Raw genomic sequence first — 144,179 nt, forward strand, 5'->3', positions numbered from 1 at the left:
ATTATGGTAATATCAGTACATGAAACAGAAATAAGAAGATAAAGCAAGAAGTAGCAATAGATGTGGTACATCTATGTGATACAGGGTACACCTACTTCTGAACAGAAAGACTTTCTTTAGATTCATTTGGCACTATGAGAAATTTAGCAACAGAATCATGTTTTATTAGATTTGTTTCTGTAGGTATAGATCTATCATTTACATTTTTTTAGTTTTGTTGTTTGTTATCAACTTGGTATATAATTTCTGTTTCCTATTAAAATTAGTATTCCTATGGGCACACCTGGCTTTACTCCCAGAATTCAGGAGATAGAGGCAGTAGATTGCTATGTAGTCAGAATGACCTGTTTTATTATAGAGTATGCTCCAGGCTAGCCAGAGCTACTGGACTTATGAACTTATGACTTATGAACATTTATCTATATTTCTTATTTTAATAATGATGAAATCAAAACCTAGGGTGGTAGTTCACCAGCCTGATCAAAGCCATACAGTTAAAATAAAATAAAATAAAATAAAATTTAAAATTAAAAAAAAAATAAAGTTAAAATAATAGCATTTCAGCATACTGCTTTTAAATAAATTTGTGTTTTCTCATGAGTAGATAGCTAAGTAAACCATTGTTAAGTCATGTGATATATATGTAGGTCCAATTATTTTATACACTCAAAGTTTCCAAGTGATTCTATATTTCTAAACACTCATCGATACTTTATTAATGGTCCACTGATTGATAAAGACATAATCTTCTAAAGTACACTTAATCTATGTGATAAAAAAGGATATATATATATATATGTGTGTGTGTGTGTGTGTGTGTGTGTGTATTACACACATCACTAAGCTCCTATTTTCATTCAGAATTAAAGATTGCTGGGTTCTGAATGTTTATGTCCCCACAAAATTCATATATTAAAACCAAATCACTAGTGTGTGATACTGGCAGATAGGACACTTCAGGAAGAGATTGTTGATGGGGGATGTCTTTCTGTACACTGCGAATATGTGTTGCTCTGATTGGTTGATAAATAAAGCCATTTGGCCTATGGCAAGGCAGCTTGGAGGCAGGCAGGAAATTCAAAGAGAGAGACAGGAAGAAGGAAGGTGGGTGTGGGGAGACACCAGGTAGTCGCCCAAGGAGCAGCATGTAATGGCACACAGTTAAAGCCACAGAAAACATGGTGACATATAGATTAACAGAAATGGGCTGAGTTTAAGTGTAAGAGCTAGTCAGTAGGAAGCCTGAGCAGTTTTAATCAATATAAGCCTCTGTGTGTTTACTTGGGTCTGAGCGGCTGCAGACCAGGCGAGACACAGGAAAACTTCTAGCTACAGATTTTTATTGAAAAGTTCAGGAATATGCTTTGCTACCAAGAATTCACATCTCAAATGAATCCACATGCTAGATGTGCATAGAAAAAAGACTTGCATCTTTGCCTTCATTTTATGTCTTTCTTCTGTACTTTGGCTAGAGAAAAAGATAAATCAGTGGTCACTTTGTTTTTGCATTCTTTTCAAACTCATCAGGCAAATCGTTATTCTTAGCAAGCCTGATTCAAGTCTGAATATGAGTGACTGGGGGTGAGGTTTGATCTTATAAAGATAACATGAAAGCAGGCAGGTTATTCCTTAGGTACTATTTCTGTTCACACTGTTGCCTCTTTTGAAAAACTAGCTTTTCTTGTTTCTTAGCCACCATCGTGAAATATAAAAATGTAAATTAACTTTAAAACATGGGACTAAGGGAAAAAATACAGCGGGCCATTATAAAACCAAGCTTTCATTGTCTGCTTAAATAAGTTTGCAGAAGGAATCACATGAACAGATAATCTTAATCTGTCCTATTTTGCCCTAAATACAAGATGGATTCAGTTCTCTTCTGCAATTTACCTGAGATTCTAAGCAATAGCATTTGCACAAATGTCTAATTTAAAATAAATGAGTTCAAGATTGCTTTCTTCTTGGAACTTTGTATTTTTAGGAGTTAAAATTCTAATTAACATGGCCACTTCTAGATACAGAAAACTAAAATCACTGCTGAGTACTTCCATTTTAAGAGACTATGGCCAGAAATAGGACAGAAAAGGATGGTAATAGGGAGGGAGAAAGGGTAAGTGAATGTGTTCAAAATACATTGTGTGACATTCTCAATAATAAATGTATTAAATTGATTTGTTTTACAATCAAAAATTTCTGAAAGATATTTCAAACTGTAAATTTATCCAAAGAACTTTTAGTGTCAAAACTGAATGCACTAATGTAAGGTTAGAAACTAAGTCTCTTTGTCAAACATAAAAAGTATTTCTTACAAAGTTTATTCTGACCTTCATGAGCTTTGCAGAAAAAAAATCTAACAAATATGATTTTATATTTTATTGCCATAACACCTAATGATTTTGTCAAGCTTATTGACCAGTTACAAAAGTGAGTCTTGAGAAAGTTAAGGTCCACACAAGTGTCTGTTTATGTTAAACTTTTTTTTTTTTGAGACAAGGTTTCTCTGTGTATCTACAGCTGTCCTGGAACGCACTCTGTAGACCAGGCTGACCTTGAACTCACAAAGATCTGCCTGCCTCTGCCTCTCAAGTGCTGGGATTAAAGGCATGCACCACCATGTCCAGTTTTATGTTAAACTTTTAAAATAACTACTTTATTAACAACCATTCTATTTCAATTTTAGTATATGTAATACCTCATGTATCTATGAGTAAAAATGTGCAGCATCATATGCCTGAACATAACCTGAGGAAGTATGTAGAGCTAATGGTATGTGACTTTAATTCAAGCAAATGGCCAATGACCACTCTTTTCCGTAAAATATGTATTGCGTCTAGACTTACAATTCATTAAAATAACCAATAAGGCTTTGACAGTTTTACTGTTTGTAGCCATATGAAAAACTTTGTATTTTGGGTATTCTTCTATTTAAAATGTGGTCTGAATTTATATATCTTAGATAATTAGTAAGTTGGTTATTGCATATACTATATGTACCCATATGCCAGAAAGTGGGTCTGTTTGTGGTTACTAATACAGTTTCCTAAATTTATAACGTTAATAACTTTTTTTTTGTTTCAGTGCCTTACTTATTGTTCTACTGAGCCAAAGATTCCAAATTTTACTTCAAAAGTAAAATCTAAACTTGTACATAAATTTTATATAGCTGTGAAACCAATTGTTACAGGTTTCTTTGTATTTTAAATGTATTTCTATTCCTCCATTGTGTAAACATTATAGAATACAAAGATTAAGAGGTTATAATACCAATCTATTGTCTTCCAAACTACAATTGTTAAAGATGCTAACATTGTCTAGCTTCCTGTTCAAGTATTCTTAATTGTGTCAGGACTTTTCTCCTTAAACAAAGGGGATTAGACACACCCAAATGGTAAACACTCCCAGAAGTGCCTCCTAAATAGAAAAGTAATAGAATTTTATTTGTCTTTTAAAGAGGAGATCCTTAAGTTTATCCTACTTTATTTAAAATAAAACTTTGATTATTCTGAAAAGTCAAAATTAAATGGAGATTTATATGTAAAATTTGTCCCTACTTTTGTTGTATTTATATCAATTTTACATATAAACTTTTACACATATACATACATACATAAATGTGTATACATATGTATCTATGCACATATTTATATAAATTTGTTGTACATATACTTATATAAGTTTATATATTTATTTTTTTACACATAAATTATTTCTAAATAATCTTGGTAGTTTGGACACAATGTTAATCATAATTATTGTCTTAATATGGTATAAACAATTAAAATAGACTGTTTGTCAATTGCTAATCTTTCTGAAGAATTCTAATTATCACTATTTATTTTGTTAACCACGGTTTTGACCTTCCTGCAATACATTTGCAAACTCATGAAAAATGACTCTAATGAATCTTTATATTGAAACTAATATTTCATTAAACATGTGCTCTTGTGTTTTGAATTATTCTTGAAAACTTTGTAACTGTTGCCTCTTGATAGCCTATGGGGGGAAAAAAAACTTTTAACAAAATAACCTGAATAGTATTTTATAGTGGTAAATATCACCTAATGGGCATACAAAACTAAGCTTAGGATTGGACTCTAGAGAGATACCGTATGAGACTCTCCTATACCTGTGACTTACTTACATTTGAGAAATAGGCGTTTTATTTCATGCAGACTTTTAGATATCTGCTACTTACCCTCCCCTTCATCTACCAACAGGGAACTATTTCATTCCAAAGATGAGAAAGAATTCATCTTTGACATTTGATCGATGAGGTTTCTGAGAAAATTGGTCAGACAAGTGTAGAATATAAGAGTGAAAATTCAGTCTTATGGGCCATGATGGCAATGCCCTGAATCCTAGCACTTGGAAAGCTCAAATTGATAGGACATGTTTGAAGCCATTCTTTACTACATGACGAGACCCTTTGTTAATGGCAAAAACAAAACTGGAATCATTTATTCTAAAAATAACTAAAGCCAGGAGATTATAAGGAAAGGTTTTTGTCCAGTTCCCTGGCACCCCAAACTAAATACCTTGCACCAATATTCACTCTTAGCAGCAAATCTTTATGGAGTTTTTTAAAAGAAAAGATGTCTCTCTTCTTTAAATCTTACCTAATTAGTCCTTTGACTTTTCCTTATATTATGCTTCATAATGAAGCTTCTACTTTCAGGCTAAAATAATTCTCTCTCTCTCTCTCTCTCTCTCTCTCTCTCTCTCTCTCTTTAACGTATATGCCTCTGACATTACAGCCTGTGACCCTCATATGTAACAGGTTATCATTGGGCTGATAAACCTATGAAGTCAATAAACCAACTCATTTCTCTTAAGATTGAAAAATGTTCAATCTAAGAAGGGATAGATATGAGCACTTAAAAAATGCTTTTGCTAAAAAAAAATGACTCTTGACTTGTGCTCCCAAGCTAACTAAACAGGATAAAACCTTTGCATCTCTTTCTTCATTTTGATCTGTCTGTCTTCTTCTAGCTAATGGTACAGAGATAAATCATTGTTCTAAACCTAACGTCACCTTGGATTCCAAGAAGAGCATCACCTATCAGTCCAGATTCCTGACCAAATGAGACATTTATCCACGACAGTGAAACTGTACCCTGGAGGAGAAGTGGTTGTCATAGGAAACAGATACTTTTTATTTAGCAATGAAAAAGATATGAAATTTTAATCACTCCATAGATCCAGAAGCAAAGAAGTGATCAACTAGATCAAATCTTTATCACCACTGCTAAACTCTCCATATCTCTTACCCTCTGTCCCAATTCTTTTCTACTTAAATCCAAAGCTCACATTGATCCCCAGAAGAATTTGAGATCATGAGACCTTTTTCTCTATTATTTTTCTGGTGTTCACATACTGATTAACCACCCCCTCTCCATATTCTCCCAATACCGATCACTAAAGTTGGAATACTGGGGATAAATAAAAAGCTTAGTCTTTTATGATATAGAAGCTCAATATTTCTCTAAAATCTGCAGTTTCTATGTAGTTTACTCCATTGTTAACTTATGAGGACCTAGAGAGCTTCATTTATGAATTTTTAAGTGGGCTGTCAACTGTCACCAAGTATGCCAATGCTTTAATTTAGGAATGCCAGACACTAAAACTCTGCAAAGCATAGTTGTGCTCTTGCTAAGCATCTAGCATATGGTAATTGTCATAGCAGCTCAAAGGAACTCATACAATGAAGTGTCTGTAGGTGACTGTTTATTTACCCCTGGATAGCAACTGTATAACAAAGGTGTACTTAGAGCACCAAGCAGCATGAGTGGTTCCGAACTACATGGAAACAACTTACGGACATGCAGAACATATCATTCCCTGAAATCAAACTGTTTAAGAGATACAGAGCAAAAATAAATAGTCCATTCCTGAACCAAGTGGGGAATATATCAAAATATTACTAGAGACATTTCATATATGTGTTGAGAGTGGTTCTGTACGAGAAAGTGGAAAGAATGGAAGGCTGTTGTAAAGCAAAGACAACAAAAAGCAGGCTTGCTATGTTTCCACTTTTAAAGAGAACTGACGATAAGCAGTGACCCGAAGGCTCCAGGGATGGTGTGGATGTTTCAGTTGGAAGTGACTAATGCACATTTTAAATCAACAAAGATGTGCTTAAGAGAAAGAATGGATGCAGGCCACAGAAAAGCGAGCATCTGGAGGGGAGACCGACACTAGGAGACTACTTTGATGACTTTTGTGATAATCTAGGATCAGTATTAATCCTTTTACTCAGAGCTTTCCAATCTATTCCTGTCCTGTGGCCTTTCCTAGTCCTAGATTTGGAGTAATTCTTAATCCCTTGACTGCCTGTGAAACTGGCCCGTGTGCAGAAGCTAAACTATCATAGATAGATGTTAGTTTAGATTCATCAGCCTTAGAGGAATATCACAAAATTAAGGAAAAGCCTGCTTTAGAAGGAAGAGATTGTTTAAACACACAGGACTACCAGCAGCTGTCAATTCAGAAAAAAAAAAAAGTTTTTATTAGTTGGGTTGAGTCCCCCAGGAACAATTGAAGGTCATGTTGTTAAATGTGCTAGTGTGCTATGATATTTGTGTTGGCTAATTAAATCTGTCACATCAAATGTGGATTCTGCTTGACAAACTCTCCTAACACCCATGCTTCTATTCAGTGAATAGGCAAAACCCAAACCAGCCATAAGCATCGTTCCCCCAAGTCTTTCTAGGTCATCTCTTACATATTTTGTTGTATTTGTTAATTTAAAACCAAGCAATTCATGGCAATATATTCTGTTTGCAGCTATTTTATAGTTAGTAATACTTCAGAGAACTCTTTCAAATTCAATGTGTTATTTGGGATTTGCTTTATCAACCTGGATTATTTGTGAGAATTGCTTGATCTTTTTAATCATGGCAAGTAATTATGAATATTAAGGAAAGAGCAACGACGAAGTAGAGAGCTTTCTTTTATAAGCTGTTGGATGAAACAAGCTCTTTGGAACAGTTACCCAATTTAAGGTCCCATGCTTATAATGTATTCTGGAATAATTGTGTGTTTCTCATGTAATTACCTTCAAATAAACTGTAAAAAAAATAGTAGGCTGTCTCAGAGGGACACATACACAATAATAGAAGTAACAGGCTAATTCTGAGGAGACTACAAACCTGTCCACAAAGTCTTATTGAACACCATGTAGATGTTAACCTTCTGCTTGACCAATTTATCTCAAAAAAAGTTTTACTGGTACCACTGTCAAAACAGTGTCCTAGCAAATACACTCATAAACCATGAGCTCTCTTTACATCTGGTCCTTAAGCTTTTGCAAATAAATTTGGCAGTGGTCTTCACTACTGAAGAGGATTTCCCACATAACCTGTGTTAATTTGTCTATTGTGAATACTTGTTTATACATTTCTTTGAGATCTGCAGCCTATAGTTTAAAAGATAGCTGTAATTTCTGAAAAAAAAATAAAATATATGTAAATGGAAGAAATGATCTTGTGGGACATAGACCTAGTGACACCAGCTTGAGCATAATCTCTTCATCTTCCTGATCCATCCTTTGGTCTGTATTGCCTCAGCCAAGAATTAGAGACAGCTGTGGAAATGATACCATGAAACTTCTTGACTCCTGTTTCTTAACTCAGGTCATGCTGAGAATTAAGGTTCTTTTGTGATTGGTAGTCATTATGATACTAACTTTTTTTTTTTTTTTTTTTTTTTGGTTTTTCGAGATAGGGTTTCTCTGTGTAGCTTTGTGCCTTTCCTGGAACTCACTTGGTAGCCCAGGCTGGCCTCGAACTCACAGAGATCCGCCTGGCTCTGCCTCCCGAGTGCTGGGATTAAAGGCGTGCACCACCACCAATACTAACTTTTGACCAACACTGTTTGCCAAGAATTTTGGAATGATATTCCAGAAATAAATAGATCATGGATTTAGCACAAGTTTAGAAAATCCTGCATTTAAATATAAAGGCTTTTTTTTTTATTCTACACTTTTCATTTCCCTAGAAAACTGATCCACATGTTTACAATTATAGTGAGTAATTCCACACTTTCATTACTTTCTGTATATATTAATGGAAGAAATATGCAGGTTTACTTATCCAAGCATACATAGCCACGAGTGGTTGACAAGGTTTATTGTACCAGGTATAATTTCTGTTGAGTGGATCCTAAGTCTAATTACAAAGATATTGGTTGCTGCCAAGATAGAAGTGGTGCTATTTTACCATTATCCTGTCATGATGGCCACTGTTATGGTTCTTAGGTATCACTGCTGGGTAGGACTACTGATTACTTTCCTCTTTTGGCAGTTTGGATAGCCCCTTCTGGTACTATGAAAGCTAGTCCTCCAATAGGAGGTTTTAATGTCATATCCAGGTCAAATGCCCAGAGTCCTGTATTCAAAGTGCATGGTATCTCCAGCAACAAGGACTTACCAACAGAAACAACACTGAACTATACTGTTTTGGAAATCACTTGGACTTCTCTGCCCAATACAAATCAGAAGGTTTCTAATGCCCTGTACTGGCTTTTTTTTTTTTTTTTTGATAGTCTCTGGCTCTTGTGGGAAGCATTATCATCTTAAGTGGCATTACTTCATTAAACTGTGTATATATATATACACATGTATATGCATTGTATGTAATTTTAGATAAATATAAAATAGTATGATTTCTTATACCTGTTTTGAACTTCTTTCATGTTACTTATCCCTTCTCCCACTTCCTCAGTTAGATACCTCACTTTCCTTTTCATATATCCTGTACTTTTAATTCTATCAGTTGAAATTTTGTCTGTCCATTATAAAAAAAGCTTAAATTGAATCTACAGTTATTATACATGATGTTTTAAAATATTTTAAAAGATGATGAGATGATCGTGATTGATTACATAGATAATTTTATGACCAACATAATCCTATAATGTGCTTAATATATCAGTAGAAAAACCATATGCAAACATGTCATAATCAAAATATTAAAAATCTTTAATTCTAAGCTAGGAGCAAAGACTTAGTTTTCTATTTTATAAATTTTGTATTTTACTCTGAGTCTAATGACATTTTACACTAATATCTATGATGAAAATATTAACATTAAGTGAAATCATGAATATGACATGGACAAGTATGTGACTTCACACATGGCAGTATTCAGCAAACATCACCTCTGTTACATACTCAGAAGAGAAAGAAGGAAATCGCTACATATTCACCCTGCTATCAAAAAACTCTTACTGAAATTATCTAGACAGAAACTATACTCTAATATCCTACAGGCTTGGGTATGAAGAAGCACATAAAACTTAGAGACAGGGGTTAGCCCTGGGCATGAAAAGCTTTCGCAGAAGAGAGTTAAAATGACTCATTGATGCGCTGGGGTCTAATTAAGTAAGTGAAGCATGAGGATGATATCATCAAAAATTGTTCTAACGGTAGGGAAGTGATTATGGGAACTATTGCAATGGTCAAGTTCACTCATAATGAACACATGAATAAGAAACTGTGCATTAGCCACAGAAAGCAGAGTTTTGTCTGAAATATATTTTTTTTCAATGATAACAAGCAAAGTCAAAGCTTACTCCAATTTACTTTTGGAGAGAAGATGAAAGGTCAAGATCCTAAATGACCATAAATCTCCAAATAAAATTTTCTGTCAAGGAAATACCATGGTCAGTGCCATACAGACAGATAATACAAAAGCAAAAAAGAAAAAAAAAGAATAACTTATTTGGGTTTAATCTTGACTACATAGTTTAAAAAAAAAAGAAATTCAAGGGAAAAATGATTTTGTTTGGCTTCTCACATATCTCTATTTACAAATCTCTGATATTTTGCCTTTTCCTTTTCTCTGTTTACGCATGTCCTCCCTAAGAAACTAATGAGCTCTAATAATTAGATGACTTTAACAGAACACCATACCATTTCTTACTTGTTCACTTGTTTAACATGTATTTGGTAATTTTTAAAATATTCCAGAGTGTGTCTTCAGTGCCAGACACTGTTCCAACAGATTGATATATAACACATTATTTAACTAGGAACATCCCTAGGTACCTGAAAGAGAGTTTGTAGAAGGTGGGCGATAGGCAGTAAATAACAATAGATTGGGAGTGTGCAGTTGCATGTGTAAGCACACTGAATATGAAGGAAAATTGTTACTCCCTGTTGCTGTGGGATGTTCTGTATGGCAAATGTGTTGCTAATTAGTCAATAAATAAAACGCTGATTGGCCATTGGCTAGGCAGGAAGTGTAGGCGGGACAAGAAGGAGAATAAAGCTGGGAAGTGCAAGGCTGAGTCAGAGAGACACTGCCAGCCACCACCATGACAAACAGCATGTGAAGATGCCAGTAAGCCACGAGCCATGTGGCAAGGTATAGATTAATAGAAATGGATTAATTTAAGCTGTAAGAACAGTTAGCAAGAAGCCTGCCACGTCCATACAGTTTGTAACCAATATAAGTCTCTGTGTTTACTTGGTCGGGTTTGAGCGACAGTGGGACTGGCAAGTGAGAGAGATTTGCCCTGACTGTGGGCCAGGCAGGAAAACTCTAGCTACACTCTGTAGTGCCACTTTCTCTGCTCATGTCAGTGGAACAACTGGGGTGTCTTCTGCTAGTCCTGTGGATTCAAGCAAAGCTGCTTGAAAGCCTTCATTTCCCTCAGTATGTGTAGTTTATGGATCCCAAAATCTGTCTTCCCCTTCTTCATTCAGCTCTGGCACTCTGATGGTCTGTGCTGGCCTCCCTTGTTGGCTGTCCACAGTGTCTTCTTTAGTCTCTAGCAGACTGTTAATTTGAACTAGATTCTTTTGTTACACAGGTCCTAAGTGACTAATCAAGTAGAGTCTCAGGCTTTTCGTGATCTGCCTTTCTAGACCTTCTGGTCTAGTTTGTTTGGCTGTAATGGGCACAAATATAGAAGGAGGAATGTCTGGAGACCTTAGTTACTCTAATTGCATAGTTTGTATGCTATTAGAAAACAAGAGGCTTAGCATAAAGATAGATTTTCTTTTTTGTTTCTTTTTATTTGTTTTACTTAGCTTGCATGAATCTAGAGACTCATAAGAAATTCTGGCTATAAAATTTGAATCAAAATTTATGCGATGAGTTGAGCAAGTATAAATGAAAATTCTGAAAATGAAGAATGTTGATGACTATATTTACCGTATTATAACAAATCAAGTAAAATCTGTGTTATTTTCTTTTATATATATATATATATATATATATATATATATATATATATATATATATAGTGTTTATATATATATATATATAGTGTTTGTGTGTGCATGTGCTTGCCTGTGAAAGTAAGTGTAAAAACCAGATTTTGACATCAGAATTTCTTTGTCAAATACTTCTCTGCCTTATATTTTCAGACAATCTTTCACTGATCTAAGAACTCAATATTTTGAGAAGTCTAGTTGTCCAGTTTAGCCAATCAATGAGCTATAACTTCAGTGAAGAAACATTATGTGAAAATAAAAAACCTATAAAATCATACAAAAATGTGAAAAGCAACTGATGAAGACAGCTCTTATTAACTACTTGACTACACACACACACACACACACACACACACACACACACACACACTCACACATATACATCATGTATATCCCTTCACAAATTCCTAAGAATTTATAAATGTAAAAACTAAATCAGTGTACAGTATATATTCCACAGTGAAATCATTGTATATACAGTCTAAAGAAAGAAATCAATTGAAATTCTCCAGTTAGTGCCCTGATAGACAAAAATTTAACACATGAGAAGTTTCTTTCAATGAAAAATAATACTTGCTAAACAAATTACAAGTACATAGCGATGGATCTGGGCCAGCATTTCCAGATAGATTACAACATTTAATCTTATGGAAGATCATTCAAGTTACATATTAAAACTACAGAACTGTATATCATCTCGTACTACTTCTTGTACTCTACATACATGGAATGTAGGCTAGATTACTGAGAATTTGAAGTTGTCACAGTCGCATATGTTATACTTGGCCCATGGAAGTGAGCACACATGCCTACATGTTTCTGTTTAGACCTAGTGCTGTCTTAAAGTGCTTTGGATTCATTTCCTCACCTGATATCGAATCTGTTTGCCTCCTTGCTGGCTACTTGCCTTCATCAAATATCTCCTGCAAACTTTGTTCTGTGACATCTTTTGAATCTTTCATACCATAATATATTATTAGTTATATGTCACACTGTCAAACTATACTATCAGCATCAAGGTATTTGTTTTAAATAAGCTCATGGCCATTTAAAAATGTTACCATTTGCACACAGTAATAATGATATCGGTAGAATTTCTAGATTTTTCTATTTTAAGAAATTCAAAATGTTTTATTTAGACCTACAGTAGGCTTCTAGTCTTCAAAAGGCCTTCAAGCCTCAGAGCAATTGAGATAAATGTGTGATCACATAAAGATCATTAGTGGGACTATAGCATAGATGCTTTAGAGTCACAGGATCTGCATGAATCCTGCCTCTTCTACTTACTGGTCAGATAAGGTTGAATAATTAAGTCAATCTCTTTGAGTTAGACTTCTTATTTTAAAATGGGGGCAATAATACAGTTTTTGGTGTTTCTGAAAATAAAATGTGAAGAAAAAATGGAGCACAGGTGACAGATGAACACTTATGCAACATGCTTTCAGTATTATTGTAATTATTATCACTTCAATAGCACATCTTTTATTGCCATTAGATTTATTTCTCTAAACAGTTTTTGTCCTGATTCAGGCTCTGTGTAGGTGACTTAAGCTATTGCATTCAGTCATTTGGGGGTGACGAATTGATAGTGGATTCAATAATGAAGATTTATTTAGTGCTTTACCAATGGACTTTTCTCATATATAATCCAAGCAAAGAACCAGCAATAATCAGGTAAAGTGGGGGTTTGCATTGAATAGCTTTATTATTCATTACTGCTGTAACATCAGCCCTTCACATCTGTTCTCAGTTTCATTGTGTATCATGTATGAATGATACTTGGTTTGATTAGTGTCTATTCTTTTTTCTAAGCCTTCATCAAAACATTTGTCTGATATCAATATGAATTTCACTCTAGTTTTTTCTCTTCTTTGTGCAGAATTTAATCTTGATCATCCACACCGTTTAATTCTCTGAATTACCAGACCATTTTACTTCTCTTGTCAAAAGTCTCAAACCCAATGAAATAATAGATCATCAATTCCTATTGTGAAAAGATGTGATATATGAAGCAGTTTTAATTTGGAAGTCAGTTTCTGCTGGTGTGAAAAGGGAATGTCTTTTGTTGTTTTTAGCTACTGAATTATGGCCAGCATATGCATAAATACTGGCAAGATTAGCATTAAATGTCAGAATTTGAAGGCAAGAAGTTATTTTATTTCACTAATATCTTATCAATAATAAAAACTGTAATTATGCTATTAAAACAATTGTTTTAGGCATAATTTGTTCATAATTTACTGTATAATCATAATAATTATTTTTTTTCTTGTGGATGATTTTCTTCTTCTGAAATGAGAAATGATTCTTCGATCCTCATAAAAGCATATGAACGAGGTTGGTATAAACTCCCATCATAGAATAAAAGTTGAAAGTAAAATAAATGATTTTTTTCCAAATAATATATTGAAAGTTAACTCTCAGGTAAGTTTTCCATTTCTCATCTTGGAGTAAATCTCTGAAACTCAATCAGACCAACAGATGTGATGTTGAAAGCTCTACAAGAAATATATAAATTAAAATATAAATTCCTATGAACCAATTCCCATAACCTATAGGTGAGTTCTGAAAATCTGAGGCAAGAAGGTAAGTTGTTTGTACAGAACAAGATGTTATAGATTGAATTTGAATTATCTGAGCACATTTATCAACTCAACAATGGTTTTTAAATATTTTTCTTCCCATATCACTATGAAACCTAAGTCTGGTTTGTTTGTAAACATTTATATAGATTAAGAGAGAAATTGTCAACATATCATTTTATTTATATTTTATAGCTATGTCTTCTTATCTCTCTTGTAATAACAAGTAAATTGAATTGCATACAAAGTATAATTCAAGCACTAAATTGAGTTGACTATATTACTTATGTTAAACTCTTCATAGTTCTCACATGGGCAATATGGCTTTATAGATTTAAAATGAAGGAAGTAAGTTTGGGAGAGAATGGAGAATAACTCTTATTTTTCTAAGAAGATCAGAGGAAATACAGTTTCAACTCAGGCCGATTTTATTTAAACCCATATAATTTTATGTGATACAAAGGTGTCACTATTGTAGCCACTTGAATGTGGAATATGCCTTTCTAAGCCAAGTGTCTCAGACAAATTCATTTTGGACATATATGAAAGGTTCCTGTCTGTTCATTTTGTTTTCTGTTGGCAGGCTCTTGTGCACAACAGGCAAATACTTTACCAATGGAAAATTTGCACAAACAAAGGAATCAGCAAGAAGACTGGATTGTAAGATGATTCCAGGCCCATGGGAATAGGAGGTAAAGATCCATGATGGTATTAGTGTACATAAGATCACAAGGTCCAAAAGTTACTGTTTCACATAAAAGGATAGAAAATTCCCCTGCCTGTATCAGGATGAGGGGTAGGGAGAACCATGACAACTTGGAGCTGCCACCTGAGGATGTTTTTATCATATTAATCAGAAATAATATTTAATAACCCTATGCTTCTAAATGAAGTAGCAATAGATCCCATAGTCTTGAGCACACATGATATACAAGACATTTGGATGCACTAACAAATGTCAAATAAGAGCAAATTAGTAAAGATGATGGATCCAAGTATAATTCCCATGTAATTTTAACAACTTTCCAAATCTTTTGTTTGTCTGTTTGTTTTTTGTTTTTTTTTTGCTTTTTCGAGACAGGGTTTCTCTGTGTAGCTTTGGAGCCTGTCCTGGAACTCACTCTGTAGACCAGCTGGCCTCGAACTTACAGAGATCCTCCTGCCTCTGCCTTCCGAGTGAGTGCTGGGATTAAGGGCGTGTGCCACTACCGCCTTACTCCATGTCCCAAATCTTGATGGAAGTTTTGTTTCTCAGATTGGAAAGCAATTTTACTTTTCACTAAAGAAGAGTAAGGAGAATTTAGATCCTGAAATTTATGTAAGTCATATGTTATCTGGGGCACACAAGTTCAAAACTTAGTCCTTATTCTACTTTCACTTATAACAGAAACAGACTTAGCCTTCTGGTGCATATCCATCTAAGTCCTTCTGACTTTGCAACACCCCTTACTCTTTTCCTTAAAGAATAAATAAAGAAAACACATTTTCAAGGACTTTCCAGTTCTGTATTCTTGTTACTGATAGTAATTCCAGCCATGCCCCCATGATCGCTCATGCTCCAGTGGGACATTTAGTCATTTTCCCCTAGTCGTTTCCGGGTCATGTCTATGTAGCCTATGCGCAGCATGGTCACATAAATCAAGAGTGGTGTGACCATGTGATCTATGTGCATGCATGGAGTAGCCACGTGGGCCTATGTGTGCATGTGCATGGGGGGGGGAGCTCCTTAAAAGGCGGGCCCCATGCTCCCCTCTTCTCTCACATGTCCTTTCAGCAGGGTAAGAGAGCCACTAAAAACCATCAGTTACCAATTCTAAGAATCTTTTTTTTTTTTTTTTTTTCATGTCTGGGATTCACAGGAACCCTGAGTAGAAGAAACAAGGGATTGGAGAAAGGACATATTCAAAGACATATATACAGAAAAGCTGGAGTTGCATGATCAGGGCTCTCTGTTGGAGAAGGCATATGTCTTAGTTACTTATTTATTGCTGTGCAGAGGCACCGTGAGCAAGGCAACTTATGAAAGCCAGCATTTAATTGGAGCCTTGCTTGCAGTTCAGAGGCTGAGTCTGTGGCCATCATGGTGGGGCGTATGAGAGCAACAGGCAAAACATGGTGCTGGAAGCAGTAAGGGAAAGTTTACATCTGCTTCACAAACATGAAACAGATGGGGTAGGGGACTGGGAATGGTATGATCAAAGCTAATACACCTCGTCCCCAATTCCAATCATTCCAACCACCTTCTAATATTTTAAAACGATTGCACTAACTGGCGACAAAACATTGAAATAAATGAGCATATGGGTTTCTCATCCGAATCACCAACCACAGTATCCTAGAAGCATAGAGCATTTCTTATATACAATTGGAAAGAGAAAACTATTATTAATTACAGTTTAACAAGGAGGTAAGCTTATGCTTTGTGGCTGAACAGAGAAACGAGTATTCTCTGTAGAAGAACAATCATCACATCATAAACATCAGAGGAGAAAGCTATGGCAGGCATTTCCTACACATACTATCAGCATTGTCGCTCTAAGGCTCTACTATTTCCCAAGGGTCTAAGGCATTGGGGTCCTTGCCATGGCATGGTCATATCAGCCATACAATCCCTGAAAAACTTCACATTCACTCAAAACTTCACTTGCCCCATACAAATTTTCACAGAGACTCAAACACTTAATGTTCTTGGAAAGCAACAATTATTATAAATTTTACTCCTCTACACAGGATTTTTGTAGTTATTCTTATAAGGGGATATATGAATTCCATTTATCTTTTCATTGTTTCTTACTAAAAGATATTAATTGTTCATAGTAACAAGGTTTTGTGTGATATTTCAACACATGCATACAGTGTGTACTAATTTGATAAAGATAATTACTATGTACCTCTCTGCATCATTTTCTTACATTTAAAGTCTTCAAGCTCCTCTCCCATATTTTCATGAAATACATAAAAGCTTATTTCACACTTTACTGATATCATTTTGCAGAGGAACACTGCAAATCCCTCCTTCTCTGTAACCTTTCTTCAGTAGATATTTTCCAGCCTCCCTTTTTTCAATAATCAATATTTTATATTCTAATTACTCTTTTAATTCCCATAGAATACTTGCTATTCTGTCTCTATCATATTTCAGTTCATATAATGTGATAGTTTAAATGAAAAGAACATGGCCCCATAGTCTGAAGCATTTGAAAACTTGGTCCCAAGTTTGTGGCAATATTTGAAGAGATTTAGGTGGTACGGGATTGCTGGAGAAAATATGTCCCTGGGGAAAGGTTTGGAAATTAAAATCCTCCAGTTCACTCGAGCTTACTGCTCTTGCTGTCATGCCTGCTACCTATTGTCATGCCTCTCATAGATTTTTGGCAAAGATTAGAAGGTATGGCATTGTCAAGCATATGTGGCTTTGTTGGAGGAGATCTATCACTGGGGATAGGCATCGAGGTTTCAAAAGCCCATACTAGGCTTAATATTGCTCTCTGCCTGACTGTGGATCAGGACATAAGTGCTCAGCACCTGCCTACTTACTTGCCACCCTGCTTCTTGCCAGGAGGATAATGGACTCACTCTCTGAAACCATAAACAAGCCCCTAATTAAATGGTTTCTTTTTTAACAGTTGCCTTGGCTATGGTGTCTCTTCACAGCACTAGAACAGTAACTTATAAAATGCATGTGAGATTGTCTGAAAGAAGAACCCGAGACCCCTTGTCAGTACAGATTAGCAGTGCTCAGTGTAGCTTAAGTTTTCCTGCCTGGCCCACAGTCAGGGCAAATCTCTCTCACCTGTCAGTCCCACAGCCTCTCAGACCCGACCAAGTAAACACAGAGACTTATATTGCTTTCAAACTGTATGGCCATGGCAGGCTTCTTGCTAACTGTTCTTACAGCCTAAAATAATCCATTTCCATTCATTTATACCTTGCCACATGGCTCGTGGCTTACCGGCATCTTCATATGCTGTTTGTCATGGTGGTGGCTGGCAGTGTCTCTCTGACTCAGCCTTCCACTTCCCAGCTTTATTCTCCTCCTTGTCCCACCTACACTTCCTGCCTAGCCAATGGCCAATCAGTGTTTTATTTATTGACTAATTAGCAACACATTTGCCATACAGAACATCTCACAGCAGCTCAGTCCTAGTCTGCACCTGAACGGGAGCCTGAACTGAGACCTTCTCTGTTGTTATTTGCCTCCATTTTGATTTTCATTTGGGGGTTTTATTTTATTTTGATGGTGGTGTTGTTTCCATGTTTTAGTCTTTATTCTGAAAGTGGAGGAAATGTAAAGCTGCCTGGGTAGACAGGTCGGAAGATCTGGAAGGACTGGGAGAGGGGAGGAATATGATCAAAATACATTGTCTGAAAAACTATTTTAAATTAAGAAAAACAAACTAAAAAGACGTCGCATTTCAGTTTTGTGATATGATAAGCAGTTTTTGAGCATCACTTACTGACAGGAATGTGATTTTTGTCCTTTTTTGATGTGTGTTTTTGTTGCTTTTAAAACATGACTTGTACTGCTGTAGTTCAGTATTAATTATTGCTGATTATTTTTCCTGGAATCTCTATTCACTCCATAGGTTTATGTAGCAGTAATGTGTTATTTTGATTACAGTGTTTCTGTTATTTTTTGAAATTAGAAATTATAATACCTCCAGGTTCATCTTCATTTGCAAATTGCTTGAGGTCTTTTATGCTTCTATATAAATGTTAGGATTGCTGTTCCCAGTACTGTAAAGAATGCCATTGATGTATTGATGAGGATTGTGTTGAGTCTATGGATAACTTTGGGTAGTATGCACAATTTCAATATCATTAATTCTCCAAGCCCACAAGCTTAGAACATATTTTTCCTTTGTGTATGCTCTTTAATTTCTTTGATCAATGCATTTAATTGTCACTGTAGAGGTCTTTCATTGGATGAATTAATCACTAGTTATAGAAAAATATGCAGCTACTGAGAATGTTTTATGATGTCTTCCTCATCGAGTTTGTCACTGGTATGTAGAAATCTACTGATTTTGGATGTTCAATTTTATATTTTTAAATTTTATCAGTTTTCCAATCCTATCTTTCTAGTAGTCATTGTTTTTTTTTTTCTATGCATAGAATCACATAATACAAAAATAGTAATTAGGGAATTTCTCCGTTACTATTTGTACGCCTTTTATTCCCTTCAAATGTCTCACTCTTTTGCTTGAATTTCTAGAACTCTTTTGAGTAGCAACAGACAGAGTGGACATTTGCCTTGTCCTGTATCTTAAAGGAAATGTTTGAATTTTCCCATATTATGCTGCTAAGGAGTTGTCATTTACAGCATTCATTCAACTGAAATATAACCCTTCTATACTTGGTGATTTTTGAATGGTTTTAGTTTTTGAGGCATAATAAACAGATATGAATTTTCAAGTAGCCTAGGCTAGACTGTAATTCTAGCTGGCCTTGGACTGAGATATTCCTACATAATCCTCCCCAACACAAGTACTGCGATTACAGGACTGCACACCCATGCCTGTTGAAAGCATGTTCATCGTATTCCCTGATGATCCCTTGTGGCAGTATTTGTATTTGTACCCTCCTTTAATACTTATAATTTTATTTTTTTTCTATTTGCTCTTCTTGCTTTTTTAAATAAAACAAGGTACTGTCGCAGTAGCTGATTAAATTTTTATTGATTTCGTTTAAGCTTTCACAAAATAACTATTTGTCTGACCTTTATATTGCTTATTTTAGTCTTTATTAAGATACACAATTTGTCGGGCGGTGGTGGCACACGCCTTTAATCCCAGCACTCGGGAGGCAGAGCCAGGTGGATCTCTCTGCGAGTTCAAGGCCAGCCTGTGCTACCAAGTGAGTTCCAGGAAAGGTGCAAATCTACACAGAGAAACCCTGTCTCGGGAAAAAAAAAAAAAAAAAAGATACACGATTTGTCTGACTTTTTGAAATTTTGTTCGTTTTGATGCAGAAAATTTTTATTATAAACTTTTTTCATATTTTTGCTTTAGTGTTATATCTCCACAACTTATATTTTGCTGTACTTTTATTTTCATTTGTTTAGAATTTTAATTTTTTATTTCTTCAGTGAGCAATTATATAAAATATTTTACTTGATTAATTAAATTTATTTCATATCCATTTAAAACATTTGCTTGTTCTTCATGTACATGTATAATTTCTAAATTTTCTTCTCTTATTGGTTTCCAGTTATAGTCCATATGATCATAAAGATGTATGATGGAGTGTCTTTCTTTCTTCCTCTCTTTTTCTTTCTTTTCTTCTTTCTTTCTCTCTTTCTTCTTTTCTTTTTTCTGAATTTGCTAAGGCTTGCTTTATGATTTAATATATGGTACATTAGAGAATGTTCCATGTATTGGTGAAAAGAGTGCACAGTGTAGCTGTGGGTGAATTATTCTGTAAATGTGTGTGAATACTCCATTCCATTTCCTTTGAGTTTCTAAGGTCTCTGCTGGGAGATGCACTACTAATATAACAGGGTAAATGTCACAGGTACTGTTCTAGTCCAGTATGCAGCATCATATCTTTGTCTTATGTGCTTGATAATTTGCAAATAATATACTCTAGAGAAAATATTATCTAATCACATCTGTCTAGTAACTATGGACTCCTTGTGTTTGAATCATCATGTTTTCCTCATTACTGAAGAATTCGGTTTTTTATTCCAAATATTACTCCAGTCTCTATGCTTTCTATACCTTTACACTCCTTCTCCTTAAGAAACACTAAAAATATGACGACTTGTTCTTTAACTGTCATCCCATAAGTTTACATTGCTCTCTCCATTAAGATATATCTGTCTTATTACTTAGTTGGCATGACTTGATTTTAAGATCTAACATTGTTCCTCTAAATAATCTAGCTGCTGTAGAAGATTTACACTCAGATTTAATTTTGTGTATTGAGTTCTTCATTTTCATGATTTCTGTCTGTTTTTTTTCCCTTTGATGAGTTTCAAATTCATAGTATGAATTGTTTTCCTAATTTCACTGAATTGTTTGCATTATGTTTCTTGGATTTCTTTCAGTTTCCTTATAAGTATTCTTTTGAATGCTTTGTCAGAACAATTGCTAGAAAGTTATTTCAATTGCACTGCTTTGGACACATCAGATTACTTTTTCCCACATTTCCTGTCACTTTATATTATATTAAAATTTGCACATCTGAAGATCAGTGGTCTCCTCTGTTTTCAAATGGTGACATTGAGAGTAGCTATTTTTTTCTTAAAGAAATGTTTTGGATGGCAATCATGCCCTCCAAAAAGCTATTCAGGTCTTAGGCCCTGATGTGTTCAATAGAATTTTCTCCCTATGGCTTCTTTAGCTGTAACCCATGAGTTTGAATGATCTATGTGTGACAACAAAGTAAGAAGCTACACAGAGAGATGATATTCAGAAGCGTCATGTAGCACCAAAAATATGGAGTAGGGGGCAAGTTTTCTCAGCAATGTGTTCTGTGTTCTTATCCTCACCAGTGAACTGAAACATAAGGGGGCACTCTGCCTTGGACTGTAGGAAAAACAAAAAGATTTTAATGTCTGCAGCATGCACCTGATACCAGGGACAGCTGACCACTTGTTGGTTAAGATGGTGGATTTTCATAGCTTATACAACTTGATTGATTTAAATGGAAGCTTGTTGTACCTTAGGAAGATTATGGGACTGAAAACAGTTGCAATACATACTGACCACCAGGTTGTTTTCCATGCTTCAGCAGCTTGGAAATAAGGAGAGTAAGTTCCTTTGAAGTAACAAAGTCCCTGTGACAACATAGAACATCTCCTGTAAGCTTTAAGATGCGTATTCCCACTGCTAAGGTTGCTAGCTTCTGTGACAGGTTTTCTGAAACACAGAGCACTGAGATCCACTGAACTTTCTCTTTCATTCTTCTCATTTAAATTGAGGATCTCCTCACAGAAGTATGGTTACTTGTGTATTCCACTCTTTATGTCACTGCTCTGATTAGTTTTTTTTTTTTTTTGTCACCTTGTCGCAATCTAGGCTTATCTAGGAAGAGGAAACTCAGCTGAGAAAATGCCTACCGTAGGCTACTCTGTCATATTTATTATTGACTAAAGACTGATAGGAGAGAGTCAGATCACTTGGCATGGTGACGCCTGAGCAGATGGTTCTAGATGGTGTAAGAAAGCAGGCAGAGCAAGCCAGTAAGCAGCCTTTCTCCCCAGTTTCTCCTTCATCTCTTTACTCTACGCCCCAACTTTTCTTCTTCCCAATAACTGTGGATATACAAGCCAAATAAACCCTTTGCTCACTGATTTGATTTGGTCAATAGCAAGCTAAATAAGACAGGCACCATCACATGCCTTTGTGTCTTACAGGGACCCATCTTGACTTGTTGTATGTGACTTTTTCTGGGGAAATATGAACACATATCTGTTGACCTTTGATGGGCATTGATAGAATACAAAAGAACAGATTCCATTCTAGTATAGCTTCCTGATCCAAAAGAGAATTTTTTGGGGGGCATTAAGTATAAGATCATGGGATGACTCTTGGGCATCCGCATCATTTGAAATGGCAATCATAGCTTGAGTGACTACCCACAAAAGCTGTGCTCTTGAAGCTCTCTACCCAAATTGAAGGCAACTCCTCTCAAGACTCTCCTCTGAGCAACTGTTGTCTATTCTGTATACAACACTTTGGATAGACCTGTTTGTCTTAAGAATTTCTGAACTTCCTAATCTTGTCAATTGTTTGAAGTTTGTTAGTTTTACAAACATTCTTGATGCCTCTCAGAGGGAATGCTTCAAATCAGAGAAAATTCTTATGTAACATACTGGTTTTCAACACTCAAAGTGAAACTCTTCCTTGCTTTATTTCATCATATTAGATGCTAAAACAGAGTTTGTGCACTATTATGACCATTTTGTCTCCCTCAGAGTTACATTTCTTCCCACCTCCATATTTATTTATTTTTATTTCTTAGGTATGATTCTTTGCCTGCATGTATGTTTGTATACTACACGCTAGCTTGTAGAGACCAGAAGAAGGTGTTGGATGTCCTGGAACTGGAGTTACAGATGGTTGTGAACCACTATGTGGGTACAGGAAATTTAACCCAGGTCCTGTAAACCATTGAGCCATGTCTCTTGACCTGAGTAATATTTCTAAGAAGATAAGACAGAAATTCTGGGAAAACAGTTTTACCAATGTTTCTAATGATATCCACAACACATAATTAATTTCTTTTGTTTGAACATGAATTTCTTTTCCTATTCTAGTTTTCGTGTCCAAATTGGATTTTCTCATTAATACATCACAAATTGACACATTACACATTTTTTGAGAGATTAAAAACCTTTAAATTGTATTGTAAGCAAACGAATTACTAGCAAACAAGGAAAGACAAAGTCCATTGACTTCTTTCAAGAAATCACTTCTTTTGATTGCATTTTAGTCTTTTCCATTTCTGTTTGTCATACTTGCAATTTTCTTATACAGTTAAAGTTGTAATAAATTGTTGATTCAAATTTTGTTTGAATATATGTGTATCTGTTACTGTGAAAACAGATTATTATATATTTAAACAAGCATGAGCATGAGGAGATAGACTGAATATTAAAAAGTGAAAATGCAAATTATATATTTATTATGCCACTTTTATTGATATATAAGGTTTAAAGTTGTAAGATTTCCTATATAGGAAAGTTGTTAGCCTGCTGTTAGCCATGGCCACAGCATTCTGTAAAGTTCAACTTTGTTGCCAGAGTTTTGCTAGTCTCTACTGGCTTCCTAGTCTGGTATTGGCTGGCTATAGGTGGTGTTTATCAATCAACTGACTTTTTATTTGTTACTACTTTGTTCACCCTTCCTGATTTATAGACCTCACTTCCTTCTCCAGATCCTCTAAGTTTAAACCTATTCTTCTATAAAATTGCTTATTTCTTTGTCTTTCTCTCTGTGACAACTATTCACATATGACTTCAAATATTCTTAGCTACGTGAAAGTAAAAATACACTGTATTTTTATATTTGTTGTTGTATTTACTACATGTAACTGTTATGTCAAAAAAAGGAAGGAAGGATGGAAGAAAGAAAAATAGGAAAGAAGAAAGGAAGAAGGATAGCAGATTAGCAAAGGTTATAAACTGATTAAATGATCATAGTATTACATATCCCTAGAGACTCTCTTCCAATGGCCTTTGCCAAAAGGAAAATGTGTTCGCTAAGTCTAATCAAGAGACACTCCATAGAACAAGAAGCAGTGGAGTTCAGTACTTAATTATTTAACTGCTAGTGTCTAAAAAATGAGGGTTGAAATCCCTGCTCTGACACTATCTGGCTGGGAAATATTTCATGATATTAACTTTTCTAAGCTTTTACTTCTACATAGGAAAAAATGGAATAATGCTAATATTGTGCATGGAATTAATACCATATCACAGAGTTTGAAGTGGGGATTAAATCGAAAAATATATCATACTCTTCTGTAGTAATGTAAATGCAAAAAGTATTGATTAAATATGAAATTTTGCTATTACTGGTCTAAATTTGCCTCTTGTAAGTAATTAAAGGAAATATTTATGTTATTTTTACCTTTACCTACTGACAAGTAGTTTCAAAGAGTATATTCTAAAAGTTCTTATCTCAAATCTCATCTTGCCCTACAACTAAAGGGCTTCTTTACTTATTCAACCTGAATTTTTTACTTTTCAAAGGGGCTGTCAATTAATGTTTTTATTTTTGTTTGTGTTTGAGTTGTCAATCCCAATCCTATCACAAACAAATATCTGTTTGCCACATGTTTATCAAATCAATACTGCTCAGTAGAACTTTTATAATGGTAATTTCTCAGTTTCTATTGTACAATATGCAAGGTACTAACTTCTCATGGATGTGTAATTTTAACTTAATTTGATTTCATTCAATTCAATTCAAGACTCGGTTTTTCAATGGGTCTAGCCACATTTCAAGTACATTATAGTCAAAGGCAACTTCTGTCTGCCATTTTGGAAGGCATGCTAAGAACTAAATCATCTGTTTCAACTTTTTCATAATTAGATCTGTTTCTGAGAATAATTTTGTTTAAATATTGATAATGAGTATGTTTTATCACAGTATTATCATGCCTAAAATTCTTTGGTTAAATTTATTTTTTAAAAAATATGTTCTTATGTGGCAAAGTCTCTCCATGTTATAAGGAACAGAAAATAACATTTATGAAATATAATTATACCTTTCCAATATTGTGGTCTGGTTTTATTTATATATCTTTAAAATACTTACAAAATTAAGTGGACTTTTATATGTACTTAAAGTGACACATGTTTCATTGTCAGTACATCCCATCATTTTACGTAATTTCAAATATTTGAAAAGAATGATTTTCTTTTGATTATGTCACTTTCAAAGTAATTCTTTTTGGTGCATTCTAGATCACCGTATAGTTCCTTTAAGGCTCAACCTGATAGCTTTCTTTTTTAAACATGAACAAGCCAATTTAGAACATTAATTATCATGTATAATCCATTAATATTATGGTTTGCCTTCTAATTAATATTTTCCCATTTTCTTCCAAGAATATCAATAAAACAACCTTACTGAGGTCAAATGTAGCTTGCTGAAATCAACAGTGTTTCCCCATAAAATTCATCTAATTTGCTAGTCTAGTACCTCTATCAAAAAGAAAGTTATTTTTGTGAGCCCAAGCTGGCTCCTAATGATTATTGCTTTCTCTTCAAATACTCTCAAAACATCTGTTTAATAACCTGTAAGTTTTCACTCAGTCGTTTTATTCCATGCCAGGAGGATTGCGGAAGGGCCTAGTTGTATAGCTATTTTTAGTGTTCTATTTCTCTCTCATTAAAATGTTTCTCGAAATTAGGAATTATGCTTCTCGCCAACCAGCATATAAAAAAATGCATCATACTTCTGAACTCAGTAAATACTAGTTACATGACTGAAGAATTAAAGTGACCATATTTTAGTGGGTGAGTTAAATAGGTACTTATTTAAGAGGTGCCATTTCCAACATAGGATTGATGGAAAATGGGAGATAAGCAGAGTGAGTTTTATATTAGTTAGACATAATAAGAATGCTTTAAAAATTATTTAACCAAGAAGATTTAGGCACATGAATTTAAGGATGATGGAAATCTATAGAAGACAAATTATATAATTTAATAATAATTAAGTTAGCTACCTGAACACACACATGCATATTTCCATCCATGCATTACTAATTAAGTGAGAGAAATATAAAAACCTTACAAACACCCATCATTGAGTTTATAGACATCTACATTTTATGACAGTCAAATTAATAAAGTCTCTAAAATTATCAAGGCTTTAAGTACAGCAGAAAGTTACTGATGACTCATAAAGTGTTTGGACAACTCTGTTCAAGATATCAGTCACCTCCTACGGCACTGAGATTTCAAATTTATGACAACACAATATACTTCATGCTTCCTCCAGCTATAAGAAACTTAGAATATGGAAGATATATATGGAATACATAGGACAGTGTATAGATGTACACATTGTACATCATCTATGTATCTATCTATGTATCTATGTATCTATGTATCTATCTATCTATCTACCTATCTCTCATCTAACTATCTACTATCATCTATGTAGCATCTATCTGTAGCATCTATCTGTTATCATCTATCATCTATCTATCTATCTATCTATCTATCTATTGTCTATCTACCTTTCATCTATCTCTGTGTTAATAATCTATCTACCAATCTATGAATATATAGAACAAAGAAAACTAAGCATAGGTGCTAACAGTTTAATACTGAAGAAAGAGAAACAAATTTAGTTGAGTATCTGTTATTAATATAACCTCAGGAATAAAAATAATTACCAAAACTGGTGTGAAATGGGTATGATGGAGCTGTGAATTTTTCTGTGAGAAGAAGCTTGAGTTTCCACTTCACTGTCCATATAGAGAGAATCACCCAGGTAACAGCAATAAGATCCCTAAAGTATGAGGGAAATTTCCTTGGAGTTGTTGATTCTAAAGCTCTTTCATTTAGACTGTAAAATTACCAAGCAGTAGATGAGAAAAGAACGATAGGAGAAGAAAAAACTCAGTGAAAAACCTTAAAGTAAAAGTAAAACCTAACACTGAAGAACCAGAGAAGTCTGAAGATGATGAGCAATTACAGGAGAGAAAAGATGTCTTGATAGGACACAGATGACAGGTAACAGAGTGGCACCTGAGAAGGACTTCGATTTTGATTATCACTGATACCTGAATTTAGATAAGGACCATATGTAATCTGGATTTTGACTATCACAAGGAGTTTATGCCCTTTAACTAGTGAGGGTCAGTGATATCATGAATGAACAAGCAAATTAAAAGGAAAAAGAAAAAAAAAACTGCAACCAGGGGGATGTAGAAAAGATAAAAACACACAATTCCTTTACAGTAGTCATTACACGGTGCACATTAAAAAAATACTATTTAAGAAAATAATACATAATACAGAGCATGATTAACTTTGTATAGGAAAAGAGCTCTCTCTTGCACTAAATCAGAAAAAGTGAAACTCATTGTACCTTAATGTTCTTTCAGATATAACTTCTAAATATTCTAAACTAGTAAATACCTCTCAATTTGAGTTAATTAAATTAGAGTGAAATATATATTAAGATAGTTAAACTGTGTATAGTTGTGTTATTCATTTATTTATTTATTTTGATAAGTAGCCTCAATCAAAGTAGTCATATACTGAGTGTTTATACGTTAAAAATGAACTACATTCCTTTTTAAAAAGTGTGAAAATGAACAAAATATGTCAATGAGCATTACACAGAGTTATGATTATTACAATTATAAAATATGTGAACTAGACCATAATGTAGAAACTAAAGTTACAGGAATCATTGATATTAATATGGGTTTAATTATACTTTCCCTAATATTATTTTACCCAAGTAATTTTCAGATCTTGTGTTGGATTCAGGCTTTTTAATTTTTCATCTATCACCCCAAGAAATTGCTCTTATATTTTTATTGGTCATTCAATTCCAATATACTTGCAGTAGTAAAGAACAGAAAAGTAACTACTTGTTGGTTGTGAAAATGAGAACCTCCAAAGTTTTGGTTATTTAAGAAAAAACAACATAATGCTACTGATTCTAACATAGGAATCATGGCCTTAAACTTGGGGAGATAAAAGAATCCTTTTAATCACAATTGGTGGGACCTTTTCACGACCATCTCTAGCCTCATTTCCTAAAAGTTTGAGACTAGTAAGAGTTTGGTGAAAAATAGACACTTTCTGCCTGATTCTTTACTTCAAAGATGGCAGTGATACATGAAGTCTTAGGAATATAGGGAATTTGGAAACTGTACTTTCTATCCCATGACAGATTCAGATTAAAAAGATAATTATGGTACCAAAAAAAAGGTAATTTCAACAACTCCTTTCTTCTCTATTTCAAGATATTTTGAATGCATACGAATGTTTGCCTACATATGTTTATGGGCACCATACATGCGCCTGATACCCACAGAGGCAGGAGAGAACACTGGATTCCCTGGAACTGCACTACACGTTTGTGGGCTGTCATGCAAGTGCTGGGAGTGCATTCTGGTTGCCCATGCAAGAGCAGCAAGTGCTCTTAAACATTGAGCCATGTTACTAGAGCCAATACCTACTATGTGAAACCAGTAGATAATAAACTCTCTTGAGATACATGATGATCATTTTAAAATTGTATAACTTTTGGTCTTAGCTTTCTCAATTTTTTTTTCATTTTCCACATTTCTCTGACCTCCAATATTTCTTCATATATACTAATTAACATCAGATTAATACGTGATCTTAGATGCTAGAAAGACTATAATTCAACCACTATCATAACTGTAACCTAGGTCTACACTGTGCTAGTGGTACACACTAAAGCTGGACAATGGCTCATTATAGTCCCATATTCCCTAAATGTTCTGAGAAATAACACAAGTCAGGAAGAGGATTGTACTGGGCAGTGATGGCACATGCTTTTAATCCCAGCACCAGGAGACTGAGTTAGATGCCAGCCTGGTCTACAGAACAAGTTTCAGGACAACCAGGGCTAATCAGAGAAATCCTGCCTTGAAAAACAGAAAACAAAACAAAACAAAAATAACTGTAATTGGAAAATACCAATGCAACATATCATCTCCATAAATATTTTTGAGAATGAGTAAAACAGAACAAAATACTTACAGGGATCAACTTCTCCCCCAAAAGCTGATTTCTAAGCATGCTTTGAGTTCCAATCTTGCAATAAGGTTGCTACCATAATGTACTTTTACATCAGAATTGATGAAGCTCTAATCCTATGATCCGTGAAATGGCTCAACATCCCACTTTTAATTGGTCAAATCAAGCAGCACTTTAGTTTCAGACTCTGAACTAGAATTTCACGATAGGTAAGAGAATGCAAAGGAACCCTTTAGCCAAATGAAATAGAGTTCTTCCCTGTGGGGTAAACCAATAGCCATGAGAATAGAGTGTGTGCTTTAATTCTGTATACGTGCTTCTAAATCCCTAGCTAAAACTTGGTTGCATAGGTTTCAGAGTGAACAGGAATATTAATTCCTGATTTAATTTAGAAAGAATAGCAAAATGTTTCAATTTGAGACATCAGTACTTTAACTGACTTATAGTATTAAGTATTCTTTTTGGAAATAACCTATGAAAAATATATTGCTTAATATGCATTCAGAAGTTATAACTGGTAGTAAACTAACAAGAATATATAATATACAAGCAAAACTGCATATGGTTTCATCAGATGCTTAGATGATTTATTTATAGTCCATTGATTTATATTCATAGTTAAAATACAACATGCATAAAATATTTACTTATAAATATTGCTAGATATTTACGCAAAGAAACAAAAATACGTTTACAGTGTCTAGCAGGATAGTTTCTCTAATGATTTTAGAACACATTGTTTTGGATAGATAACGTAAAACTTACAGCAGGTAGAATAGAACTTTTATCTTCATGGTTTTTTGCATGACAAAAGAAGCAACAGAAACGTGAAATAGAGACACATTTCATGTGTTAGATATTAATAAAGTAAGTAAACCTTCCTTGTTTGAAAGTTACTGCAAAAACAGAGATAATTAAGAAGAGTATTATAATTATTCATTTAGGTTAAAAAAGGTCAATGGGTCAAGATAACAGAATTTATGTATTCACATGTGTATCTCATAAAATTAAAGATTTTCATGTTTCTCTCTTCCACCTTTTGTAAAATTTATATTTTTACATCTGTCTTCCCCTCACTCTGACCTGATGTGTCATACTAGTTATCCTCCTGTTCACTGCTAATGACAAAGGATTTATGAGGTCATTGTTTTCCTGGGCTATTTTTTTTCTTTGTTTTGTTTTGTTTTTCGAGACAGGGTTTCTCTGTAGTTTTGCTGCCTGTTGTGGGTCTCACTCTGTAGACCAGGCTGGCCTCAAACTCTCAGAGATCTGCCTAACTCTGCCTCCCAAGTGCTGGGATTAAAAGCATGCGCCACTGCCTCCCGGCTTTCCTGGGTTATTTTATACAACCAGACAATCCTCCCAGTTATAACTTTATGTTTATAATACAACATTGAAAATAGGATATTTTGTGTATTTTTGCAAATTAAATTCCAGAGTTTATAGAACATTTGATAGTAGGAGATGATGTGACAATATATTAAGAGCATGTAATGCTCTTGTACAGGACCCAACACCTACATTGGGTGACTAACAGCCACCCATAACTCCAACTTCAGAGAATAAAACAATGGCCTCTGAGGATACTATCACTCACATGCATAGAGCAACACACAGAGACACTCATATATACCTAATTAAAAATGAAATAAATCCTGATAAAAAGAATTTTTATCAGACCCAATAATTTTAAAGGCCCAGTAACGCACTTGTGATGAAAAGATCTCACTATATGGTATGTGATGGACGTGGAGAAAATGGATCAAGACGGTAGGGTTGCAAAGCAGAAAGTTTGTCAAGGAGATGTGAGTGGAAAATATTATAAACTGAAGAAGATTTCAGACTGCCACCAAGAGAAAAAGGAAGGATAAGTCAGTTTCCTGAAGTTAATGATTGAATGTTGATAAGTGACAGAGAAACGACAAAACCTCTCAACTCTATTTTACTTGTCTTTTCTGTCATTGTGAGTGATCTGTGAACTAAAAAAGATGGAATAAATGTTTTTGAGAGAGATTTAAGTTCAAGGTGGGTGAGAATTTTGTAATTGCTCTGAATAAGCTCAGCAATTCCAACGTAGAAGGAATTCACCCAAACCAGTAGTGTTTGTCTAGATGACAGCCAGACCACAGTAACAAGTGTTGAGAATTTTGAAGATCAAAAAAGACTGTCTTAGACAATGATTTTCAAACTAGAAACAATAGCTGTGAGAGCATTTGGATATCACAAGAGACAAAGAAAAGAAGATAAACAGGTTTCATTAAAAGATTTGATTGTTGAGCTTAATATTGATCTCAGCTGAATACAGGAACACATTTTAAAAAATTACTGAGGAAGGCAACTATTCAAAACCAGTACTTCATCCCTGAGAGTGGAAGTAGCACACTGAGTGCTATGAAACCCTTTATGGTAGCGGGTACCACTTCATTGGTGTACTTGTGGAAATTACAATGCTTTTCTTTTTTAATTACTCTATTGGACAGTCTAGCATGACTAAACATAGGCTAATTCTATGAGTACGGTGTACCCATGTTTCAGAAATGTATTTCTGTGAATTCATAGTGTTTTGGAATAAATAAGAAAATACTGCTATGTGTCATGGATTAATGTAATGAGAGTAAAAAGACATTCAGACCAAGCAACCAGTAAACCAATAAAACCATATCCACTGCCATAAATGATTGGCTTTAGTTGCCATATATGCAGGATATATTCTGTATATGCTAGGCATGTTATTCAATAATACTTGATGAAACAGAATCTACACTGAAGACAGACCAAGGTGTTCAGACCACATCTGAAGCCAGTCACCATTATCACTCTCTTAGAGTAAGCACACACACAGATGTGATATAGAGAGGATAGCCAACATAGGTACAGAATAAGACTGGGCTAAGGATAGGGTTAAAATTTCACATTACACATCCAGAGGAATGACTTAAAGCTCTGTGTTTCTAAGGACACATCATTTCAAAGAAAATCCAGGTACTAACAGAAAACAGGTTAAAGGGCATTAGCCAGGCCACGTATAGAACAGCACTAGGAAAGCCACACAACACATATCAGTGACAACAAACAACGGGGACTCTCTGCGATTTGCTTAATTTGCATGGAATTAAAATTACTTCTTCAGATATACAGATATTTTTCCTGCACAAGGATACTAATAAGAACTCAAGTGTTTTATACTGATAGTAATAGATTAAATAGCATGGGAGTAGTGGTGGCCATAGCTGCAGTTTGGTAGTATTCTTATCAATAATAACTTCAGATTTCAATCAGGACTTAGAATCATGAGAAAAGTATTCTAAAATAACTCCCCAAAAATAACTACAGAGGATGCAACTCTAGCTCGAAATACAGTCCTTCCAAGATGATAGACATGAAACAGAAGCCCAGTAGCAGTTAGCAACTAGGGATCATCAAGACTGCAGCTGTCATACAGAGGTGTTGTCTGTGAAGCCAGGACGGGGTCATAATGATAGGTTGGCAACATGGATCAAGTACTCAGGAACTGGAATTCCCCTAGACTTGTAAGTTTGCTAGATCTTATACTCCTTTAGAGAAGAAACTGGAGAAAGGATAAGGCTTTGTACATTGATTTTTGTTTCAGCTGATAAAAGAATAAAGCTTTCATACACAGCCTCAGTAATTCTAATTGTGAAGAACCTTGGAGGGCTCCAGCAAGTGTCAAAAGGACAGATTCCAGCTCTGTACTTATGAACTGTAAGACATAAGGCAATTGAAAACCATATTTAGTTATACATTATTAAATGCAAAAAGGAAGTGAGTGTAGTTATTTTAATATAATGATAAAAATGCGGTCATAAAGATTAAAGTACTTATCACAGGGCTATCATTCCTCAAGCCACAAGACCATAAAGAACACATACAACTTTCCTCATTACATAATGCATAGAATATTATAGAGAAGAAATTAATATTTGTTATATTAAGGGGTTCTGTGATTCTCAAAAGTTTTGAATATTTGCATAAAATTGGGGGACATAGTTTTAGCTGGGCAAATGATACATCTTTGGTCAATCACTAGAGTTTTGGTACAGAGAAATGCATGGAAAAACATAGATTTTAGAATTCATATACATATATATATACATACATACATATATACTACAGTTTGGTTCTAGCACAAATTTGAGTTCTCCACATCTTTGCCTTCATCTTTCATTACTCTGTGGTTTGTGGTTACTGACCTGTCTATTGCTTGTTTGATGTGTATGTCTGTCCCTGTGTCTGTCCCTAATAAAGGGCTTTGTTAGTTCTACATATTTTAGGCAGTAAAGAAAACATTGTATGGAAAAGGAATGAGGAATGTTTTTAAAAGCATTTTACAAGGGAATAAATAAGTTGCTTTACTTACCTCAGATGACCCAGACAGCATTTGAAACTGCATTTTATCAGTCCATATTCACATGTTACTTCCAGCATTTGTGGGATATTTGTTTTCTTTAAGGTTTCTTTCAACCCGTTGGCTGCTTTCAACAAATGATTACCATAACACACACACACACACACACACACACACACACACACACACACACACACACAGTATTCTGGTCAGAGATATGAAAGCTAGACATTTATTTTAGGTTCTGATAATTGATTATATGAGAAATCTAAGGCATATTAATCTTGGATAAATTGTTTCTTTAAAGAAAGTTTAATGAAACTGCCTGAGCACACAGTAGGATAGCAGATTGAAAACATAGTTGTAAATGATCTCAAGGCATGTTATTAACTTGGTTGAAAAGCCTAGCAAGAATTTGTTTCTCCAAAGGCAAGAGGTATTTTAGAAAAAGATGTTACTACATATTACGATCTTGAAAGCATACTAAATCATGTATTTTAGATGGTGATAATCACCAAATTTTAAAGATAACTTTAAAACCTGAGACTATGATTCTAGTTTTATATTTTTTCCTGTTCTTGAAGTAAATGAAACTAATGATTTAACTTGATTACAGTAATTCTTGGTAGATAAAAACATGCTGAAGGAGAACACAGCTCACAATTCTATGAGACCATATTTTATTAGTGATATTTAAGTTAACATGCCTAGCACATATTTATGTATATCTATTAGTAGAGTGTTGAACAACTTACCTGAGAGATGTAATATTGCTTTATTCATTTTCCTCCTTAGATATATTTAAGAACCTTATAACATATTTAAATTTAAATATAGGTTTCTCTGTTATGTTACTGAGAATTTTCCCCAAAAATATAGTATAGATTTTCTTATAATAGATACAGACAATGGAATGTTGATATACAATAGCTATGATGAATTAGTTCTTTCTCTATTTTACCTCCTCTTATGTTGCTTCATTGTTTTGAGTAATTTTACCTATAGTGTATCAGCATTTTACTCAGTATCTTATTTTTTAAACTGATGTGAGTTCCTACATTGATATTTTCAATTTATTTTTGGCAACAGGAGAATTTTTTTATAGATAAAATGAAGAAACACTGAGAAAATTACTATAACTGATAGGCACACTTTTTTCTTTGTCAAGTAAGTCTAGAAGATTTACTGGGAAATATTTAACTTGAAGGTTGGATTTAAAAGTCTGTACAATGACTATGTTAAGCAATAAAAAATAAAACAGCAACATTAAAACTACGTTAAGTATATGGCTCGAATTGACAAAGCTAAGAAATTTTAAGGTGACTTGGAAATCCATCATATTACAGTAGCTCTTGAATATGAAAAACTCTGTTTAAAATCATGGTGACATTTTCTGCTCTCAGCACTGTAGAATGGAGATACTCAGCAAGTCCAGGTAATTTACAGAATATACAGAGAAAGCAGAAGTTTCATGTGTCTGACTACAGTGGATTAGCTGAAAGATGATGTTTCCTTATGAATTCAGATTTCTCCAAGTGTCACCACTTTCACACAGTATTTTTGTTGACATTTGTATAAGGGAGAAATCCACACTTAAAATGAAGTCCTTTGAAAACTCTCTGCCTTCAAAATCCATCTTCTAGTCTGTTTCAGCTGCCAGTGTGAGCATCTCTCTTCCATGGGTCAGCTACTTTAGTGGTCCCAATAAATACAGAGTTGAACTTGAAGATACTCATCATTAGATGTCTTCATCAATTAAAAAAAAACTGATCAAAAGAATAGGAATGGTAAACATGAACAACTGCTCTTTATTAGGCATAATTATGAGCATCAAAGCTAACTTTTAATAAGTGTTAGCTCTGTGGTGAGTAATCTTATTCATATAACAGATTTCCTGCCAATGCACACCACTTAAAATTTGCTTTGTAGCATTTGAATTCACATGATTTTTTTCAAATACACTCATTGTTGATTAGATATTACTCACATGCCTATGATAGCTTCAACAATTTATGAGATACAATATAAATTGAATTATTAGATACTTGATGAAAGAAAACAGCAAAACAAGTTAATGGTTCTTTATTAACTGAGGAAAAGTGATTTTGTGTGTGCTTAAGATCTTAGAGCTTAAAAATCCAAAAAAAAAAAAAAATCTAAGCATACAATATCTAGAGTTAGCCGTAGCTGCTTGTTCATGCATGGAACAAGAAATGTGGCAGGAAGAACCTGGGTATGTCTTTCTTGACTTTGAAGATCAAGTTAAAAAATGCAAGGCAAAAGAAAATTCAAAATCTTAGGTAGACCTAAAGGTAAAAGATAATTACAACATGGCAGTCACTACTTTGGAAATGATAATGTAGAAGCTAGAAATTATATTCATATTGAGAGGTACTGGTTTACTAGGAATTTAGTTTATAATGACAAAGCAGAAATCTCCAGAAAAAATATGTTATGGAGCTCCTGAAGATATGGTATGTAAATTTGATGGCAAAATTATTACAATCAAAAGGATTTAACATTCTACAAATGTGAGAAAAATAAAAATATTACTAATCCTTCCTTAGCATATTTCATGTGAAAAATGTACAAATATGCAAGTCTAAGAAGATTGTATTGCAAGACTAACAATTCTTAGACCTAAGAGATAAAAGGGATTTCAAAAGTAAATAAACTTGTGTAATATGTTGAACTGGTAACGTTTTAACACAGGATATGTTAACATATTTGTTCACAGAATTATTGGGTACATTGGGTAATTTATACAGGGAAGACATTCATTTCTCACCTTTCCAGGGACTGAAAATTCAAGATCATGTCCACCCCAAGGTTGGTGTCATCTGAGAGCCAGATCTACTTCTAAAATGCTACCTTGGCAGCTGAGCGTGGTGGTTCTCACTATCTCAGTCTTCAGCAGGGTTGATGCAGGAGGATAATGAGTTTGAGACCAACATGGGCTACAGACCAGACTGTGTTAGAGATTCAGACCCTGTATCTAAAATAAAAACAAAACAAACACCAGTGGGTTGAACTGGGCTATAGCTCAGGAGCAGAGGTCACACCTAGCATGTACATGGCCTTGAATTCAGTCCTTGATGCTGCAAATGGTAAATAAATAAGTTAAATCAAAATAATATCTTGTTATACTCTAATTTGTCAGAAAGACATGGTGGGACTCATCAGAGAAGAGTTAAGTAGTTTTTGTTGGTCTCTTGTGAAGGATCCTATTCCCAAGGAAATGACTGATGCCTTAACCATGTATTAAATGCACTACTTCTTAATATTGTCACATTGATCCTTAAACTTTAATATATGAATTTTAGAGTATGTATATTTACACTGCAACAGTGGACATGAATAAAAATTAGTGAAAATGGAAACTGAAAAGAGAATTGGTGGTTGCTGTAAGTGGAAAATTTCTGTTTCCATATAATACATATTTAGAACCCTAACCCTAAGGGGATAATTACACTCCTGATGGGGATAAAACCCATCATGTACTAGGCAACTCTTCCACTGTCAAGCTGTACTCTCAGGTCCAGTAGTGGCCCCTTGCACTAAAAGTTCTAATGTTCAGAACTGGGAGAAAATGTATCTCTGCTGTTTAAGTTAACCAGTTTATCATATACTTGCTGTATGGCAGCCCTAGCATAAAAATAGTCTCACCTATTTCAAATTCAAAAGAGTGGAATAAGAGAACAGAAACATATTGAGAACATCTATAATTTTATGTTTTATTTTTGCATGCATGATTCATGAAGCAAGGCGTGAAATCTGTGAATAGAGGTACATATAATAACAACAGAATTAATAATATAAATTAATATTTTGCTGAAATATGATTGTTAAGAAGTACAATGTAAATAGAAAATAAATATGTCTTGAAAGAATGTCTCTATTACATGTATTCAAATAAAATGGAAATTACAGAAAGAATTCATAAAAGACTTCCAGGTTAACAACAACAACAAAATTATAAAGAAATAATGGAGGATTTGAACTCTGTGATCATCTGTTAGGAATCTAATTCTGCTTAAAAGGATGAGAACTAATAAATTTGTTATTTACCTTGTTGACAATTTTACTGTACATGAGGAGTCAAATAGGCAATTGCTGCATTTCATTCAGATGGGGTAGAAAATTGAGTTTGGATCTGAGAGTGATGGAAACCTTTCCATTAAAGCGGCTGTGCCTATTTGGAATTTAGAATTGTGAAGGACAGAACTACTCAGCAGATTCAAAGACATACTCTTGACTTTAAGAAAGCTGAAAAAGGTAAATGTGACCCTGTGATCTCATCTGTAACTCTAAAGTGTATATGTGTCAAGAGTGTTGAAAGGCTCTGAAATACATTCTGATGATGCATTTCTGCATAAATGCAATGCAGAAGAAAAGGAGCAAACAGCAAAGAAATCCTGTCCAACCGTTTAGGAAAATCTGTACTAAACTAAAATTGAAGGGCATCTTCTCAACATGAGAGGGCAGAAACTCAGAGAAAATACAAAGGGAAACCAAAGAACTATAAGAACAGTATCTTCTATTTTCACTTTAAATTTTATTTTTAAATACACAATGTGCGTATTAAAATAAAAAATATTAAACGGACAAAGAAAAATAATCTCCCTTCTACTGTTTCCTACTATGCTCATCATCTCAAGGCTACATATTGTCTTACTTTACCCAGGATGATATCACAAAAGGTGCTCAAAATGCTACAATGGAACACCTTTAAATCATAGAAGCTAAATTCAGAAATAAGTTAATGACAAAAGTGCTAGACTTGGCTGTCAAAATAAGACTAGAAGTCAGTAAAGTGACTGTCATCTCTCAGGAGAAGGATGCCCTGTTTACACAGGGAATAAGGGAGACTAGTGGTCAAGAGGAAATACTTTTGTCTAATTCCATAGGAGGACACATCCACTAACTCTCTCCTAGTAATTTTTACACACTGATAATTCTGGATACAAGTCAGAAACCACCTTAGATGCAATTTCCAAGAAGCAAGTACTGACTGAGAGATTGCTATGAAAAACTGATTAGTTAGGACCAGAACTGAGTCTATTGGGAGAGTGATGGGAATGTATTACTTGGAAGAATGGAGGTAAGGAGGTACTACAAGATGTGTGAGTAAGCAAGAGAAAATTGTTATCTTAGATTTGAATACTAGACATCTTAAGCTGATATACAGACTAGTTGATTTCTGTAACAAATTGTTAAATGGTCTATTTATAAAAAAAACAAAACAAACAAACAAACAAACAAACAAACAAATAAAACCGAGCCTGATATTGGGGTGAATGCTGAAAGATCAGAGAGACAAGAGAACAAGCCAGCTTTTACCTCTAGGACTTCTCAGCCTGAAAAGCTTTCCTCAGCTGAAAGATTTTAGTTCCTGTATCCTCACACCTTATATACCTTTCTCTGCCCACCCATATCATTTCCTGTCTCAACTTTCTTAGTGCTGGGATTAAAGGCATGTGAATCCCAAGTATTGGGATTAAAGGTGTGTGTGCTTTCCAGTACTGGGATTAAAGGTGTGTGCCACCACTGCCTGGCTTATCTAGTGGCTTGTTCTGTTCTCTGATCTTAGGACAAATTTATTAGGGTACACAGTGTATCACCACAGATTTCTTCTGAGAGGTATGTGGAAATCTGTCTCATATCTCATGTTTTCTCTTTGCTCCCAGTGTTGTGACAAAAGTATTTCCTTATGATGGGTTTCTGCCTTTATCCTTTTATGACAATCTCCCATATGTGTGCATCTGTGTCTAAATGCTTCTCTGTTTAAAAATAAATTAAAGGCACTAGTCATATTGAATTAGAATCCACTCTTATGACCAATTTTAACCTGCTTATTTCTGTTCCCTTTCAACACAAATCCATTTTTGAAGTCTGGAGTGGTTGTAACTTCAACATTTGCTTCTTGTGGGGCATAATTACACCCATAATAAGATAGGAGTGTGTTACAGTTCTTTGTAAAATAATTTGCTTCTATCTAATGGCAGCTTTGCAGTCTCTTCTAAGAAAATAAGGATGTTTATACCACCATGCTGTCATTGATTGGTCCTTTGTTACTCTAGGTAAATGTAACTTTTCAGGTACTTCCACACTAGGACCAGCAGCTAATGGGCAAGGCCCTTAAAGACCAGAAGGAACTAGCTTTGGGGGATTAAAAAGCACACAATGAGACAATGTATGTTAAGGTAGAGATGGAATTTGGAGAACTAAGAAGAGCAGTCTGTTCACAACACTCATTTTGAACTGTATAAAGTAGAAGACAGTCCATCCTTTAAATGCTTTTATGTGTTCAGAATTAGAAGATGTATTATAAATGACACTTAAATATTTACCTTAATTTGACTACAGAATCTCTATTGATAAAGTTCTCATTACCATGAGAGAATACCTGACACAGACAAGTGAGGGGAGAGAAGGTTTATTTGTGCTCATGGTTTGAGAAGTAGAGTGACTCATGGCAGAAAAAAACAAGGTGGCAGGCAGTTCATGAAAATGGCATGTGTAGCTGGGACTCTTCTCAAATACCAGAAACAAGAACTAGAGACAGAACAGGAAGTCAAGCTAGGCTCTAAGATTCAAGGACAACCTACCACTGACCTGCTTCCTCCAATAAGGCTTTATTTTGCTACCAGCATAGGACCAAGCATTGAAAACAATCAGCACATTAGGGACATTTCACACTCAAACCATAATATAACCACTGTAAGTAATTTTTAAGAAATCTGAGAACCAAAAATTTCTGTAGCAAAATGATATCATTTTCTATTTTTAATAATGGAAAATATCTATTCCGGCAGGTTTTCCACATATCTGGAGAACAGTCAGAAACAAATTAATCTGTATTAGTATGTATGAACCTACTATGAAGAGTGAAAGGAAATAATATGATTTATTTCCACCAAATCAGAAGACATTTCAAGGGAGTCTTTAGATGCTTACCTGATTAGACAACATTGTAAGGCCATTCAAATGGAATCCCCAGGAATCATGCAATGTGCCGTCTACTTGAACATTTAAAGTGTCCTTGTTTGCGTAGATACATGTGATAATTTAGGAGTGCCCTTGATAATTCTAATTAATATTGGAATTAGTAAATTAATACTAATTAATGTATTAAAGTATTCTAATTAATGTCATAAACACAGTAGAAAAACTGCTGTATTTATAGACATTTCAATTGTGTGTTATTTAATAGGGCTCTGAAATACTAACAGGGAAGTTTGGGGAGATTGCAATTTTTAAAAATTAATTATTTATTTTACATCGATACAGCAGTTTTCCCTTCCTCTTCTCCTCTCATCCCCTCCACCTACCTCCACACCACCCCCAATGACACCTCCTTTGTTTCTGTTCAGAAAGGGGCAGGCTTTTTGATACCTCCCATGGGTATCATAAAAGCATGGCACATCAAGCTGCAATAAAACTAAGTGTCTCCCTTTGTATTAAGGCTACACAAGGCAATCAGTCTGAGGAGTGGGTTCCTAGGAGCTAGCCAAAGCATTAGGGACAGCCCTGCTCCCATTGTTAGGAGTCCTATATGTAGAACAAGCTACTTGACCATCACCTACATAAACAGGGCCTAGGTTGATCCCATGCAGACTCCCTGGTTATTGGTTCAAACTCTATGAGTTCTTATGAGGCCAGGTTAGTTGTTCCTGTGGATTTTCTGGTGATGTCCTTGACCACTCTGGTTCCTACAATCCTTCCTCCCTCTCTTCAGAAGGATTCCCAAAACCCAGCCATATGTTTGAAGGGGGGTCTCTGCATCAGTTTCCATCAATTACTGTTTGAAGGCTCTCTGATAACAATTGGGGTAGTCACCAATCTGATAACAGTAGATAGCCAGTTCAGGTTACATATCCACTATTGCTAGAGGTCTTAGTTGATGTCATCCTTGTAGATTCTTCGAAGTTTTCCTTATACCAGGTTTCTACAGGATCCCAAAGTGCCTCCTGCCCTCTTTCTAATCATCTCTTTCAATACTCTTCCCCTCCACCCACTCCCCAAACCAGTATTTCATATTCCCATTCCCACACACACATCACCCCTAGTCTACCCAGGAGATTTCTCCTATTTTTCCCTACCCAGGGAGGTCCATGCATTCCTCTCTTGGCCTTCCTTGTTATATAGCCTCTCTGGATTTGTGGATTGTAGTATGGTTATCCTTTATATTTGTCAGCTAATATCTACTTATGAGTGAGTAAGTACCATATTTGTCTTTCTGGGTCTGGGTTACCTTAGTCATGATATTTTTTTTTCTAATTCTATCCATTTTCTTTCAAATTTCATGAAGTCATTGTTTTTAACAGCTGATAATACTCCATTGTGTAAATGTACCACATTTTCTTTATCCATTCTTTGATTAAGGGGAATTTAAGATGTTTCTGGGTTCTGGCTATTATGAATAAAGCTACTAGGAACATAGTTGAGCAATTGTCCTTGTGGTACAATTGAGCATCATTTGGGTATATGCCCAAGAGTGATATAACTGGGTGCAGTGGGCCACAAGAATATATTATAGAGATTTAACTGTATATAATAAGCTATACCTTGATCAACCAAGGAGTCCTTCAAGAGGAAGCCATTTATCAAGGAATATTTGATGTTATTTAGCTTTTAATATATATCAGCTGTCTTCTGTTATGAAATCCTTGTATGTTCATATAGTACTAGGCCATATGGCAAACAGTTAAGCTTCTCAGACCTACTGCTGATCCACTAGATAACACCCCTGCAGACTGTAGATGCATAACTTTGTTTCTCATGCAAATGAAGCTCAGACCATCCCCTGCCTTCAGGCCTAGTAGCATTGCAGAGCTATTGACTGAGGACAATAGAGCTTTTTGCATAACCAGGTGCAGTAAAGACTAAAGCAGGATTCCTGGGCAAGGCAGAGCCAGGTGGCTGGAGAAAAGAGAAAAAAAGAAGACAGCATTTCTCAGAGCCAAGAGTGAGGACCAAGGAAAAGCTTTTTGTAGATTGTAGGTGAATCAGGTCAGGAAAAGAGAAGAGGGAGGAAAGATGGAGGATGAAGGAACAGGGATGAAGATGAGATCGAAAGCATAAGGGCTTAGTTATTACTAGGGCTATGAGGGGACAGAAAAAGTAGCTACAGAGAAGAACTGGATGTAAGGACAGAACTGAAGCTGTATAGATAGAAGTTTGTTATAGAGAAATAAAGTAAATGGATGAAAGAGCATGGTATATATAGATTTCATTCTCTCAGATATCTCCATGCCGTATGTAGCATCTTCCGCAGGACCCTGGGAGAGATTATCTCAGGGCAGGCCCCTGGGAAAATTCCCATAGCTGAGTTTTGAGGTAAGTTAAGTCCCTTCTGAGAAACTGCCATATTAGTTTCCAAAGTAGCTGTATAAGTTTGTACTCCCACTAGCAATGATGAAATGTTCTCCTTGCTCCACATCCTCTCCAGCATAAGCTGTCATTTGTGGTTTTTATTTTAGCCATTCTGACAGGTGTAACATGGAATCTCAGAGTTGTTTTGATTTTCATTTCACTGATAGCTAAAGATATTGAACATTTCTTTAAGTGTTTCTTGGCCATTCGAGACTTCTTTGTTGAGAATTCTCTGTTTAGAGCTCTACTACATTTTTAAATTGGATTATTTGGTTAATTAAGGTCTAGTTTATTGAGTTCTTTATATATTTTGGAAATCAGTCCTCTATCAGATGTGTGGTTGGTGAAGATATTTTCCTATTTTATAGGCTGCTGTTTTGTCTTATTTACCATGTCCTATAGACGAATTTCTAAATTGTCTTATTAGATAAAAACCACAGAGCCAAATATAGGGGTGAAAGCCTTAAAGATCAGGGAAATAGGAATAGCCACCAGTTCTGCAGCTTCCAAATGCCATGACTTCCTGTCTACCCAGGCTTTTATTGCCTTGCTATTCTATCCTCTTATTGGCTATCTTAGCCCAGCTACCTCAATTCCTTTCCATTGCCTGTCTGTACAGACCTCCAGATCTCTATGGTTGGTACTAGGATTAAAGGCATGTGTCACCATGCTTGGCTCTGTTCCCTAGTATGGCCTTGAACACACAGAGACCCTGTCTGCTAAGAGATCAGATTAAGGGCATATGCTACCACTGCCTAATTTCTATGTTTACTTAAAATTGCTTGCTAATTCCTCTGATCTCCAGACAAACTTTATTAAAACACCAATAAAATATCACCACATTTCAGGACAAATAAAATATCACATTTCCCCTTTTTTGTCTAATAAAAATAAAAAAAAATTAAAGTTATAACTAATATAAGAAAAACTATTTACAATAAGTACAGTAACTATATACAATATATACAAGCAATAAATGCATCAACAATGTCTAGTCCATTTGCACTGACAAATTTAAAGAAAATATTCCATTATCTATTCTATTTTGGTGAGTCCAAAATGTACCTAATTCACTTTCTATCGTAACATATTACCAACAGAAAACTATCTTATGATGTCTTTCAAACTTATACACTTTATACCTCTTAGTGAGTTTCTTTTATGAAGTATTTAACAAGGAAAATTGTAACTACAGCTATCTAATCTTCAACTCCCTCAGAGACCCAAGAAGGAAATAATATTACCTCATAAAACAGGAAGTGCAAAGAAGTGACTTCCAAAAAAATGTGAGTTGACAGAAACAGCCAGCTGCCTGGACAGTCAGCCAACTTTCCTCTGCATGTTGGGGCATCATCTTCAGCCTATAGGCTTAGCGTATCTGACAGATTCATTTGTGAAGTAGGATGTACACAAGGCCTACAGTTCAACCTCATATTTGGTATGAGTATTCCATGTACCAGATAAACCTTAATTCTGCCAGTGTCCTGTCATGATTCAGGATTTTAAATTCTGGACATTGCTGGTGTTTTTAGAATTTGGCTACCTGTTCTTCTTGGCTTATGGATGGCTTCATCTCAGTGTCCCATTCTTCTCTACAATGTCCTTTGTCTGACAGAGGCTTTCCAGTTTCATGAGATCCCTTTTGTTAATTATCGATCTTATTGTCTGTGCTACTGGTGTTCTATTCAGAAAGTTGTCTTCTATGCCAATGGATTCAAGGCTCTTTCCTCTTCTATCAGCTTCAGAGTAGCTGGATTTATGTTGAAGTATTTGATCCACCTGGACTTAAGTTTGTACATGGAGATAGCTATGGATCTGTTTGCATTCTTCTACATGCTGACATACTGTTATGCCAGTACCATTTGCTGAAGATGCTTTCTTCTTTCCATTGTGTAATTTTGGCTTTTTTGTCAAAAATCAGGTGTCCATAGGTGTGTGAATTTACATCTGGGTCTTCAATTTGATTACATTGATCCACATGTCTGGTTTTATGCCAATACCATGCCTTTGTTTTTATTATTATCATAGACCTGTTATAGAGCTTGAAATCAGGGATTGGTGATATCTGTGGAAGATCATATATTATACATTTTTGTTTTAGTTATCCTGTTTCTTTTTTTTTGTCTTTTCCATATGAAGTTGAGTATTGTTCTTTCAAGGTCTGTAAAGAATTTTGTTAGGATTTTAATGGGGATTTCATTAAATCTGTAGGTTGCTTTTAATAAGATGACCATTTTTTACTATGTTATTCCTACCAATCCATATGTATGGGAGATCTTTCCATTTTCTGATATCTTCTCCCAATTTATTTCTCAAAGACTTTAAGTGCTTTTTATACAGGTCTTTCACTTGCTTGGTTAGAGTTACCCCAAGATATTTTATATTATTTGTGGCTGTTGTGAAGGGTGTTGTTTAGTGATTTCTTTCTTGGCCCTTTTACAGTTTGTGTATAAGAGGGCTACTGATTTTTTTTCTTGAGGTAATCTTGTATTCAGCTACTTCAATAAAGGTGTTTATCAGCAGTAGGCATTCCCTGGTAGAATTTTTAGGGTTGTTTATGTGTACTATCATGTCATCTTCAAATAAGGATACTTTGACTTCTTTTCCTATTTGTATTCCCTTGATCTCCTTTTGTTTTCTTATTGCTCTAGCTAGAACTTCAAGTACTATATTGAATAAATATGGAGAGAATGGACAGCCTTGTCTTGTTCCTGATTTTAGTGGAATTGTATTGAGTTTCTCCCCATTTTATTTGATGTTGGCTGTTGGCTCACTGTATATTGCTTTTATTATAATTAGGTGTGTTCCTTGTATTCCTGATCTCTCCAAGACTTATATCATGAAGAGTTGGTGGATTTTGTCAATGCCATTCTCAGCATCTAATGAGATAATCCTGTAGGTTTTTTTTTCTTTCAGTTTGTTTATATGATGGATTACATTGACTAATTTTCAAATGTTGAACCATCCCTATGTCTATGGAATGAAGCCTACTTGCTCATCATGGATGATCTTTTTGATATGTTCTTGAATTTGGTTTCGAGTGTTTTATTGAATGAATATTTTTGGATCAATTTTCAAGAGGGAAATTGGTATATAATTCTTTTTCCTGTTGAGTCTTTGTGTGGTTTAGGTATCAGGGTGACTGTGCCCTCATAAAATGAATTTGTCAATGTTCTTTCTGTTTCTATTTTGTGGAATAATTTGAGGAGTATTTGTAATAGCTCTTCTTTGAAAGCCTGGTAGAATTCTTTGCAGAAGCCATCTGGCTCTGGGCTTTTACGATTGGGAGACTTTTAATGACTGCTTCTATTTCCTTAGTGCTTATAGGTCTATTTAAATTGTTTATCTGATCTTGACTTAACTTTGGTGTCTATTGAGAAAGTTGTCCTTTTTTTTTTTTTTTTTTTTTAGATTTTTCCAATTTTGTGGAGTATAGGTTTTGAATTTTTAAGTATGACCTAATGATTGTCTGGATTTCCTCACTGCCTTTTTTTATGTTACCTTTTTGTTTTTGATTTTGTTAATTTGAATATTCTCTCTCTGCCTTTAGTATGTTTGGATAAGGGTTTTCTATCTTGTTTATTTTCTCAAAGAACCAACTCTTTATTTCCTTGATTCTTTGTATTATTCTTTTTGTTTCTGTTTTATTAATTTCAACCATCAGTTTGATTATTTCCTGCCATCTACTCCTCATGGGTGCATTTGCTTCTTTTCGTTCTAGAGCTTTTAGGTGTGCTGTTAAGTTGCTAGTACAAGATTTCTTCAAATTCTTTATGCAGGCACTTAGTGCTATAAACTTCCTCTTTTCACTGTTTTCATTGTGGTGCATAAGTTTGAGTGTGTTGTATATTTATTTTCAGTGAAATCTAGGAATTCTTTAAGTTTATTGTTTATTTCTCCCTTGAACCAGGGGTGGTTCAGTTGAGAGTTGTTCAGTTTCCATGAGTTTGTAGGTTTTCTGTAGTTTGTGCTGTTGCTGAACTCCGACTTTAATCCATGGTGATCTGATAAGGTACAGAGAGTTATTCCAAATTTTTTATCTGTTGAGATTTGCTTTGTGACTGATTATGTTGTCAATTTTGACAAAGGTTCCATGAGGTGCTAAGAAAAAGATATATTCTTTGGTGATATGTTCTGTAGATATATGTTAGGTACATTTGAGTCACATCTGTTAGTTCCATTCTTTTGCTGTTCAGTTTCTGGATGATCTGTCCATTGGTGACAGTGGATACTGAATTCACCTACTATTAATGTGTGGGGTTTGAGATGTGATGTAAGGACTAGTAGTGTTTCTTTTACAAATGTGGGTTCCCTTGTATTAGAGGTGTAGATATTCGTAATTGAGATATCATCTTGGTGGATTTGTCCTTTAATGAATATGTTCTTTTCTATCTCTTTTAATTGATTTTTGTTTGAAGTCTATTTTGTTAGCTATTAGGATAGCTATACCAGCTTGCTTCTTATATCTATACTCTGAGGTAATGTCTGTCTCTGTTGTTGAGGTGTGTTTCTTACATGCAACAGAAAGGATGGAACCTGTTTTGATATCCATTCTGTTAGCCTTTTTATCAGTGAATTGAGTACATTGATATTGAGAGATATTAATGATAGGTGATTATTAATTCCTGTTATTTTGTTGTTGGTGTTGTTGTTGGTGGTGGTGATGATGATAATGATGATGATGATGATGATGATGATGTGTGTGTGTGTGTGTGTGTGTGTGTGTGTATTTCCCTTCTTTGGGTTTTACTGCTGTGGAGTTATCTATTGTCTGTGTTATTGTGGGTGTAGCCAACTTCCTTACATTGGAATTTTCCTTTCAGTACCTTCTGTAGGGCTAGATTAGTGGATAGATTGTTTTGATAGATAGATTTACATTTGAATCTGTCATGAAATAGCTTGTTTTCTCCATCTATGATGATTGAAAATTTTTCTGGGTATAGTTGTCTGGGCTGGCATCCATGGTCTATTAGAGTCTGCAATACTTCCATGCCCTTCTGGCTTTTAGAATCTCCATTGAGAAGTTGGGTATGATTCTGATAGGTTTGCCTTTGTATGTTACTTGAAATTTTTCTTTTGCAGCTTTTAATATTCTTTCTCTATTCTGTATGTTTAGTGTTTTGATTATTATGTGGCGAGAGGACTTTGTTTGTTTGTTATTTTGGTTTGGTCTATTTGGTGTTCTCTAGGCTTCTTGTACCTTCATAGGCATTTCCTTCATTAGTTTGGGAAAGTTTTCTTCTATGATTTTGTTGAATATATTTTCTGGACTTTTGAGCTGCAATTCTTCTTCTTCTATTCCTATTATTCTTAGGTTTGGTCTTTCATAGAATCTCAGATTTTCTGGATGTTTTACATTAGGAAATTTTTAGACTTAACATTTTATTTAAACTATGAATCTACTTCCTCTTTCAAATCTTCAACACCGGAGATTCTCCCTTTGTCTCTTGTATTCTGTTGGTAATGCTTGCATCTGTAGTTCCTGTTTACTTACCCAGATTTTCTGTTTCCAGAATTCCCTCAGTTTGTTTTTTATTGATTCTATTTCTATTTTCAGGTCTTCCTTCACCTGTTTGTTCGCTTTTTTCTTGGCTTTCTTGAAATTCTTTATTAATTTCCTCCAATCATTTGTTTGCCTTTCCCCCATTTTCTTTAAGGGTTATTTTTCACTTTCTGTCTCCAAGTTCCTGGCCTGCAGGCGCCTTGGCTTTCCTCAATGATGAACTGTGATTGAAACATGTAAGTCAAGTAAACTCCCCAGATTATTTTTGATCATGATCTTTAAAAAGCTACAGAAACCAAACTAAGAGAGGGTCAATAAAACAAATGGAACAATAGTTTCCAGTGGCTGACCTATGGTGTAAGTGGAAGCCATCAGTATGTATATATTAGAGCAGAAACCCCTGATCAATATATATACTAGACAATTAAGGAGACCCATATCTTAGACTGTAATTTATGAAGACATCATTTGAGATTGAAAGTTGCAAGATGATTCGCTGAGGGCTATGTAATTCATCCTTAAGAAAGTGTCACACACCAGAGTTGGTCCAGATTGCAGCTGCAGCTGAAATTGGTTTGTAGTTTGTCAACCTCTGAGTCTTGGATAACTCATTTTTATTTCTACCAACTAGAGTCATCTGGCTAAGATCTTATTTCTCTCCCCTAACATGCCATTGGCTGTGTGTGCAGTTTCTGAGCAGAGGGTTCCCAGTATCCAAGTACAATTCTCACATAGGGGCAGAGCTACAGCTGTTAGCCTTTCACATCCCCACAACTGGAATGTGAGAGGATGAGCTTTGAAAAGGTATTCCAAGTAGAGCACTGTTCAAAGGAAGTATGGGAGTGGACAGTGTCAAGAAAGAAGATAAATGCACGTGAAACTGTGTGGATTTTATCGGAGAACAAGCCAATAAGTTTAGGTTAAAGTTTAAGTTAAAAAAATAACTAAACTAAAAACATAAAACAAGTAAGACTTCACTAGCTGCTGACAGATGTAACCAGAAAAATCAACATGTTTAGATGGAGAGTCACCTGGTAAGGCATTGAACACTGTTTTCTTGGACTTCAGTGTGTATAGTGCAATTTTAAAATAATGCTTATTATGCTCATCATAACTTCAAAATATAACAGAACTTGGAATAGATTTTTTACCTCACAGGCAACAGTAAAAAATAATTTAAAATACAAAAATGTATATGTACATGCATACTTGTAGCTGGAGAATTTTTCTCCAGCTCCCGCCACCAAGTCCCGCCAGTCCCAGAGCCCACTTATAAAATAAACACACAAACTCTTACATTATTTAAACTGCTTGGCCATTAGCTCAGGCCTGTCATTGTTTAGCTCTTACTCTTATATTTAGCCCATTTCTATTAATCTTTACTTTGCCACATGGCTCATGGCTTACTGGTACCTTACATCTTCCTTGTCCTGGCGGCGGCTCCAGCCAGTCTCTCTCTTCCCTTCCTGTTCCCTCAATTCTCTTTTCTGTTAGTCCCGCCTATACTTCCTGTCTGGCTATTGGCCAATCAGAGTTTATTTACATATAGCGATATCCACAGTACTTCCCCTTTTCTTCTTTTTTTTTAAAAAAAGGAAGGTTTTAACTTTAACATAGTAAAATTACATATAACAAAACAATTATCAAGCAAGAATTACAGTTACAATATTAAAGAAGAGATCCTATCTATCTTATATTTGTGAGTTTAAGGTTTTATATCTAACTTATCTTTTATTATAACTAAGGAAAATTGTAAGTATCTAGTCTTTAACCACATCAAAGACCTCAGAAGGATATAACACTGCCTGAGAAATGGGAGAAGGACGCAAGCAACTTTTGGGAGTCTTGCAGGGTAGACAGAGACAGCTGAGCCTGGACAGTCATGCAAAGTTTTCTTGTACAGTTGGGGCATCTGTCTTCAGCCCACAGGCCTAGAGTCTCTTATTCACTTTTTTCTGTGTCTTGTAGAATGTCTGGTAGTTTTCTCTGCAAAGCAGGAACCTGAAGGAACATTTTGTCAAGCAAAGTTCAGTGGTCACCTTTCTATGGGTCCTGCATGTCCAGTTGATCAAGCAGTCCAGGCAAGAACAGTTTCTTGCCCAAATGGCTATTTTTGTCAAGGTGAAGATAAACTCCATATGGAGTGTCTTCGATGCCCATCCTCCTCTCTGAAGTAAATCGGTGCTGTCAGGAGCAGACATGTCTCACTGTCCAAAAAGTCTAAATTTTTAAAACATTTTAAATGCCATATTCTGTAGGTCTTTGAAGTGTTTGAAGACTACCTATCTATCTGAAATATATCTATGTATACCTAGAAGACTTAACTAACATGGCTACAAATATGATTATCATAGATGACTAATTATTAATCTATTTTTTAATTATCTATTACAATTTTAAATGAGTTACATAAACATAATACCTCAAACAAGAATAGAAATATATATACAGTATAACAAAATTAAGTTTAAATTTGTATCAATAAACTAAAATCTATAGCAATGTAAAACATTTTAAACAAGTTGTTACTCTTTAAAAGTAGGTTCATTAATCTATCCTTTTCATCCTATCATATGTAAACTATCCCCCCCCTTTTTTTTTTAGAAAGAGATTGTATTTATAATCAACCTGCTTTAAATAAAAATATTGGTTTTTCTCTGTCCCACACCAGAGGGCTCTTCTGATTTGGGACACAAGAATCTCTTAACCATTTTTTTTTTTTGAGCAATATATCTGGGTTTAGAGGGGGAGTGAGCCAATTCCATCTCTAAAGCCAGCTTGGTATATTTGGGAATTTGGGCGTAGCTTCTCTTACTACTTCCTGCTGGAGGGGGCGCTGTATCTTATGGAGACACAAAGAAAATTTTAGGATCATGGAGTAGTCTGTGAGGCTGTATCGTCTGAGCCAGTTGCCTTGAAACCATTCTGGATGTTGAATCATCTAGGCCATGGTGTCACTGGAGACCTTTCAGGGGGTCTTGGCTGATCAAACCTGATGTATCTTAATCTGGAACAAATCCATAGTCTCTGGCTTTCTGTGGAAACAAAAGCAGGGACTCTTTTCCAAAGCAATATATCCTTATATCCAAATTTTGAAGTCAAGGTACCTTTAAAATTTACATTTTGGCATAACTCAACAGCTTTTACAATCAAATGTTTTTCTTCAGTTACGAATATCAAAGACAACATAATCCAGATTCTCTGTGTGATAGCCATTCTTTACATGGCTTATTACCTTTAATGTTTTTTAAAGACTTTATTTTTAAAAACTATCTATTTGTTTATATAACTGTATATGGTTATTAAATATTCTCAGGTTTAAGGTGGAAACTCGAGCCGTTGGGCGCCATTTGTAGCTGGAGAATTTTTCTCCAGCTCCCGCCACCAAGTCCCGCCAGTCCCAGAGCCCACTTATAAAATAAACACACAAACTCTTACATTATTTAAACTGCTTGGCCATTAGCTCAGGCCTGTCATTGTTTAGCTCTTACTCTTATACATACTTATCCTTTTTACACAGGGAAGAGCTTATTTGTCTCCCCTTGTTTGTGCCAACAAACTACAACAGCACTCATATAAAAAATTTAAAAAATGGCTTTTGAATCTTTATTTGACAAACTTCCCATAGTCCAATATCTGAATAATTTAGTTTATTATAGTATATATTAAAGATGTACATAGGATCTGATATATTACCATACTTCCAGATCATTCTATTTTATTCTTTTAAGAAATAATTAGACAACTGCTTTGCTTTACCCAAACCCAGTAAACTGAATAAGTAACAAACAAAAGAAAATGATTTCACAAAATCTAGAAACTGGAAAATCAGTAAAAGCAAGAGGTTAACGTAATGTCCTATAAGGAACCCCTTCTTGGTTCCTTTGCAGCCATCTTGTGGTAGATTATTTTTTAATGGGTAAATTTTAGAGGGACACAATCTAAGACTTCTAGTTATCTTAAGAATTTCGATTCAATTTTTCTTTGCTAAACAGTTTTTTTTTGTGTGTGAAAAACTGAAGTGTGAATGGAAATTGCACGGTGATCTCTGAGCTTCCCAAATTTGCTTATTTCTCTAACTATTTTAGTTCACTTATTTCTGAGAGCATAATAATTATACAATTGAATTAATGCTTAAAGTACTTAATGGTGTTAGACTAAACATAGATTCATGCAGAAATGTCCATACAAACTAATTTTGATTTGCTTTTCGTTGTTGTTTATGCCTAAGGATGGTGATTTGACCAAATGGTCATTGATGCTTCTGGCTCACTGTTTGTTTTTTTTTTTTTAATCATCTTAAATATTAAAGTCTTTGAACTATACTCCTTCAAAAAAAAGTTATTTTTGTAAATAATAAATATATCTGAAAGAGCTCTTCCCAGAACCAAAAAGAAGTGTAGCTCAGTGGTAGAGAGCTCAATTAGCATAGGTTAACCTGGGTTCAATCTTCAGCACCACAGGGGAAATAGAATGTAGTGAATGAGTGAAGGAGAAAACATGATTTATTTTAGGTCTTCGTGATAGTAGAGTAGCAGCTCCTGACCCCAGGCACTCATTCATCTTTCCATCCTTTGCTTCTATGATCCTTTTAGTTATAAATGTCTGGACAAACAGTACATTTTTGAGATACTGTAGAAAGTCCAGCCGCCTATATAGTAAACTCAGAGAGGCTGTATTAGCTATTCACAGTCACCATCGTTGTGAACTAATTGTAGAGGATTTTCGTAATACCATCGATGCATATTCACGTTATTGAGATTCAGGCTACCGAAGGTGTAATCTTGTAATTTATAAGTCAAAAAGTACTGAATTACCGCTTAAGTTCATTTGGATATGAAAAAAATTATAAAATACTTGCATACTTTTTACAAATGCATGTTAGGTGCAATTAGTGTCATTTAATTTGAAGTGTTACCAAACTTTGTGTGACAGCTACTGTGAAGGTTGTAGACAACCAATTCAGGGAAAATACAAATAGCCTTCAAGCAAAAAACTCCAGGGCTCTCCAAACTGCAGCAGCATCAGGAGCTCAAGCCTGGTGTGTTGAGGACAAAAATTGACACGTTAAGATTTTATGTGTGGCTTTGTTTTACTAATTAGCTTAAGACTGATTTATTTACTTCGCAAGAGAACTATCAAGTCAGTAATAGTTAATATATGTTGGGTAAGGAGGTTTCCCACGACATACCAAATGTGGCAGTACTATCCCTACAAAATTAAATTGTCGCATTAAACAACCAGACTTTTAAAGGCAACCCTTAGATTCTTTTATGTTTATCTCTTCACGGTGCTGTGTGTGGATGAATCCACAGCAGGCGACCCCAGAAAAACGAGATGGGAATTATACTCATTTTCAAAAGTACCTGACTGCCCTGGTCCTGCCGATAACCCTGATTTTTTTTTTTTTTTTGTCAATAATACAATGGATAGACCTAAATCCAAACGGGAGCCGTGAGTTTCTATCCACAGCTGAGTTTAATTTACTGACTGATTAATTGGTTTGGGTAAAGTCAGGAAATTCAATCTTTTCCACCTGTATTAAATTGTAGATGCAAAGGGACTATTTCCAGTACAGCAAGTGAAACACTGGGAGGAACTGGGCAAGCTGGATCATGATGTCTTGTTGCTTTTGACTTGGTCCAATGGGCTAGCAGGAAAAAGACATGTTTTTTTTCTTGATTTAAATTCCTTTCAATGCAAAAACTGGCTCAACTCACATAAGCCTTTTAGTACTGATACTTTTTCCTTTTGCTTAGTTGATGGACAAAGATGGTAAGAGAGTTATCGTCAATGTGAAAGAGCTCAGGTTTTCAAAAGTTGAAATAGAATTGCTATCTTGTGAACACAGTAATTGTTGAAATGCAATGAAGATACATTATTAACACTAGAGATAAAATTCTGCAGTAACTTTGGAGCTTAGTGACTTTATCATGTAGAAAGTTATGTATATACTGAGTTTCTCTCTAGGAAGTTGAGCTATGTTCATAGAATCAGCCTGATATATGTGAAGTACCAGAAAAAAAATGTGTGTATATTTAAGACAACAAGCAGTTATTCAGCCCGGCCTTTCTATGATTGAACCATAGATACAGAAAGCAGCAAGATGGTTTGGCTAGATACCTCAGTAGGTTAGAGCATTCCCCTTTGAAACATGTGAACCTGGGTTTGAGTACCAAGTAACCAAACATAAGAAGCAGGCATTGGCCTGTATCCAGCACTATACGATGAAGGTGAGGGGATCCCAGGAAGTCACTGGCGAGCAAGCTTAGCTAAAAAGTACAGCTTTGTATTCAGAGAGAGATATTGTTTCAAGGGAAAGAAGCAGAGTATAGTAGCAGCACATCTGACACTTTGCACTGGCCTCCTACACATGTGCATACACATGTATACAGCACACATGTACACATAGATACAACCTGAGAATAATGTAAACAAAATACCAATACTAATGCATCAGTGAGAGTGAATTAAGCGTATGAAGAGAAGGAGGAATACCCTTAGCTGGTGACTTCCTGAGATTCCACTTATAGAAGACATCATAGTTCCTGCCCTAGTGTTCATTTAAATTTGTTCAATTATTACTTTAACCATTGAATTTTAAAATGAGGATTATTTTTCTTTTTCCAACACACAATACAAACTTCTCCTTTATGATATTAAATTGGATAGGTAAATTTCCAAAATGATTTTTAATGTTTTCTCAGTAACATTTGAGTGTTACCACTTGTCTTATTTAAAACACCTTCTTCATTTCTGAAAAGTCAACACCTCTACTACCTACCCTTTCAGAGGATCTCACAGTAGCATCAATGTGATCCATTCACTTTCAAATCTAGTATAATTGCTTAGGAGTAGGCAAAAGAATATCTCTTAGTCAGAGGATTTAGGATGGTCTTCAACTAATTTACAGGTGGCATAAAGGCATCTGAAAAGCTACATTATGATAACTTATTGCAGATACTGAACATCAGGAATCATGGGCTCTTTGTCGGTGTCATTCCCAATTTCAGCATCCCTACCTTATCTCTCCTGTTGAAAGCAACTTTTAATACATAAGAATAGCTGTGAAAACCCAGATATAGTGCGTATCTGAAAACAGTATTTTAAAATCCCTGATCTCACAATGTAGAAATGAGATGAGATAGCGTTCACTGTAGAAAACATATGGAAAGAATATTTCAGTGTGGAAAATCCAAGTGATAACACTTTCAAATACTACTGAGAGATCAGTTAGAAACAATTGAAAACATCTATTTACTTTAGCATCAGAAAAGATTAAAAAAAATTTATAACATGTACTGAAAAGAGAAGAGAAATAATCTGTTGTAAGGAAAGGGTTAAAATAGTTACAATCAGAGACTGCAAGAGAAACAATACAAGGTTGGTGAAGAGGATATTGCACAAAGCCAAGGAAGTAAAAAGAAGTTTAGGAAGGGGTGTTTTCTGCTGGGAAGAGGAGATTAAATTCATTCTAAAGAAGATAGTTGTGGAGAAAAGTTAAGGCTGCATAAGAGACTAACAGTGCCACAGAAAAGGAGAAGATCTGAAATGGTCAAAGATCAGGGAAGCATCGGGTTACTCAATTCTATCGTGTTTCCAGTTCAGGATGGAGAGGGAAAAGCTTGATTTTCCCTTGACCAGTTTCTCCTTGGGTATTAGCATCTGGCACCTCCAGACACTCCTTCACATTTCCTGGTGTTAAACATACCAAGTTAACCAGATATGTTTTTTTCTTATTAGGAATAATATTTATTGATTATTTAAATATCAAATAACTAAATTCTAGTGTCCTACTAATGAAGTCCTTAATTGGGAGAGCTATAGTTTGAAGTTTGCCAGAGCTAGTGAAATATGACAGTTTGTGTCTCCATGCAGGGTATATGCTTGGTTTAATTCTTTTTAACATTGTCATTTATTCCTGAGTTTTCCTTGCAGAATACTGATAGAGAAGTTCAGAGACAATCTTGTGGACTCCTTCATAATGAATTTAGAACAGTTAGACTTTTTCCCAACTCCGTGACTTTGACAAATCACCATTACGTCTCCAAATTAAATATTTTTAGTTGAAAAGAAAAATTGTTTTGTGTTATCAACCACAGTAAAGAAATTATTTAATACTAAAGAGTAATTATCAAATTATAGTGACTTATTTTAATGAAAATTAGGTTTCCTGCTCAGATGAAATGTTTTTTTGTAAGTCACCAGGGGACTTTGCTCCACATCTCTTTATTCCATGCCAAGTAGCTGTTCCCATCTTACCATTGCTCCACCAGCTCACCACAGAGGGTGCAGAAGGGGAAATTCTAACTATTGGTTTGAGGGAGAATCACTGCCATAGGCTCCTGTATTTGGATGTTGTTCCTCAGTTGATGAAACTGTTTGAGGATTAGGAGGTATGGCCTTGTTGGAGGAGGTTTAAAAAGCCTGCATTATTCCTAGTATTCTCAGTTAGTTCTCTGTCTCTGTCTCTCTCTCTGTATGTGTGTGTGTGTGTGTGTGTGTGTGTGTGTGTGTGTGTGTGTGTGTCTATCTGTATGTCTGTCTGTTTCTGTGTCTCTGTGTCCCTATTTCTGCCTGTGTGCTTGAGAATAATGATGTAAACTCTCTGCTAATTCTGCCACTGCATACAGGTCATACAGGTCTGTCTGTTGCCATGCTCCCTACCACAATGGGATGGATTCACCCTCTGAAACCTGGAAGCCCCAGTAAACTCTTCTATTGTTGCCTTGGTCATGGTATCACAGCAATAGAAAAGTGACTGAGACAGTACAGAATTTAAAGAGGAAAACAACTAAATACACACACACACACACACACACACACACACACACACACAACTGAATCTTGAATATGCTCCTGAAATTTTGTCTTACATTTAAGGAAGGAAGGAAGGAAATTTCATATATATTTGTTCTTCAATGGTTCTTCATGTTTTTGTTGTTGTTGTTTACATTTTAAATTCTCTAGATCTCTGCTTTTTAACATAAGGTATTAAGACATTGAATATGATTATGTTTGGATAGATGTAAGTAATTTGCTTTAAAACATTTCGCATGCCTAAGCAGATGACACTACCTTCTATAACAATTTGTTAATTGAGGAAATCTAGAAAATAGGTTGTGAGTAGTAGTTGTTAGCTTACTAATATGAATGGATAAGTTTTCTACATTTTTTTTTTTACAATTTCACTTTTATCTAAATATCTGGAAGAGAACTTGTGGTAACTTAAAAACGTTTGGTTGTATTATTATTATGTGATACTCTCCTCATTACCTGTTTAATTCTTTTTGTAAACCAAAATCCAAGCTTGGGAATACTTGTGTAGAAAGTTTGATGTTATGTGGGATTTTTAAGGAAAGGGAGGAGTTAAAATATGTTAACATGAAAATCTAGGATGAAAAGCCCTCTTAGTGTTTATTAAGACTAATTTTCATATTCAAATTATTCAAAGCAGAATATTTCTAAAACTTGAATATATGTCTGCACATATCTCACATGCTTATAAATACTTTCAATTTTATGTCCAAATGGATTGAAATATGCAATGCACTAAATGATGTAGAATATTATGTACATATTTTCTATGGGTGTTTAAGAGCACTAAGCAAATATGTGAAACAATTATGCTAATTTATGCACTAATATATTTAGAGTAATTAGATGCTGTAGAAAAGAAAGGAGACCGTCTGGTGTATGTTAATTCATTAGTTTTGCATTGATATATGATTAAAATCTCAATTTCTTGCTACTTTCAGCACTAATATATGTATGTAGCATACATAAATTTAAGGGAACTATTTTAAAATAGAATTTGAAATATTTGAAGTTTGTCGAATGCCTTTGTGCAAACTAGAAGCTCTTAAGTAGTTGGTTCATCCCACGTCTTCATTTCAAGCCATGTCAATCAGAGCAATGCTGTTGAGAGTGGCACACACATACTTTATTTGCAACTAAATAGTTTATTGTCAAGTCCACAGTGAATTTCATGAAAGAATATTGATCTGAAGTTTTCCAAATTGCATAATATCAGATTACTTTACACCCTGCCTATTGGACAAGGGTACCAGTGTTGGGCAGACTTAGAACTCAACCTTATGTCTTCTCCAAACACCAAAAACCTGACCAAAAGGTCACAATTTTGTGGGTCTGTTTCTCCAGTTGTAGAAGTATAACTTCTGTTGTGAGAAACTAAGGTGATTAGTGGTATATGGTATTAAAATAAAGGGCTTGCCTATAGTCAGCCACAGTAAAATCTAGCTCCCATTCCTCCTATGAAAAGGAAATGAAAATTAGGTTGATGAAAATACATATTACATCCTGAAAATGTCTAGATATGTATACAATGTACATTTACATTCATAATGGTTAGCCTGAAAATCTAAAACACAGGAAAGTACTTTCTGACTCATCTGTCAGAAAAATTTATATTTCTTATAACTTAGTTTCCCCATGCACTCCAGAATATCATAATTTTCGGTAAATATACAAACATTGATTGCTATTAATGGCATGCATATCAAGAGTTCCTGCTATGATCTAGTCAAAATACCAATTTAAATCAACAGTGTTCAGCCAATGACTTAATGTCTCCATTTTCTTTTATGAGAAATGAAGACAATAAAGTATGCCACATTAGGCAGAACTTATTTCAGTTGTAAATGACTGAATCCCGAGTTTCCATAGTTTAAACAAGTAGTGTTCTAATAAAATTGTGAAATATCTTAAGAAAATTTACAACCAGCAATGTTCTAGCACCTAAAAGTTATGAGACCAAAAATATACATGATCACTTAGATTCTAAGTCTTGCCTCGTTTTGTCTGTCTTTCTCCTGATATATGTATTTTCTTTCAAAGAAAGAAATGACTGTTCAGTAACTGCAGAAGATGTTTGCATCTCAGGTGAAACATAATATGTCTCCACTGTTTCTGAGTTACATAAACACTACTAGATCAAATATTACATTTATAAAATGTTTAAATTTTAGGTAGGCCCAACTGAGAGGTGCTAGTTGTTAGCACCATTCTTGAATTCTAAGGAAATTCTGCACGTGAAGACATGGAGTTTGGGTTCTCTGGTTGTCACAAAGAGACAAGTAACCCAGAAGTATGGTGAGTGAGACTGAGCCACTCTACCACACTCTGACCATCTCCTTGAGAGATGGTATCTAAGTAGAGTTAGGGTTCAGAAGGAAGCCAGAAGCTGGATTACTTTTGATTGCTCCAATTTCCTATAAATCCTTTTTAGAACTCCCCGTCATGTCATAGAGAAATGACCATAGCATATCACCTTGCCTTTTGTTCTTAGCATCTTCCCACACACCAAAACTTTTTCAAAATCTTCTACTCTACTTTTATGCTTCTCAGTAAAGAATTAGCAAGTTCTCTGTGCCTCCAGCTCTCTTGTTAGGGATACCAAAATAGATCAAATAAACACTACTGCATCATTTATTTTTGTCTATTGCTTTATGGGAGAAATGTTTTATTTTCTTTCTTTATTGCTCAGTTTCCAAAGCATAAAACTTTTTGGCATAGTCTAACTCCTGGATAAATAATTATGGAATTTAAAATTCGGTGGGCATGCCTTAGGTTATGTGACCTCAGAAGTTGAGGGGGACCCTACAGGTGTTAGGTGGGGAAATGGACTGCAAAGAAGTGGAAATGAAAAATCAGTTCATTGAGTCAACCTGGATTAAACCTTGGGATGTCTAATGTCAAGTGGTCTATTCTCAATAAATTTAAACATGGTACGATTTGGAAAAAAGTTCCCTGGTGTAATACAATCCCCAGTGCCCAAGGAAGTGTAATTGCATGGAAACATGACACAGACTATATGCCATTTCTTCCACGAAGATGGGTTCCAGAGATAGGCTCCCTGTACTAGCTTAAGGGCCTAAGGAAGGTTCTGGCCGAGTCTCAACATACCGATAGCATAGAGGTTATTAGTCACCTCTGATCCTCATTGTGGGAACTTGGTGGGCCACTGACTCAGGATCATTTAGATTATTAGCCACCTCAAATACTAGTTGTGGGAGGTTGATATAGCCTGGCTCAACAGGTTACAATGACCACCAGCCTAGTAATCATTTCCATTTCCCATTTTCTGAATGGATGAATAGGTTTTGCATTTTTCCCATTGGAAAGACAATCCTGTATGCTTAATATTTACGGTCTCCCTGGAGATCTGTAAGGGCAAGGACCTTTGTGCTGTACTCCAAACAAGAAGTACTGATTTAAAAAGAAATCCAAGCATAGGTTGTCCTGGGATTGCAATTTAATAATGGGAGGCATGAAGTGGGGACACAATAATTCTTCTTTGATAATATTGAAAACCCAGAAATTATTCTTTGTTGAGTCCTAGCCAGTTCATGGTTAGGTACTGTCAACCAAGTATTGTTACTTTCTCAAAATTTAGTGATAAAAAGATGAAATCCATGTCTTTAAGATATATATCTACAGTACAGTATAGAAATTATACCATTATGTTTGCCTTAGGATTCTCCAGAAAAAGTAATATATCACAGTTACCTCATTTTTCAGGGGGAAAAACCAACCAATCTTGTACATTGTGGATATGGATGTATCCCAACCTACTGTTACCTCCACTTTTAAGCTATAAATGGCCACCCAGGATGGATCCTCCATGTCAAACAAGCCACGTTTCTCAGCTCATACTAGACTACTTTGCATGTTGAAATGTTGCAGCATGCTAAAGTGGAATAGAAACACGATTCAGCAGCTTTCTTTTCCATCCTAGTATTTATTTCTCCTTTTCCATCTGGCAACAAGGGAAAATAAACAAAGGCAACAGCATCTGTTGCTCCTGCTGCTGTGAATTAAGCTGCCTTAGTTTAATCAGTTTTCCCCACCAAATCCATTGCCGTACCTTCCCAGGTATTAGTCTGACCTTTACTTTGACATGCCTGTTGGTTGGTTTACCAGAATTCTTTTTAAGATGTAATAACCAGTGAGATTGCAATTAAAAAATTCAGCATATTTAATAGTCTTTACTTCAGTTTATATGCATATAAACATAAAGTTTTAAAAATACCAATTTCTATATTAGTGTCTGTATTTAAAGCACATGTAATAAGCCTCTGATATTAAAAACAAGGGATTTCCTAGAGCTTTGTTTTAAATGATAGGCTTTGAAGCTTTAGCAGTGGTTGTAGGGTGTTTCTCCTTAATAAGGAGATAGGCTGTTATTGAGATTACTAAATGATTTGGAGTTTGGGGAATCTGCTGGGTTTTCTGCAGGCTTGATATGCTTCAGCACACCAACACATCCTATAAATCTAAGTCCCTTAACTCAAGAGTAATGCATTTCTTCTAAAATTCCTGTCCTGATCAGCAAATCAGACACTTTCTCTCATATTCACAGTCACTCGCATACACTGAGTATAGTGCTGAGAAATAGGTTTGATTCCTGACACATCAATCCAAAGATGTCAAAGAGAATCAGGGAATTTCTTTTCCATAAAATTATCTCTGCGAGTTTGAAATCTGTTCTCTTGACTGCCAAACAACTTCAAAGCTGTAAAATTGTTTAGTAAGTTTGCTTCTCTTGTGAAGTACTTAATTAGAAGTGATTTTGATAGAAAAGATGCAGTTCAATGTAACTTGATGACCACATTGGCATTTAAATGAGGGAAAACAAAATCAACATGTTCAAAATAAGTTTAGAACATTCTATCAGTTTCTGGGAAACAAAAAGCATTTAGGATCTTCACTTACAAAGTTCATATGCTTATTTTTCAGTTGTGCTCATAAAAACACAATTAGTTAACACTGACTCCCAAATGTTTAAAATTTTAATCCTCAGTTCCAACAGTTTCAAACTCAAACAGTGTATTTTGACCATTAATGAAAGTTGTGTTTATCAAGTGAAAGGTTAAAGCATAATACTGTTTCAGCTACTCCTTCTCAGTTAACACTATTTCCTCAAAGCAACATTTTGTTTTTTGCTACTTTATTTTTAATATAGCAGTAACAGTTGTATCTTGCTTAAACAACAGTTGTAAAGTGTCTTGTGCTGATATTGGTGAAAATGGAACATCAAAAATTGTTTCTGTAGAGCTTCTATCTTACAAATCAGTTAATGGTGCATTCCATTCTTCCATCTACCTACTAAGTATGAATGGGCTTTTCTGATTGATGTGACATTTTACTTGACATTGTCAAATAACAAAGACAGTAATATCCATTTAAAAGTAAATCAGAATGAATTGTTGACAATTTTGTCAAATAAAGACCGAATAATCTTTGTATGAATGAAGCAATCTGCTATTCCCCAAATTGCTCGACATTCTAGTGCTTTGAGGATCAAGAGAAACAGCAGAGTTAGAAAGAATAAATATCAATGAAGAGAAGTGTTGTCAAGCCAGTACCTGAAAGGAGGCAGGAAGAATAACTTATAGCTAGAAGATTTTGGAATGTTTGCCATCACAAATGTCAGACATGTGTAAGCATATATGAAATCCCTGACTCATCTGGAAGAATCAATGACTCAGAGTCTGGAATCTGAATCTAGCATCAACATGGATTATTTCTATGTAGCTATTATTAATAATGTGTTGCTATGAGCATGACTTGCATAGAAATTTTATATTGTTAGAATGGAAGATTGCTTGTTTTCCCCCAAAGGTACAATTAAGAATGTAATAAAACTTTTGAATTGTCGATCTGGTAGTTCAGATAAAACATCATACTTTAGATTTTAGCATGTACCTCTTAATTTGAGTGAGATGTACCTTTTCTATAAACTTAAGAAACTGTTGTCTTTTGTTTAAAATCTCTGAGGTATTTTCAAAGATCTGGATCTCAGTAAGATTTTGATTCTTTCGTTTTCATACTTTAGAAGCTCTTTAAAATTAGAACATTGCTCTTTTATCTTTGGTATATGTTGCATGCATGCTTTTCAGTCTGTTATTATTATTCTTTTTTTGTACTTGTTTACACCATCTTTAACCATAAAATTGGAGTTTTCTCTTTCCTCCACTTTTACTGTCCCTCTGTCAGTCATAGTAGGAGATCCTTCTTGATTATAGGTGGAAAGAAATATATTACTATTCTGTTTATGAGTCCTTGTCTTATTGTCAGTACTACTTATATATTTTCCTAATTATTCCTTTGGAATTTTTCCTTGTGTATATAATGCATATATTCATATTTAATATATATATATATATATATGTTACAATGTTAGCTGCTACTACTCTTCTCAGCATTACTAAAAGTAGCATCTTTTGAACTTGTACCAAAGCAAGAAAATATTGATCAGCCTGTAATGTGGGTTTATAATTGTATTTTATTGCAATGCTTATAAAAGAAAACCACAATAATTGTGGCAGACTCCTTAACACTTGAAAAACACAACACAAAATTCACAGTTCCATTTGTCTTTTCATTATTGTGTTTAATATATGGTTGTGGTGGTTGGAGGTCACAAAACTTCTTACTAATCATGTTATACACAAGGCTTGACAATATTCATGGAATATAATAAAATTTTAAGTTCCTTTAATATTTAAAATGAATTTAACCTATGCATATGCATAATAAGAGGACAGTTATGATTTTGTCGTGTTATCTTGAACTCCTCATCATATTGGCTGTGCTGAAAAGTTTGCAGACACATTAAATAAACTAATTTGTGGCTCTTTTGGTAATCTTTGAAAGTAAATGTGACTTTACTTAGGCAATCACAATAGTACAAGATTTACAGAATCAAATATTAAGACATGTACTAGGCCTCATATCTCCTTGAAAGCATTTTGACCTCTTCTGAAATATCAATTGTCACTAGGCTAATTAAAACATAGTTACATGCCCTATTTCCTGCATTATTGATTACAAAGTTCAATATGAACAAAAACTGCAAAATTTATTTTTAGTTCATGAGAAATAATGATTCCACATTCTCCACACCATCCAAGCAATTTAGCAGTTTTCTAGGTATCACTTATGCCGGAAGCAGGGAGAAACTATCTGTTGTCGAAAATCTTGCTTTTCTACTTCAAATCCAAGTAACTTAACCTCTACACACTCATTTTGAAAAGAGGAATAAAAAAATATTTGCACTAACATGGGTGTTCCTCTACAGATCTGGGTCTCAATCACAGTACAGTGGCTCTTTGCAAACACCAGTGACAAGTTGTATGGTAGATGTGGGAGATATAGATATGGGAAATGAAGATAAATAAAGAAAATAACCTATGAAGTCACACTTTGTACCAGAAAAAGTAAATGTGATGTTACCTATCTATTGAACTCCTATCACTGACATACTATTTGTATGGAGTAAGATATTTGTTTATTAATTTTTGAGATTGTCATTTATTTACATTTGTCCCTTCCCATTCTCCCTACAAACACTTCCATATATACATCTAAATCTCCGTTAAATTCATGACCTGTTTTTTCATCAGTTGTTATTGCATACATACATATGTGTTTGTAAATGTACATACATTATATATATTCCTAAATATATATGTGTAATTTTATTTCATATATAACATATGTATTCATATATGTTAATAAATACATATGTATACATATATAACTAAATATAACCTGTTCAGTCCATATTGTGTTACTTGTATATATGTTTCAGGGCTGACAGTTTGGCAATGAACAAGCAGTTGGTGTACTCTTCCTTAGGAGGGACCATCTCTCCTGTTCCCAACTTTAATCAATTGCCCATAGTTCTTTGTGTAGGGTTGAGGCCTCATGGGCTTTGCTCCATTCACATTGGTATGTCTATTGATATTATCTTTTTTCAGCTCTTGTTTGGGTACTCATGTTGGTGAGAATTTATGGGTGTACCTTTTGATGTTACTGCTGACACAATCTCACAGCAAACTTTCTGATCCTATGTCTTACAATCTTTCTGCCCCCTCTTCCACAAAAAGTGCTTGAGCTTTAGGTGCTTGGGTGTTTTGTAAGTTTTATCTATTGGGACTGGGCATTTTGATTGATTGTGGTTTTCTGTAGTTGTCTTTGCCTATTGCAAAGAGATGTTTCCTTGATGGGAGGTGAAACTGCACTCTTGTGGGTATAAGGATAAATTTCTATAGATAGTTCTAGGGATTATGCTACTTTAGTAAACTAGTGGATGTAGATTCTCTACTGATAACCACATTCACTAGTACTACTGTTAGGTTTTAAATGCATATATTAGTAAATAAGTCTAAGTTATTGAGTACATATATATATATATCTTAAAAGCATATTATATATGTAATGGATCCTGAGATACTTTAAAGTTATCAGAAGTTACATTTCAGTGGTAGATTTGTGCGTTACTTTCAATGCGTCACACAGTGACTTTAATATATCATTTTCTCATATAGTCTGACTAAATTTATTTCAGTGGCTTATCAGTTTACACAGTCGTACATATTTTAAGATATCCTCAATATTAGAACAGAGAAAATTTTCATCGGATTGCTTCTTGTCACGACACAAAAACTGAAATAAATCAACTTCAAGGAACAAAAGTTTATTAGAGATCATGCTTCAGAATGTCTTGTCCATGATCATTTGGTTCAATTAGTTTGAGCTTGTGGTGAGTTAGAACAGCATGGTGGAGGCATATGAAGAAGCAAGCAGCTCCCTCTCCAGCGACCCACAATCAAAAAGAAGCAAATAACCAGTGTCCGGATACCCCTTTTATATTGGGGAAATCGGGGCCCTATCATCAAGTTCTTAGTCTCATTAAGAAAAGAATTTAAGAATGGACTCATGCTGCTGTTCAAAAACACTTTTGTTGCGGTTTCAAAGACAAGCACAGGACAGATAAGCCGTAAGTCTCAGCCACTGCCTGGAGGAAGGAAATAGAGAAAAGGAAAATCAGCCATGCTCTTGAAATTAAGCGAGCATTAAGATCAGCTGCTTGGCAGCAGGGAGACACGTATTTTATAGACGCCCGTTTGCATTCTTCCCTCTCCCCCTTTTATTGGGAACAGATTTTTTTCTGACATAATATAGCCTGATAATGGTTTCCCACCGCTTGCTTCCTCCCTGAGCCTCCTCACCTCCGCTTTCATCTGAATCTACTTCCTGTCTGTCATTAGCAAACAAGCTTCTTGTTTTTTCCTTAAGAAATTTTTATTCATTTTACATACCAATTACAGATTCCCCTCTTCCCTCCTCCCACCCTCCCAACTTCACCACCCCCCCCCCCTTCCCTCTTACATGAAGGTAAGGCCTCCCATGGAGTCAGCAGAGCCTGGTCCATTCTGCAGAGGCAGGTCAAAGCCCCTCCCCGCTGCCTCAAGGCTGTGCAAGGTGTCCCACCATAGGTAGTGGGTGCCAAAAAGGTAGCCCATGCACCATTGAGCCTTTCTCCAGTGACTGAATAACTGATGGAAGCAGATGCAGAGATCCACAGCCAAACACCAGGCAGAGCTCCAGGAGTCCAGCCGAAGAGAGAGAGAGAGAGAGGAGGGATTCTATGAGCAAGGGCCATCAAGATCATGATGGGGAAACCTACAGAGACAACCAAACCAAACTAGTGAGCACTTATGAAATTTAGACGAACACTTGTGGAGCCTCCATGGGAATGGACTAGGCCCTTTGCCTAAGCGGGACAATTGTGTAGTTTGATCTGCTTAAGGGTCAAACAGGCTTCTAAGGAGCAACAGGAAAAGAAGATAAAAACAAAACTAAAGCATTGCAATTGGACAAAACAAACAAACAAAACAAAACAACAAACAAACAGAAGGAAAAGAGCCCAAGAGAAGGCAGAAGAAACAGCAACCCAGGAATCCCATAAAAGCACTGAACTGAAAGTCATAATATGTACTCAGAGGACCCAGTGAAGACTCATGCAGGCACTGTGCATGCTGCCTCAATTGCTATGAGTTCATATGAGCTTTGGTCGTTTGATTTAGAGAGTGTTGTTTGCTTGGTGTCCTCCATCCCCCTGGCTCTTACACTGCTTCTGCCTCCTCTTCTGCAGGTTCTCTTAGCCTTGAGGGGGGATTTGATGAAGACATACCATTTAGGGCTGAGTGTTCCAAGGTTTCTCACTCTCTGCATAATGTATGATGTAGGTCTCTGGATTTGTTCCCATCTGCTACAGAAGGAAGTTTCTCTGGGATAGCTGAGAAAGGCACTGAACTATGAGTATAGCAGAATGTCATTAGAGGTCATTTTATTAGAACAGAACTATTTAGTTTTACCCTAGGCCCCTGACTATCTAGTCTCAAGTTCAAGATCATCCAATCAGTGTCAAGGATGGGCTCCATCTTGTGGCTGTAAATCAAATCAGATTTTGCTTGGTTGCTCCCACAAACTTTGTCCTACAATTTCCCTAGCACATCTTGCAGACAGGACATTATTGTATACCGAAGCATCTGTAGATTGGTTGGTGTTTACATTTCTCCTTTCGTAGCATGTAGAATACCTTCTTGTACCAAAGATGCTAGCATATAATATGTAAAGGTTCTATTTGATCCCACTTCTCCATGTTCAATGACTTGCGTAGGTGTTGTCTACAGTAATGGGGCCTTGTTGTAGAAAGCACCTCTTTGAAATAATCTGAGTTGTTTAAGGATTAGTATGCGACATCTTTGGGCAACAACTCAAGTATAAAGCAATTGTGGTACTGAAAGCTTCATTTGGTGACAAGAGATGGCCGGTTGTATTTGGAGACTTCATTTAGACTGCTTTCACATATGGATATATTTTAGGAAGTTTCTACTGTATTAGGTTTCCATTTAAATTCCAAATTAAATACCATTTAAAGTTAAATCTGTTTAAATTCCAAATTAAATTGCCTTTAATTTGAGCTGTCTATCTCTGCATCCTGTCCCTCTTTCCTCTCTTCCTTTCCTTCCCCACTTGTTCTTCCTATTGCCTACCCCTACCATCCATCTGTAGCGATCTATTCTATTTCCCCTTCCTGGAAATCTGTCTTTCCTTGTCCTTTTCACCCAAGCTCTATGGATTGTAACTTAGCTAGAAAGGACTTAACAGCTAATATCTACATGTAATCAAATATATACAGTATTTGTCCTTCTAAATTTGGCATACCTCACTCTGGAAACTTTTTTCTAGTTTCATCCATATACCTGTAAATTTCATGATTTTATTTTTTTAAGGGCTGAATAACTCCATTTTGTACATATATCACATATTCTTTACACATTCTTTTGAGGGGAAGAGGAACTTTTGCCATTTGTATTTTAATAAGAGAGAGAAAGAAAGGGTGTGGATTTGGGTGAGTGGATAAGAGGGGGAAGACCTTGGAAAAGTTGTGGTAGGAGAAACCATAATAAGAATATACTGTATGAAAAACATTTGCTTTCAATAAAAATAAATAAATAGAAACAAATAAATATCAATCACTGAGTTATCTTGTGGTACTGGAGCTTTTTTTCAGAAAAAAAAAAGAACAAAATAAATGAAACAAGTTTTTAGTATTCACAATTTTAAAAAGGGATTTGGATTTTAAAAGTGTAAAGGATAACCTTAAATTTGCCCTACATATTTATTTACTGCTACAGATTTGTAAATGTCTCCTGCAACATTTCCACTCCATTGAATTTCTCTCATTAAGATAAATGCCCTGACGGTTGCCAAATTCAGGGCATGTGTTCAGTGCTCATTTGATTTGACTTCCCTGTCCTGTGACACTGTTAATGAGGATGAACTTGATCTCTACTTCCTCCTCCGAGTACATGCTTGAGCTGAACCACATTAGTGTCCAATCACGAGTTGTGTGTGCTTCCTCTCTAATTTAGACCTTGTCCCTGTGATTTCAATGGCCGTCTGATATGCTTGTGTCTGAACTGATAGCACAGCTGGCCATGTGTTTCTTACGGTGAAGAGAAATACATGGTGTTTGCTTCTCTGCTTACTTATCCTACACAGGAATTGGCTCTAATGTGTGGAATACGGTCCTGCTTTTCCAGCTGTCCGGCCTCATAAAGGGCCGCTTCCCTCTCTACATTACTGCTCAAACAATGGCAAACTACTCTAGGTCTCGGAAAATGCCGAACTCCTGCATTTTTTGTGACTTTATATAAATCACCTCTTCTGTTTATAATACCTTTCCTATTCCTAATGACTACTGGGCATGAGAATGTTTATCCTGGGTTGGGGATTTAGCTCAGTGGTAGAGCGCTTGCCTAGCAAGCGCAAGGGTTTGGGTCCTCAGCTATAGGGGCGGGCGGGGGGGGGTGGGGTGGGGTGGTATTTATCCTGTAGCTTACAAGAAGTCTTCATAACCTTCCTCGGTCAAATTAAGTATCCTTTCAATAAACTTGTTTTTCTGTGCCTTGCATCTAATCTCCAGCATAGCAATTGCCATGTTGTATTACTATTGCCTTCATATTTGCTTGTAAATGGATACTTAGGAACTTTAGTGCAGACAAATAGCTTTAATTTTGATATATTTAAAACAAACTGTAGTGAGCTAAATATCCTAGGAAATCAGAAGGCTTCTAGTAACTAAATAAGTACTATTTACTCTGGTTCTGTTCTCCATATTAGATTAACTACATATATATACAGGCCACATCTCACTAGATGTACCACTACATATTAACTTTATTATCTACCCAGTCAATGGTATTGTCTCCAGTTATTTTTAGTGATCTAGAAAATAATTTTTTGAAATAAAATTTTGTTGTTGTTTTGAGACAGGGTTTTTCTCTAGCCCAGTTCTAACTAGAAGCTTACTAAAGAGCCAAGGCTGATCTTGTACTTAAAGCCTCCCAAGTGATGTGATTCCTGGTATATGCCACTTTTCGAGGGTTTATCAACAGATTTTCTGGTAACAGCCCAGCTACCGCTTCTCACCAGAGTTCTGATCTACATTCTTATGGAAAGTACAAATAAAAGTTCACACACACAGATTTAATTGACCTGATTCCAATTTAATCTATACATACATATAGCAAAAATGAAATATTACTTCTTAAAACTGTCTTTATAATTTTAAATTGTCTAAAATGTTTCCCTTTGTGGTAGTTTGAATGTAATTGGCCCACATAAGCTCATAGGGAGTGGCATTATTAGGAGGTGTGGCTTTGTTGGAGCAGGTATGGCCTTGTTAGAGAAAGTATGTCACTGTGGAGGCCTAATTTGAGGTCTCATATATTTTCAAGCCACGCCCAATGTCTCAGTTCACTTGCCTGCAGATCAAGATATATTAACTCTTAGCTCCTTGTCCAGCACCGTCTGCCTATATGTTCCTGTGACCCACCATGATGATAATGGACTTAACCTCTGAAACTGTAAGCTAGACCCAATTAAATGTTTCCCTTTAAAAAAGTTGCTGTGGTCATGGTGTCTTTTCACAGAAATTGAAACCCAAAGACACCATTGATTAAGAAGAGTTTACTGTTCAGGAACTTGTCTTTTTGTTTATAAGAAGACACAAGTCATTACAAAATATAATTTCGTCAAAATTTAGGTTTATCTTATCATTTTGCAAATATCCATAGTTTGACCAAATATAGTTTAAAATCTATTAGTATGTGTTGATATATGTATATAGCTCAATATATACTGCAAAGTAAGTGCTTTTTGTATGATTATGTCTGTAGTTATATACTAGAGATGAAGAAATTATAAAAGTTGTCAATGTAAAATTTCTAAATGCCATAGTAGCTTCTTAGTTAGCTACATTTTTGTTACATTTTTCTTTTTGAGATGATAATATTATTGCAACATTTGTACCTTCTCTCTCTTCTATCCAATATCCCCATATATCCCTACTTTATCTCTTCCTAATTTGTGGCTTCTTTTTTAATTGATTGTTATTTCGTGTGTATATAAAATTCTTTTACATTATATGTATTTAATAGTACTTCTGAAATATATTTAAATTATATTAATATATACTCTGTGTATCTGTGTAGTAATATTTATATATATATACACACACTCAGGGCTGACCATTTGACATCGGATAATTATTTTTATGCTCTCAGCACTCCTTAGTTGACTGTATTTTTTTTTTTTTTTTTGCATATGGTTGTGGTCTCATGGGCTTTTCCCCATTCACTTCGGCATGTATCTTAGTGTCAGCCTTGTTCATTTTTTTTTTTAATTATTTTTTTTGTTTTTTTCGAGACAGGGTTTCTTTGTGTAGCTTTGTGCCTTTCCTGGAACTCACTTGGTAGCCCAGGCTGGCCTTGAACTCACAGAGATCCGCCTGGCTCTGCCTCCCGAGTGCTGGGATTAAAGGTGTGTGCCACCACCGCCCGGCTTTGTCAGCCTTGTTCAGATCATGATGATTTTCTTTTCCTGTGAGTTTGTGATTTCTTGAAAAAAATTAATTGATTTCAAAACTTATTCATCATATTACATCTCCAAAATTTCTTACCTTTACATTTTATTCCTATGATAAACATTAATATGACATATTTAAGAGTATTATTAAATACACATTAATATACAAGAATTTTAAATAAAAATAAGTATAAAAAGTATATAAGACAAAATATAAGAGCAAGAGTCCATAAACAAGATCATGAAGAACTTTGTATTGATTATAGTTCTAATAATGTGTCACTGGAACTTGTGGTATCAAATACTGTATTTGTCCAGAACTGTGGAAGATCCCCGTTATCTAGAAGGTGGTACATGGATGAATAGAGAGGGATGAGTGGAACACTGTTCCTACGAGCAGAATTCACTTTGTATTAGATAAGGGAATTTCCAACATGAAGAAATCAGAGACAAACAAACAAAACCACACATTATATCTAAGAATAAATATAAAAAACTTTATCGCATTGGGACTTAGGAACCTCAAGGAGCGTAGTGTGTAAGTCAGTTTGAATTTGCTAGGGGCACATGCACTCTCCTCCATTCCAGTTTATTTCCTTTCTTCACTGAATTCTCAGCAAATCCTATCACTTTTAAAACAGAGACTGTAGAATATGATCACTTCTGGTTTGCCTTCCATAACCAATGTTAATACTGAGATGACTTTTGCTTGTGTTCACAATACTTTGTGTGTGGAGAATGTTACTCCTAAAATTTGTAAAGATATTTGATTTGTGTGGGGTCCTGCACCACCGGGAACTTAGGTTACCTGTGAAGAGGCGGCCTGGAACCTAGGAAAGGTTAAATGCGCTGCTGGCCCATTTCCCGCAGCAGGGAGTCAAGTCAAGCAAGAACTCCTTTGTTGTCAGGCAGTAAGCCTCTTTTATAGGAAAAAACCTCAGAACCCTAGGAGGGGGTGAAGGAACCGACCAATCATTTTAAAGGTCATCCTACACTCATTTTCTTGTTTATGAGTTGTTTGTGCACTGACATCATCTCCTGATCTTAGTATCTTATCTCAGCATAAACAACTTGAGCTAACTTCCTTCTGCACCCTTTGTATCTAGTTGCCATACAAACAACCCAAGCTAACTTCCTCTCAGCGCTATCCTTGTATCTACTCTCAGTGTAAACAGCTTAAACTGTAGCTTAAGTTTTCCTTCCTGGCCCACGGTCAGGGCAAATCTCTGTCACCCGCCAGTCCCACAGCCCCTCAGACCCGACCAAGTAAACACAGAGACTTATATTGGTTACAAACTGTATGGCCGTGGCAGGCTTCTTGCTAACTGTTCTTACAACTTAAATTAATCCATTTCCATTAATCTATACCTTTCCACATGGCTTGTGGCTTACCGGCATCCTCACAAGCTGTTTCTCATCGTGGCAGCTGGCAGTGTCTCTCGGACTCAGCCTTCCACTTCCCAGCTTTATTCTCCTTGTTGTCCCGCCTATACTTCCTGCCTAGCCAATGGCCAATCAGTGTTTTATTTATTGACTAATTAGCAACACATTTGCCATACAGAACATCCCACAGCATTAAACTAACCTCCTCTCCACACCATCTTTTGTATCTACTCTCTACTCTATCTAAACTCTGTTTGTCTAACTTCCTCTAGCACCCTCTTTGCAGCTCATGTATGCCCCACAGATTGTGCATCATTGAGAAAATTATGAAGAATGCCATAAACCATAATGGGCATGTGCAGTTACAACCAGAATCCTTTCATTTAAATCTGAAACTGGATGGCTTTTGCTAACGTAGTTTAGAAAAACTTGGAGAAATTAAGCAAAGTGTAGTGGTATTTGCTCCGCCCATGACATTGGGCTGTAAGGTTGGAAAGAGGCAGTGCTTCCTGCCCTTGTAAGTGGCCTCTTAAAAGGAGAGTGAGAAGGGACACATGCCCATTCTCCCTACAGCCTGTGAGGTAGATTCACTCCTGGTCAGATCAGAGGACAACTTGAACTGTCTACTCTGTTCTGTATTCGTGAGTGTTATTTCCTCAATTTATATCTTAATAAATCCCTATTACTCGTTAAATAACTCATGTGGATTGGTCTTAACAGCAAAAATCAGTTTGAAAGATATTTTCTTCTACCTGGAAGAATCAACCATTGAAATAAATATTCAGTTTTTTATCCTATTTATGAATGTCTGTGTCAGAATTGATGCAGAATCCCTAACAGTCCCTCCAAATCTCGCAGATGGCCTGAGGTTGCCACTCCACTACCCATAGCCTTCACAACATCATCTTTTTCAGCCACAAACAAAGACTGATGAAATCTTTCTTTCCTCTTTCTCAATTTTCTCAAAGCCTTGCTTTATGTGGTATTTTTAAAAGATCATGTTTTGAAATAGATATTTTTTGAAATAGACATTATTTTTGCTATTAATCAAATCTGTATTTTTCTTTAAAATTTTATTTATGGGTATGTATGTTTGTCTGCTTGTTGGTATGTGTTTCTTTTAGGTTTTCCAATTTGATATAGTACAGGTTTTAAATAATGTCATTATGACTCTCTGGATTTCCACTGTGCCTGTTGCTATGTCCTCCTTTTCATCTCGAATTTTGTTAATTGGGATCTTTTCTCTCTTCCTTTTTGCTAATTTGAATATGAGTTTGTCAGTCTTACAATCTTACTTTCTCAAAGAACCAATTCTTTTTTCGTTGATTCTTTATGTTGTTCTCTCTGTTTCTATTTTGTTAATTTCAGATCTGACATTAATTATTGCTTGCTGTCCACTCCTCTTAGTGGTGATTTTTGTTGTTATTGTAGAGTTTTCAGGTGTTCTGCTAAGCAGCTAGTATGAGATCTCTCTAATTTTTTTATGTAGGCACTTAGTCCTATCAACTTAGCTCTTAGAACTGCCTTCAATTTGTCCTATAAGTTTGGGAATCTTGCATATTCAATATTTTCAATTTTAGAAAGTCTTTAATTTCTTGATTTGTGCCTTGATCCTGGGTTGTTCTCTTTCTTTTATTCTTATTATTCTTAGATTTGCTCTTTTCATAATGTTCCTGATTGCCTGGATGACTTGTGCTAAGGATTTTTAGATTTAACATTTTCTTTTTCTGAGGTATCCATTAATTTTAGCTTCTCTTCAGTGCCTCAGATTCCCTCTTCCATCTCTTATAGCCTATTGGCTGATCTTATCTTTAAGGTTCTTATTTCAGTTACTATATTTTTGTTTCCAAATTTTTCTTAGTTTTGGTTTACTTTATTGATTCTGTTTCCCTTTTCATGTCTTGAAATGTTTTATTCACTTACTTCCACTGTTTGCTTGTGTTTTCATAGATTTCTTTAAGAGATTTATTAATTTCCTCCTTAAGGACCACTATTATATGCATAAAGGATATTTTCAGGTATTCTTCTTGTGCTTGAGTTATGTTGCATTTCTCAGGGTCTGCTGTGGTAGGGTAGCTTGGATTTACTGGAGACATATAGTCCTGGCTGTTACTGATGTTGTTTTTTTGTTTGTTTGTTTGTTTGTTTTTTACACTGGTGTCTAGTCCTTTGGATCTGGGACAATGGCAGTTCTAGGTGCTGATATCTGGTGTTATCTTTGCTGGGTGGGTATTTTATTTGTTGGTTTCTGTTGCCCTCTCTGGTTGTTAGGGCAATGTTGTGGTGGTGGTGGTGTGTTGCCTTGTAGGAAGTTTTTCTAGGATCCTGATAGTGTGACTACTGGGGTTTTCAGGTAAAATGTGTTTAAAGGTATTGGAAGCTGATGTTTAGGAATGGGAATTGGTTAGAAGGGTTTGGTATGATCCACAGGAGAGAGGAAAGAAGAATGTCCAACCTGGACCTACCTAGTCCCAAGGGTGGGGGCAGAAATGAGAAGAGATCAGAAAAGGTATTCTCCTACAGAAATTGAAAGACTGGATATAGGAGAGAGGAGGTAGAGTAAAGATCTGATGCTTGCCTCGCTGCTTAGCTGGCCTACTTGCTTCTCTGGCAGGCTTGGCAGGCAGGTTCCCAGCATCTAGCTGCTGGAGTTGGAGGCAGGGATAACAAGATGAGTAAGGGTGAACATTGGAGGAGAAGATCTGGTGATCCACTGGAGATGGGAGAAGAGAAGAGGGTGATAGTCCAGCAGGTGGCCTGCTACAAAACGTGTTAAGACTAAGATATTGGATTTATAGAAGGGGAGGAATGTTGATGATTTACAGCTAAGCTGGATTTGCCTGTGGGTTTCCAAGGGATGCCTACTGGTATTGGGAGGACATATCCTTGAAAGGTGTGTAGGTCGGTCTGAAGGGAAGATCTGTGTGCTCCACTGGAGATGGGGGCAGTGAGGGAGAGGAAGCCAGAGTCAGTGGTCTGTTACAGAGCTGGAAGTGAAACTGGAGCAATGGACTTGGAACAGAGGAGGGAAAGGTGAAGATCTGCAGTTAGGTTACCTGCTTTCCTGGCTGACCAGGGAATGCCTACTGGAGTTTGGGGTGGGGATAAAGTGATGTGGGGGGAATAGAAGTTGAAAGGGAAAGTTCTATTTGATCCACTGGAGATGAGGGAAGGGAGAGAGGGAGGCCGTGGTGCAGCAGGTGGTCTGCTACTGAGCTAGGGTGAGACTGGAGGACTGATTTGGAAGGAAGGAGGGAAAGGTGAATATCTCTACTTATTCTACTTGGTTTTCTAGCTGGCATGGCTGGAGAGTTCCCAGGGAATGCTTGATAGTGTTGGAGACTGGGGTTTTGGGGTGATTTTTTTAGGAAGGAAAGTCAGAAGTGTTTTCTGCAAAAATTTGAGCATGGGGACAGAAAGAAAAGGAGGCCACAACAGGCAGTCTGCTAGAGAGCTGGGATGAGACTGGGATTGGATTTGGAGTAGAGGAGAGAGAAGATCTTCAGTTAGTCTACCTACTTTCCTGACCAGAGTGGCTTACAGGTTGCCAGGGAATACTTGCTGGATTTGGGGGCTGGGATAAAGTGGTTAATGGTAGGTATATGTGTGCAAGATTTGAGGGCAAGATTTATGTCATGAAAAAATGCATTTAGTTCAGTTTCAAAGGTTGACATATTCTTTAGTATTTTCAATATTGTTGGAAAGCCTAAAATAATTTCTGTGAATTAAGGCAATATATTTGTTGCAATCCCTTATTAAATCACAAAAGCAAATTGTGTCTTTTCAAAATACATAGGCACAAGATATACACTACCATTGCAAAGGGGAGGTATGGGAGCATAGTGAAGAAATATTGAACTCAGGCAAAACTGATAGCAGGGCGTATCAACATCAAATCCTGCAGCTCTGTGCACGGTATCTGGACTCAAAATTCCAAAGGATTTAGATGGTCCACCCCTCCAGCATTGGTGCCTGAAATGTATACATCTCCCTTAGACTGATTCTTCTCCTTGTTTACAACTCACCTTGATGATATCCCATGTCTCCTGCATCTCTAGTGTCTTGTATCTCCAATGCCACCCTGGCTTCACCACCACAGCTTTACACATGGCTTCTCACAACCTCTTGCTCTCTCAGCACTTTCAGGCAGGGACTCTGGGCATGCATCACTGGGCCCCATCAACTCTCCAAAGCAGTTTGTAAGAATTCATGACCCTTCACTTCTCCGTTCTTCATGTCTTTAAATCTAGCAGCATGTACACAACACTGCCAATTGCAAGTGCCAGCTTGGAATGGACCCTGAATACCTTGAATCACATTACCACCAGCACTTTAATTCTGTTGCTTTCTAGGATCAGAAAAGACCTTAGGCTCTCTTTGACGAGTTGGAAGCTTAGCTAGGTAGGACCTTGCCCTGGAGTCACCAATGTCTTTTTTTCCAGTTCAGTGCAATGTTCTCCTTAATTGCACTAATCTTCTTAGCAATTACATACTCTCTTTCAGCACATGCCTTGGCTGTAACATTAAGCTTCTTATGCTTTTTCTCACTAAACTTTATAGTTTGAATTTCTTTTTTCCCAACTTTTTCCTCTTCATTGTAAATTTACATAAGTATTATCAGTTATAACCATGCCGCATAATCAACAACATGCAGCCTTCAAATTTGCTCCCCCAAAGAAATTATTCCATTACTTTTTAATTTAGCCTCAGGTAAGTTCTCATAACAGGGACAGAAGACAATCAGATTATTTGCCAAAGTATCACATGAATGCCCTCTAAGGCCGGTTGCTAATATTATTCTCCTCTGGGACCTCTTGAGCTGGGCCTTCATAGTCTATATTGCTCTCAGCATTACCTCCTTCAAGGCTCCTACTTGAATGGCCTTTAACATATGTTTGAAGCATTTAATCACTTTTCTAGTGCAAAGTCCCAAAATCTTACACATTCCTCCACACAACAAAACAGTAAGGTGTTTCACAGAAACAGCCTGCTCTCTGATACTAACTTTGTATTAGTTACTTTTCAGTTGTTATAATGAAACATCATAGTCAAATGCAACTAAAGAGAGGGAGAGAAGGTTTATTATGGATTACAGTTCCATCATGGCAGGACAGGGACATGGCACCAAGTATTAGTCATGGTATCATGACCAGGAAGCTGAAAGTTCACATCTTCAAAAGCAAGCATGAAGCAAATATCTAACTAGAATTAAAGTAAGGCAGTGAATTCTCCACATGCAGATCCAATGTCTTACTTCCTCCAGTACATCTAAACCTCCTAAACCCTCCCAAACAGTGCTACTAACTGGGAACAGGTGTTCAAATACCTGAGCTTATGGCAACATTTCTTATTAAAAAGAATATATATATATATATATATATATATATATATATATATATATGTGTGTGTGTGTGTGTGTATACATGAATATATATGTATGTGCATGTATAGTGTGGGCACATTGTATATATACATATATAACATATATCTCATATATATTAAATTATACATATACATTATATGTGTGTCTGTTACAAATTAGAAGATTTCAGTATCCATGTGGAGATACTTATCAGTGGGCATGGTGGGAGCTGAATCAAGACAAATAGGGCATGAACATTATGAATCTAGCTGTGCATCTCTGTAACAAGCTTGAGAACACTTGAGTAACAGTTTAGTGAGTTTTTTCTAATGACACAAGGCCGGAAGTGCCCACTAGGGGCAATGTTTTCCATCCCCCTGACTCCAATATGAATGAACCTAAATAATTTCAAACAGATAGTTATTTCCTCTCCTAAAACATGCCCAGGAAATGAGAATCTACCCTTGCTAACTAGTTGCATTCTCTCACAGTCATTATGCCAATATGTACTATTAAGAGGCCTAAATGCACGCATTACTGATACAATGAGCTATAATTGCTCTTTTGAAACTGCTGCACAATATCCAATCTATGATTATTTAGGGAGTTTGCATTCACCCATTATTGATGCACCAGCTCTTAATAGCACCTTTGTTGTGAAAGGGAATTGTGCTGCTTAATATCTTCTGTACTCTTTGAAATAAGCTGTCAGAGCGTCACAAACAGTGATAGTACTTCATATACATATGAGTAAGTGACTTAGGTGACTGTCCTGTTGAATTAATTTATCATGAAACTGGATGCCAATTTTTATCTTTAAATACTTTTGAAGATTATTTATTCTAATTCGGCAGAAAGTTTTAATTAACAAGGGGTACAAAATAAACAAACATCAATGTCACAACTTGAGGAATAGTGTTCAGAATGTTTTCAATATTATGTATCAACATACGGGAAAATACAAAACAAAGTAAACCTTATTTCATTTCACATTGCTCTTTCATTCTCTGCATAGCAGCATTTAAACAGAGGAAGCATGCCACAGCATGTACCTTACCTCATCAAGACTGAAATAAAAACTTGTGATAATACTGCTGCTATATACTGGCTTCCACATAGAAATGACAGGCTCTTTTAGCAAATGGAACCCATGCAGATATTTCAAAAACCCTGTCTTAATAACAATACAAAAATTCTGTAATCTTTATTTAATAGGTTGTTTTCTTTTTTTGGAGACGGGGTGAGACAGGGTTTCTCTGTGTAGTTTTGGTGTCTGTCCTGGATCTTTCTCTGTAGACCAGGCTGTCTTTGAACTCACAGAGATCAGCCTGGCTCTGCCTCCTGAGTGTTGGGATTAAAGGTGTGTGCCACTATCACCTGGCTTATTTCATAGGTATTTTAAGCACAAATTTCTCCTTTGAAAATTTCTTATATACAATAAAATGTCATCACAGATACTTTTGGTATGACATCCAAGTATAAGAAAATACAGATGTGTAATGATAAAGGATTTATGGTTAGGCTAGAAAGGGGCAAGAGAAGAAGGGAAGAAGAAAATAATGGACAAATAGACTATGAGAGTAAGAAAAATAAAACAGTAAAAATACAAGGAAGAAAGGGAAACAGAAAATAGAGAGGGAGAGGAATAGGGATGCAGTGATGAAGGAACATACGCAATATTTTAATTTGGTAATTTAGCAAAGATGTTTTAAAATATTTCTTTTTTAAAATTCTAATTGCTTCAGTTTGTGGGCACCAATAATTACTGGCAACACATTCAACTACCCTTTATCCTGAGTAAATCACAGTGGCCAATGTAAACCATACGCATATGCATGTTTTTGTATATGTGTGTATATGTCTATATCTATATCATCTATTTCTATATCATCTCTATCTATTTCAATTATCTATCTATCTATCTATCTATCTATCTATCTATCTATCTATCTTACATATGTACATATACCACACAGATTTCCTCAGGAACATTTTTATAGCTTTATTGTTTTCCTTCATATTTGTATCAATAATTTAATTTGTTTTTCTTTACCACTTCCAGGACAAGTTTAATGAGTTTATTCCCTTCTTCCCTTCTAATCTCACACACAGTTCACAGGCATAGAAAACCACAAAGCAAGATAATAAGTAATAAGATGAATAATTAAGGTAATATATTGAGAGTACTTTTAATTTATATTTCTCCACATTTCTCACTGGGGAATGAAGAATTTCAAGTTCAGAAGTTGAAATGTTTCAGTTCTCATTATTGTGAACTTAGGGAACTCAAAGTTTTTATAAAAATGAAACTTTTGCAATTTAGTCAAAGAACAGAAAAAAAGTATGATGTTTAGAAGTTACCTTTGAAAGTCATTTTAAACTTCTCCACTTCTGAGTAGAGATTAGACTGTGTACTGATATTTTTCCAGCGAATTCCAGCTGATAGCACTGGGATTGTGCATGAAAACAACACAAGGCTCTGAAAGTGTAGAGAACTCCTAAAACCTCCTAGGAGCTCAAGATTGGGTAGTATGAAGATCTTGAGTTTTATCTTAACCTCACATTTTCTAGCCTTAGAGGTCAGCGAGACTTCTAGAAAAATCCTGAAAATTAACAACAAACAAACAAACAAAGTGGCTATTATCTATAGCCTGTGAATCAGGAAAAAAAAAGATTTTAAAAATAAAATCATTTTAGGTAATATATTTTCTATTCTATCTAAATTTTAAAGACGAAAATTCTGTTCTCTCAGTTACCCATGCCCAAAAAGCCTGATGAAATGCAGAGATTTCCACCATTTCCAGTCTGAAGAAAGATGCACTAAGTTCCCTGCTGAATTCATATCAGGCAAAATCCAGAAGGAATGTAGGACTTGTATCCACTTCAAAAAAATATGTCTCTTTTTATCTTTCTATGCCCACCAGTCATGTCAATGGAGGCTATTTATGGGGTTAGCCATTCTGTCTTTACTTGGAAGTGATAAGCTTTCACATTCATCTCCATAGTTAGACATGTCAGAGAACCTGCCAAAACTTTCAACACTTGCTCTTGGTGAACTCGCACAGGGTCTGTGTGGACCATCTGACAGTAGTAATGGGACGCCACTATCTCTCACTGACAGTCAGGGTAGTATTAGTTGATGACTGATGAGAAGCTTCTCACACCAGTCAGTTAGCAGTAAACCCTGCACCTTGGGTGTCAAGAAGGGTAGTGGAATATCTGGACATCTATACAGGACGGCAATGGCAAGATAGCATCTCCCCACCTTCTTTTACTTCAGAAACATTACAAGAAGCAACTTGAAAAGTAAAGCTTAAATAAGAACTAGACTTAGTTCTATAACACAATATCCAAGATGTCTAAATTTCAACTGGTTGTGACAGGAAGATCTCAACCTAAACGAAAAAAAATGCCTTCTAGAAGTTAACACTAAGATGATAAATAAATTAAAATTAACTAGTAAAATTTTCTCACAGCAGTAAAGGAAATATTAATTGATCAATTGCAGAAATACATTTAAAAAACAAAAGTAATAAGTCTTACAAAGAAATAGAACTTTAAGCAAATAAATGTGAATGAGACCTGAATGAATATTTTAAAGCTTAACTTGAATAAAAACTCAAAGAGTAACACAATACTTTAATAGGGGTGAAGAATAAAGATTTCCTCTGAAATGGCATACAACACATTTAAATTCCAGCTTTAAAATATATTGAATAAAAACAAATATGGCAACTCATTGTTGTGGGAGACTTTTCCAAGAGACACAACCCAGATGCCTACTTACACAAGAAAGGCAACTGGGGGAAGACAGATCAAAGTAGTAATTTTATTAAAGCCAAACTTGGCAAAACAAGTTACATTTTTTTTGGACTTTTGGAGTTACATACAGGACTATGAGTGAAGGTGGACTCAGCTTAAAGGTAGGTGCATAGCCACAAATCCCAGCCCACTTTAGGTGATACGTCAGGGATCCTGTAGCCCTGTTGAGGGGAAGAGGCTTCTCTGAACAAATCATAGTTGGGTTGACAGATTGAAGCCTCTTCCCTCTGCAGTTCTTACTGCTTCTACCTTCAGAGAGGGGTCTGTCAGCCTAGGAATTTTCTGCTCTCCCAGACATGTGACTTCTGGGAAACCTCTTCCTAAGGAGAATGTTCTATCTCAGGGTAGACCGTTAAACAAAAGTAGGAGGAAAGCTAAAGATCTAGTCAATAATCATTCATATATCAGAGTTTAATAAGATGAGGAGAAAGAGACTGAAAGGAAAGGTTATGGGAAGAATAATGGGAAAAATTCCTGAATTTGTCTACAGGCATAAACCTATGGTATCAAAAACTAGACTAATTCCCAAATCTTCCCAACGATATCAACACCAAGTTATAACATATTGTAACCACTGAAAACTAAAATCAAACAAACAAACAACACCTTAAATAATGAGACAGTAATGATACTGGATGCATAAGGAAAAAGTAAAAGTTATACCAATAACAGTAGCCTTCTTATCAGGAACATAGTCAGAAGGAAGACAGAAATATTTTTAAGATTTCAAAGTAAAAGAACTCTTACCCACAGTCCTATGAAAATACTCCAGAAAGAAGAAGAATGTAAGGCATTCTCAGACATGTAGAATTGAAAAGAAATTTGAACAAAAAGCCTAAATAGAAGAACAAACAAGAATAGTCTTCCTAGTGGAAGGACTATACTACAAGAAATAACAGGACAGAAATATAATAAGCAAATCTCTGAGGAAATTAAATTGACTTCCGATCAGTGAGTTTCCCAAATGGATTTTGACAATTGAAATATAAAACCAAAGATGGTATTACATGATTGAAGAGGGAATCTCTTTAAAGAAACGAAATGCAGGAAAGTGAAAGGACACACAAAGTGAAGATTCTGTAGCTAATGTGGACTGCTAAAACAGCAGTTCCAGGTATTTCTGTCCATTCTGTTACAACAGAAGAACACAAGCATGGTTTGTTCCTGTGAAGTACTTCATCTCCTTTAATAGTCCCATAAAGCAACTAGGTGAGGACGTCAAGCAGGTGACTACTCAGAGGAAGGATGCTTGACAAGAGTTACGTGCTATTTTCAGCAAGGCAGACAAGTTTCCTGGAGAATTCAGGCACTGCCTCACTCCCAATCTTAAACTGAAAGAGACAAGAATTATATCTACAGAGCATACATTTTGAGATTTTTGTACGAGTGGTCAATAACGGATTTCTTTGAGATGGAACTTCTTTATGAAAGACTGTGTAGATATTTGTAACTACAATTGTGTGAATTAGTTTCTCACTGGTCACACACAGATACCAATCATAAATGGCTATCAAGAGGTTTAAATACAGTCCCAAGTGACTACTATTTCTTTACCAACAATACTCCATCCATTTTCAAGGTCATGGTGCTCCGATCAATGAAATGTAAATGGTACAGAAATTTTAAAATAAAAATGTAGCTTCTCTTGAAAACTTGTTTTTACATACCTTTAGTCCAAAATCACCAATATGCCACAATGATTTATTCTAGAGTTAAATGTCTGAAATTAGTCATGTTTAGGAGTTTTAAAGATGACATTATTTTTCCAGCATACCCTAAGTTCTCTAGTAAAAGATAATGACTAGACAGAAAATCATCAAGGACATAGAAAAACCTCAATGGTATCATTTGGACAGAGGATCTAATTGAAATTTATAGAGTACTTTACCTGAGAAGAATAAATAATATATTTTTCTAAGTGGTCAAAAAGAGATGGACTGTGTTCTAGTTATGAACCAAGTGCTGGCAGATTTTAGAAAATAAAAGTTACATAAAATGGTTTTATTCATATTCTTTACTGGTTAAAGGATGTCTTGGTAATCATTTTTTTCTGTATATATTAGGGTATAATCAACTGAATAAGGAGATTGAATAAGGAGATGAAAAAAAAAACATGCCTTCTTCAATATTTTGAATGTAATTGAATTCACTAAATTTTACAGAACAATAGAAGGTCAAGTTTGTTCCCTAATCTTTTCTTAATGGTTTTATTATTTTTAATTATTTTACTTTACAATTTTCATTTAAAGATACTATCTTGATATGAACTTCAAGAAAGCAAAGAAGTTATTTGGTAATTCTGTTCAGAAAATAGAGATGAACATAGAACTCTGTTGCAGATTCACATACATGGATGCAATAATTTGCAGCTACAGTGAGCAACTTCTACTCAGAATTTTAACCTAAGACTTAGCTTACAGACCTAAATGTTCTTATACATAAGTCTCTATCACTTTATGGTATTAGATATTGGTTTTCTTGATTTGTTAAACTTCAAAGTAACACTGGCAGTTAAACTATTGCCTCCACACAGCAGCCAGGGAAACAGAGAAGACTACCTATAGATCTTTACCTTCCTTTCTCTTTTCATCAAAACCAGTCCCCCAGCCACACCCCTGACTCTCTGCCAGTGCACTTGCTGCACTCTCCCCTAGCTTTTGCACCCATCACCACTGGGTCAGGCAGTTATTCACGTCCAATGTACCTCTCCACTCATTCTGTTATCCCAACTCAGACTTTCTCTGGAAACCTGCCAGCCAAGCTTGACAGAGAAACAACTAAGCCAGCAAAGAAGAAGGTGAATTACATATCTTTACTCTACCTCCAGAGAGAGAACCTCCAAATTAACAAAATAAGAAATGAAAAAGGAGACATAACAACAGACACTAGGAAATCCAGAGAATCGTAATGACATACTTTATAATACTGAACTACACCAAATTGGAAAATCTAACACCTAGTGAACTAGAAGCAGTAATTAAAAGTTTCCCAATCCAAAAAAATAAATAAATAAATAAAGGTGATGGAGGGAAACAGATGGTTTTAGCACAGAATTCTACTAGCCTTTCCAAGAAGAGTTATTGTCAATACTCCTCAAATTATTAGTTACAATATAAACAGGAGTAACATGGCCTAATTGATTCTCCAAAGCCACAGTTACTCTGAATACACAAACAACATAAAGACCCAACAAGGAATGAGAATTACAGACCAATTTCCCATATGAATATAGATGCAAAAACACTCCGTAAAAGTAAAATACCTGAAACCAAACCCAAGAACACATCAAAAAGATCATCTACCATAGTCAAGCAGGCTTCATTTTAGAGATGTGGGGATGATTCAACATAGGAAGGATGACAGAAAAAGGAAAAAAAAAAAACCTTTAACAAAACCCAGTACCCCTTCATGTTAAAAGTCCTAGAGAGATTAGGGATACAAGCGACTTACCTCAACATAATAAAGGTAAGTCCACAGCCAACATCTACTTAAATGGAGAGAAACTCAAAGTAATTCTACTAAAGTTAAGAACAAGACAGAGCTGTCCATTCACTCTATGCTACTCAATACAGTACTTAAAGTCTTGGCTAGTGCCATGAGACACCTAAAGGAAATCCAAGGACTACAAATTGTAAAGGAAAAGTAAAAAACCTTTGTTTGCTGGGCAGCGGTGGCGCACGCCTTTAATTCCAGCACTCGGGAGGCAAAGTCAGGCGGATCTCTGTGAGTTCGAGGCCAGCATGGTCTCCAAAGCGAGTTCCAGGAAAGGCACAAAGCTACACAGAGAAACCCTGTCTCGAAAAACCAAAAAAAAAAAAAAAAAAAAAAAAAAAGTTAAAGAACCTTTGTTTGCAGATGATATGATAGTATACATCAGTGAGCCTCAAAATTCCACCAGGAAATTCTACAGCTGACAAACCCTTTCAGCAAAAGCTGAATACAAAATTAACTCACAAAAGGAGTCCTTCTATCTAAAAATGACAAATGGACAGAGAAAGCAATAAGAGAAATGTGAGTAACTTAACAGCACACTAGAAAGTTCTACAACAAAAACAACAAAAGAAATCACATCTGAAAGGAGTAGATAGCAAGAAATATTTAAACTCATGGCTGAAGTCAATCAAATAGAAATAAACAATGAAAAACATTTTACAGTAGACTCAAATAACCTAAATCTTTTTGGGGTAATTCTAACCAAGCAAGGGAAATACTTGTATTATAAAAGCTTTAATACAGTGAAGAAGGAAACTGAGGAAGATACCATGGATTGGTAGGACTGACAGCAAAAATGGCCATCCTACAAAAGCAATTTACAGATTCAGTGCAATGCCCATCAACATTACAACACAATTTGTTACATCTTAAAACAGCAACCTTCAGTTTCTGATGAAACACTCACACACACATACACACACACACACACACACACACACACACACACACACACACAAAGAAGATAGCTAAAATAATCCTGAATCATAAAAGAATTTCAGGAGATCTCACCATCCCCTTCCTCAAATTGTGCTACAGAGCTACAGTAATAAAACCAGCCAAATATTTGAAAAAAAAAAAAAAAGACGCATTGGTCTATGGAATAGAATTGAAGATCAAGTAATAAATCTACACACATATCTATCACACAAGATTTTTGATAAAGGAGCCAGAAACACATATTGGGAAAAAATACAGCATCTTCAACAAATGGTGCTGGTCAAACTCCATTGTTGCATGTTGAGAACTCCAAATGGATTCATACTTATCACTCTGCACAAAACTCAACTCAAAATGGGTCAAAAACCTCAACATAAAACCAGATACACTGAACCAAAGAGAAAGTGGGGAATAGCCTTGAACACATTGGCACAGGGGGACAAGTTTCAGACCAGAATGCCATTAGCACAAGCACTGTGGTCAACAATTAATAAATGGAACCTAGGGAAACTGAAAAGCTTCTATAAGGCAAAATACATCATTATTTTAACAGAGGGATACACTACATAATGGGAAATATTTTAGCAACTCCACTTCTGATAAAAAGGTAATATCCAAAATATATAAAGAACTCAAAAATTAGATATCAAGAGATCAAATAGCCCAATTAAAATTGCTATGAAATCTAAACAGAGAATTCTCAAAAGAAGAAATTCAAATCACTGATAAACAGTGAAAGAAATTTTCAACATCTTTACTCATCAGAGAAATGCAAATCAAAACTACTTTGAGATTTCATCTTAAACCCATCAAAATGGCTAAGATTAAAAACAAAATCAAACAAAACAAAAGTCAGTGAAAGCTCATGCTGTTGAAGATGTGGAGATGGGGGTAAGAGGAACACTCATCCATTGCTGTTGGTAGTGCAAACTTGTACAGCTTCTTTGGAAATTAGTGTGGAAGTTTCTCAGGAAGATAGGACCACAAGATCCAGCTATAGCTTTAGACTTTTGTTGACCTGTGTAGATCTGTGTCTGTAAGGCCTGGGATCTGAGGAGTGGAAGGAATGGGGTGGACTACAGTCTAATGCTGTAGACAACTGTACTTCAGTTTTAGTGTATTTTTACATACAAATACAATAAAGAAACAATGACCAAAGGAAGGTTGTTTAAGTTCAGAGAAACATAATAGAAAAACATCTAAATACACATCAGTAAACACATGCTAAATATTAACAGAGCAGCCTTTTCCCAGAACTTTCTCAGGACATATCAATTTAAACACAATTGCCTGGCATGTTGTACAAATTACATCTGAGAAAGCATAAAGCAAGGCAGAAGGGCATGTCCCTATTCAGGGAACACTGACCAGATTGGTTTCTATAGCTATTTTCTGACATCCAACAAGAATAAACATATCTTATAAATTTAATGTAAATGTTTAACACAGAAGGCATGAAATTATATCCAAGAACAATCCAGGGAACACACTGTAGCTGAGGTAAAATACCCTCTACCTTTATTCCTGGAGCATCTCTCACAGTTTCCCAAGGCATTGATCACCATGCATCATTCTTTTGACTGTGTTCCAAGAAGGCGCACTTGCTCAACCATGTTCATTGCTGCTCCAATCATAATAACCAGAAATTGGAAACAACCTAGGTGTCCCTCAATAGAAGAATAGATAAAGAAAACATGGTATGTTTACACAGTGGAGTATTATTCATCAGTTAAAAAATGAAATCATGAAAATCACAGATAGATTGATGGACTAGGGAAAATAAATATCCTGAATGAGATAACCCAGACCTAGAAAACCAAAATGGTATATATATATATAAGGTAATATGTGTATATTAGCTGGGAAGTCTTTGATAACCAAAATACAATCCATAGAACCACAGGTTATGTGTAATCTTTGTTGTTGTTGTTTTTGAATTAATATTTTTATTATTTTATTTTATTTTTATTGATTTTTAAAATTTCTTTTAAGGGTGAAGGGTGGATATGGAGGGACTGGGAAATGAATGGGATTGGGCTGCATGATGTGAAATTACCAAAGAATCAATAAAAAATTGTGTTCAAAAACAAGGAAGAAAGAAAAAAGAAAAAAAAAAGATGAGAGACTAGAAGAGACAGATAGATCTCCCTGGGAATGGGAAATAGAATAGTAGATTTTGGATGGATGGGATGTGGCTGAAACTTGATGGACAGTCAAATGTGAATGATCAGGGAGGGGGGAACAAGGGTAGCAATATGAGAAAAGATAGCTAAAATTAAATGCAATTTGAGGAGTAGTATGTAAACCTAATATAATATAAAGTTTATAAAATACATACATATATGTAGGTGACCTAAGTGAAATTGCCCAATAATGGGGATACAAAGCCCAAAATGGACATCTTTTTTCACCAAATGAAGCTTCCAGTGACAAGAATGGATTACATCTAATTTAATTGTTGGCCAAATTGTTGCCATAAGAATGCACAAAAAAAACCTCTGGCTGTTGCAAAGCTATAGGTTGATCTCCAGAAACTGACGGCTAAACCCCATTACTAAAGACAATACCGACACAACTCAGAGAAAGCAAGATAGTACCTACATAGAACCTTCACTCCTAAGTTCTAGGTAGTGCCTTTGGTACAGGAATGTCCTGTGCATGCTATCAAAGGAAAAATACAAACACTATCCAAGCCACAAACTCTTTAATCTACAATGGTGTCCAGTTTGCAAGATATGCTAGTTAGTTCAATGGCTTCAGAAAGTTTGAGGGTATAACCAATCAATATTTGGTTTGACTTAAACGCCACTCCACTAGATGGAACACATATCTTCTACTGCTTGGGTGACCAAGAACCTGACACTAGATAGCCCAGGGACCTAAAGTAAAATCAATCAAATTCTATTGTACAAACAAAAAAAAATACTACAAAATTTAAGGATATTTTTCTACACTCATAAATCAGTGTCTTGCTCAGTCATCATCAGTGAAACTTCCTTTTGCAATAGATAGAACAAATGCTGAGAACCACAGTCAGATATTATGCAGAGAGTGAGAGAACTTGGAGCACTCATTCATATATTGGAAGTCTCCCTTAAATTCTTCCTTTCAAGGTTCAAGAAAATCTATAGAAGAAAAGGCAAAAGGAATGTAAGAGCCAGAGAGCAAGGTTTTAACTAACATAGAAAAACTATGTATAATAAATCAGTAACTGTATATAAACACATATAGGCAATAATTACATTAACAATATCTAGTCCATTAGTGTTTGACAAATTCAGAGAAAATATTCCATTATCTGTTCTATCTTGATGAGTCCAAAGTGTTGTACCTAAATCACTTTCTATCCTAACTTGCATTACCAGCCCCAAACTATCTATGATGTCTCTCAACCTTATGAACTTTATACCTCTTTTGTGAGTGTCTTTTCTGAATTTTTGAAAAGGGAAAACTATAGCTATAATCAGAGACCTGAGATGGATATAATACTACCTGAGTAAACAGGAACTATAGATCAAACAACTTCAAAAGGTAAGCAATGATGGAAATAGCTGGCTGCCTGGATTTTCACCCAAGATTCCTTTGCAATGTTGGGTTATCCATCTTTGGTCTACAGGTCTAGAATATCTGACAGATTTATCTGTGAAGCAGAATTTTTGAAGGACTGTCCCACCTTGTCTTGGCAAAGTTATGCAGTCACTTTCTTTTCTGTCCTATTTGTCCAATTTGGGCAGCATTCTGTCAGCAGTTGAATCAAGGGCAGTTTCTTGCCCAGTGGCTAACTTTTGCCCCAAAGAAAGTAAACTCCCAATGGAGTTTTTTTGATGCCCATCATCTTCTGTGAAGTAGATTGGTACTGCCAGGAGTAGACATGTCTCATTGTCATTAAAAAAAAAAGAACCTTATGTTATTAAAACATCTTAAGTGCCATATTCTGTAGATCCCTGATATGTTTGAAGACAACCTGTCTATCTCAAATATATCTTTGTTTGACCTTGAAAATATACCTAACATGTGCTGTAGGATAGTCTGTATGTCAAATTGGTCTGATTGGTCAATAAATAAAACACTGATTGGCCAGTGGCCAGGCAGGAAGTATAGGCAGGACTAACAGAGAGGAGAATAGAGAGAACAGAAAGTCGGAGGGAGACACTGCCATCTGCCACCATGACAAGCAGCATGTGAAGACGCCAGTAAGCCACAAGCCACAAGGCAAGGTATAGATTTATGGAAATGGATTAATTTAAGCTGTAAGAACAGTTAGCAAGAAGCCTCCCATGGCCATACAGTTTGTAAGCAATGTAAGTCTCTTTGTTTACTTGGTTGGGTCTGAGCGGCTGTGGGACTGGCGAGTGACAGAGATTTGTCCTGACTGTGGGCAAGGCAGGAAAACTCTAGCTACAAACATGACTTCAAGTTCAATTATAATAGGTGACTAATTATTAACCTGCATTTTTTATTATCCTATATTGTTTGTAATAATAACTTTCAAGGACTAAAAATTTACATTACATTGTTAGAAGAGCTTTATAGGTACAATATGTTGAACAAGAGTAAAAAGGTATATATAGTATATTATAACAAAAATAACCTTAAGTTTGTATTAATACACAAAAATCTACATCAATGTTAAATATTTAAAACTAGTAGTTGCTTTTTTGGTATAAAAGTAGATTCAATAATCTACCTTTCTATCCTATCATTTCTATAACATATATACAGTATAACAAAAACATCCTCGCCGGGCGGTGGTGGCGCACGCCTTTAATCCCAGCACTCGGGAGGCAGAGCCAGGTGGATCTCTGTGAGTTCGAGGCCAGCCTGGTCTACCAAGTGAGTTCCAGGAAAGGCGCAAAGCTATACAGAGAAACCCTGTCTCGAAAAACAAAATACAAAAAACAAAACAAAACAAAATCCTCAAATTTGTATCAATATACAAAAATACCTATCAATCTAAAATATTTAAAACTAGCAGTAACTTTTATGGTCTAAAAATATATTCAGTAATCTACCTTTTTATCCTATGTCTATATCCCCCTTTTTCTTTTTAGAACAAGATCCCTGAATCTTCTTTGTTCAGCCTTTTCCTAACCATTACCAATAACAACTTGTAACCAACCACCATATATATATATTTTCTCCATAACCACTGAATAACCAAAAACAAACCACCCTACCTCTTTGGAATATATTCATCATGCTCTTAAAATTACTTCCTGCTGTCTGTGGGTTACAGCATCTTTAGGAGACCCTGAAAAAATTGGGATAATTGTCAAGTCCTGGGAGAGTTATCTATGTCATTTATTGTCCAATCACTGTGTCATGGGAAAGTGGAGGGCTTGTCTCAAGTCATGACTAGAGTAGTCTGTGAAGCTGAATAATCTCAGCTAGTCAACTTGAAATTGTCCTGAGAAGTTTGCAGTCCAAAGCCATTCTTTAGGTGGTTTGTCAGCTTAGTGGCATTGCCACAGTCCAGGTGAAATCATCATTATGGGGTCCTATGAGCTTTTTGAAGATTTTAGAGATCCCATTAGGTCAGATTATTCATTTTCTTGGTAATTTTTGAAGGGTAGTTCCCCCTTCTTCTTTGGATGCTTATTTCTCCGAAAGTCTTTAAACTCCTCAAGATGACTGTATTTTCCTGGAAAGATAAAAAGGGAAAACCCCCCCAACCCTAACTTTGTAGAGTTTCCCTTTTGACAAGTTTTATCTGATCAAATGAAAAGCATTTGTTAGTTTTATGAGTTAGTTTAGCTTGAGTGGTCACATTGTTTGTTGAACTATTACCTCTGCCAATCAAGAGGTCTCTCTTATTCAAATCTAATCTTTCAGTTGCTTTGGGGAGGAGTGCCCCCCCACCATGGTGAATGACTGAACCAAATTTGACATGGGGGCCTGTGAGATGACCTCCGCAATGCATTTTCCAATGGTGAAGGGTTACCCTGTCTATCCCTTGTTGATCTACATTCTTGGTCCAATGTCAGCCATTGCTGCATCTTCTGCATACTTCAGGAGGGAGGGCCCTTCTGTTTGGAGTATTCCTAGAAAAAAAGTTGTTTCTGGGAACACCCTGTCTACAATCCCTTTTTAGGCAACCTTGTTTGCTACAATTAAAATACCTAACATTTTGATTTTCTCCAATCCTCTGGAAATCACCTCTCCTATCCAAGCATTATTATGATAATGAGATTCAATATTGACTATATCTTGGATCCATTCTTCTATGGGTGCTGATCTTACCTTTAAAGGCCTAAGTACCCTTTTGCACTGTGAATTAGCATTTTCAAAAGCTAGAGATGCAATTATTATTTGTCTAGTTTCTGAATTTTGTATCATTCTATTCACAGCTAAAGTCAATCTTTGTAAAAAATCAGGGAAAGTTTCTTTTGGGCCCTGTATAACTTCATTAAATAACTCAGTTCTCTTTCCAACTTCTTCAATTTTGTCCCAAGCATTCAAAGCTGCTGCAATGCATAAAGCCAGGGTGTGGTCATCGTATAGAGACAGTCTTTGTATGTCAGCATATTCATCCTCTCCAAGAAGTTGGTCTTGGGAGATTTTAATACTCCAAGCCCTACTTCATTGTTCGATGATCCTAGCCTCTTTCCTCCAGGTTCTCTGCCATAATTGATAATTAGGCTCCAATACTGCTATAACCAAGTCTCTCCAGTCTTATGGGACAATTCTGTTACTAGTTGACCATGAGTTTAACATCGGCTTCACAAAAGGTGAATGAATATCATATGAAACTGTCACATCCTTAAATCTTAACATTTCCATAGGTGACTCCTGAGTGCAGTTCCGGCATGTGCTGGTGTCTACAAAGTCATGGGCAAGCATAGTTTTCACAAATTTTTGCCCCAAAAGTTGGATACCAGATGAAGTGTGGGTCTACTTAGTCTTATTAAATAAAAACCCAAAGTCAGATATTGAAGGCGGAAGCTGAAAGATCAGAGAAGCAGGGCAGCCAGCCACTAGAGGCTTCTTAACGAATCTTCAGGCTGAATGGGTGCAGATCTTGTCTCTATCTGCCTTGTATTCCTGTCTCCATCTCCCAAGTGCTGAGATTAAAGGCATGTGCTGCTCAAGTGATGGGATCAATGGCATAAGATCTCAAGTGTTGGGGTCAAAGGTGTGAGCCAACACTGCCTGACCTCTCTGGTTAACTATTAGCTAGCTCCAACCTATGATCTCCAGGCAAGCTTTATTTGTCAGAACACTAACAAAGTATCACACAATAGTCTGAGGCAGTCATATGCTCCAGTTTGGGTTCTATGGCTATAAGGGAAAGTACCCCCATCCCTAACTCAGAAGCAATCTCTAATTTAAAACAACTTGCAAATAAAAGTTGAGTTTCTTCCAAGGGAGTCTCAACAGAGAAACAAATTACTCTTAAGGGTAGGTTCATGATCAGTAGTAGATGGCCAATAGAAAAAACAAACAAACAAACTCAAAGGTATCTTTGGAGGTTCCTTGTCTCAAGGTCATATCATAACTTTTCCTATTTTTTAAAATTTATTTTACACACACACAAAAACAAATACATACATTCATGAATGCGCACATATGCACGCGCACACACACACACCACACACACACACACACACGTATATATGTATATATACTCTTTTTATCTTACAGATTCTTTAAATATGTCTTAGACCTTCCCATTTAGTGTTTTCATGGGATTCATGAGTGTGCTAACAAGAGAATCTCTTTGTCTTGCTTTGGGCTGTTTTCTTCTGTTTGTTTGTCAGGTTTTGATGTGTTTGTTTTATACTATATTATATTATATTATTATATTAATTTATGATATTATTATATGATAAAAACCTATTTGTTTTCTTACAAGAGACAGAAACTGGTTAGATCTAGATGGGAAGGGTGTTGATGAGGAACTGGAAGAAGTAGCAGGAGGAAAAACTATAATAAGGATATATATTATGTAAGAAACAATATCTATTTTCAACAAAAGGGGAAAAGTCTATTACCTCTTTTTATTTATTGAGCTATCTCATCAGACTGGGTTATAAGGATGGCTTTCTTGCTACATTCCCATTTTATATAGGAAAGATTATGGAAATTTTTGGCCTACTAATTATATTGGCTATTTCTTCAAAATAACTATTTTTGTTTATACATGCAATTGTAACTACATTTTCTTAGCTTTTACTTTCTAGAAAATCTCACAACTTTAAGAGTAATGTTCTGTGATAAGAATCATGTCATATTCAATATCAACTATTTTTTGACGACAATGAAATTATGGAAAGAATAGGTTAAATAACATTGTTATAGTAATCTATATATGTAAGGAGAAATGAAAATATATTGAACTTAATGAATGATTATGAAACATATCTGAATTGTTAGCTATAATTCAAATACTAATAAATAGAAGTTGTATTTACTAATTTCTTGTACTACAAAAGAGAAGTCTTGAGCTAGGGATGTTAATGAATTGAAACCATGCTTGTCTAGCACATACACATACAGAGAGAGAGAGAGAGAGAGAGAGAGAGAGAGAGAGAGAGAGAGAGCGAGAGAGCTCTGTGTTTCATTCTTTACATTCAAGAAAGAAAACAAAATCATTCATATATAAAAGTCAGTCACACATGGAAGAAACATAGATGCATATGACTATATTCCCAGGGTTTGGGAGCCTGATAAAGAAGGAATGTGAGGTGTTTAAAGTTAGACTTCACTTCAAAGACAGATTCTTTCAAAAAACCAACCACAACAAACAATTCACATATAGTATAGTGTCATATGAAAAGTATAAAAATAACTTCAAAATAAAAATTATGAATTGTGAAAATAATACAATTAAACAGAAAAAAAGCAACAGAATTCACCAGTGACAGAAGATTGCTCTTAAAAAGCTTTAAAGTTGATGAGCTTCTATCAGCTTACAAAGAAAAAGATAGAAGAGACAGAAAATTAATTGCCATTTTCTGTAGTCCCACATGGGATATTTTACAAAAATTGCAGGCAAAAAATATATAGTAAAAGTATTAAAGCATATCTATACAAAATTTTATTGATTCAAATATAATATAACAATGCTTACAAACCACAAACTGTCATATTCTTCATTTAAGAAATAATATGAGAAGTATTAGAATTACGGTAGTACTTACGTTTTTCCACTAAAAAACACTAAACAATAATTCTCTGTATCAATACAGTTTCATTCTATAATTCATTAAACACTTCAACAAATATGTAAAATAAGTAATTTCCTCAAGAAAATATAAAATATTCCAATAGTACAAGAGTGGCATTTATCAACACCTGTCTAATTGGATTTATGTCCTACTCAATAGAAAAGAACACATGCCTGGTACTGTAAATGTAGCAAACTGCCCATGACTGGAGAGGTCATAAACTCTATTGCAGAAACTATTGCTGTCATTCTCCTAAATCAATATAGCTTCCAACTTAAATATAAATACTAACCTTTGTACCTGTAGATGAGTGCAAATCTAATTCCTCATTGAAAAAGTTTCCTTTTGCTACAGACAGAGACTACTACTGAGATACACAACTGGTCCAAATACAAAGAATCAGTTAACAAAGGGAGAAAAAATTACAATTCCTATATGTAAGACCCAGAAAAGACTGCAGTAAAAGAAGAAAAACTGTAAGAGCTAGAGGACTATAATTAATGCGGCATACTGTCTTCTCAGCGTGACTACATTTGAGAATTCCCAAGAATATGGTACAAGACTTGCATGACCACACCAGTAGACATGCCAATATAGATGGGGAGAAATTTCACAAGGTGCCACCCCTAGATGATGCAGTTAATGGCTACTGTAGGAAGGAAAACAGATTTTTCTAGGGACAAGTGCCTGATAGAGTTCCTAATCATTAGTGGTCAGCTCGAAACACACACACACACACACACACACACACACACACACACACACACACAATGTAGCATTAATAGTAAATGGACTCAGTATGTTGTGTATGTGTGTTTATATTTAGTAACAATAATAATGATAAAAGAAGAAGTCATGCATTTGAAGGGGTGGGAGTGTAGCTGAAAGGTTTCTCCTGTCCCGCCCGGCACCAAGGTCCCACAGATGCTTATAAAATAGTCATTCAGAGGCTTAATATTAATTACCAATTGCATGGCCTATGGCAGGCTTCTTGCTAGCTAGCTCTTATAACTTGACCCATTTCTATTAATCTATAAGTTGCCATGTGGCCATGGCTTACGGGTATTTTCACATCTTGCTTCTCCTGGAGGTGCTGGCATCTCTCTCCTCTTCTTCCTGTCTCTCTCTTGTGGAAGCACGAGAGGAGTTGGAGGATAGACAAGAGAGAATGGCAGCAAGAACTCGTAAATTCTGAGTCTGCTGAGTCATCTCTCTACCTCCCACTCAAGTGTTTATACAAATGTATTAGCATGTTTAATTCAAAGTTCTAGAAATGTATGTGTGTGTGAGAGAGAGACAGAGACAAGGACAGTGAGGAAGACAGACAGACAGACAGACAGACAGACACACACACACACACACACACACACACACACAGAGGGAAAGAGAGAGAGAGAGAGAGAGAGAGAGAGAGAGAGAGGGAGGGAGGGAGGGAGGGAGGGAGGGAGAGAGAGAGAGAGAGAGAGACAGAGAGAGAAAGAGAATTTCATTAAAATGTTTTAAGATTCATTTGAAAAGCCTGGAAAAGGAGCTATTTAATTTTTTAAAGTAAGGAAAATAAGAATAAGGAGAAAAATCAACTTACAGAACTAGTATATAGCTACAGTAAACCAGACCATGTGGTACTGGCTGATAAATATATAGATAATTAAAACAAATACAGAACCCACAAGTAGATTCATAAAATGTCTATGACAGTCTTGACTAAAGTTCAGACAACTTAGTAAATGTAGTCTTTTCAAAAATTGATGCTGAAGCAATCCATGGGCAAAGTTAATGAACATTGTCTCACACCTTATTAAATTTTTTTTCTAAACTCATCACGGATTTAAATGCAATGAATAAAATTGTAAAACTGTTAGAATAAAATGAGAAACAACAGTACTCCACGTATTATAGCATGGAGTGTTTTTACATTCTGTCAGGTTACGATTGTAGGCAACAGTATATTTCTTTACTGACAGAGGGCATCCTAAAACAGAAATGGAAAGTCGGAAACATAGAGCTCTGAACATGAGGCAAGTGGCGGATCTTCAGAAAGACAAGAATTTGTGTGACATATTAACGTTTCCCAGAGAATTTCCACACAAATACCACCCTTCGGCCTGATCTTGTCTGCTTCTACATGTTCCACTTCCCTCTTAGCTATAAATTGCTTTGGGAGAGCCTGAGCTTGAACTCAGAAGACAGGCTCTGATGAAACTGTTTGTCTCTGGCACCTTAAGCTTCATGGCAAGTAGAAACTCACATCAAGTTACTTCTTTTTACCATAGTCTAATATTTTCTCAACAACTATTTTTAAAACTATGGGCTTATTTATTTGCTGCAGGTGGCATGACCTCATTCTTTTTATTATTATTATTAAGAAATTGTCTTTCTTTTTTCTTTTTTTTTTTTTTTTTTTTGGAGACAGGGTTTCTCTGTGTAGCTTTGCGCCTTTCCTGGGACTTACTTGGTAGTCCAGGCTGGCCTCGAACTCACAGAGATCCGCCTGGCTCTGCCTCCCGAGTGCTGGGATTAAAGGCGTGCACCACCACCGCCCGGCTAAGAAATTTTCTATTAATTTTACATACCAACCACAGATGCCCCTCTTCTCCCTCCTCCCGCCCCCCAGCCTCCCCTCCAACTCACCCTACATTCCCACCTCCTCCAAGGCAAGGTCCTACTCTGGTAATCAGATTAGTGAATACCCTAACTGTCATCATAGAGCCTTCATGTAGTAACTGATGGAAACAGATGCCATGTAGGGCACTGCTTTCTCATTTCCCTGAACAGGGCAGTTGAACCCCTTTCCCCCTCTATTGGTCTCCAACTCCCTCTCCCCACAATGGTCCCATTTTAATTTTCTGGTTTCAGTAGTTACTAAGGGCTGTATACTCATATCAGAAGATTTGGAGCTAGAAACCTCCAACAAAAGAGACTTGGGATGTTTGTTTTTCTGGGTCTTTGTTACCACACTCAATATGATCTTTTCTAATTCCATCAATTTTTCTGAAAAGTTCATAACTTCATTTCCCTTAGTATGCTGACCTAACAGATTATATTTAGAAATATACAAGTATATACATATCCATATATATACACACATATACATACACACACATATATATGTATGTATATATGTATATATATATATATATACAAATAGCATTATATGGACTGAACAGATTAATAATATATATGCATATGGACATGAACATACATATACATATATACATGCTGTAACAATTAATGGAAAGGAAGCCCATTAATTTGAAGAAGAGCAGAATTGGGCATATGAGAGGATTTGGAGGTAGGAAGAGAAAGAAAGGGAGAATGTAAAGGAGAAACGTAACTATATTTTAATCTCAAAAATAAAACAAAATTTAAAAACTGCATCAGGTCTATATGTCTGTGCTGTGACTTTCCTACCCTGAATTGCTTAGAGTAGGAAACCAGCCTACGTGAGTTCAGACACTTCTGATACCATAGACTACCATGTGGTATGGGCTAAACCGAAAGTCTTAAGCACATGCTGGACCAGTTTTAGAACACTTTCTTCTTGTGTCAATAGCAAGCATAGTGGTCATTAGATTACTTAGCAAACTGACTATAATTTTCTCAACTTTAGGATTTATATTTCTAGAACCTTTAAAGAATTTCCAAGCAGTTCTTATTTTCTCTTAAAGCTTAGAGTTTCAAAATCAAAAAAATAAATAAATATTTTATAACAAATATATACAAACAAAATATTTTAGTAAAATATTTTATATATAATATAAATGATAAACATCTATAATTTGATATTCATAAAATAATCATACAACATATTCTATGCTTTATAAATTAATAATTTGTAGAATATATTTTATGGTTATATATTTATAAAATAAATTCTAATTATCCATACATATATTCCTGAGAGGACACTCTAGCATGCTCCTTATTTTAAAGGGTAGATACCCTAAGCTGTTTCCTCCAGGAGTGTTCCCTGAATCCTTGCAGGGTTTTCCCTCCACTTTGTCTAACACTCATCTTATTTGTATTTGACATTTATTACCTTCAACGAATTTGAGATTTACGAGTGGGCCAATGTGATTTTATATGCATCTCTGGACATTTCAAACTGCTCTATAATTTATTTTGATAGAAGAAAAGTTTTAAATGTAAACTCCTTTCTTCTCACATGAATGCAAAGTGTTTCTCATTTCATACTATCTGATATGTTGATTTTTTTTTTGCAGAAGTGCCACACCCAGCATAGTACCTGTGATGGAGTTTTATTGCAGCTGAATTTAGAGTAGTTCACTGTCATCCTGCATCATATCCATCGCCTTGGAGTCAAATTGGATGGACATCAGGTGAAGATCAGTATATCTGAGTCATTTAAGTATTGAGAGAAGGCACTGGTTTTCGCTTTTCTCCTTTTGACAATTGTCTTTTCAAGTGCAGGATTGTATGAGGGATAGCTTCTTGTTGGCTTTTCTATGATTGAAGCTCTATTCCACAGACCTGGTATATGGTGTACTGGCCTGATACGTGGTGTAAGGCCTGGTATATGGTGTACTGGCTGGTGTGTGTGTCAACTTGACACAAGCTAGAGTCATCAGAGGAAGGAGCCTTAGTGGAGGAAATGCCTCGATGAGATCCAGTTGTAAGGCATTTTCTCATTTAATGATCATTGAGGGAGGGCCCAGTCATGGTAGGTAATGCCATCCTTGGGAAAGTGGTCCTGGGTTCTATCAGAAGTGGTTCTGAGCTGGCCAGGGGAAGCAAGCTAGTAAGCAGCTTCCCTCTGTGGCCTCTGTATCAGCTCCTGCCTCCTGGATTCTGCTCTTGTTTGAGTTCCTGTCCTTACTTCCTTCACTGATGTACAGCAATGCTGAAGTGTAAGCCTAATAAACACTTCCCTCCCCAACTTGCTTTTTGGTCATGTTGTTTCATTGTAGCAATAGAAACCCTAATTAAGACACATAGAGTCTTGTTAAATACAAAGAATATTTACACCAAGTAATGACATAGACACAGTGAATCTATTATGACTCAAACTTCTGACAAAAGTCAATTTATTACAACGACTCTATTTGCTAACTCTTAAACATCAGGTTCATGAAGACCTATTAGGGCAGTTTATTCAACATATGCATTTAAAGCTATAGCTTTTCAGTTAATATTGGTATAAGCCTATATCTAACATATTTTCTATGTAATATTTAGTTATCATTACTTGGGAATATTTTATCTTCCTCATAATTTTGTCTTTTACTGATGGTTTTTACACATATGTGTGTATACACATATATACATATAATTTTAAAACATTTAGAGTTGTTATACAATTTAATTAATATTAATTTCTAGTTAATGACATTTTGGACAGAGAATATAATTCATGCAAATTATAATCTTTAAAATTTATGAACATTTATTTTATATTACAGGCAATCATCAATTTTAATGAATATTTTATATGCTCCTGAAGAAAAGGTATATTCTACAGTTTCGATTAAGTGTTGTAAATGTATTATTCAAAGTTCTCTAGAGTAATGGAAGATATATACATATATATAATATATATATATATATATATATATATATACTTTTCTTTTCAGTCATATATTCTTAGTATTGTATTTAATTTATGAAAAGTTATTATTTTGGCTTGGAGTTGAATTGTCAGTCAATGACAATATGCAGGATGGGGAGTCTGAAGCAAAAAAAAAAAAAAGCTATATAGACTAAGAATACAGACATCTCAACTCCCAAAGTTATAGCTCCAAACCGAAGCTGAGAGCCTATAATCTCAAGAATCCCTGTGCGCTATCCCACTTCTGGACTTGAATGCAAGACTCCATATCTAGCAATACATTTGCATATTCCCTTTACTGCTGCTGTACCTATGATAGCAAAAAAAAAAAAAAAAAAAAAAAAAAAAGAGACCAGCTTAGTATCTACCAACAAATTAATGGTAAGTGAAAATGTGGGACATGGGATTTGGAAAGATGGCTCAGGGGTAAAAGTACCTGCTGCTCTTGCAAGGACCCATATTTGGTTTCCAGCATCTACATTGGGTTACTTAGAACTGCCTATGTAATCAGTTCCGGGGTGTGCCATGGCCTCATCTGTGCTCCTCTTCAACCCTCACTCACATGAGCACACCCCCTGTCACATATACATGTAATTAAAAGGAAAAGGGGAAGTCTGAAAAAAAACTGGTACATATAAAAATGTAATATTGTTCATCTGTGAAGAAAAATTGAATTTTCTGGAAAATGGATGGATCTGGGAAGTATAACATTAAATTATGAGACCCAAATTTAGGACACAAACTTTTTCATGTGTCTCATAACTCACAATGTGTGCATGTCCATATAATATATGTGTGATATATATGTCAATATGATATATGTGTATCGATCAATACAAACAGATATAAATATAAGTAATCTCTAAAATACTAGAAGGAAGGGAGAAAATGTGAGATGATGAGGAAAGACTGTGGTAGGTAAAAGGACACCTGGGATGTAAAAGAGGAAGTGAATCTGGCAGGGAGTCTAAGAAGGGGAACAGGAATCACAAGGGAAAGTGGATATAGAGAAAAGTAACCCACAAAAACAAACTGTTTAAAAATAGTCTTCCTCAGGAAAGAGAAATGAAGGTTAAGTATACAACTTAAATTTGCTTTAAAAATCTCCTATCTTAAATCAATCAATTTAACAATCGAGACTAAACACCACATAATATATGATCAGAAATTCCATAGTGCTCTTCTTTTCACTTCTTGTCTTTCTGATTTAGATTGTAAGGTTCCATAACAATAAACTAACAATGAATTCCATAACTGAGTCATTTAGACAACAGAAATCTACTTGGTCACAGTTCTATAGGCTAGATGTCCATAACCAAATGATCAACACAGGTGTTTTTTTTTTTTATGGCCTCTCTGTTTGACTAGTAGATAGCTGTCTTCCACCTCTCTGTTTGTCTAGTAGATGGCAATTATACGATATTACCACTTGTACATTTTTGTTATAGTTGTCTCCTCTTATAGTGACACTATAAGTCTTACATAAAGAATGCCTGTTATATGCTCATTTTAGCATAGCTGTTGAGCTTGATTATCAGGTTTTTAATATAGGAACTCCTGGAAATTAAATGAATTTTATATTATGAGATGAACATGAGCCTCTGGGGAAGTGGTATGGATAGTAACTGTTCTCCCAAATAATCATGTATTGAAGATTTGTTTGCCACTGAAGCAGAGTTCAGTGGTAAGTAGATCTAAAAAACTCTCATCTTACAATTTAGTTGACTCATTGTTGGGTTTTAAATATCATTGATTATTGGAAAGTGAATGAAAACTTTGAAATTGGAATCTTAGGGAGCAGAACTTTGGAAGCATGCCCATAGGAGCAATATCTTGTCCCTACTGCTCTTTTCTCCATCTTTTTCTAAGGTATGATGAGATAGGCAAGTTCTCTCTAGTCCATGTTACCTGCATCATGTGCTTCCACAGGTCCAAAGCACTGTAGTCAATTGACAATGTCCTAAAAGTTGTGAAAACATGAGCCAAAATAAATACTTCCTGCCTTCGAGGTAATTTTCTCAGGTATTTTGTCAGAGAGCAGAAAGAAACCTGACAACTACAAAGTCCAATGACAATCTCTAAAGCACCTTTGCCTTTGGTGGTTAACCTTTCAGTTGAGCAATCCCACTTCTGGAAACTTTTCTTCATGACATATCATGACCCACTGGAAGAAATAAGTGCATTGATATTTTTATTGCAAATAACATGCATATCTTAAATATAAGATATTAAGATATGCTAAAAGTATATTATATATATATATATCCCTTTCATAGAGGCACAAAATATCTAATCTTTATAATTTATGAACTGAGTCTTGAGAAGTATTAATTGAATCAAGATATCTGGAATTATCATGTAAAATTTTATACAATATCTACACGTAATTTTGCATTCACATTTCCTTATAATCAGTAAAGTTTATTTCTTACTGAATCTTGATCTGGAATTATCATATAAAATTTTATACAATATCTACACGTAATTTTACATTCACATTTCCTTATAATCAGTAAAGTTTATTTCTTACTGAGTCTTGATCTTCAATACCTGAAAATTTTCTTTATATAAATTGTTTGTGTTAATTACAGCAATTTGTGGCTATATATTGCTTTCAAATAATCACTAACAGTTCATATATTGAAGCTATAAAGAAGGCTCCGTTAAGAGCATTTGTTTTCTCTCAGAGGCACTGGGTTTGATTCCCAGCAACCACTTGGTTGCTCACAACCATCCATATCTCCAGTTCTAGGGGGTCTGATGCCCTTTTCTGACCTTCACAGGCAAAAAAAAAAAAAACACAAGTAATGCAGACATACATGTAAAAAACCCACTCATATATAGACAATAAAACATATTTTTAAAGATTTAAAAGTATTTTCTAGTCATGATTTTTCAAAATGTACTTTAAGTTATGAATCAATCTAAATACATTATTATTTTAGATGCTAAAAAATACCTGTGTAGTGTGGAGTGCAATTGACATAAGCATAGAGAAACAATATTGCAGAAATGCTAACAGAAAACTCAACAGATCTGATTGGCAGAGGTGACTTTTTTTTTCTTTTTTTTTGTTTTTTTCAAGACAGGGTTTCTCTGTGTAGTTTTGTGCCTTTCCTGGGACTCACTTGGTAGCCCAGGCTGGCCTCAAACTCACAAAGATCCACCTGGCTCTGCCTCTCGAATGCTGGGATTAAAGGCGTGCGCCACCACCGCCCGGCGTCTTTTAATAACTTAAAGCTACCAACATATTGCAAAAAATATGGTTTATGTTTGAACAGCTCCTTTAATTAGCTTCTCAAAGGTAACTCTGTATAAATGTGAACAATTTTAAAACTAGGAAATTAGCATTGATACACTCTTACTATGACATTCCTTTTTCTTAAGAACTTGATACTAATGTTTATTTCCTGGTTTTCCCTCTTCTCTGAACACTCACATTTTGTTGAATTGTATTTCCTCAGGTTTTTCAATTTATAATCTCCCTTAGGATTTTTCCATATTATAATTGGTACTATTGAAGTACACTCGTAAAATATTTTGCACAATGTTTCTCAATTGTGCAAATTGAATTGTCCCTCATTTCAAACTTATAGTGTGCTTTTTCATGATTAGAGTGAGAATGTACATGTGTTTATGTATTATATAAGTTATATCTTGCTCTTTAGTGCATGAGGTCAAGAAGGGTATGATATAAAAATAATTCGTCATCAGTAGTCAGTATTATCAGTAAGGATAGTTGGCTAAAGTAGTATGCATTGAAATAATTGATTATAAATTAACCAGAATTCCATTTATAATTAGTAAACACCATATTGGGAGGTGTTTTGAAATAATTAAATATTCTATAATGTGGTTGAGTAATTTTAGTGTTCACATATGATTCCTGCCTGAATAAAAGTTGCATTATCATTTCTTAAATTGTAATTCTCTTTTTCTATTGTTTGTGTATACTTATAAATTTAGTTTTTATGTATGGAAGAACTGTCCTTTCTATTTCATTCAATAATTTATTTATGTCATTTTACATAAATATTTATAAAAATTTTGTCCATCACTAAATTATTTATTTGATGCTCAAATAATCATGGTTTGATGGTTGGCATTTTATTCAAGTTGCATGGTGGGGATGATAGAATTTCTATATTAGAAAACTCTTAAACAAAAGCTTTATTGCAAATGATTTTATTGATGAAGAATTTACTATAAAAATAAAGATATTATTAACGTTAAACCTATATTTCTTCCAAGTTAAATGATGATGGGAACCAGCAAAATATGAAAAGTTTTCAAACATCAACAAGCATCTAAAATTGAACAAGTGTTATAAGATGCTCTTTTATAATAAAGGACTATACATTTAAACAAAGACATAGTTCCTTGCTGTTTATTTTAGAAAAGATTTTCAGCATGATAATAACCTGTTTTTTTAGAACTTGTGGAAACAAATGCCAGATGACAGTCAAGGAGGGAAATCAAAGTTGTTATAAGTTCTATAGATAAACAAAGTGACATATATTAAAATTTTGCCTAAAAAATAATGCTATTATATTTCTAAGAATATCTTCTTAAGAAATAATCATTAAGTTATTTACAATTTATCTGAAATGATTTTCAATCCAGTGTTATTTATTTATAAAAACTAGATAAAAGTCAAATATTTGACTAGATAGATTGTTTAAATAAATCTGATAGTTTAAGGCAAGTAGACCAACATGCCTGATTGCAGTATGCTTATAATGAAGTTTCCGATGATTTTTCTATTACTCCTTTTCATATATGACTATTTTCAATGACAATTACATAATAATAAAGTAGTTTCATACTTTAAATTCTTCTGTTGTTCTATGTTGCTTTAAATATAAAACAAACAAAAAGATACCAGAATTTACATATGGCATGAAACTGAGCTTTGCCTAAAATATGCTTTCATTTATTTGAAAAGAGTTTTTTCCTAACTAAGTCTAAGATTTCATGGAGTACTGTCTTCATTTGGCGAGCCTGGTAATGTATCTGCATGCAATCAAAGCAGCTCTTTGGCTGTGTGATGATTGAGTCACATGGCAACTCCATTCATCAATTTCAAGACCTTTTGATGTTGACTTGACAACGTTTGTGTACTTTTTTTTTAAGCTATTAATTATTTTAGGAGCTAGCACACTCTGAGACATGCCTCACTTGTCTTAGAATCCCACTTTCTAATAACAATGAATGTCTGCAGCAGGCACTTGACTGGGAGATGGCAAAGTCATAAAAAATGAGCTGTTCCTGTCGTTTGATGCCTGATGACTTTTCTCCGTGTTCAGTCTCTCACTTCTCTCTCTTATCCTCAAGCTACAAATGTTATCTGTAATCAGGAGTGAAGGGATGGATGCACTCTGCAGGCTGTCACCTGAGTGATTGCAGCATTTAGACAGCATGATAATACTTGAAAGCAGACAGTGTTAAAAAAAATCATAAAGTCTTATAAGGTTTTTCTTTCAAAATACATATGTCATATACAAATCATTAATTCATGGATCTTTCCTTCACCTTCTATCAAAATGTCCATTTCTAAGGTCATCTAAGGTGAGCTATTTAATTCAGCCAATCGTTCAACCTTCCATAGCTAGTAGACCATTTGGCGATGTAATTCTCCAGAGTGTCATGTTCAGCAATTGGACTGGACATAGGCTTATTAGAGAAGGGCTTTTCCCTGATTAATCACAATCAGTTCCCATGTTCTGAAGAGCACTAGAAATTTGTGGAACTAGTTTTCAGAGACACTCATGCCAGCTGTTCTTATCAGAAGTGGTGCTTTTTATACCTACAAAATTAGAAACTGAAATCCATTGTATCAGTGTTCCAGGAAAGCAGCCTCTCGTGTTATCAATTTAAAAAGCTATAAATCCTACATAGCCCCTTTTTTCTATTTGCATTCTAAATACAATAATTACACATTTAATTTCAGAACATCTTTCAGTTTATACACTGCAGATCTAGATTTTCTAAACAAAGCAATTGTTTCTTTGGCTAATAAAACAATAAAATTTAAGATACAGCATTTTATTGAAACTGAATCTAATTTAGAATTATTTAAGATGCTACAGTAGCATTGAATTTATTTTATTGGAGAATGAATCTATGATATAAAATTGATATTATGTCAGACCAATCATTATAATGATCACTCAGCTTCATTCTGAAATACCACTCAATGTCAGTTGTAATAGCAGTCTTTAGAAACTATAATGAATCTGGCAATTTATAGTCTCACACTATTTCTGTAACACAGTTGTGGATACAGCCTGGTGCCGTGGCTGTGAAATAGTGGCTGCACATGAGGTAGAACAGGGCAGGGTGACATAGGGAGACTTTTGTAGGATAGCGTGAAGGAGACGTTCTTTTATGGTGGGTAAGAACATTTCCTGACGGACTCAGACCTTCTCTGGCTTTGGGCAGGATGGAGCCTTCGTTTTCACGTCTGAAATGTAGAGACCTGGATGCCTGTCACAGCCTTGTAAACACTGTGCTTTTCACGGTGTGTGATGTAGTACAAATCATCAACAAATGATGCTTTTTAATCTACACAATAAAGAATATCTTTAAAATATTCATGTCATTATATTCCATGTAAAAAAAAATTCAAAACACAAACTACAACATATGAGGGGGAATTTGATGCTTTTATTATTTCATGGAAAGTTATATTCATTAAGGTTTTTATTAGATTTCTAAATCATGTATTTTAAACGTTTTAAATTATCAACTGATACACATGCCAGTTCCCTTTTCCACTCTTACTCAATAGACTTGTCACTACCATTCACAAATTTAACTATTGTGTGAATGTACTACATTTTGTTTTAGAGGTCAGGTATGATCAAATACATGTATAAAACATATGTCTCTTTGTTTGGTAATAAAGAGTATTTTAAACATCTTTCTATACTTTCTGCCCATTGCTTTGCTGGTTAGTCAATATACCTAAGATATTTTCCTCCATGTGCAAAAATACTCTAATTTTTTCTAGCTATCTCAGTCTATTATATTGATAAAATATAATATTCATTTTATACACACATGCATATATATATATATATATATATACACACACATATATACATATACACTGTGGATATACTACAATTTTAAATTCTGTGGATTCAACAAACATTGCCGTCATGGGTGTCATATCCATGTGTAAATGTTTCTGTTAGATACATGCATATAAATGAAACTATGGGCATAAGCCATGTGTAGATAAAATCTTGGTAGGTATTGTACTATTGCATTATAGTTGTTAATTTTGCACTCTCACTATGACTACGTAAGAAAGTTTCACATATTTGTGTATGATGTGTACATAATATTTGTGGTAGTTGTTATTTATATCTTGAACTCATAACTCAGTTTTTCTCGTTAGAAGCGGTCTTTTCCTAAGGTTGTGAGAGTTGGACCATTTAGTAGCAGAGAATCCAGGAAGACTTGTAGAGTCTTAAGGTTTAGTTCTGAGCAGTGAGTTATTTTATCTACCACCTTTCTTTATGCTCTCTTCTAGAATGTATCAAATAATACAGGAGACCCTCATCTGTGACAATGGTCTACTAATGATCAATTAGTCTAAAGCAAGACCCAGGAATTCATTAGTGTCATGACAAAATAAGGTAGAGAAATATGCAATTTGATTATATCTAGCAAGAATTCTCACGTACTTTTCTACATTGAGAACAAATACAGTTGTATAAATATAGTTCTTAAAGCCCAGGAAAATGAGTTATCTAGATAAATCTCAAATACAGTCTGGTTTTTTTTTTTTTTTTTTTTTTTTTTTTTGGTTTTTTCGAGACAGGGTTTCTCTGTGTAGCTTTGCGCCTTTCCTGGAACTCGCTTTGGAGACCAGGCTGGCCTCGAACTCACAGAGATCCGCCTGCCTCTGCCTCCCGAGTGCTGGGATTAAAGGCGTGCGCCACCACTGCCCGGCTCAAATACAGTCTGATTAATGTAGGCAACAATATAACTGAAAACATTAACAAAAAAGTATGAATGAAATACTGATATTTTGGATATTAACTAATATCAAAGTAACAGTTGCATTGAATTTAAATTGAACTTTCTTCACACACACACACAAACACACACATATATATGTATATGTATATGTATATGTACCTGCTTCCTTGAAGTTATTTCATAATAGTGTTAATACAGAAATGGTTTATTGATAATGATTTAGAAAAGTAGAAATATGTTATGTTTAAGATACTAACCTTAGTTCTATTTCTAGATAGTCAATTGATAAGTAACCTTGTGAAAGATACTTAGGATGAAATTAAAAAGGAAGAGTATAGTACAGAATATTCACAATTATAAATCAAACCTTATTATATGTATTTCTTACATCCTAACTTGATTAGTAACAGTAAATGTATTGGACCAATATCTTCAAATGAAGCCAGTGTGGCTTCAACAAACATTGCTGTCATGAGTGTCATATCCATGCGTCAGTTTGTCTGTTGTATACATACATATAAATGAAACTACCAGAGTAAGTCATGTGGAGTGAAAGCCTTAACTGTTTTTAAACTTAATGCATTTGACCTGCAGGGCTATTCAAATCGAAGGTAAGCATGCTTTGCCCGTCCTTCGGGCACACCATCCACAACCATAAATACAATCAGATAGAAAATATCAACATTCAGTTTAGGTTTGTGAAGCACTTGAGCAACTGATTAGATTTGTTATTCCCCAGGAGGGTTGTATGGCGTGTGCTTTGCTTCTTTTGTAATACAGCCTTAACTAGTCGAGTTCATTTCCCAGTGGGTTCCTCTGTGTTTAACCTTCAGAGTTCTTCTTAACTGTTTTCACACATTGTAAATAAGTCTTTGGTACTCTCAGACCCAAGAGTATACTGACTCAGATTTATTTTGAGAAAGAATCTTGATTTTCCTAGAAGTACAAAGAAGGCTTTACAAAACCTAATCTTCTCTCAAAAGTAAATAACATGAATTTTTATTTTTATTCTATTCCACCAGGGCTAAAGAAATTAAATATCAAAATTATATTTAACTGATGTTAAGGCTTTAATATGTATCAGCACGTGCTAAGTAAATTTTTTGATCTGATAGAGTCTGTTCCTATCTCTTTAAAACACAGTTAAGGAACAAATAAAAAAAAAGCATTGTCTTTTTGTTTTAAAACTTAATACATTTGATATTATTTAGATTTTTCCTATATTTTTTCTTTGTAATGTCCCATATCAAATCATCAGTAAAGTCAAATAGAAACTGATCAGAAAACATGAAGAAACATGAAAGGATAAATCTGAAAATAAAATAAAACATACTGAAAGGAAAACCAAGTACCTGTGATTAAGAAAAAAAAAAAGTATACCTGAGATGCCCAAACAGCAAACAACAACAGAATTAGAATTATTTCCACATTAAAAGGCAAGCATTTTGGACATGTGTTTAAACTCAGCTCTCAGAAAGGGCAGAGACAGGCAATGCCTGGGGCTTGCTAGGCAGCCAATGCAACCAAAATCATGAGCTCTAAGCTCAGTGAGATGTCTTTTCTCAACATGTAAATTGGGAATCTAGAGAGAAGACTCAGAAGTTAAGAGCACTTATTCCTTTTTCAGAGATCCCTCCAGAGGCCTCAAAATAACTACAGTTCTATGAAATCCAGTACACAAGGCACACATGTAATGCACATATATGCATGTAGACAAACACACAAAAGTAAAAATAAATCTTTAAATGGGGAAAGACATTGGTAGGGGACAAAGGAGGAAGATACCCAATATCAATCTCTATTTCTACATGCACTTGCACGAGACACACACCTACACACGTATATAAACTACACACACAAATAAGTTTCGAAAAGTTAAAAAATGAATTATTTTCATGTTTATAACTACTGATCTTTGAAAATGCCATATTCAAATAAAAGATAAAAAGCAAAGACAATATATTTATCAATGTGCTTACATAAAAAGGATCTCAGCTATTGAAGAGAATAAATGTGAATGTATATACACATACATATGTTCCTTAGTTTCTCTCTCTTTCTATATGTATGTATAATACTTCACATTTTACATTTATGTTTTATATACTATATGCTTTACATATATATGCACACATGCATATACTCCCTTGACTCAATATTTTATATCCCTTTCTGTGCAAAAAACCCCAACATTTTGTACTTAAAATTTTAGTAATAAATTTCTGTGTGTAAAAATCATTAAAATGCACAAGTATATCCATTGTCTTTATTCTCTACTTGAGGAGCTATGTGCCTTCAGAGCTCAATTTTAATTTTGAGTCAATTATGTGTATTGCTAGTGGTTCAATTAACCAAAAGTTTCTGCTGCTATGTTCCTGTCTATCTGCCAGAATAAATCCCTTCCTCCTTTATCTTTTTTCTGATTCCTTCATGGTGTGCTGTTAATCAAATTAACTCTAATAGAAAAAGTGATATAGAGATGAAAGGAAAATATTTAACTATATAACACCTACATGTTTTGAAAAAAGATGATTTCCCTGGAGATGAAGTGTGAAAGTGTCTTCTTCACTTGTATTATTTAGAATCCCCCCAGTGTAATTTTCTAAGTATACAGGAAAAAATGATATCAAAGGTTACTGACAGATTTCTTTCTTTGACTGATTTTCTCCATGTGCTGGTCACCAAGATGTATGATATAAACTGGGAATGGTGAGACAAATATATTAACTACTTCATAGACTCAACCATATAGGTGTCGATACATTATTTTCATTCTGTTAACTGCCACTGATGTAATTTTATAGATCCTGGAATACAGAAAGATGACATATTTGTATAAATTTATTAATGATCACTTTTTGTAGCTTTTTACTTTCATGAAGATGTGCTAGCAGTTTTTATACTTTTCTCCCTGGTTAGGTGCCCACATTCCCAATCCACCTCTGCGATTGACACTAATTGGCAAGTATTGTGGCAGCCACAGTGAGAAAACAAATGGCCACTGGACACAGAAACTGTCCACGGGACTACCTGCAGGTTAGGGTTAAAGAGCAGTGAGCTGAGATGTCTTCTGCCACTTGCATTCATTTCCACACAGTGTCAGGAATTGAAGACTGGAGATTTCTAGGATGTCAACATTATTCATACTTACCACTCTAAATAGAAATGCATCAAATGGTAATGTCTCTGTATATCAGCTAGAACTAATAACATCAATTAAAAATCGAACAACTTCATGATTATCATAAACATTATGTCAAGTTGGAAATTATTTCTGGCACACAATTAAGTGCCATTGTCATTAATTTACATGAAATCTGCTAACAATATGCTCCTTGATCTTCTAGATACAAATTTCCAAATGTATAGGACATATATTTTCTGGTTAATGTACTGGGCAGTTTCAAGAGGCATCACATTGATCACCAATCTCTACAAAACTGAACTTTATTCTACAGAAGATTTTGTTTTTAAAGTGAACTTTTAGTCAAAGAAGACTTTTTTTTTTTACTGTATTCTTACTGAGAACCAATTATGACAACAATGAGAATCAGAGATTTTTGATTGCCTAAGAAGATACTTGAGTTTCTCCTTGCATTTATACTGATTTTTCTTTATTCCTCTCAAGAATTGCCCAGTGAAGAGTGAGTCTTGGAAGTATACAATGGAGAGAAGGAGTAGTAATAGAGATGAGCATCATGAGTACAGAAACAGCTTTAAATGGTATTCCTTTATAACATGGTTGAAATTGCCCTACTAGATGACCATAAAAAGGATAATAGTAAGAAGCACAGTGCAAAGAATGGGTTGTCTCAGAATTGTTGAACAGTGAGGTCCAATAAACCCCAAGCTCTACAAGCTATTGCCAGTTCTATTTATTACCCTCCAGATCTTTTTAGAAAGACCCTATTGTTAAAGAAACCAAATAGTTGAATCATTGTAGAACATGGAGAAATCAATCTGGTACTGATCTGGAAACTTAATTTCTATTGGCTAACTTTTGTGATGTTGAAAAGTGCTGTTCACATTTCCAGAGGAGGAAAGTGATCATCAGTCCTACTTAGCTATGAGCTTGTAAGCTACATTTATGACCAATTTGGCAAGATATGTTCACTGGTGCAATACTGGCAGGTATCATGGAAGGAAGCAACCATTTTCTTATTGAATTTGAGTCCTACTTAACAAGATGATAACCATAGCTCCCACTGCTACTGGGGACAAGAACCTGGGGCTAGACAAATAATAGGCTCTAGAGAAAACCCACTACTATTGTTCTGATAAATGTATAGTTTTGTTTTGTTTTGTTTTTGTTTTTGTTTTTTTTGTTTTGTTTTGTTTTTTGTTTTTTCGAGACAGGGTTTCTCTGTGTAGCTTTGCGCCTTTCCTGGAACTCACTTGGTAGCCCAGGCCAGCCTCGAACTCACAGAGATCCGCCTGGCTCTGCCTCCCGAGTACTGGGATTAAAGGCGTTCGCCACCATCGCCCGGCAAATGTATAGTTTTAAGCTGAATCCTAAAGACTTATCATTATGTCATTCTGTAACAGACTTCTTAACCTTCATCAGAGAAATTTATTGTTCAGGTAAAGGTGATTAAACAAAGAGTCACAGCTGATCAAGATGCAGATAGTAAGAAAAATTGGCCTTAAGTGGGACATATCTATCATACTCCAGCCCCCATTAGCTCAGGGTTCATGATGGAAGATGGGGCAGAAAGATTTTCAGAGCCAAAGGCAAGGGATGACAACAAGAAAACAGTGTTTTAGGGATGAACTCACCACAGTTGTGAAGCATGCACAAGAGAAGTGCAACCTCAATTCAGAAAAAATGAATGAGAGAGGTGAGCCTGACATCCCACAGCTAGCTGAGGAATTATTGTCAACTGATTGTTGATAGGAGGGAGAAAATAATAATTTTAAAAGGGTAGCCCATGGTAGGTGAAGCATGCTCCACTGGAAGGGCACATCTTTAAGAGCATTATGGGGAGCACATATTAGACATAATTTATGACATTTTAACAACAAAACCAAAGAGGGACACAGTATTTGGTGAGGAAGCAATGGGCACGGAACTGGAAGGAGTTGGGAAAGGAATAAATATGATCCAAATATATTATACAAAATTCACAAATAACTAAAAAAGAATAAAGGAAATAAGAAAGAAAGCAGAAACAGTGAATATCTAGTACTGGCTCTTGAAATTTTTATTTCTGTCTGACTTTCACAGTAGAGTAAGAAGCAAGATGACAGTGCAGTCCAGCAAAATCATTTCTGTGAATGTATACAAAGAAAATGCCATCAATGTATTGAAGATATATTTGCACACTGATGTCCATAATGATATTTTTATGAAAGCCAAAACATGAAGTCATCTTAAGTGTCCATCTGTAGGTCAGTGTAAAAAGAAAATGATGGAGCTGCTACCTGAGACACAGGCTCCTCCAGTTCCAATTGCACCAAGAGGTGAGTGATGGTTCTCCCAGCTGGTCACCCCAGTCTCTAGACCTTATGTCCAGGGGCACATCTTTTTTTTTTTTTTTTGCTTTTTTGAGACAGGGTTTCTCTGTGTAGTTTTGTGCCTTTCCTGGAACTCACTCTATAGCCCAGGCTGGCCTCAAACTCACATAGATCCGCCTGGTTCTGCCTCCCGTGTGCTGGAATTAAAGGCGTGTGCCACCACCACCCAGCCCAGGGGCACATCTTGTGCCCCTAGCCCTGCCCATTGCAGCTCAAGTTGCAGGCAATCAGGAAGAATCTTGTGGGTAGGTCTTAAAACCACCATGCCCCATCGGACCCTGCAATTTACAAGTCTCACTCTGTTCCCAAAACCCATCCCCCTGAGTCCCCAAACACTGCCAGTACCAATTGGACCAAGAGTAGCTCCCTGAGAGACAGACACCACTTGCACTGATTAGAGGAAGACATGGATAGGTACTAGTGCAAAAATACATTCAAAAACATGAAGAGCAATATGGCACCACCAGAACCTAGCAGTTCTACAACAGCAAGACCTGAACATCTCAGTGTAGAAGAAGCAGAGGAGAACAACGTAAAAAAAAAAAAAAATGACTTTCTGAAGAAGATAAAGGCCTTACAAAAGGAAATGAAAAATTCCCTTAAAGAAATTGAGGAAAAGGCAAAGAAAAAATTGGAAGAAATCAATAAATCCCTTAAAGAAAGGCAAGAAAACCAGGAAAAAGCAATGAAACACATGAAGGAAATAGTTCAAGACCTAAAAATTGAAATAGAGGCAATAAAGAAGACACAAACCAAGGGAAAGCTGAAAAAGAAAAATCTGAGTAAACAAACAGGAACTACAGATGCAAGCATAACCAACAGAATGTAACAAGTGGAAGAAAGAATCTTGGGCATTGAAGATACAATAGAGGAAATAGATTCATCTGTCAAAAAATACATTAAGCCAGCAAAGTCATAACACAAAACATCCAGGAATTCTGGGACACCATAAAAAGACCAAACCTAAGAATAATAGGGATAGAAGAAGGAGGAGAATACCAGCTCAAAGGCACAGAAAATATATTCAACAAAATCATAGAAGAAAACTTTCCCAATCTAATGAAGGAAATGCCTATGAACACTAAATAGAGTGGAGCCAAAAAAAAAAAGTCCCCTAGTCACATAATAATTAAACCACTAAACATACAGAAAAAAGAACAAATATTAAGAGCTGCAAAGGAAAAAGGCCAAGTAACATATAGAGATAGACCCATCAGAATAACACCCAATTTCTCAATGGAGACACTGAAAGTCAGAAAGTTCTGGGCAGATGTTATGCAAACACTAAAAGACCAAGGATGCTAGTGCAGACTATTATACCCAGCAAAACTTTCAATCACCATAGATGGAGAAAACAAGATATTCCATGACAAAACAAGATGTGAACAATACCTGTCCACAAACCCAGCCCTACAGAAAGCACTAGAAGGAGAAATCCAACCTAAGGAAGTTAGATGCACCCACAAAAACACAGGCAAAAGATAATCCTACAGCAAAAAACTCAAAGAAGGGAAACACACACACACACACTGCCACCAAAAAATAACAGGAATTAACAATCACTGGCCATTAATATCTGTAAATATCAATGGACTCAATTCACCAATAAAAAGACACAGGTTAACAGAATGGATGTGAAAACAGTATCCATTCTTCTGCTGCATACAAGAAACACACCTCATCTTTAAAGATAGACACTACCTCAGAGTAAAGAGTTGGAAAAAGACTTCCCAATCAAATGGACTTAAGAAGCAAGCTTGTGTAGCTATCCTAATACCCAACAAAAGAGATTTCAAACTAAAATTAATCAAAGGAGACTAAGAAGGACATTACATGTTCATCACAGGAAAAAAATCAAATCAATTCTGAACAGTTATGCCCCAAATACAAGGGCACCCACATATGTAAAGGAAATGTTAATGAGCTTAAATTGCATAAAAAAAAACCCATACACTAATAGTGGGAGACTTCAATACCCTACTCTCATCAAAAGACAGGTCACCAGACAGAAAATTAACAGAGAAATAAGGAAACTAACAGATGTTATGACTCAAATGGACTTAATAGATATCTACAGAAAATTCCACCCAAACACAAAAGAATATGTTTTCTTCTCAGCACCCCATGAAACCTTCTTTAAAATTGACCACATACTAGGTCACAAAGCAAATCTCAACAGACACAAAAAAATGGAATAACCTGTATTTTATAAGACCACCATGGCTTAAAGTTAGATTTCAACAGCAACATAAACTACAGAAAGCCTACAAACACATGGAAACTGAATAATGCTCAACTGAATCACCAGTGGGTCAAGGAAGAAATAAGAAAGAAATTAAACACTTCCTAGAATTCAGTAAGAATGAATGTAAAACATACTCAAACTTATGGAACACTATAAAAGCAGTGCTAAGAGGAAAGTTCATAGCACTAAATGTATGCATAAAGAAGTTGGAGAAATCACACACTAGTGACTTAACAGAACACCTGAAAGCTCTAGAAGAAAAAGAAGCAAGCTTACCCAGGAGGAGTAGACACCAGGAAATAATGAAATTGAGGGCTGAAATTAATAAAATAGAAACAAAGAGAACAGTACAAAGAATCAATGAAACAAAGAGTTAGTTCTTTGAGAAAATTAACAAGATAGACAAACCCTTATCCAAACTAACCAAAAGGCAGAGATAACATCCAAATTAACAAAATCAGTAATGAAAAGGGAGACATAACAAGAAACAAGAACGAAATCCAAAAAGAATCATCAGGTCATACTTCAAAGACTGTACTCCACAAATTTGGAAAATCTAAAGGAAATAGACAATTTTCTGGATAGGTACATCATACCTAAGTTAAGTCAGGACCAGATAAACTATTTAAACTGACTTATAAACCATAAGGAAAAAGAAATAGTCATTAAAAGTCTCCCAACCAAAAAAGCCCAGGGCCAGATGGTTTCAGTGTGGAATTCTACCAGAATTTCAAAGAAGAGCTAATACCAATACTCCTCAAATTGTTCCACACAAGAGAAACAGAAGCAACATTGCCAAACTCTATGAGGCTACAGTTACCCTGATACCCAAACCACACAAAGATGCAACAAAGAAAGAGAATTACAGACCAGTATCCTTCACTAAAATTGATGCAAAAATACTCCATAAAATACTGGCAAAAAGAATCCAAGATCTTTTTGGATTCATCATAATCAAGTAGGCTTTATCCCAGAGATGCAGGGGTGGTTCAACATATAAAAATCTGTCAATGTAATCCATCATATAAACAAGTTGAAAGAAAAAAAAAACACACGATAATCTTATTAGATGCCAAAAAAGCCTTCGACAAAATCCGACACCCCTTCATGATAAAGGTTTTGGAGAACTCAGGAATACAAGGAACATACCTAAACATAATAAAGGCAATATACAGCAAGTCTACAACAACATCGAATTAAATGGAGAGAAACTCAAAGTGATTCCACTAAAATTAGGAACAAGACAAGGTGGTCCACTCTCCCCATATCTATTGAATACAGTAATCAAAGATCTAGCTAGAGCAATAAAACAACAAAAGGAGATCAAGGTGATACAAATCGGAAGGGAAGAAGTCAAGCTTTCACCATTTGCAGATGATAGGATAGTATACATAAGTGACCCCAAAAATTCTACCAGGGAACTCCTACAACTGTTGAACAACTTCAGTTATGTGGCAGGATACAAGATTAACCAAAAAAAAAAAATCTGTAGTCTTCCTATATACAAATGATAAATGGGCTGAGATAGAAATAAGGAAAATATCACACTTTACTGTAGCCATAAATAATATAAAATACCTTGGGGTAACTTTAACCAAGCAAGTGAAAGACCTGTATGACAAGAAATTTAAGTCCTTAAAGAAATAAATTGAAGAAGATATCAGAAAATGGAAAGATGTCCCATACTCATGGATAGGTAGAACCAACATAATAAAAATGGCAATCTTACCAAAAGCAATCTGCAGATTCATTGCAACCTCCATCAAAAAAACTAACATTTCTTCACAGACTTTGAAAGAACAATACTCAAATAAATATGGGAAAAAAAACTAAGATAGATGATGCAACTCTTCACAATAAAGCAACTTTGAGAGTCATCATCCCTGTCTTCAAGTTCTAGTATGGAGCTATAATAATAAAAACAGCTTGGTATTGGTATAAAAACCAGTATGTGGACAAATAGAATTGAATTGAAGACCCTGACATTATCTACACACCTACAAACACCTGATTTTTGTCAAAGAAGCGAAAATTGTACAATGGAAAAAAGGAAGTATATTCCACAAATAGTACTGGCATAACTGGATGTCAACATGTAGAAGACTGCAAATAGATCCATATCTATTGCCATGCAGAAAACGTAAGTCCAAGTGAATAAAAAACCTCAACATAAATCCAGCTACACTGAACCTCACAGAGGAGAAAGTAGGAAGTAGCCTAGAAAGAATTGTCACAGGAGACCACCCCCTAAATATAACACCAGTAGCACAGACACTGAGAGCAACAATTAATAAATGGGACCCCCTGAAACTGAGAAGCTTCTGTAAGGCAAAGGAAACAGTAAATAAGAAAAAAAGACAGATTGCATAATGGGAAAAGATCTTCACTAACTCCACATCTGATAGAAGGCTGATCTCCAAAATATCTAAAGAACTCAAGATACTAGACAACAAAATACTAAAAAATCTAATTTAAAAAATGGGCAAAAGAGCTAAACAAAATTCTCAACAGAAGAATCTCAAATGGCCGAAAGACATTCAAGGAATTGCTTAACATCCTTAGTGTTGGAGCACATTTGGGCTTTACCCAGCAGATCTGAATAGAGAGGATGATTGGAAAATGGGACTGAGTGCAGGTGTCTGAAATGGTCTGCAAGTGGCTGTGCTGGGAGGAGGTCTTTTACTCCACCCCTTGGCATTCCTTTAAATACCTTGGGGCAGAGACAGTCTAGGCCTGATGGATTAGGATTCAGGCCTTCCCCAGTCTATCCTGTATTTTCTATTTTTTTTCTATCCCCTCTTCATTTCTAACTAAGTCTCCTATCCCTCATTCCTCAAGAGTCCCTGGGATAAATAAATGTGGGGGCTGGTCCCCCACACTTTATTCATCATTGAAATGCAAATCAAAACGACTCTGAGATACCATCTTACACCTGTCAGAATGGCTAAGATCAAAAACACTGAGGACAGCTTATTTTGGAGAGGATGTTGAACAAGAGGAATACTCCTCCACTGTTGGTAAGAGTGCAATCTTGTACAGCCACTTTGAAAATTCAATATGGCAACTTCTCAGAAAATTGGGAATCAATATACTTCAAGACCCAATGATACTCCTCTTGGGCATATACCTAAGGGATGCTCAATCATACCACAAGGACAATTGCTCAACTATTTTCATAGCAGCATTATTCATAATAGCCAGAACCTGGAAACAATCTAGATTCCCCTCAACTGAGGAATGGATAAAGAAAATGTGGCACTTACACACAATGGAGTATTACTCAGCTGTGAAAAACAATGACATCATGAAATTTGCATGCAAATGGTTAGAACTAAAAAAATATCATCCTGAGTATGGTAAGTCAGACTCAGAAAGATAAACATGGTATATACTCACTCATAAGTAGATACTAGATGTAAAGCAAAGGATAATCAGACTACAACCCACAACTCCAGAGAAGCTAGGGAACAAGGGACACATTGATTACCTTGAGGAAGGAAAATAAATGAGATCTCCCTGAGTAAACTGGGGATGAGGGGTTGCAATAGAGGGGAGGGGATGGGAGATGAGAATATGAGGGAATGGGATAGTCAAGCTCTGGGAGGAATGAAGTGGGAGAGCAGCAATACAAGATATATCTTGACAGAGGGAGTCATCATGGAGTTAGGGAGAAACCTGATGCTCGGGAAATTCACAGGGATCCGCAAGGATGACCCTAGCTTAGACTACTAGCAATAGTGGAGAGGGTGACTGAGCTGGCCTACCCTGGTAATCAGATTGGTGAACACCCTAACTGTCATTATAGAGCCTTCATCTAGTAACTGACGGAAGCAAATACAGAGATCCACAGCCAAGCACCAGGGTGAGCTCTGGGAGTCCAGTTGAAGAGAGAGAAGAGGGGTTAAGTGAGCAAGAGGGTCAAGATCATGATGGCGAAATCTACAGAGAAAACTAAACCAAGTTCTTAGGAATTCATGAACTTTATACTGACAGCTGTGGAATCTGCAAGGGACTGGACTAGGCCCTCTGCATACAGGAGACAGTTGTATAGCTTGATCAGTTTGAAGGGCCCCTGGCAGTGGGATCAGAATCTATCCCTGGTGCATGAGCTGGCTTTCTAGAGACCATTACCTATGGTGATACTTGCTCAGCCTTGACACAGGGGGGAGGGGCTTGGCCCTGCCTCTACTGAATGAATCAGGCTTTGCTGACTCCCCATGGGAGTCCCTAACCTTTGGAGGAGGGAATGAGTGGTTGGGGTGGGGGCAGTGGGGGGCAGGAGGAAGGATGAGAGGGGGATCTGGGTTTGGTATGTAAAATGAATAAAAATGTCTTAAATTATAAGAAAGAAAATGATGACTGTGTGTATATATGTTCACATGTATTTTCATATACTAGTAAATTTAAATGTGATGTAAGCTAATGTGTAATGTTTAAAAATAATATCAAAATATAGTCTTCCTATATCTTCCATGAATAAGTTCTGCTTAAATATACCTATTAGGTTTATGATAGTTGTGATTTATTAATTACCTGACTTAAATTGTCAGTAGATTTCATCTGTATTTTCCACTAATTATAAACTTATTGATGACTTCTGATAAAAAAAATCATTAGATGAGTAAAAGATAGTTGAAATTGCTGTTAAATTGTGTGACAGAAGAGTGAAAAATAAATGAACAAAACTAAATGAGGTTTTACTGCTAGTGGGTAATCTGTAATTTCAGAGTAACTGACCTAACATATTTATAAAATAACTTGGCCTTTAATGCATGAATTTTGTTCATTTCAGTTGTCCATGATCAGGAACTGATTAAGGTTGGGGCAGCCACCTTAAGGACTTAACCTGACAAAAACGTGTTTTCCAAAAAGTGGTATTGATTTAATTATAGAATGCTGACAAATTGTTGAATATAATTCAAGTCTTGGCAGCTTACATCCCTAGGCTGATGATAGTCTACTTTTATGGTTTAGTCAAAATTACTTCACATTTATTAGAAAATGTTGTTAGGGTTCAGGATGGGACTCCATCGTCTCAAACAGAAGAAAAAACCTGCAACTATGTCCCCTGTATGATGTTGTTTCTTACTGCTTTGCCCTAGGGTGGGGAATAGCACTTGAAACCACGATTGCCCATTTTGATCTAAATTTGACACACTGATGATTTGACAACCATTTTTCATTATAGAATCCCATTTATTATCAAAAATATTACTATATGATAAAAGGACAAGGAAATGAATAAATCTCTACACGTATTTTAATTTTAATTGGTAGTATAAATAATTGGCAACATGAATTACATTTTAGCAATATCAGCTTGAAAAAATCATGTTAAGTATAGGGAGGGGATACACATATATGTATGTTTTCACATTAATGAGTGCATAGACTTTTGTTACCCAACTAAATTGGTGCGTCTTTGGGCTTAAGGGTGCTCAGCCAGCACATAAAAATGAATCATATTTTAATTGTCTGAGGTAAGATCTCCTACTAAAATCTACTTTCAAAGTGCAGTAAGTGTGATTAATTCTCATGGGCACATGAAAATAAAAAAAAAGTGAAGATTTACATATTTGTAGAAAACCTTGTGTTTTTTACCTATGACAGAAAAGTACATCTGGTACTTCTATTATGGCAGATCCTCTTCTTTTCTTTTTCCTTTTTTTAAAGATAAAATTGAGCTCAGTGCTTAAACTGTTTTTTGATTCCAATCATTAATTTATTTGTGGGTAACCGTATAGAAACACTAGTCAGAGTTGGCAAGGATATAATCCATTCAGGCAAACTAAAACCGACTCAAAAAAAGGCAGCTTGTGAACAAACAATAAATCCTGGTGCCTTAAATATATGCATTCACAGTTGTGACTTAATTTGCATCTTTAAGGACATTATGTCACCATGCAGAATCAAAACTGGCATTTAAATTCTTTTCAATAAAGCTAGGTTGAATTATCTTTAAATTGTAAAAGTAAAACCTTCCAAAAGGTGACTAGAGAGATGGCTCAGGAGTTTGTAGTCATCCAGAAGAACCTGATTCGCTTTCCAGCACACAGATGGTGATTCACAACCATCTGTAACTACAGGTCCTGGAGAAAAGCCCTCTTCCGACCATCTTAGGCACCAAACATGCACGTTGTGCATAAACATACATTCAGACAAAATAACTATACGATAAAATAATAAACATAATTGGAATAATAATCAAAAATGTAAAGCTTTTAGAAAGCTAATTTAAAGTAACATTTAAAAAATACTGAGGCAAAACTCTTTTATAAATTGCTGTGCAGCACAGAAAAATCTTTATTTGCCAAGTGTCTCCCCTACACTGTTAACAGCTTTAGCCATGCCTTTTCAGCGATCTTCTGGACTGCAAGGTACTCTGTGTTCATAATGATCACCGAATAAATATTCAAAAGCTCCTGTTTAAATGCCATGAAAAATGAGTAACAGGTGCCCTGTTTACTTTTGTTGTTGTTGTTGTTGTCTTGACACAAACCAGAATTGTCTTGGAAAAGGAATCACAATTTAGGAAAAATGACTTTATTATACTGTGTGTAAGCAAATCTATTGGGGCATAGTCTTGATTAATGATTGATATCAGAGGGCCCAGCTCACTGTGTGTGGTGCCACTCCTGGGTAGGTGCTCCACTCTGGTATGAGAAAGCAGAGTAAGCAAGTCATGGGGAGCAAGCCAGTAAGCATCATGGCCTTTGCTTTTCTACCATGGCCTTTGCTTCAACTCCACCTCAAGGTTTCTGCCTTGAGTTCCTCCCTGCACCTTCCATCAGTGATTAACTTTGACCTGGAAGTTGGACAATGGACATAACTGTTCCTTTTATAGATTGTTTTAGGTCAGGATATTCCTCACAGCAATAGACAGCAGATGAAGGTACTTTCCTTTCCAATGCTATTTTTAAAGGATGATTGAGGAATGATACCTAAGCACTAAGGATAGGGAAGAGCACTGGACTCAAAGATTTCACTTTGACATTAGGAAGGCAGTTAGGATGGCACTGGAAAATGAAATTAAAGCAAATCAGCATAGTCACAGTTTGTTTTAAGATTTTTTAAAGTTATTGTGGCAATCTATAAACTATGCAATTAACTAATCTAGATATGTACAGGAGTTGGTTTTTAGAGGAAAGCATGTTTCTACTTCAGTCTGTGAGTTTGCTTTTAATTATTCATAAGATTTAAATATCACTGAAATGCTCAAATATGAAGGGTTGGACTCTAAAGCAGCACTGATCAGAGCTGAGTCCTTTCAGGGATAATTAGACCAGGAACACTGTGAACTCATATGTAAACTGATACACTAATGGTCTCCTAGTTAATTGGTTTTGAGAGAGAATCTTTGCTCTTTCTTCATTACAACAGTGAGCTCTCTTTTTTATTTACTAGTTACAATGAGGTAAACAGTTTTGTTCTACTACACATACCCTACAATTATGTTCTTCTGTCTCAAAACAGGTGCACCAACAATGGTGCCACGTGACCGTGGACTAAAACAAAGAAGAAAAGGAAGAATTCTCCCTTTAAATAGATCTTGTCACATATAGTGTCACATCTGTGTAAAGGTAAAACAACACTGAATTACTATCAAATTATTTTATATAAGTTTTATTTTATGTAATATTGGAGCTTTTGGTTTTTTGATCAACTACTATTATTTATTCTATTCTATAACATGACATTTTGCAACTTAAAATTTGTGATTTCATATTTCTTTACAGTCAGAAATAGAGGATCACATATTACTATTGTTTAATTGAAAGGGTCAGAAACCTGGAGAGAAGAATTGAAGATGGGAACTAACATTAAGTTCCTTAGTTAACATAATTCTCCTATGATATTCCCTTCCCACATCAAGTCAGATCTAAACGGACACTAGAGTTTTGATATGATTAAACACAATATGTTCTTCATTTCAGAATGTGAGTAAAAATGGTAAAATTTTGTAATAAGACAATTATTTGTTATAGGAGATGCTATTAAGTTTTCTAAATGAAGAAAAAAATCTTAGGCATATACATTTTTTTCTGGAATTCTCTGTCCTTTATAACAGTACTCATTAAGAATTAAGACTGTAAGTATATTCCAAACACATAAGATGAAAGCTATCCATTATGTAAGAACACAGTTCAATTATTGTAAGCTGTTTGATATGTGTGCTATAGAAAGGATAGTGACTGATTTAGAAAGTAGAAAAAAGAAAAGGCATCACAGAACTATATCTGAAAACTTGACTTTCTCCTCAAAGTATCTTCATTTTGAATAATTTATAGACTGTGGTCTATATCTATAAATGTTCAAATCTGTTTTACTGAATTAACATATTCTGTGCAACTGACATCATTAATATGCAGTAGCAATACTATATTTTACATTTAATACGTACACCAGATTCTTGGTGATATGTATTAGTCAAACACATATATTTGCACCTAGTATTGCAGCTAGCATATTTCAGAGGTTCAGTTAAGGAATGAAGAACATTTGTTGCATGTTGATTTTTGTGACACTTGAGTACTGGATTCAGATACTATGGAGCATTATTACAATATTATAATCAAATAATAAAATCAATTACAAAAAATCAAGAATATTAAATCCTATTTCACATTTCAACTTTCTCTGACTTCAATGAATAAACTGTCATTTGAAAAAAGATCATGGAAAGATACAATGAGATAACACTGGGACAATATCAGTAGAGGTAGGTAACTGTGGCAAAGAAGATACTGTGAGAGTAGAATTAGTCTCTGCACATCAGACTTATTTAAAAGTCCATAGACATAGCACAGCACTTAGTCTACAAGTAGTGAAAAAAGTGTTCCTGACACCAAGTTCATGATTGCTTATTGAATTCAGGTGCTTTTCATATAGTCACATTTTTTTCTCTGTGTTGTAAATTACATGTACAAACTAGGCATTGTAGCACACACCTATAATCCCAGCTCTTGAGGGTTGGAGACAGGAGAATCAGGTATTTAAGGACAGTTTTAACAATATAGCAATTTCAAGGCCGCCTAAGCAACATGAAATAGATAGATAGATAGATAGATAGATAGATAGATAGATAGATAGATTGACAGATTATAGATAGAAAGATAGAGAGATGATAGATAGGTAGATAGATAGATAGATAGATAGATAGATAAATATCCAACAAATAAAATATTAGCTGACCAACATGTTCCCCAACAGAATATTTATAGTAATATTCATATATTAGGAACTGAGTTGGAAAGTCACAGAAAGGCTGGAGGTGGTTAGATTAGAGGCCTGTTCTTGCTAATTGAAAGTTCTTATGAGGTTTTCTGTTTTTCCTGGGTCCTCTATTCCTGAGGATACTGTGTGAAACCTGCTTTGTTTCAGGTCCCCATGTCATTCTTTCTTCCATTTGATTGTCCCTTGGGGTCCATTTCTTGTTGCAGGAGTTCTTCTACTAGGCACTAATCTTTCTTTTAACATCTTTTCTGTTACGGAAATGATCTCTTTGGGAAAAAAAATATGCTCAAGGGAGACAGTTCTTGGATTAGTAGCTTCCAGATGGAGCATGAGAGAGGAAGTAGGAAAAAGTAATAAAGTTAAAAGAAGAGTTTTTAAGTGCTTGGTTGGAATCAACACACATTTGCTGGCTACTTCTCCTCACATTAACTTATTTATCAAAAGCCACTCAGAAACAGAGGGACTTCAGCTATGTTAAATTTATTACAAAACTTAAAATCGATCGATATTTAAGCACCATTTTCACTTCCCATCCCATAATGTAACTTTGTTATATAATATTAGCTAATAATGTCAGTAGTACTCAATTTTAGAGCTTAAAGATGTCTTTATATTTAACCAGTTCATAAAAATAAGTTGAACTGTTTTATTTTTGTAATATACATGTCTTTTAGTGTTTACCACTTTAGAGACTGAATGTCTGCTTCACAGAAAGACTTTCAGGAAACCCTAAAGGGTTTTAGACCTAGAATTAGAAAACAAAACAATATTTTGACTCTGAGTATTTATTTCATATATATTATTTTATATATGTATACATTTTATATATTTTTTGTAAATAGTATTTCATATATATTATTATAAAATAAAATAGTATTTTCTGTATATTGTCTAGTAGTGCTTGATTTAAGTGCTCAGTTTATTTAAAGTCAATATTAAGACATATGGGGATGTGGGGTGGCTTGGGAGGGAGGGCTGGAGGGTGGGAGGAGGGAGGAGGGGGATCTGTGGGTGGTATGTAGAGTGAGTAGAAAATTTCTTAATAAAGAAAAAAGAAAAAAGACATCTCTTCAATCTTGCCTTGGCTCTGAAAATCTTGGCTATGTCCCTTCTGATATTCAAAGCACCCTTAAAACACATGCAATTCCCCATTGTTGTATAGTAGGCTTTTTCATGATAAACCTTATTATTAAAGAATAATTTCACTTTCACATGGAAAACATCATAAATGAATAATAAGGAAGTTTAAATACTTCTAAGACACTAACATGACTCTGAAAATTAGTTGACTTTATTTCAGTTATTTCATGTATTTCTACACTCAGTATTAGACTACTTTCCAAATTCTAGAGGAAATCCAAAATAATATAACCAAGTGAGCATATTCTATACCTAGTACCATTGGACTGCAGTTAGACATATTGGGACTAATTTATTTCTAACTTTGAAATAAGCAACTTGAAATGTGTTTATATTTTCAATAGTATTTCAACTTTAAAGCACATCACTTTTGTATTACTTTCTTTTCTCATTGCTTGAACAAAACACCTGAGAAAAGCAATGGAAGGAAGGGAAGGTTCATTTTTGTTTATGGTTTAAGAAAAAGTACAGTCCATTGTGGTGGGGAAGGGTTAGTGTCAGAAGCAGGAGATAGATGATAACTTTGTATCTCCAAGGTCAGTAAGCCATCAGCCTACACCCAGGCAGCAAAGTGAGTGAAAATACAAAAAACAAAAAACAAAAACAAAAACCCCAAAACAAAAACTTCAAACAAGTGTGTAGCTGGAGTTTTCTCCAGTCCCTCCAGGACTCGCAGCCACTCAGACACAAGTAAACATACAGACACTTATATTGCTTATAAACTGTATGGCCACGGCAGGCTTTTTGCTATCTACTTCTTATATCTTAAATTAACCCATTTTTATTAATCTATAGGTTGCCACATGGCTAAGGCCATACAGTTTATAAGTAATATAAGTCTCTGTATGTTTACTTGGGCCTGAGCATCTGCGAGCCCCAGCGGGACTGGAGAAAACTCCAGCTACACAAGTGGAAATGGATATTTTATTGGATCAAAACATGGCCAAATTTGTCCCATTATAATAGACAGTTCCGTTTCTATTATTCTTCTCATCTGAAAAATTGTTCTTAACTAAAAAGGAGGAAAGTTTAGATATTTTCTACCTTTTCTTTGAAGAAAATGATCATTGATAAAATGATATTTCTCAAAGCAGGTCCTTTGATTGAAATATATCTCTTTTTTAATTAATTTTTGATCAATAAGTTCTCATCATAATGTCATGCATTTCCACTAAATTGTTTTCTTTTTCTTTAATTAGAATAGTCTAATCAGTAAAGGATTGACATTTGCATTTGAAGAGGCGATAAAAACCACTGAATTTGCCAGACATGTAAGAGTTTGGAACTCTATATTTTAACAATTAATACTGAAAAATTAATGATGCTTCTCTTATATCTGGATCAGAACTTCTTTCATCTAATAATTTCATCCTAATCATTAGGGGATTCTTTAGATAGTTATATCACTGGAGAAAATATTAGTATAAAAAATGATGCTTAGGGATATAACTGAATTTTTCAGCATCATACAGCACTATGCAGGTAAAAATATTGTTCTGGTATTTAAAATATATACTCCAACAAGGACAGGCAGATTGACACACATACACTCACACATATGCCCACATCCTTTTTCTCACACACAGATAAAACACTATTGGATCAACTTCCAAATAGTCATTATTTCCTTGAAGGGTCTACTGCTTGGGATATTACCTCTCCGCTAGGTATATTCCAAAGAGACAAATGACTCTGACCTATTGAATTGTATTACTGGAAATCAATATTTTAGTAGGGCCAGATATTTGTCCACATAACCCACCTGCAAATATCCAATTCTTTATGAAAGTTATATACAGACAATATATGTTTATTTAACAATATTTTACAGATAGTATTATAATTATTATTTTAATTTCTTTTATTCTAGAATATATTTTCTCTAGGTAAGAGAACACACATTTTGTGGATTTTAATAAGGCTTTCTTAAGCTACAAGAAGGTTCTTTTGGTTCATCTTTTCATGAAAAGATTCCAGCTGATATTGTTTTGACCTTGTTCGCTTCTCTTATCTAGGTGTCAAAGCTATGTCCTTGCTAGCAAGCTGCCCCAATCTACCAGGTGAGAAGAATGGATGAAAGTAAGATGACTGAGAACTGATCTTATAGAAACCTGGAAAAAGCAAATTGTGTATTACTGTCATAAAAGATGTATCTCCAAGTCACAAGAAGAAAGTGATTTCAAGAATATTGTAGCTAATGTGAGGGCTGAAGTCTATCACCACAGCCTGTAATGGTTTCAACTATTCTAAGCAAAAGACAATAATTTATAATTATGCTAACCATGAGACCTATATGTGGACTTCTAATCACTTCATGCTTAACAGGAAACAAACATTGCCATGACTAAAAATTACTATCTGGAACTAAAATGTCCTCTTATTTCAGTGTTGGATTTTTCACACTTGTACTGTCCATCTAACAACATAAGTTCATCATAAAGAATAAGAATATATATGTCCAACCAGAAGGCTCAGTGGGTAAAAAATTGATTTCTATGAAAAGCTGGAAGCTTGAGTTCATACCCCAAACTCACTTTTAAAGGAAAGCTGTCCTTTACTTTCTCTACTTGAGACATGGCACATGAGCAACTATCCTCATATGTAAAAAAATCATAAACTCATACATATGCACAGAGCACATACTTCACACATAAATGCAATTTTTTAAAAAATAATGAATCCATAAATGAGTTATAAAATCTCCAATATAAAGTTAGAATTTGAGTACTCTACATAGTAAATTTAAGAGTAAAAGAAGAGATTCTCAGGAGTAAGAAATATCCAGTTGATTGATTCTACTTATCACTAAATTTACAATTAGCAACATACTTGTTTTGTTTTAATCATGTTGTCAGATTGTATTGAAATAATGGAAATATTGAAGGCAGAACAGGGAAATGTCAACAAGATTTAAAAAATAAACTTTAAAAACAGAAGTAGAGAAGGTTAAACTTTTCAAAATAGGGAGATACAATGAAGAATCATCAGCATCTACCTCTGGGGACAAGACTCACATGATGTGCCTCAAGTTTTCTTTCCAGCAAAACCATCTAGTGCATCTCACTGTTTTCATTAGTGTCAATTCTTTTCAGATCTGTGCTTTAATGCATTGTTTTTGCTGTGTCCTCACCCAGTAGCCCTGTGTTCTCTCATAGTTGTTTAAGTACTTACAATCTATGAGTGCAGCTTTTAAGATGACCTTTCTATGATGTCTTCACCCAAAGGAAATAAAACGTATGGTTTCAGCTTTCAATATATGTATTATGCTTCTGTTTATATATCTCATAAATATTTATAGTATTTTAGCTAGCTATGTTTGGCATAACCCATTGATTGATACATTTTACAAGCCATAGAGAGACTCTGAGAAAATATTTATGTTCTCACTATTTTATACAATATCGATATTAAGAACGGATTGCAGATTGTATTTAGGAATATATATGTGTATATATATATGCATGGTAAAACAATTATATACAATATAATGTATACAATAACAAATAGATGCAATATATAATAAATATACATCCATGGTATAACAATTAATGGGGGAGAAGTCTCTGAAGTTGAAGGAGATTATGGAGAAGTATATGGGAAGGTTTAGAGGTATGAAAGAGAAGAGAGAAATGTTGTAATTATTTTATAATCTCAAAAATAAAATTTACAGAGTGGATTGAAATAGAAGACAGCACAAGGGAGATTATACAAAGCTAACACTTTGGTGAAGAAATTTGAAAATAATAAAAAGGATGTCAAGTACTAGCATTTTGGTGATTCTTTAAAACACAATAAAAAAGTAAAAATCCATGTAAAATGCAAATATATTCCACAAACATGAAAACGACAAAAGATGTTTGTATTGGCTAGTTTTATGTCAGCTTGATACAAGTTATAGTCATCTGAGTACAGGGACTCTCAATTGAGAAAATGCCTCCCTAAGATCATGCTATAAGCAGACAAGCCCTTGGGACATTTTGTTAATTTGTGATTCATTGAGGAAGGCACAGTTTATTGTGGGTGGGGACACACCTGGGCTGATGGTTCTGGGCTTTTTTAAAAATAATATTTTTATATTTTACATACCAACCACAGATCCCCATCTCATCCCTCCTCCTGCTTTTCCCCAGCTTTTCACCCTCCAACAACCCCTCATCCCCTCCTCTAAAAGGGTAAGGCAGCTCCAGAGAAGCTAGGAAACAAGGAGGACCCTAAGAGGGACTCATGGATTGCTTTGGGAAGGGGAAACAGATGAGATCTCCATGAGTAAACGGGGGATGGGGGGAGGGCAATAGAGGGAAGGGGATGGGGCATGAGAACATGAGGGAACGGGATGATTGAGCTGGGAGAGAGACGAAGTGGGAAAGCAATGAAATAGATTTCTTGATAGAGGGAGACATTATGGGGTAAGGGAGAAATCTGGTGCTAGGGAAATTCCCAGGAATCCACAAGGATGACACCAGATTAGACTACTAGCAATAGTGGAGTGGTGCCTGAAGTCATTCTGGGCTTTTTAAGAAAGCAGGCTTAGCAAGCCATGGGGAGCACACCAGTAAGCAGCACCCCTCCATATTCTCTAGGTCAGCTCCTGCCTCCAGATTCCTGTCGAGTTTAAGTTCCTGCCCTGACTACTTAAGATGATGGATGAACCATCATATGAAAACATAAGCAAAATAAACCTTTTCCTCCTCAACATGCTTTTGGTCATGGTGTTTCACCACAGCAATAATAACCCTAACTATGACAATATATGAGTGATATATTAATGAAATATTATCTATCACTTAAAACTACATTTTAAAAATACTCAAAAGAGTATTTTATTCAAAAGAAATGAGAAGTGTAATAGTACATACTTGACTCCACTGAAATTAAGTGAAAGTTAAGTTCTTTAAAATTCGTAGTCTTTGGTATTTCACTCAGGCCCTTGTTTTATTATGTATTCATCCAAAGTCTCTGTGGGAAAACATGATTGTAAACAATGATGACACAGGTCTGAACAGAATCGTTGATGGAAATCTTAAGGTTAATAAGCACAGAGATTGGTGAAAGATGTTGTCCTGTGATTTTTACCCCCATCTTCTCTGTTTCTTGTTGCAGTGAAAGTTTAGGAATACCGTATTCTGATGGATTCCTCAAGCCTTGTAAGAAAGATCCTCCAGCATTCTTATTAATTAATTAAATTTAATAAGATCTCTTTAAACAACACAAAATAAACAAGGTGATGAAGGCAAATTGGCCAGTTTTCTTATTACGATTTGAAATAGTTTCAGTTTGTTATAATTATATACATAACAGTTTAAAAGAAAACAAAAAATAAAAGCAAAGCAAAATGTCTACTCTAAAACATTGGATTTTGTGTCTACTTACAGACATGGGCTGTGAGTCACCATAGCACAGTCACATTCCCTCTTTCAAACCAAATCACACTCCACATGGACGCTGAACACAGTATTTAAGCTTGTTTGTAATATACTAGGAATTCAATTTTATTTTCTCCATCTGGTGTTATTTTTTAATTCTGAACCACAATTTAGAATGAAGCTGAACATAGTTGTGTATGTTTTCTAAGTGGCCAGCATAATATGTGTGATAAAATCACAATGCCTGGCAGAGAAAAAAATAAGTCCAATTGCCTTCGTTTGAACTTTCCTTCCATTCAACCAAAAACACTAGGTGAGCTCTGATTCACAACTCATCTCTGCCTGCTAATGCCTGAAGTGCAATTGCGTTTTTGAGGAATTGAATGCTTCCCCAGACAACTCCCAAGTGCCTAGTTATGCTGCTTCCATTTTTCTGAAATGAGGACATTCTATTATGTAATGCATCTGTAGGTCATTAAAATGAAAGTTGGTAATTTCTGAGCATGGTGCTGGTAATAAGATTTACTTTGTTTTATGGATAAGTTTTTATTTAATTGCCCAGTTATTTCAGATGAATTTTCCAGAAATTGACTGTAAATGTTGTCCTTTGTTAGCAGAGCTAATGTGACATTTAAAGAAGTATACAGATAAGCTCAGAGACCTGGTATCTCGAAACAGAGAAAAGCAGAAGCATTACACTTGCAAACAGCTCAGCAACACTGGGAATTAGTAAAGATGCTTTGTATTCTCTTATATTGAAATGCCTACTTCAGGGCACACAGTTCCAGGGCTCCTCTATGAACTTCTCATGACCTCATTGTGCTTTGTTTATTAGTACAGGGATGACTAATGATCCTGATTTTCTGATTTAACATTTGGAAAGTTACTTGGCATCCATCTTCACATACTTAAAGATCATAACAAACAGATCAGGTAATGTGGTCATTTCCAGTACTTGATAACAAAAAGGGTAAAAGAGTTGAAAAAAACCGTTTCATAAAAGTCGAGTTTGTAAAATTTACTCCATGGAAGTATTTCAGGGATTAACAAAATTGTAGATAAAAACTGGATAATTAATTTTAAGGTGTTGCTTCTTTTGCCATCTCCGACATAGCCATTCACAACTGCTGGAAATCTAGTCAACCAGCTAGGACTGAACTGAAGTAATTGATCTTGAAGGCAAATCTAGGAGCCACCACTTACTGATGTAGCATAATCCCTAATTACATTCGAAGTATTGGTTCTTATACTCACGGCTAAATGTAGTCCTTATCCTTCAGCAAGGTAACTTTTTTGCCACAGTGACCACTACAGAAAAACCCACCCAATCAAAATAGAGAGTTGTGGGGCCCAGTCACATCTGTTATATCTACAAAACAAATCCTGTATCTAAGGCTCAAGAAACATAATGAAGAAAACAGGGCAGAAAAAAAGGTAAGAACCAGAGTTTGCTGTGAGATTATACCTCCTGGGAATGTCAGAAACTACATATAAAGTCTCACTAACATGCCTGCCTACACATGAGCTAAGCAAGGCCAACAACTGACATGGCATCAAGGACATGCTATAAGGCCTCAAACCTACCTAAGGAACTATAGGCAACTAAGGAACACTGAGAGCAGGAGGGAAAAATCTTCCCCAGGGAAGAGCCAACCAATTATACAATTTCAAATGGTTAGTCATGAAAACATACGTACAATGAACATAAAGACTGAGTAGGTTTTATTTATGTATTTACCAATGTGTATGTATATATATATATATTTGTATATATCAATAAGTAATGAAAAATAGAGGCAATGAATTTGAAAGAGTGTGGGGAGGGATGTAGATGGGTATATGGGAGGGACTGGAGTGAAGGAGAAAACAAAAAATAAGAATGTTGTCATTTATATTTTAATTTTGAAAATAAAAGTGATATTCTCTTTTTCCTGGTAACTCTCAATTACCAATATCTCTTCAGCTAGGCGTGGGATTTTGTGACCAACTCTTCACTCTATGCTGAAATTTGGTCTTCTTTTTTTTTTTTTCCAGTGGACTATCTCAACTATCATGAGCTCACATGTACAACTGCCCTGTTATAGCCAGGCAGCACAGTTTCATAACAGTCATCTAACTTCTCTGGCTCTTAGAACTTTCCCATTCCCTCTTCTGTGATAATCCTGAGCCTTGGAAGGAGGGGTGTGATATAGATATCCCATTTAGGGCTGTGCATTCCATTGTCACTTATGCTCTGCATCTCAACCAACCATCTATTGAAAACCTAAGCTCCTCTGATATATACATTAGTCTATGGTGATTGCAATGAAACATTTTTTACTATGTTGCTTTAGTAGAATAGCAGTAGTAGGTTCTGTCCTAGGCCCTATGAACTATACGTTCTTCCCCCAGTAATGGTACCAGGTATGGGTTCCATCATATGCAACAGGCCTTAAATGCAATGAGAAAGACGCCTTTTTTGAAAACTTCACACAGCAATCTGTCAGATAGACACCCAGTATCCTTCCTTTCAAGCTTGCGCTCTCTGATGCAAATAATTTGATGTTTTGTTTTGTTTTTAATTTGTTTTAGCTGTTGGTAGGGAGATGGACACAAAAAGAAACCCAGGTAGAAATCTTAAGCAGCCATATAAAGAATGAATGTGGCTTGGTATTTTAAATGGAAAACTATTCAACCAGTATCCACAGCTTTGATCTGACACTCTGTATTAGTGTATGATATATAAGCATATTTGGTGACATTTCTATGAGGATACTAATATTGTGTTGACTAAGTGATGGTGTAAGGTATGTATGTCAGATGTAGAGTTCATGTTGCCACTTAGGACTCTAATCAAAAGGAATAACTCTTTTGATGACAAAAAGTCAATAATTAGAGGAGCTGCCTTTGAGGAGTTTAATGTCATGAGTTTGAAGGTAATATTTAGTTTGTGTATACAGCCCCAGGAGTTGAGGTTAAAGAGTTCATACACATCCATTTCAAGGAAAAAAATATAGAGTCACGTAAGGAAAAAAAAAACTTTGAATTGTGCTCTATTCTTTAGTAGATCAATAAACATTGCTTTAGCTGTTAATATTTAAAGTATTTCTGGAGTAGTTTTTTTTTCATATTTGATTATTATGTTCTGGTAAGAAAAAGAAGAGATGTTTTGTGTTCTTTCAGCTGTCACATTGTAGTTTTTGCCTAAGACTGGTAGCTTGTACCAGATTGTAAGCTTTTAGATTGAATAAAGACAAAAATTATTAGCACAACTATCAAAACACCAAGATGTATGACACATGTCTGTATATACTTGTTCAGTTGTCCTAGAGTTTGGAACACATATAAGTATGTATTTTCTAGCCTGATGGTTTTTATTAGAGACCAGAATTGAAAATTATTTCAACTAGTTTATTCTTGAGATTTCCATGCAGAAATTAAGTTATGGGGTATGTTAGAGCACTTTATTCCATCATCAACTTTACTGTTAGTTTAGACACATTGAGTAGTTTATTACTACAATTCTTTACATTATTATGCATACTAAAGATTCTCTACCTTTTCATCTTCTTCTTGTTATCTTTTCCTTAATAGCAACTGTATGTAAATACCTTGAACTTTCACAGGAGAATGTAGGAAGGTCCTACGAAACTTTCTGAGCCATTATTCTAGAGCTCTTGTTCCAGGGCTAGTGAAGAGTCTGAGCACCTGGTGTGCTATGGTATCATCAATGGTCACCAGCACTCTCACTGATGAAGACTGAGGGGACCATCCTCACTCTGAGATAACTACCAGATCACAGTTTCTCTTCGCAATTCAGTTCTGTATGTTTGGCCCAAAAAGTGTTTCAGGAGTGGATTACCCCTTGATTTCTAATATCTACATCCATGTGAACCTGAGCTTCTGACCACCCTCACCTCATCCTGACTTTGAATCTGAATCTGAAATTCTGTCCAAATTGTTTAATTGCTCTTACCATTCCTGATCAAACCTTATGGGAGGAAACATTCTTCCCTTCTGTTTTGGAGGTGAATTAAACGAGGCACAGATGATCCAGGAATTGTTTGCTGTTATTTAATTGTCAGTAGCGGAGCCAAAAACTAGGCTGTATGTTTCCTGGCTCCTGATGGAATACTATCCACCAAATCACGGCTGACTCTCCAGTAATAGAAACACTGAATTCAGACATCTGTTAAATATTTTACATGACAAATGTTCATACAAGCACTCTCTGGCTTACTAAGAACATTTGATCATTAATATGGTTCAGCACGGCATGTGAAAAAATGGTGTATATATGTGTGTGTGTGTGTGTGTGTGTGTGTGTGTGTGTGTGTGTGTTTTATAACACAAATACTCAATTAATTTCTCATTTTACTGTTATAAATACTCAATTAGTTTTTCATTTTGCCGAAGGTAATTAATAGAATACATTTCTTGTAAAGTACAGAGAAAGTGGTCTGATGTTCTATCTTGAACTGAGAAAAAAATGGTACTAGAGATTTATTAAGGCATCTCTTCTATGAAGGTGAGACATAAACATATGTACTTACTATTATGAAAGGCAATCTTAAGTACTCCAAGGAGTCAGCAGTTCACAGCTGAAGGAAAAAGACTTTTCCTTGGTGAGATGAGCATTACAGAGTTCACATCCATCCCTGCTGCACTCTGATCCCACTTTTGAGCCTCCACGGTAAATTTCTATGACGTGGATTTGCAATATGCATCTCATTCTCTCACCCAGAAAGCAACTGTGGCAAAAATCATCTACAGTGTTTGGGATGGGATCAGATGAAGTGCGCTGAGTCTGTCTGCTTCCGTTCACCAGTGATCACCTCAACCGAGCTTTTGGAAAGTAAGTGGAGATTTTTGTGTAGAACTGTCACTTGCCTTTAGACCAAGCATGTAGCATTATGAAAAAGCTTCTTTTCTTTGAAAACATAACCCAGAGAGGAGGAGAAAGAAGGCTCATTCCTTTTCTATAACGGTTTTTTCCAGCTCCTTCCAAGAATGACTGAACAGTAATTACAATTTCTTTTTAAAAATTAAAACAACAATCTCATATGAGAAACTGACTGTGCTTCTTACAAATGTGTATAATTGTTAAATTACATGGTGGATGTGCACAGAAAGTAGCAACAGTTGATCAATAATGTCATTTCTTAAGAAAGAAAGAGTCCTTGGTGAAAGATGTTTCTTTTTTATGGCCTTTTGGGAAGCATTATCCTACCTTTTGGGAACACTTGGTTCCCAATCCTTTAGGGCTGTATTTTCTCCAGGAGCCAGAATTTTGACTCCACTTTATCACGTTATAGCAAATCAGAGATGTACTCTAAGTTATTCATCTCTATAAGGTTCTCTGGAGGGAAGTACAATCTTCACTTCAAAATTTTTCTATAAAGTCTGTGGACACATAAAGCTCTCCCTATATGTTTGTTGTTAATGGGAATGAAGAAAACAGAGATTAGATATATAGAGAAGTTATATTTTGACTAATATACATTTCTAAACATATTTACATTTTATTATAAACTTAGATTTGAATCATCCCATAGACTAATTATATTTGAATGCTTGGTCTCTTCCCAGTCGGTAGAACTATTTGGAAAGGATTAGGAGGTGTGGCCTTATTGGAATAGGTGTGGCCTTATTTGGGGCTGTGTGGTCTTGGTGGAAGAGGCATTTCACTACGGTGGGCTTTGAGGTTTCAAAAGCCTATGCCAGTCTCGGGTCTTTCCTTCTGCCTGCTGCCTGTGGATCAGGAGGTAAAGATCTCAGTCACTGGTCCACTGCCATGCCTTTCTGCTCCCCACCATAATGATAATGGACCAACTCTCTGAAACTGAAAGCAAGCCTCCAGTTAAATGCTTTTTTTTTCAAATGAGTTGCCTTAGTCATGGAGTCTCTTCCCAGCAATAGAAAAAATAACTAAAATAGCATGCTTTTTGCAAATTATTTTATAATTTTAAATGTAAGATATTGTATTATCTAACTAAGTGTAAGGTTGGGATTATTAGCATATTTGGAACAAAACAACACATAGTGAAATATATATTGAATGTAACCTCTAATTTAATTCCTTGCATAAAAAAATAGGAAACTACTGAAGAATGTTTCCTTATGATGTCAGAAACACTATTTAGATCTAGAAAAATATTAGGGGAAAACTCCCCAAATTAAATGACAATAAACAAGAATCAATAATAAAAAAGCAAAAGAAGTATCTACTTATTCACTATTTTTCCAGTGCTGGGGAGTGATTAGGGCCTTATTCGTGCAAGCTAACAGCTCTACCATTGAGCTACACTCTCAGTTCATTCAGTCCATTGAGCAGTCATTAGTGATAGATATTCAATGCATTGCAATTCTCTTCATATCTCTTTTCCTCAAAAATACTTTAAATTTTTTTGTTGTCACTAGAGTTGATTATAAATTTTGGTAATTGTGGTGATATATTGTGTACCCCAATAAAGCTTTCCAGAGGATCTGAGGACAGAGCCAGCCACTAGATTAGACATAGATATCAGACAATGGTGGCACATAACCTTAATCCTATCTCTGTGAGTTCAAAGCCAGACTGGAAACAGCCAGACAGTGGTGGCACACACCTTTAATTCCAATACTGGGAAGCACACATGCCTTTAATCCCAGGAAGTGAGGGCAGGGCAGAGAAAGGTATGTAAGGCATGAGGAAACAGAAACTAAAGCAGTTCAGCTGGGACACTTTTGGGTGAAGTCTCAGAGGATTTGAGTCAGAGGATTTGTGGAGTTGGTGAGGTAATAGGTCGTGGCTGTGGCTTGCTCTCCTTCTCTGATCTTTCAGCTTTCACCCCAATATATGGTACCAGGTTTTTAATTAAAAGACCACTTAACATTCAAACAACAGGTGATAAAATTAAGAAGTAAGGTGCTAGGTGAAAAATTTAGCCTGTCCATTATCTTTTTTTTTTTTTTTTTTTTTGGTTTTTCGAGACAGGGTTTCTCTGTGTAGCTTTGCGCCTTTCCTGGAACTCACTTGGTAGCCCAGGCTGGCCTCGAACTCACAGAGATCCGCCTGGCTCTGCCTCCCGAGTGCTGGGATTAAAGGCGTGCGCCACCACCGCCCGGCTGTCCATTATCTTAATAAATGTGCAATACCTATAATTTAATAGACACTCTCTTAGACACTAGAGATAAGTGCTAGGTGAGGACAATGGACATTTACCACACAACAATAAGTGATATAATTACTAACTGGGACTTGGTCTTAGTGATGATGCTATGATGTCCTATATTGAAGCCAAAGTTTTGGTTAAGTTTAAAAAAAAATGTAGGAAGAGTACTTGACACAGTTCCAAAGGGTTGACTTTGTCTTTTTGAGTGGAAAGCCTAGTCTGCTCATTTTCTTGCTTGATGTTTTTACTATGGATCTGAAAAAATGAGTCTCTGTGAATAATTGGAAACAGCTATATAACAGACAAGAAAACAAAAGACTGTTTAATTAATACTTTGTGGGTATAGAAGGTAGATATTAACATGATTTTGTTTAACATGCCATTCTATTGCTGTTGTTGCTAAACCAGCATATATTTATACTTTGTTTTAGTAATGACATAATGGTCATGAATTACAGAAAAATATTGTATAAAGTAAGAAAAATACTAAAGATGCTTAAGTAAAGATGTGATGACAACTACATGCTTTAATTTTAAAAATGTTCAAATCCTTTTGAGAATAATCATTGATCTTTGAATATACAAGAAAATGAACTTTTCTGGATATTGTTTTTCTTTTAATTTGTATCTGGTTCATACTGTAAGGTTCTAAGTGAAAAACTATCATGAATTTTATCGAAGTGGAAAAGGGGTCACACAGTTGTACATGAACTTTATAAATTAACTATATGTTTGGTTAAAGTATGATAGCTCATAAATTCGAATTGTAGAATATTAGAAATTCACTTAATATTTTGCTACATACTTGACTAGAGATTAACAGTTTAAGAATTCACCAGGTCCACTGTAGTCGAAAGTTTTCTCTGGACCCACCCAGCCACATGGTCCCACAGCCATTTATGAAATAATCACTCAGACACTTAATATTATTTACAAACTGTATGGCCTATGGCAGTCCTCTTGCTAGCTAGCTCTTATATATTAAATTAACCCATTTCTGTTCATCTATGTTTTGCCACATGTTCCATGATTTTATCCGTCTGCTGGCATGTTGCTCCTTGGGTGTCAGGCTGGCATCTTTTCAGACTCTGCCTTTCTCTTTCCTGTCTCTCTCCTTGGATTTCCTACCTGCCTCTAAGCTGCCTTGCCATAGGCCAAAGCAGCTTATTTATTAACCAATGAGATCAACATATATTCATAGCATACAGAAAGACATACCCCAGCAGTCCATGGTGGTGCACACCTTTAATCCCAGCACTTGGGAGACAGAGGCAGCTGGATCTCTGTGAGTTCGAGGCCAGCTTGGTATACAGAGTGAGTTCCAAGACATCCAAGGCTACACAGAGAAACCCTTTGTCAAAAAACCAGAGAGAGACAGAGACAGAGACAGAGATTTGTTACTTTAACCTTCTAAAATTTCATTTTGTGATCAATAAGATGAGAGAAAGTAAAAAAAAAAATACAATTCTGATGTTTTCTAATAGGTACTGCTAATAAAATTGTTTAAAACATTTTAATTTAAATTAAAAAGTGTATTCATTCTGCTGTAGTAAAGTTATAAAGCACTATAGTTTTCTTTACATATACACACAAAAGTTAGACTTTTTAGGTGGAAAGAAGAAAATTGATCAGCTGTATTAACTCTTTGTGATCAGAATATTCTCTACTGATCTGAAAAGATGAATGAAGATCTGAGTTCTTGCCAGAGACTTAATTAAGCATTTGGAAATCCTTTGTTTAATGATCCCATGAATCCTCATGATATTCCTTATGAAGGAAGTGGCAAGTAGCATTATTCCTGTTTGTGTTGAAAGAAAAATGAGGCTTGATGTTCTTAGAAAATTTCTATATGTAGATTGAGAAATGTAAGTTTTATAACAGTGTGGTCCATGGTTTTGTATCACTGAATACATGTCATAGATATCCTTTAAATGCAAAATTGCAAGTGAGGTCTCTTCAAACTGAAGTTAAATCTGTGTAGCACTGTGCTTTATACCCTTTTGAAGATCATTTAACACTGTGTTATTATATAACGCTTTATGAGACTCCTGTTTTGTACATGGTGGCTTGCCGTGCCTTGGTCACTTTTAGAGATAACTATATTAAAATCTCCTGGGAGGTAGCCTGATAATCACAGAAGGTCAAATGTTTTAGTGCTGAACATACTCAATCCACTTTTAAACTATCAATAGTGGAAAGGATATAGAACTACCACTTAAGAAATTCTGTAAATACGAGTATTACTGTCATTTGTAAGATGTTGCTTTAGGTACCCAACAAGGAAGATGACATCTTAGCTATGGAAAACTTGCATAAATGGCTCTACCTATCAAAGCACTGAAATACAAGACAGAATAATATCATTATTAAACAAGAGAAATGTTGAAAAGAGAACAATTGTATTTTGAACATCATGCTATTTGCTTTACATAATTATATAGCCGTGGTTTTTGTTTCCTGCTTTCTGAAGATACATTTTCAATTAAATTCTCTCTTCAATAATGGTAAGAGAACATAAGTTATCAGTCTTTGTCTGATTTTTATTAATAATAGTATATTTGATTATTTATTTATCTATTTATTTTTTGATAGATGTTCTCACAATGCATCCCAAAGCGGCTAAAACTTTTATCATCCTGCTGTCTCCTAAGTGCTATAACTATAGGCCAAACCCATCTATCTTTATCAGTTTTGAGAGAATATGTGGAATAACTCATTTCATGTAGGCTTAATATATGCATGTACTATTGCATATTGTGGTAGAACATAAAGCAGAATTTATCATGACTTTTCCTTTCTATTAAGTTATATATTTTAAAAAGAGATAAACATATTTAGTGATATTTTCAGAATGGAAAATATCACAAAATCCCCAAAATTTACTTTATTAAAAGGAATAACCTGTTCATTGTCTCTACTGAAATCATTAATGTGAAGAATAGGGCTAGTGTGGTATAAACTATTACGACATTCTATTTAATGATAATTTTACTTTATTCTTTCATAACTTCATAGACTTACACATTGTATTTTGATCATTTCCACTTCCCCTCACCTCTTCAACTCTGCTAGGACTCCTCACACACGCAAACACCTCCCTATTCCAACTTCATGTCATTTTTAGCTTACTCAATCCAATGACTGACACCTGTATATTTATAGGTATGAGGCCATTCCCTGGAGCATGGGAAACCTACAAGCGGCCACACTCAAGAAGAAAAATGGCTCTTCCTTCCCCGGTAACCATCAGCTTTCCATAGCTCCTCAGATAAAGATGTGTCATCCTTTTAACTTCCCATGCATGCTAGATATTAATTGGCTTGATTTTGTGAAGATCTTATGGAGGTTACGAACTTCTACTATAGGTAATGTAGTGTAATAGCCCTATCATGCGCAGAAGGCACTGTTTTGTACCAGTTATCACTGATCTCTGGCTCTTACAAATTTCCAGATGGCCCTACTGTGATGTTCTCTAAATCTTTGGGATAGGAATCACATGAGCAGATGGAATTTCAGTTTGAGACTAAGCACTCCATAATCAGTTCTTCTCTGCACGTTGACCACTTGTGAGGCTGTGTATTAACCACCACCCACTGCAATGTTTCTTTCTAATGAAGGTTAAGATCAGCACTAATATATGGATATAAGGATAAAAGGACATTTGAAATTACATCCTTTTATCAAAGTAAAATGTTTTCACTTAGGACTTATGACAGTGTTAGCTATGGGTTCCAGGACAGGTTTAGAGTCCAAGGCATGAGATTTAGCCTGGGAAGTAGACCTCAAATACAACAAATAATACTAATAATACTAATAACAGGTTTGTTATCCACATAACATTCATGCCACTGTTTCACCAATTGGCATATCTTTTCAGGAAATTATTGTAGAAATTAAGGGTCAGAGCTGGATAAAAGCATTGATGATTTTTTTCTTCGCTCAGCAGCCTTTATAGCATGTTCAGGGACTCTAAAATCTAGTCCACAAGAAAGGAACTCCCAGGTTGGTTCCAACTTGATTTTTCCATGTCCTCTGACCAAAATGTGCCTTTAAGAATTTTCTATTGCCAGTAAGTTCTTTTTTTTTTTTTTTTTGGTTTTTCGAGACAGGGTTTCTCTGTGTAGCTTTGCGCCTTTCCTGGGACTCACTTGGTAGCCCAGGCTGGCCTCGATCTCACAGAGATCCGCCTGGCTCTGCCTCCCGAGTGCTGGGATTAAAGGCGTGCGCCACCACCGCCCGGCGCCAGTAAGTTCTTGTAGGCAACCAAGAGCAATGATTATAGTGCATATTTTGTCAGAGTTTCTAAAAAATACTCTGACTAACAACTT

Source organism: Peromyscus eremicus, chromosome 9, assembly GCF_949786415.1.
Source record: "Peromyscus eremicus chromosome 9, PerEre_H2_v1, whole genome shotgun sequence".
NCBI lineage: Eukaryota > Metazoa > Chordata > Mammalia > Rodentia > Cricetidae > Peromyscus > Peromyscus eremicus.